Here is a 144,179-nt window from a genome sequence, read left to right as displayed (position 1 = left end):
ACAGTAGAAAGAAGTTTCTTCTTCTCCTTCTTCCTCCTCCCCTTCTCCTCCTCCTCCTCCTCCTCCTCCTCTTCTTCTTCCCCTTCTCCTTCTTCTCCTCCTCCTCCTCCTTCTTCTTCGTGTTTTGGTCCTACATGAGACATGAAGAAAAGCGTTTCCAAGTCCGCTAGAGTCACTGACTTTGCATTGCCAAGTCCTGGGCTGGAGGAGTTTAACACAGAGTTCCCTACAGGTGTCTGTGTTGGTGTTCAAGGTCACAGCTCCATTGGTACTGGTCTTCCCCATGCTACTTACCTTTTGTGTGAAGAAAATACGTGCAGATGATTCAAAGTGTGCGTTGTGTGTTCGTACCTATTTCCCAGGAAACTCTGTCCAGGTTAGAGGACTTGCGCTTCCTACAGCAGACGGGTCCAAGTCACAGAAGACTAGGTCTAGGGTGGGGTTTCCCAGTTTCCATGCAGTTGACTTTGGGCAAATAATTCTTTGTCAAGGGAGGCTGCCACGAGCACTGTGGGATGTTTAGCAATATACCTGGTCTCCGCCCACTGGATGCGAGTGGCACTGCCCCCAAACCCCAACAGTGATACCAGGGAGGTCTCCAGACATCGCCAACAGTCCCACAGGGGCTGAAATTGCCTCCGTCTCAGAACCACGGGTCTGGGGGTCTGGAGTCTACTCCAGATTCCACATGGGGTCTGTAGGCCAGCAGCAGCCTCACCTGGGACCTTGTTAAAAGTACAGAAGCTCAAGCTCCTCCCGAAAACTAGTGGATCTGAACCTGGAATTTACCGAGGTCCCCCGGCTGACTCACAAGCACGTTGGCCTTTGAGACGCACTGGTCCAGGCCTCTGGGGAGGCGGCACCCGCACCGCAGCTGCATTCGCCTCGCCGCCCTGGGAAAGAGCGGTCCTTGTCCTTCATCTGACCCAGCTTGCGTCAGCTTTTGGAGCCCATCGCTGACCCAGGGCAGTGCGGTGTCCTGGGAAGAGCCGGGCTTTGTCATCAGGCAGGCTTGGGTTCAAAAGCAGGGGCTTCCCCTGTGGTCTGGGGCCCCCATTTGAAGAATCGCCGGTTTGTGCTTCAGAACAGGAAGACCTTCTGAGCAGGTTGTTGTCGAAAGATCAGCACACCTTTAGTTTCAAGACTTTCCAATCATTTATTTTGTGTGGGTTTCAACACAGTGATAAAATCGCCAAGGCAGCACGCTTCCGTCTGATAGGACTATACCCGAATTGCTTCCTCTGTCCCGGAAACTCCCCCTGGTCCAAACCTGTCTCCGCTGACCTTGAGGGCAGACCTGCAAAGCACCACCAGGAGGCGCCAACACCGCTTCATTAGGTACAGATGGCCCAGCAGTTTGTTGCCCGTAAACATAAATACCCCAAATGTAAAGTTCCTAATGGGTGTATCGGAAACCTCTGAGAGGCTAGCTCTAGCTAAAAGGGTGAGCAAACATAGAGGCGCAAGGGGCCCAGGTGGATTCGGGGAAGCAGGGTTGGCGAGTGGGCACCCCAGACCACCCTATGGGAAAGGAAGTCGGGAAATGGATAAAAGTAGAATTTCTAATAACAAGTCCTGGATGTCAATGTTATTTTATCCTTAGATGATGTCTTTTAACAATCACTTTATTCAGAAAGCTTAGCCACCACTGTGCCTCTCACACACTGAGCTATGTATGGTATTAGAGTGGCTTTTCAGTTCCCGGAGTGGCATTGTCACGTGGGCATCGACAGCGTGGACTCGTGGATAAAGGGGCAATGGGAACCCGAATGAGGGTGGGGGCCAGTGGCCAAGACTCCCCAGAGAACTGACTCAGCTTCCAAACTAACGATATGAAAAACAGGGCGCCCTGCATGGGGGACAGAAGATTTTCAGCTGGCGAAAACCGCCAGTCCCGATGCTAAGCACAACACGGACGGTATCTTGTGAATCTAAGCAGCATGGTTTCCTCTAAAGGCCACATCTTTCCAGGGAGCAACCCCTTGTGCCGGCCTCCAAAGATGTTGCCTTGTCTCCTCATCCCATGTCTTTGTCACTTCCTGTCAAAAACTTCAAACAATTGCTCTATCTAGCAATTGGAATGGAAGGGCAGATAAAGTGCTTCTCAGATAAGGTCAAGTTAAAGTTTATCATCACCAAGCCCTTATTTTATGAAATGTTAAAGGGACTTCTCTAAGAAAAAGAAGATAAAAAATATGAACAGTAAAAAGACAGCAAACTCACAGTTATTAACAACTACACCTAAAACAAAAGCAAACTAAGCAAACAACTAGAACAGGAACAGAACCACAGAAATGGAGATCCCGTGGAGGGTTAGCAACAGGGGGGTGGGAGGAGGAGAGAGGGGGAAAAGGTACAGAGAATAAGTAGCATAGATGGTAGGTAGAAAATAGACAGGGGGAGGGCAAGAATAGTATGGGAAATGTAGAAGCTAAAGAACTTACGACACATGGACATGAACTAAAGGGGGAGAATGTGGGTGGGAGGGTGTGTGCAGGGTGGAGGGGAGTGAAGGGCGGATATGAGACATCTGTAATAGCATAATCAATAAAATATATTAAAAATAATAACTTCAAACACTGGCTCATTCTTTCCAGTTTGACTCTTTTTTTTTTTTAACCTTTCAGTGTCATTGCTCATGTTTTTTTCACTCCTGGAGTGTCCCTCCCTCTAGGAACCAACTCCTCATCCTTCAAGGTTCAAGGCGACCTCTTGACTTGGTTCTGGGCTCCTTCCATTTTAATCTGTTTCACTCATTTATTTGGGATTTACAGTGATTTTAGAACTTTTAGTCAGTATTCACTAAGATCGTGAAGGATTTCTTATTTTTTAAAATTGTTATTCCTACTTTAAGAATGAAGAAGGAAGAGAAAGGAAAATGAAATAACGTTCTTGGAGGCACCGAGCCCGTGGACCTGCACACCAGTCTCAGTTGGGATTATGCTGGGTCCCAGACGTTGCACGCAACATACTTAGAGTAAAAAAAAAAAAAAAGTCATCCATCTGAAATCTAATTTAACTCACGTCCTTTATTTTATCCCCCCCTTTTTTTTTCTTTTTATTTTCTAAATCTGGTAACCCCATGTGTGGCTCAGACATGGGCTGCAGATGCTAAGTCTTGCACAGTGTGTTTGAACAGATATCACTTCACCCAGCTTTTGGGTCCCAAGCTTTGCCAGCTTATCTTCAAAACCAAGGCCAGCTGGCTCCTACCACCCCGGGCATGGGTGGCTGTCCCCCCCTCACCCCGTTCTTCCTGCGTATACACTTGATTCGTACCTTTTTATTGCATACGCCACAGTGTCAATGATCGCAGTTAGTACCTTGCCTGGCAGAATGAGTTAACTCATCAATATGAGTTTAACTCATCAATATGAGTTAAAATTGCATGTGTGAATTAACAAACGAATGAATGAAGAAAGCATTAGGAAGACTGTTTAAATTAAACAAGGAGACCATTCACCTGAGGTGGCTCTAATATCCTAGAGACCCATGCAAACAATCCCAAAATCTAAGCCTGGAAATGTCTCAAGATTACAAAATCAAAATGCTAAGGCTTTAAACTATAGCCCATCAATAATTTTCTTACTTTGTTTCCTGCTTTTCTCTATAAAAGCATCTTCTTGAGCTCCTGTTGGCGGAACATTCCTAAGCATTTCCGTATACATTGATTTTTCCTCAAATAAACCCTTAAAATGTTTCACACGCCTTAGTTTATCTTTAACAAGACAGTGAACATCTTTTCTGAATCTACTTGTTCAAACAGATTCCTGTTGGCTTGGGGATGACAGGGAAGTTGCTGGAACAGGAGAGCAGAAGCGAAGACACTGGGAAACAAGGGGGGCGGCGTAATTAATGGGCCAGGACTTTGGTGTCCGAAACACCTTCACACAAATACTAACAAACCCTGGATGTTCATATCACGAGATCAGGTCAATAAAGGGGAAAAGGAATGAACAACTACAATATTTTTGGTGATTGTATAAGCTTAGATTTTCAGGCAGTTCCGAAGACTTGAGAAAAAGTGATTTTCAGATATCCCCCTGAAGGAATTACCAGATGAGGCGTGGAGGGCGGGGGTGGGGGTGGGTGGGACCAAAGGAGCAGAGTTGCCCCTCCCTTTATTCTTCAGGACGAACCACCTAAAAACTGGGTTTCTGAGTAGATCTGGGCACACCCAAGAGGAGACTCAGTGGTCGGCAGGTTCTGAGCCAAAGGCGACATTAGCCCTGGGCTCAGGGGAAGCAGCTTCTGCCCCTCCCTCAGGACCTATGGGAACCTGAGTTGGAGCCCATCCCACAGTAAGAGGCGATCAGAGATAACCTCTCTCGACCCACCCATAAGGCAGGGCAAGCTTCTATTTACTAAACATCCGGGCTTCTTATGGTCCTGCAATGACACTTAGAAGCCCCTGAGGTGCCTTGCCTCATCTTCAGCTGAGATTATTTTATAGACGAGTTCCCTTCCTGTCCTGAACCTCTCCTGCCTGTGGGCTCTCCAACGTTCTGAGTACTGGGGAGATCTCATGCATATATGTGTAACTGTGGTTATCTTCTCTTGTTAATCTGTCTCCTGGAGATTTAATTTCCAGGTCGGCTGGAAGAACTTGGAGGGTAGCGGGAGTTTCTTCCTCTCCCACAGGTTCTAACACTGAACGCTTCCTGACAGCAACGAGCTCAGCTCTTTCCATGAAAGGTTTTAGGTGAACCTCACAATAATCCTACGCGGTAGGCACAGTCATAATCCCTGTTTTAGAGATGAGACATTGAGAGGTGGTGATAGGGGGCTTAAGACTTGGAAAATTTTAGTTTAAGGTAAATAGCCATAAATCTAGCAAGTGATGTGTGTGTTAAGCTCTTTGTTTCAGGAACTACAGATAAGGCCCATCGGGCGCCTGAGAAAAAGCGGCTGACCTTCTGGGGTGCTGGCTGGAGATTACCACCTGGAGACATCCATACCAGGCAACTACCCCTCCCCCTTGGAATTTCAAGGCTTTTGCCAACCTGTTTGTCTTCCCCCAACCCCCTTATAAAAGACCTGGCCAGGAAAGAAAGGGGAAGGTGGTTTGTTAGGGTATGAACCCGCCATCTTCTCAGGATCGCAGGCCATCTGAATAAAGTGCCTATGAAAGATTCAGTCGCTGTCATTGCTTATTGGATTTAGTAGTGACAGGCAGCCCGAATGCTGGTGTCTTTACCGGTTACAGTGGGAGGTTAAGGAAGGTCACCAGGCCAGGAAGGAGAATGGCTGGAATTCTGCACTGCTCCGTCAGACTCCAGAACCCAGTCTTCTTCTCAGGCATCACCTGCGGGAGTCTTACGTTCACTCAGGATCCCGAACAGACACGACTGTCCTGCCCACTGGCCTTGGGACAGCTGACCTTTCTGTCTGAGCTGCCCTCGTCTGGGGGACGCTGTCCCCCCACTGCACCCCACCCCACCCCACCCCATGGTGGCCCAGACTCCCTGTAACCCAGGCTGGATCCACGTCTCTGGGAGGCTGGGGGTGGTTTACTTGGGGACTGCATGTCCAAAATTGAGGCATCTCGCTCTTGAATTTACTCACTTTAAAAATCTTAATATTAAATTTAAAATTGTAAAACACTTCGTTTACACAGGTGTGTCTCCCAGGAAACCACAGTTTGAGGATGGGCAAGAACTTTATTCTGTGTCCCTAGAGCGGCCCACAGCCTGCCACTGCAGAAATGCGCCCCCCTCAGGCTTGCAACACCCCACTGGCTCCTGGTTCTTAATGAAAAGTAAAATAAAATTTAAAAAATGATTTATTTCATTTTGAAAAAGAAAAGCACTGTGTCCTCTCATTCTCACAGCCCAGCCCGGCCACGATGCCCAGATGGACGCCGGATACACCCTCACTTCCCCGATGTGTCACCTTCAGCCCTCCGGGATCGAACTCCCCGCCTGGCCTCCTTTCTTGGGCAGCTATTCCTTAGACAGAAAGCTGCAGGCAGATATTTTATTTACGTTTCATGGAGTTTCCTCACCTGTGCCCGGAGCCCGGGGTAGACAGTGTGTTTCAGCCAATGGTGCTTCTCCTCCTGGCTTCCCCTTTGTTGTAAGCGGAGTAGAGGTGGGTCCCAGCTCCAGCCCGGCTTCGCATTACTCCGACCGCGTTTGTCACCTTCCGTGGAGGCTCCGAATCAGCCCGAGAAGAGCAGCCTCCCAGCCCCCTGCCTGCCCTGGAGAGACACAGGCCAGCACCAGCTGGGCGTGGCTGGCAACCATTTCCAGCGGGGAAGGCAGAAGTTCGGGAGCTGTGACAACCAGACTTATTTATTTGGATGTGGGACCGGATGGGCCTTGGGAACCTTTTTAAAAATCCCAGCGCCTTTTTTAGCATCGTTTAGAGACATAGCTAATGTAACTGCGTGGCACAGAAGTGGATTCCATGCATGATGTCTGGGGTGCCGCTTTCCCTGGGGGAAGGAGCCCGTGTCTGGGGAGCAGCTGGCAGCCGCCACACCCGGGCAGACATTGTGGGTTTCATCGCCCAGGGCGTGGGGTCAACAGGCTTTTTCTCCAAAGGGGGCTGATGGCAAATACTTTAGGTCCCACACTCTCTGACACGGCTCTGCCCTTCCAGCTCCAAGCAGCCAGCAGCAGCGAGTACATGAACAGGCATCGCTGCATTCCAGTAAAACCTCATTCATGGACACCAACGTTCGAGTTTAAAATAATGTTTCACATATCTTGGGATATCATGTTTATTTATAGGTTCCCCCCCAACCACTGGAAAATGTAAAAACCATTCTTAGCGTGTGAGCTGTATGCACCAAGCCAGGCGACAGGCTGGATTTTGCCCATGGGCCCACAGTTGGAGGAGGGACCCAACTGGCTTAGTGGCACTCCTTGGGCATTCCTTAACCTCCCTGGAAGGGTTTATTAAACAAGATTCCCAGGCCTCATCCTGAGAGTTTCTGATTCAGAAAACTCGGGGAGGGGCCTGACTAGTTCTAACAGGTTCCCAGGTGATCTGTTGCTCAGGTCAGGTGACCACACGCCCGGTCCCAGAAGCCTAGAATGGCCCCTGTCTTGCTTTCCCCAAGAGTGCTCCGGTTTCAGCCCTGCTGGCCGTCACTGGTGTGTGAGGGCTTACAGGTGTCACCTACATTCTGAGTTAGCTGTGACTGTGGCCCAGGAAGTCCCAGGGCAGGCCTCCATCGGAGGTGCCTCGGGCCAGAGGGCAGGAAGAATTCCCATCCAGCTGGGCAGCTGGTGGAGAGCAGGGTGCGATGCAGAATCTGGGAGAGCCTGAGGCCCCTAGGAGTGCCTGGGAAGGGACCACCTGAACCTGGTGTGGGGTTTGTGTCCTGGGCGCCCCAGCCCCAGCAGGTGGGAGGAGTGGGGAGCAGACTCCTCCCACACCCCCACCAAGGAGGCCACTCTGAGGTGTGTGTGTGGGGCCAATGACTGAACCCCACCTTGATTTCTGCAGGAACTTTCTTCCCAGTGACAAGAAAACCCAGGGCTGTGAAAACAGGATCCAAGGGGGAGGGGGCTGTTTTTAAATTGTGTTTGATGTATGTTTTCATTTGTGGTTGTTTTCTATCTATCACCAAAGCTCTTTCATGCTGGTTTGGCACCCGGGAACTGGGTGTCTGACTCCTGGAACAGCAGGTGGTCAGGTGAGCTGCGCAGTCCCTCTGTGATGTAGGCTCCCGTTACTACTGTAAGGAAGGAAAGCTTTTCCTCTGCTCTCTCAGGTCCAGGTCCTGGGAGCCTTTGAACTGAACTAACCAAAGACAAGCAGGCCCTGGTCAGGTAGCTCAACTGGTTAGAGTGTTGTCCTGATACACCAAGGTTGCGGGTTCAATCCCCAGTCAGGGTACATACAGGAATCAACCAGTGAATGCACAAGTAAGTGGAACAACAAATCAATGTCTCTCTCTCTCTGAAATCAATGAATAAAAAGTTTAAAAATAATAAAACCTTTAAAATATAATAAAATAAAGACAGATAAACGAGAGAAAGGCACATAGTTTTCATTCATATTGACACGCAGGGGGCAGCTCACAGAATAGTCGTGAAACTCAAAGACGTGGTCACACGTGGGGTCGTCACACAGGACAGGCGCTTGGGCTCCGGGGGACGACAACTCCTGAATGACTGGGAAATGCGGGGTGGGGCAGAAGCAGGTTTACAGCTGTGAGTACATGCAACAGAGTTTATTCTTGTGTTATTATTGATTCATTCCTGTAGTATTTTCCATACAAAGCACTGCACACCTGCTTTCGCCCCACCCTGCACCTGGGGAAACTCGTGAGAGCCAGGGTGATGTTCTTGAGGTCTCTTTGTGCAGACTCGTCTCTCCACCTCGGGCGATCAGAGTTGCTCTCCTCATGGGCGCCCAGGGCATCCCTTCCCAAAGGGACATTTTTTTCCCTGCTTTTAGGCAGGCAAAGAAGCACAGAGAGCTGTTTCTGTGTTTGTTGATTCTCAATTGCCTTCAGCTCAAAATAGCGCATATACCAATGCATACACTCCTGCTGTATTTTGGGGGCGGTGTGTCCTGCCTCCCTTCACGATTGTCATCACGGACTTGGGAGCCGCCCTGCTGGGAGGTGGATGATGATGTTTCCCCACCCACTGTGTGACTTGGTAAAGTTCCTGAAAAGTCTCTACGCCTCACAGCCCTCGTCTGTAAAAGTGGAGATAAAAATAGCACCTACTTCACAGACTTAATGGAAATTTAACAAGTCAGTGTGTGTAATGAGCTTCAATAATGCCTGATAAAGACAGATTAGGCAGTAAGCAAACATTACCTACTACTGTCAGGCAGCCGGCCTGCTGGGCTTCCCTGCACGGGACAGTCTCCAACGGAAGGCTCCTATATTTTCTGGGAGGATTTTGTTTAAAAAACAAATCTCCCTATGTATTTCCATCTTCTTTTTTTTTAAAGATTTTATTTATTTATTTTTTTAGAGACAGAAGGGAGGGAGAAAGAGAGAGAGAGAGAAACATCAATGTGCGGTTGCTGAGGGTCATGGCCTGCAACCCAGGCACGTGCCCTGACTGGGAATCGAACCTGCGACACTTTGGTTCGCAGCCCGAGCTCAATCCACTGAGCTATGCCAGCCAGGGCTTTGCATCTTCTTTAATTTCTCTCAGCAGTATTTTGAAATTTTTTAAAAAACTACCGCAAACATTTTATTTTTTATTTATAATTTAATATTTTACTTTCTTTTCTTATCTTTCAATTATAGTTGACATTCTGTGTTCCGGTACTTCTAAAAAAATTCCAGCTTTAGAGTCTGGCATTAAGACTCAGCGGACAAAAGACCTTGGGCTTTGGGAACAGCTGAGAGACCTTTAAAGGGTGCTGGTCCGTTCTGGTGACTCCTCTCGCTGGGCACATTCAGGTTCCCACTGCCCAATCCCTAACTTGGGCTGCAGGACCTCAGGTGGCCTGAGAAAGGCAGCAGAACGTGCCATTATACAGGACCCGCTGGAGCTGCTCAGTGGGTCCTGTTAGTAAGAGGCATTGGCTGGCCGCATTCCCTAACACTTGCTACCATTCACTGAGAGCCTACTATTCACTCAACAAGCACTGACTGAGCACCTACTGTGGGCAAAGCCCTGGACTTGGCACTGAGTCAGAGCAATGGACACAACAGCCAGAAAGCCCTGCTCTCATAAATCACCAGGGGCTCTGATTATTGTGTTGCAACTTTGTGTTTGGATAGAATTCAAATGTACAGACACGTTGCAAAAGTAGCCCACGAACTCCCCACGCCCTTTACCAAGATGGACCCATCAATGTCATTGCACCCGTTTTGAGAGAAAACTTTTCTTTAGTTGTTACATTCATTGAATAAAGTTAGAGAAATTTTGGTACAGGAGGATTTGGGGGTTCACACAAGTTTGCGATATTTAGTGCGACGTCCAGTTAGTTGCTGGGGAATGTTTTCTTCCTCTCGCTCCTACTCATGAGTCACCGAGCTGACCGCAGTGCCCATAAAGCAGGTGACTGCACCCTCAGTGTGGTGCTCAAGGAACAACAGAGAAGTGTGTTTTAATAACTGCTGGGGGAAGACATCATGCACAAGTAAAATCACGCTATTCCCCTTTCGCTCCTCTCACAGCGAACAGCTGTGACTGAACTTATTTTTGTTACCAGGATTAGCGAACATTTTCCCTCGCCCGGTTTCCATTTCCCTCCTGGCGAAGTCTTGCCCTCACCCCCCCACCCCAGCCCAGCTCCATAGGAACAGTGCCTGTTCGCATACTCAGCTGCCTTTACGATTGCATCATTTGTGAGCTCCGGTTGCCATGGCGGCAGGAGGGCTTTGAAGGGTGTGTTTCCCTTTGTGAAGATCGTTTTGCATTCCTCACCTCAGCCGCTAAGCGTTCTGGGCTGATTGACTATTCAGATGTCCTTCATTAACGTTCACATCAAGTAAAACTCTTTTATTGTTCCAAGCAACTTTTCACCCAACACTTTAATCCAGAGCTGCCACGCTGCACACTTCCAGGGGTTTCCATTCCCCGTGTGGTCAGTGGAAGTGGAGCCCCCTGGAGGTGTGCGGTCCAATCAAGCGCCACTCTCCCCTCCTACCGGCAGGAGCTTTCGGACGATGCTTACTTACTTGCTCAGGACTTTAAAACCCCTGAGGGCTTGTGATGTGTATTGGACAACTACTTCTTGGGCATTTCTGAACCCCGAGAATAGGTAAAAATGGTCTGAGTTCACAAGAGAGGAAATCTAAATGGGCTGTAAATGCCAAAGGTTTAATAATGGTTCTAGAAATTCCAGTAGAAACAACACTGAAGTTTTTTTCATGCAGTAGATTAGTGAACATTTTTAGAGCGCGAAGCTAGGAAGACAGGCTCACATAGAAGCCGTGCCCCCCTCCCCTTCTGGAGCATGCAGGAACCGGGGACCCTGTCTTCTTCGTGCTAGTGGCTCACTGCTCTCATCGGGAACTGCAGAGCCCGCTTCCCTTGGTCCCCAGACAGCGCGGATCAGGTGCAGGGGTGCGGCCTTGGGCCTGGAGGGGTGGCCAGCTGCAGGCTGACAGCGGGGCTCCGGGTGCAGCAGGAAGTCAACGTGTCCACACGGAATCACGAGAGGCTCTTTGTGGAGTGGGGCAGGGGCGGGGAGAGAAAGGGACGTGGTCCACAGGCTGTGACCCGCACGGAAGGTCTGCAACTTCAAGGCGCTCAAGAACTCTGAACTTGAACCAGGCCTTCTGGGTAAAGATGAAGGTACATTGGTCATGGTAGGTGGATAGGACATATTTTATTGAACAGTTTGCAGCTTGATTTATTTTAGGTAATTACACATACGGTACAAGGCCCCCACTTGGGCTGCTGGCTTCGGGTCTGTTCGGCTGGGTTTAGCTGCAATTGGTATAGGACAATGTATGGCAAACCTTTTTTAATAAAGATTTTATTTATTTATTTTTAGAGAGAGAAGGGGGGGGAGAGAGAGAGAGAAACATCAATGTGCGGTTGCTGGGGGTCATGGCCTGCAACCCATGCATGTACCCTGACTGGGAATCGAACCTACGACACTTTGGTTCGCAGGCCTCGCTCAATCCACTGAGCTACGCCAGCCAGGGCTTGCAAACTTTTTATAATTTAAAAAGTGGGGGGAGGGAGATGTAAGGGGACTAAGTGGTAATGGAAAAAAACACAATAAAGTTTAAATTAGAAAAAGTATTCCTAATCACTCACTCAGAAATTCCCTATGCAGAAATTTACGACATAAACACAGTCACATAAGTGATATAAGTACACACAGTTTTAAGGACAAGGATGGTTACAGTATCTTCATGCTTATGGTGACAGCAATGGCAGCAAACTGTGCCCAGTACTTCACCGAGCACTGAAATACTCTCACTGAATCCCCGCAACTAGGTGAGATTAGTGCTATTACCTCCATGTGACAGAAGAGGAAGCTAAAGAAAATACCTAGTTCCCATGAATCTGGCTTATGAGTGACAGCCGGAGAGCTGGGATTTTTTTTTTTCAACTTTCAGTTACATTTTTCAAATGTAAAGTCTGTACATATGCGTCTACTGTACTACTGCTTTTTTCACCTGCATGTGAAAACTAAAAAACAAAAACAAAAACAAAACAAAACCCGAGCTAAATGATACCGGGCACAGACCGATGGCTGCCAGAGGCCTTGGGGCTCGGGGGCGAGAGAAGTGGGAGAAGCTGGTTGAAGGTCACATTTCCAGCAATAAGATAAACTAAGTCCTGGGGGTGTAAGGCACAGCACGGCAACCCCAGTTAGCTCTGAAGTGTGTACTTGAAAGTTGCTAAGAGAGTATATCTTAAAGGTTGTCATCACGAGAAAGAAATTCAGTGAGATCATGGAGTTGTGTGGTATCTTGCTTATTGCAAGTTGCTGATCCAGGGCCAAACCTCACTGAAGATTAGCTTTCCCAGTGCCCCACCCAAGAGAGCAGAGACCTCTCCTCCTCACACTTACTCAAGAAAAAAATAACATTGTTCTTATAGGGTTTTCTGATAAAATGCTTTCCTTTGCATTATCTCATTTAGTTTTCAGGCACGTGAAATAAGCCAGGTTTCAAATAATTGGCCCTAGGGCCAAATGTGGCCCCAGAATGGTTTTTGACTCAAAATGTTTTAAAATAGTGTAAGTGGTTGCTGTGATTTAGAAACCAAGGAATTGCCTACAACACCCAGACCTACAGGTTCTCCTGAGAAGCCAGACGCAAGGAGCTGGGGTCCAGGCTGGAACTGGCTGCTGCTGCAAAGCCCTTGACCCCATTCGATGATAGTTCGTGTGTTTTACAGTCCGCCACATTTTTCGTGCACCCGATTTTTCTCCTTCTTGGCTCCAGGTAAAGACATTGAGAGTGCGGTTTTTCAGAGTTCGAGTGGACTAGCCCAGCAAGCCCTTCCAGCCATACCCTTGAACTTCACCTCCCTGCAGTCATGGCAGGAATTCAGGGTGTTGTTCTGAGAGCACAGGAGACGCACACACACCTGCCTTGACACGATTTGCATTTTAAAGTCCTCCTGCTAACTTTTTAAAAAATCTTTAGCTCTCCCTAGGGGCCCACCTCATGACCCTTCACAGAGCATGGGATTCATCTGTCAGCCCAACAGTCTCCTTTGGCCACCCCTCCCCACCCCCTCACCTCCCGGGCGCGTCTCAACATAATGGCACAGCCCAAGGGCACGCTTCTCACTTGACATCATTGAAGAATGTGTAGCGATTTATAGACTGACCGTTTCTCAGGGATGACGGGGGGAGGAGGGTTGGCACTGTACATCACAGCAAAAAGTTAAAAATCTCTCACAGATACAGAGAACAGACTGGCAGCTGTTAGAGAGCGGGGGTTGGGGAATGCTGGGTAAGAAAGGTGAAGGGACTACGCAGCAACAACAACAACAACAAAACCCCAACTGGCAGACAGGAGCATGGTGATTTCTGGAGGCCAAGAGGGGTGGGGGCAGTAGAATGGGACAAAAGGCAGATAAATGGGGTGAACAGACAGACACTTGGGCTGGCGAACACAATGCAACAGGCAGATTTGTGCGTGTGAAGTCTCTACCTTTATTAACAGATGCCACCCCAATGCATTCAATGAAAACACCTCTGAACAGCCCCCTCCCAAAGCTCCACCACAAGCACCAATGGCCCAAGTTCATTTTCTCATAAAAGCATCGAAGACCTCCACCTCTCTCTCTGCCACCCCTCCCTCTCACCTCCGCCTGCACCCCCTCACCCCATCACTTTGTGATTTAGTCCTTGCCGCCAGGTGAATTAGTCCAGGTGGGGAAGATGGTAGTGGCTTTGGTCTGCTTGGGGCAATCCTTTCCTTCCTCTTAGGTTCCCGTCTGTGTAGCCATTCATTATTCACAGGGATAGACCTGTTATATTCTTTGGTCTTACAACTGATCTAAGACTTTCACACATAAAATATTTGACGGCAAGACAAGAGCCCCCTCTCCCTCAGAGGAAACACACGCTATTTTTGACAATACCTTGAGGAGACCCAGTCGAGACCGCCCTTGAGATTTGTCAGCACGAGCTGGAGGGCCTTGCTCCACCGCTCCTCCGTGTTGGACTCGCTTCTGATGGAATAGCATTCCCCGCTGGCCCCGGGCTCCTCGATCAGGCCTTGCCTCGCGTGCACCCGGCAGGGCATGCAGACGCCGGGCTCCTCGCCTCGCTCGGCTTCCTTCTTGAACTGCTGCATGCAGTCCAGGAAAGCCAGCATGGCGCGGTCGAACTCGCGGCACGAGGGACCGCCCCGCCCCTGGTGGAAGAACAGGGGCAGCTCAATGGAGTCCTTGCTTAAATACTGCAGACGGGAACGGGTCCCGCAGGGGATGAGCCGGAACCTCCGGAACTGCAGACCGACCTTGCGAGACAGGGCCAGGAGCAGCAAGGCGGCCTGCCCCCAGGCCGCACTGATCTCTCCCCAGCCCACGGGGACAGCGGGCAGGCAGCCCAGTCTGAAGCTATTGATACTGGCCAAGGGGCCGTCATCTCGGATCTCAAACGTGGCCCTCCAGGCGTTGGTTTTCTCCAGCCAGGCTAGCTGGGCTTGGGCATACCGCAGCTGGTTCTCCACGCTTTGGAGCTCGTCAGACAGGTCCAGCTGTTGCCACAGCAGCTGACTGTAGTCCCGCCGGTACTGCCTTTCCTGCTGCTCTTGCAGCTGGGTCTCCGCCTTCGCGGCCTCCAGAGCCGCAGCTGCTCTCTCTCGGTTCTTCTCCGTCTCCTCCAGCTCCCGGACCAGGCGCGCTTCCTCCCGCTCCGCGTCCTTCAGCTCCTCCTGCAGCGCCTCCCTCCGGTCCTCGTCAACTCGCTCCAAACGGCGTTTGTAGGCCTGGACATCCGATTCGGAGGTCAGGAGCTGGCTGTCCAGGTGCTCCAGGAGATTGTCAGTACACTCCTGACACAGGGCCTGGTCCCCATCTCCTTCGCCAGAAAGGATGTCGAAGGTGCCCTGAACGGACAGCTGGATGCTGTGGAGAGTTCTCCCGGAGCTCAGCTTCCCAAGCAGGGTGAAGATGCCGGAACAGGGCCCGGACACCCTACTGTTGCCAGGGTGGGTCCTGCCAGAGGCACCGTTTTGTACATCTGTCTCCATGGTGGAGGTGGAGCCTTCCTCTGGAGCGTCTCTCGGCTCCCAGTGAGCTGAGGGCAGCTTCGAAGCTGCAGGTTCTTGGCTGGTGTCAGGGCCCAAGGCCTCGCCGGACTGAGTCCGCCTCAAGGGCTGGTAGCAGCGCTGGCAAAAGAAGCGCAGCAAGGACATGGGTGGCGGTCTTGAATCACAACTTCAACTCTTAGGTTTCCCCTGGCTCCCCAGTTACCCCTTCCTTTAGGCTTTTAAAGCTTCTTTAGAGGAGTGATGCTTTTAAGATGCAAGTCACCCGTCACCCTCCCCCTTCAGACCTTGCCACGGTACCCTCCTTACATACCTGCGGACCTCCTTTAGCCGTTTTGGATAGGTGGGTCTTCTCAGAGGCAAATCCAATCATCTCACTTGCCGTTAATGCCTTCCAGGCATATCCGAAGGGTAATCTTTCTCAAACTAAAACCCAATCATGGCACCTCCCTCCTTAATACATTGAATGCCCTTATCTAACCTTAAGATAAAGTCTGAGCATCTTAACCTGAGACCAAGGTCTCCGGCCGTGCTTCCAGCTTCTTCTGTCCCCACTTCCTGCCACTCTCAACCACAGGCTCCTCCGAGTTCCTGAAAACTAAGTGCCTTTCAATTCTTCCAACATATCCTGTCGTTCCCTCTGACTAGAGCACTCTTCCTCCCCTTCGTTGCCTGGATAGCTCCTACCCATGCTTCAGGCCTGGGTTAGATGTCATTTCCTCCAGGAAGCCTTCCCGGATCACCAAATACAGACTCCCTGCTCTGTCGCCATTCTTTACCACGTGGTCACGTAATGGGAATACATGGAAAAGGTTTTTGTTTAATGAACAAATCAAATCAAATGGGTAGTTTGGAGGTGTACATCATGCCATTAGGTCAGCCAGAAGCTCAGATAACAAGATTAATATACCAAGCATTTGCATAACAAAAACCAAACTAACCAAAGACTTTACCAAGACCTTGACCTCCAACCATCAACCTTGATCCAGTCCAGCTCACTAACAAACCAGAGATACTTGCGCTAAAGCAGAAGCCTATGAGCTTTTAACTTACTGACCTGGTGGAGCAGAGCATAAAAGAAACACAGAAAAAAACAAACAGACTCAGAAGGCCCCAATGCCTCGACCACCACAAGGGGTGGAAAGCCACACAGGGCCCATCTGTCCACGGGCCCAGCAGGAGGCAGCTTGCCAGCCACGCCCACCCTGGCGGTGGGGGCGGGTGGGTGCCGGAAGCCTTCCTGCAGGCTCCCTGGGATGCGGCAGGGGCTCCATGTTTAGGCAACTCCGTATCCCCCAGAATGTGCCTAGTGGGCCAAAGTCACCCCGCAATTGACTAGATGATGATGGATCAGCTGCTACACCGATAATCAGTGTTTGCTACGAATTTAGCAATAAGGTTCGCACAGTGCTGCAAAGGGGTGCAGGAGAGCTGTGAGATATGAGCTCTGGGGGGCGGGGCGGGGGGCAGCAGGGGTCTGCCATACCTCCTGCCTTTCCTCACCCAGACATTCCCCGGAGGACCTGGGGAGCAGGGGGAGCAGGTGCTGCCGGTGTTTCATCAGCTCTGAGGCTGACCCTCCCCACCCCCCCGCCCCCCATGGTGAGCAGATGCCAGATCCGCAAGGCAGCCAGTGGCGCTGAGGTGCAGCTGTTGCTCTGGGCTTTCGTGGCCAGAACTTGTACCTCATCTCTTTTCTTCTGCTGCCCGGCTTTATCTTATTACAGTCAAGGAGTCCCCAGGAGCGAGAACTCTGTGGCTTGGACGATGTTTCAGGCAGGAATTCTCATCTGCTGTGTTCGTCGTCCTTGGTGCGGAGCCCAGGACAGTGCCTGAGAGGTAACGGGGTGCCCAGTAGCAATGTGTTCAATGCACTGATGCAGAGATTCAAACTTGCCGGGGTGGAGAATGGGGAGTCCGTGAAGATCAGAGGGGCGCCTCTACGGAAAGAAGCGGGAAAGGCTGTCAAAAGTCACTTTTTGGTGAAGCCACCGAGGCCCCCAGTGCCCTGTTGCCTGAGAGGGTCTAAGCCAGCCTCGATCCCTTCAGTTCCCCCTGGATTCACCGAACCCGCAGCAGGCCGGAGGAGGCTGCCACCTGTTCTTGCAGAGCTCATGAAAAAATCATCGGAAGTGCTCTGAAGAAACTGCCTGCGTCAGCCAGAAGCCTGGAGAGGTTGTTTCCAGCACCAGGAGACGCACACACCGGCCCTGGTTCATGTGCCTCCCCCCACCCGCCATCAGCTGTTTTGGGTTTCATGTCATTTTGTATGGAGTCTAGCTGGCAGGTGACAACCTTCATCCTTCAAGCTTTGTTTTTCAAAGTCAGCGACATTTGCTTTGCTTTGCCTTTCTTTGCTCTGGGTGGGAGGCTCCTGGCAGTGGGGAAGGCCTGGTCCCTCTGCTCAGGGAGTCCAGCAGGTGGACGGAGTATTTCCCACCCGAGAAGGCCCTCCCAGCCACGCAGGGGAGGCTGCTCGGAGGCAGAATGCTGTCTTTGGCCTTTCCAAGCACCTGGAACCAGGGGGTGGCGGGGCTGTTGGCCTAGTTTCCAAAGTTTCTTTTGGAAAATTCATAGAGAAATCTGAAGCCAGAAATTAAAATACAACACCAGTAAGATGTTGAAATTAAAGAGAAAACAACTGTCTCATCAACATTGGGAGCTGGCAGTTTCTCCAGGTTTGCTAGCAAGGTGTTGCCACCTGTTAAACACTGGCAATTCGTGCTCCGGCCAGTGAGGCCCAGGTGGCTGGTTGTCATCCCACAGAGCGAGGCCTGGGTCGCTGGTTTGATTCGTGGTCCCGGCACATGCCTGGGTTGGGACTTCGGTCCCCGGTCCAGGCACATACGAGAGGCAACCAATGGATGCTTTTCTCTCACATCAATGTTTCTCTCCCTGTCTTCCTCCCTTCTCCTCTGTTTAAAAGTAAATAAATAAAATCTTTTTAAAAATCGGTTATTCATGATACCATCCTTTTTTAGAGCACAGTTGAAGGGACGAGATGAAGAAGCATAAATTCTTCTCTTATGCTGCTGGATCCCATGTTCCCTGAACCCCAGGTCCACATGGCACCCCACCCCTGCATTGCCTTGTCCCCTACCAGCTGATGCTGAGGAACGGGGCCACGGTCAGCTCCTGGGGGACCAGGAACTTGGGCTTGTCCAGCGGGGCAGGGGGTGCTCCACTGTCACCGGTCAAGAGGCGTAGCGTGGGTCTTTTCTAAGACAGGTGTCTGAAAAAGTACCTCAGTTCTCTGTGTCTTAGGAACTTGGAACGGAGAGAATGTGGTCATCGGTTGGTTTTTGTCATGTTTCAAAGAACGGGAAACCCAGGCCCCCCAAAGAAGCGGAGTGGAGTCTCCCCAGGACCAGGACCTCACCGGGGACTTCACCCGGACCCCAGCAGCCTCCTCGGCAGGGTCTGCTTCCGAAGTGGCTCAGTCACATGGCGGGGGAGTCAGTGCTGGCTGTTGGTGGGAGCCCCTCACCCCTTTTGTATGTCCTGTGGACTTCTTTGTCAGTGCTGTTTGAATGTCCTCACAACACGGCAGCTGGCTTCCCCGGGATGAGTTGATCTAGAAAGAGAAGAAGGTGGAAGCCACACCCTCTGCCCCCCACCCCAGCATTATTGATATAATTGACGTTGTGTAAGTGGAAGGCGGGCAATGTGATGCTCTGACATGCACATACATTGTAAAATGATCACCCCAATAATACGGCTAATTAACATCCGTCTCCATGCAGTTACCATTTTCTGGTGTGTGTGGTAAGGACTTTTAAGGTCCGTTCTACTGCCAACTTCCAAGTACACGATACAGTACATTAACTACAGTGTGTACCTTTAACCACCTGTTCCCACTTCCCCCACCTTGGTGGCCACCAGTCCACTCTCGGTTTCCGTGAGTTTGGTGACAGAAAGAGACTTGCCTTGGGGTGGCGAACCCACAACACGATGTACAGGTGATGTATTGTAGAACCGTACATGAACTGTAAACTTGAAACCTATGTAATTTTGTTAACTGATGTCACACCAATAGGTTCAATAAAAATGAAAAAGTATATCTGTACAAGAAACACCACCATGAACAGGAAAAGAGAGGGGGGTCCTGAAACTTCTCCTCAGACATTAGGTGCTGTGGGAGAGCTGCCCTCTTGTGGAGCCTTTGAAGTAGTCTTTCAGTGGTTACAAATCAAAGAGTCGGCTGTGTTTGGTTCATAGAGTTTGGAAGTTGCAATTTCTGAGGTTGCAGTTACAGGTCAAGCCCTCATGTCTGTCTTGTGAGAAAAAAAAAAAAAAAACACACAACAAAACTGCAGTGGTTGACCAAAGTCACTTAGAGTTTTAGGTAAGTCAGAACTACCATACAGGCCGATGCGTAACTGCAGTTGTTTCCATTATTTTCTGTCTCCCCTAAACGAGTGAACAAGGATCACACACAAAAACGTGTTTAGAAAGACTTCAGGTGCGCGTTATGAGGTCCGACAGCCTGGGAGCTGGAACCATCTAAGGCGAAGAGCGCGGAACGCTGAACGTGTCGCCAGCGTTGCCGGGAGTCAAGAAACAGGAAGAAAATGTTTTTATTGTGTTGTGGGTTGTAAAATTTAATACAATTGACGCATTTACTAATAGCATCGCCCTCAAGGCTGCTTCTGGCCATTAAGCACCAAACTGCAAGCAACAGCAGCCTACTACTGCTGGAGAGGGTCAAGGGCGCGGAGACCCTTTTGGAGCCACAGCTGCGTGAGGAAGACCGAAGACTGAGGATTAGAACAGGAACACTGAAGAAAACAACAGCCAAAAGAACCACCACTGTGACCAGGACACCACAGCCTGTGGCCAGCAGCAGGGTCACACGGGCGGAATCTGAGGTCAGAGGTGCAGGTGCGATGCCGCAGCAGCTGCAGCGAACCCTGCGCGGCTCAGCTGCGGACCAGCCTTTAACAGGTGCCCCCACCCCCTCTAACCACACGGTCTGGCGGAGGCACGCCTGCTCCAGGCAGAGGTATGACTTCCTCCGGTCACTACCGCTCTCCATCAGCGTGGGTAGCACCCTGTCAGAAAACGACACGATGCAAAAAAAAAAAACAAAAAAAACAAAAAAAAAAAAAACAAGGAAAAAGCAAAGTGTCACAGACACAAGATACAGGACCAAACTCAGAGGTGAACCAGATACTAGGAATATCAGAAGAGGAATTTAAAATAACAAGGGTGGATATGTCCTCGTGGAAAAGGGGGGATAATATTATGCACGAGCAGATGGGGGGATGTCAATAGAGGAATGGGAATGCAAAGATTAGAATAGAAATGCTTGAAATAAAAACAAAACCCAAAAACACGACAACAGAGACGGAGTTAATGAAGAAACCGGTAGACTTGAAAATGGGTCCATCGGCATGACCCGACCTGGCTGGTGCCCACTGGCCAGAGGCAACGTCCCGTCTCTGGGACACGGGGACACCGTATTCTGTGCACGAGGGACAGGTTTGCGGCGTCTAGTTGCTGCACCTCGTCTGTTCTAAGGTACACATCGTAACAGTTTTTAAAAAGCCTGTCTTGACGTTGATGGAGTGTCAATACCATGGATTGATCTAGACTTTTCTGTAGTTTCTTTGGAAATAAAATCAGTTTTCTTAAACTTTGAGAAGGAAGTATGGTTCATAGGAGTTTCTAGAACTTTTTCCCTTTTTCTTTTTAATACATTTTATTATGTTATTAAAGTTGTCCCATCCCCCCCACTTTATTCCCCTCCACCCCGTACCCCCCCCACCTTACCCACCCCCTTTTAGTCCATGTCTATGGGTTGTACAAATAACTTCTTTGGCTTCTCCATTTCCCATACTATTCTTACCCTCCTGCCTATTTTGTACGTACCATTTATGCTTCTTATTCCCTGTACCTTTTCCCCCATTCTCCCCTCTCGCCCTCCCTGCTGATAACCCTCCATGTGATCTTCATTTCTCTGGTTCTGCTCCTGTTCTAGTTGCTTGCTTAGTTTGTTTTTAATTTTTTAAGGTTCGGTTGTTGATAGTTGTGAGTTTGTTGTCATTTTACTGTTCATGTTTTTTATTTTCTTTTTCTTAGATAAGTCCCTCTAACATTGCATGTAATAAGGACGTGGTGATGATGAACTCATTTAACTTGACCTTATCTGGGAAGCACTTTATCTGCCCTTTCATTCTAAATGATAGCTTTGCTGGATACAGTGATCTTGGATGTAGGTTCTTGCCTTTCATGACTTGGAATACTTCTTTCCAGACCCTTCTTACCTGTAAGGTTTCTTTTGAGAAATCAGCTGATAGTCTTGTGGGAACTCCTTTGTAGGTAACTCTCGTTTTCTCTTGCTGCTTTTAAGATTCTCTCATCTTTAATCGTGGATAATGTAATTATGATGTGCCTTAGTGTGTGCTTCCTTGTGTCCAACTTCTTTGGGACTTTTTGAGCTTCCTGGACTTCCTGGAAGTCTATTTCCTTTGCCAGATTGGAGAAGTTCTCCTTCATTATTTGTTTAAATAAGCTTTCTTTCTTGCTCTTCCTGTTCTCCTTCTGGCACCCCTATGATTCAGGTGTTGGAATATTTAAAGTTGTCCTGGAGGTTCCTCAACCTCTCCTAATTTTTTTTGAATTCTTCATTTTGTTCCAGTTGAATGTTTATTTCTTGCTTCTGGTCCAAACCATTGATTTGAGTCCCAGTTCCCTTCCTGCCACTGTTGGTTCCCCGTACATTTTCCTTTATTTCACTTTGCATTACCTTCACTTTTCCCTGTATTTTGTGACCATACTCAACCATTTCTGTGAGCATCCTGATTATCAACCAGTGTTTTGAACTGTGCATCTGATAGACTGGCTATCTCGTCATGGCCTAGCTGTATTTTTTCTGGGGCTTTGATCTGTTTTTCCATTTGGGCCTTTTTTCTTTTTTCTCGGCGCACCTGTTACGTAGTAATGGGCGGAACCCTTAGGTATCGGCCTGGTGAGGCAACCCACGTGGCTTCGTTGGTTGCTGTCTGTGGGGGAGGGATCCCAGAGGGAACAGTGTTGCTTGCTCTGCTTCTCATCTGGCCCTCAGTCATTTCCCCTGCTACCCACAGGCAAATTGGACTCTTCTGGTGCTGATTCCCAGGTGGGTATTTCTGTGTACATTCTAGAACCCTGTGGGTCTCTCCAACGAACTCTCCTGTGAGGCTGGGAGTTTCTCTCGCTGCTGCACCCCCCACAGGTGTTTTCAGTCAGAGGCTTTGAGGTTTTAATTCCCCGCTCTGGAACCCTGGGTTGCATGGTCTATCTTGCTCCCCAGTTGTTCCTCCTGGTTTACCTGCGTGTGAATGTGGGACCGCCCGCTCTGCCAGTCGCCGCCTTGCCGCTAGCCCTCCCCACCCGGCTGCCAATCTCCGCCCCTCCTACTGATCTGGATGAATGTTTCTTCTTTAACTCCTTGGGTATCAGACTTCCATACAGTTCGGTTTCCTGGCAGTTTCCAGTTGTTTTTTGTTGTAAAATTTGTTGTCCTTCTTTTGGTTGTGTGAAGGAGGCACAGTGTATCTATCTATGCCTCCATCTTGGCCAGAAGTCCTTTATTTTTTTTTTTTAAGCGTTCAAAACAGTTGTTCTGCTGAGCTGTCCTGGTCAACTGCTCCTCCCACTCTCTGCTGCTCAGTATTGGTTTAACTTCAGTTTCTCTTCTGGGGGGACCCCGCCCTAGAAGGGACCTGGGGCAAACCAGCTGCAATAGCTCCTTCGGACTAGACTGCTTCTGTCCTTCAGACACCCCTGCAGCCTCCTTGCCTCTCACGCAGCCCAGACAGGGCAGAGCCTTTGTATGAAAGGCAGTTTCCAACTTGGCCTACTGTGCGTTTCAATGGCTCCCCAGCTCTCTTCTCAGGCCACTAGAGGTCGCTCTAGGACTCCTTTCCTCCACCCCTGAACACGCGCCAGTATCTTTACATGGTTTCCGTGGCTGTTGTATTTTGGGACATAGCGTAAATTTGTTGTAATGTTCGCAGGTTTTTATTTGCTACCTAGTTGTGGGGACCTGAGGACTGAGAAGCCATGGTGTTGCCATTGTCTCCCCTTCTCCAACAGTGATTTTAAATGCTTTCAGCCAGTCCCATCTTCAGCCCTACGTCGAGCGCACACTTCATAGGGACCTGCCTGACATCTCCGCTTACTGAACCATCTCAACCTCTCGTTGGCTCCTACCCCCGGAGAAATGATCTCATAAATCCCTTTTCACTCACGTTTCCTCGCCTGTCTCTTCTGCTATGAACCTTTGTGAGTCTGTAGTATGCTTTGCTCCTTTTCTGTCATTTACGTGGCATTTTAAATGGGTGAGAATATAAACATTAGTAGGCAATGTTTGATTCACATTCTCACTTTGTTCTACAGCAGGACATAGTGATGGAAAACTGAGACTTGCTTCTGGTTCTTTAGATTTCATTTCTTCCAGATTGGTTTTTATTTTATTATCATTTTTAAATTTTATGTTGTTTCTTACGTTATGTTTATTGTTCCATTCTGACCTCTTCAGCCTGTAGTCAGGCTCATTTGAAAACGGAAACACTCCGGGTCCCCATCCTTTACCTTCTGTACCTCGGACACCCCTGTGATAACCTCTTTGCTTTGTGTCAGACCTTCCCTTGTATTATAGCTGCTTCTCTTTCCAGGTTTCTGCCTATTTCTCTGTAGCGTGTACGTGTTATAGGCGTTGCAATTCTATTATCTTACATCACACCTAAGATGCCAGTTTTAAATATATGTTAAGGAATTTGTATCCTATACCTAAGACATTGAAAAAAATAGGCTATACTGAAGTTTGAGAATATTAATGATATAGGTAGTTCCTTTTACAAAATGCTAAAAGCAATTTTCACCCACAGTCACATCTGTAACCCAGCCAGAGTCCTCGGGGAGGATAAAGCACTGTCCCATCTGGGCTGTGGTCTCTCAGCCTTCCAGCGCCCCTCCCATCCCAGCACCTTTATTTTCAGTTCAGCCCTGAAAGACACACAGGTGAGGCAGGTGGACAAATTTAACGCCCGGAGAAGTACAGTGATTTCCTCTAGGAGAAAATAATTACAGACTGCGGTTGTCCATTCACCACCCTTATGTGTGACAATATAACAAAAATCAAGTAATATAAAAGAAAGAGAGTACACTTTTACAAATTCCAGTGGACTTGCCCATTTAATATTAAAACTTCCAAAAATTGCCAAAAATCTAATATTTTCTCATTAGCTTCTTATGAAAATATAAAAAGCTGAACAAAAGAAACATGTAGTTCATGTACAAAACGTATTCTATTGAAAAAACGGTGTGACTCTAGGAGCACATCTCTCAGACTGGCGGCTGCCTCACTTCCGAGCGGGGCTTCAAGTCGACAGACGGTCTCTCACAGGCGGCAGCTTCGCAGCTGCCCGTGTTCACTGGAATATTGCTCTCTGAACACGCGTGCCCTCTGGTTTGTTAAATATTTCTTCTTCTGTTTCCGGAGTTAGTTGGATATTATCCTTGACTGGAGACAGAGGATCTGGCTTCTTACATGAAGGAAGCTTTTCAGAATCTCTGCAAAACATAACAGAGTAAAATGGATTTGGTGCTGTTAGGCAGTGACTGCTAAGAGAATGACCCGCCTGGGCAGAACAGCGGCAGGTGAAGAGGACGAGACCCTCTGTTGTGTGATCTGCCTCAGCTCATCACACGCGCAGCCAGGTCCTGAGTCCGTCCAGTGAAGCCTGCCTCCCAGACAGTGCCCCTTCCTGCTTTCCAGCGACCTTTCATTCCAAGTAGGTGCTAGGTCCCTCATAGCTACAGACCAGCTAAGGCAGCATGATTCCCATGGAGAAACTGGCTTCTTTCTACTTAGCACTCTCCTCAGGTCTTGCTAAGAACCAGTGCAAATGAAGCACGCACGACCGTTTCAGCTGATCTTCTACTCCCCCCGGTTGTGTGTGTTTGCTGGAAGAGGGCATTTGCCGTCTCCACCTCCACGTACTTACGGTTAAAAAAAGCCAGTCTGACTTAAGAACATTCTTGACAAAGTAGTAAAAATCATTAAGTTCATTAAATCTCAACCCTCTCAACTTTTTACTGGCCTGTGACAGAAAGGGAAACACGGTTCATGCCCTTTGTTGGACACTGACTTCCGTGCTGGACACTGAAATATGGTCATCGCCTCACGTAAAAGCACCTGTAACACGACTGCTATTCGGGTGTAGGTACTTGGCAGAGGGCTGCTCTAAAATGAACAAAGGGAGCCTGTAAGTTATTTCAAAGAAAGCAACAGAAGTATTTGTTACCCATGCTAGCATTGAAGCTTTCAAGTGAAAATACGAATTCTGGAAAACTCGAATTTGCCACCTGACACCTTCCGAGTGCTCAAAGACTTTGATGATAAAATCGTGTGTGTGTGTTTCAATACTGGATATTAAAATGTGTCAATATTTGAAAAACAAGCACAACACTTTCCAAGTGGCCGATTCACAGCGCTGTGAAATCACACGCAGGTAACAGACGCACTCAGATGCGATGCAGACCCAGGGGCTGGGGCCGCCCACCAAGTCCAGTGTCGGGGTCTCATAGTCTGTGGCGCAACAACTTAAAAGCTACTGCCCATTGAACTCTGATGTAACATCAAAAAGAAAATTTACAGTTCAATAAAAAGGCCGTGGAAATATACATTCTCAAACTCCAAATATGTGCGGGGCCAGATTTTCTTCATACACTTTAACCAAAACAACATACTGTAACAGATCAAACGCAGCAGCAGATATAAGGGTCAAGCTTAGTTCTATTAAACCAGATAAGTGAAGATCTGCAGAAATGGAAAAACAATGTCACTCTTCTAATGTTTTGGTTTTGGAAAATAGCTGTATTTTTTTAGGAAAAAATATACCATTGATTTTAATATTTAATGAACTTACGGTTATTTAAATATAAATAAATATTTTTAAAGTGCCCATTTCAATTTCTTTTTTTTTAATTTCATTTATTGATTTTAGAGAGAGAGGAAGAAAGAGGGAGAAGGGGGGAGAGAGAGAGAGAGAGAGACACACACACACACATACATGGATTTGTTGTTCCACTTATTTACGCTGTCACTGGCTGTAGCTTCTATGTACCCTGAGTAGAGGGTGAACCCACAACCTGGGCATATCGGGACGATGCTGGATCCCACTGAGCCGATGGACCAGGGCCATTTTAACTTCTAAAATGGTTAAATGTTGACGGATAAAACACAGAGATCAACGTATTCTGGGACCCTCAGTGACCTTTAAGAGTATAAAGGGTTCCTGAAGGTGAAAAGTTTGAGAGCTGTGGCTGTATGGTTTAATCCTAGACTTTACACAATGTAAAATAAGAAAAAAAAGGAGTCCAGCATTAACTTATAGTGTTTCCGCTCACACCATTTCATCTGATTGTGACATTTCTATTAGCTAAGGTTTAATCCTACCACACCCATGTAATTTTTGTTTTTTACTTTTAATCTTAGCACATTTGCTTTATTAAGGGCAAGAAAATAAGTGAATTACAAATCAGTGTTACTCTGTCACTAATTTTGTATTCTAACAGAAGGAAGTATTGTGGTTCAAAAAATGTAGCTATGCACAGGGTCAAATCATTTCAGACGGTGCCTGCCACACACACCAGAAGTCTGGCCAATTCCTCACATAAACGCAATGACTCCCCCGTGTCAGAGGTGACGACCTAGGGAAACAAACTGCCCAGGAAGCACCATTAACTTCCTGGCCCCTGCGTCTTGAACAACTTGACCCTCATTACACTGCTGAGAGGTAAGAAGGAGAGAGCTGGGACACACAGGCCAGGAAAAGCAATTTGCTAAACAACAGAGACCCGCGGCGCCAGGCTGAGAACTGAGGCTTTTAGTCGGGCATCTATCTGTCCACTAAACAGAGGCACAGACACTGAAGTTAAATATACTTATAGAGAGACAGCTGAAGGGAATGAGGACACAGACTTCTCTTAGGTGAGAGGAAAAGAAATGGATTCATATTAAAATAGAGTTGGGAGAAGGACTGGAATGACAGAAAGGAGTGACGTATCCTGTTTTGAAGTAAGTAACAAGACAACTCACTTTTTAAATCCGAAGTTCTTCCAGAGCTCGTTGATTTTTATCTGTAATCCAGGCCTGTTCTCGGCATTGTGGTGCTTCCTCTTCTGGATGCCGGCTGGCTTCCTGCTCAGCCCACTGGCTCTGGCGGGTGCCAGGGGTTTGATCTTGGTTGTAGACAGACTGTCCAGAGAGCTGGATTTATACAGCCCGGAAACCTGGAGATTAAATGCTCATTGTAATACTGTTGTCTTAAAGCAGCTATCTTTAATACTTTTCAAACTATTCTTTATATTCTGCACAGAAAAATAACTTATAAGCAATGAGAAAAAAGTGGTTCCCGTTAGCATATTTGAATTGTAGTAGTAGCATCGCTACCCTTGCGCTTCGGGGCCATTGTTGAGGGTGACTTGGACACAGGCCCTGAGATAACGTGACAGTGGACCTGACCGCCGAGATGGCTACTAAGTGACAACTGCGTGGGCAGTGTATACTGTGTGAATACACTGAACACAGGGAGGATTCACGTCCCAGGCAGAATGGATGGGATATGAAATTTCATCACGCTACTCAGACCATGACATGCAATTAGAAACTTACAAACTATTTATTTCTGGAATTTTCCACTTAGGATTTTCAGACCACAGCTGACCATGGGTAGCTGAAACTGTGAGTAAGGGGAGCTGCTGTGTACACATACCCACAACAGCACAGTACACACTGTTGTGTGCTTTGTTGTTCTTACTTACTGTATCTTGATTCTACTTAATGATGTATCTTGGAGATTTTTCCATTTTACACAAAGAACTAAATTTTGTTTTGAATAGGTCACCTGTTTTCCCAGTGCATAAATATGCCACTTAGGTTATTTCTACCAAAGGGCTGATTCTTATTGGGTGAAATATGGGGTCATTAAAATGCTGGTGTTTTGGGGGATAGTAACAGTGAGGCATATAAAACAAGGTTTTAAAATGAATGAAGCTGGCGGACAGTGTATGAAGAATGAAAAGGATTAGGAAAAAAAAGGCTCATAGACAACAGTACAGCGGTTACCAGAGGGAAAGGGGGTGGGGAGGCAGAAGAGAGTGAAGGGGGTAAATGGGGACAGAAGGAGACTGGACTTGGGGTGGTGAACACACAATACAGTACAGAAATGGTGTGTTATAGAAATGAACCCTGAAATCTAACCAATGTTCCCCAATAAATTAAATGAAAAAAGATTCACACAAGAAAGGTAAAATCCTAGGTTAGGGTGTTGGTGACGGGAACAAGGGAGCGAGCCAGGAACAAGACAGACAAAGAGACACCAGAACCTGGACAGGTGGAGGTGTGCGGCTGCTTTTCTTTGCTTCTGCAGGAGGGGGACTGGGCCAGCAGTTAGTTCCAAAGAAAAAGGACAACCGTAGGATTTTGAAACTAAACGAGAGAAACAGCAATGTAATGTTGTATGAGGGATACAAATAAAAACACTCTGAGACGCAGAGGTCAGAGGTGGAGAGGGTGAGGGGTGCTGGGGGCGGAGGGGAAGGTGCATCATCGGGGTTTTCACTGGCACGGAAGTGCCCGTGAAGCCCCGACAGAGCAAAGCCCCGGCGGTGACAGTAACGAGGGCAAGATGACGGTTCAACCTCTGGACGTTGTAACTCCTTTCGGGAAGGTGCCTCCTCCATTTCTAGTCCTCTCTCTCACTGCAAACAGTTTTGGTATTTATTTCCAGACTTTTTACTATTGTTACACAAATACACACATATGCACAGGAACATTCTTAAGTATTACAGCAGACAAAAATGCCATGCTAATCACATTTTTCCTTTTTGTTCAAAAACAATATGGACATCTTTCCAACACAGGATATGTTTGGACAAGTCTTTCTCATTCAAATATGTTAAAAAGTCTTATATTTACTATTTTACATTAATATTTTTAATAGATTTGGGATTTACATTTACACAGTATGAGATGAGAATCTTCTTTTACATGGATATGCATACTATTTAAATTTTTTAAGTTTTTATGCTTTAAAAAAATATACATTCACCATAGAAAAACACAAGAAAATGAAGAACAACAACCATCAAGCACAAACACAGCCCTAGGTTTGAAAGTAGACATTTGTATGTAAATAAAATGTAGGGATTCTAATTTTTAATTGTGGATATATAATTTCTACAATTAAATAATCAGGCACCGCTTCTGAAATTTAAAAAAAATTAGATGTTTTTACCTTGTTCCTTAGAAGAGTGTCTTTTTTTGAAATGTGAGATAAATGTAGCTTGGATTTCTGATTACCTTGATTATTGAGTGACTTAAAATTGCAATCAGATTCCTAGAACCCCCAGATCAAAAAATAAAAAAAATTAGACTTTTACTTGGAATTTTTATGACACATAATCAAAACTCAACAAAGCACAAAACAAGTAAATGAGAAAAATCAGTATAAATAAAATGTAGTAACTCAGAGAAGAAAGAAAAAGAAGCTTGGGAGAGAACAAAAGAAAATGAACGTGGGCAGAATGAGGTTTGCTGGTGCTATTTCAACTCACATTAAAGAAGCCGGAAAGATGTTATGCTGGAGAATAAATTCTCCAGAAAAAAGCACACATTTGAAACTGAAGACTCTTCTGAGCTGTTTCAGCAGCAGCCAGCCAAAACGCCAAAGCTCAGGTGAGACAAGTCCCCTCCTGTGTGAGGCTGGTGGACTGCTTTCATAGACACTAACCACCGAATGCTGAACCAGCGTAGGTCCACAGCTCGCTCTCTCTCTCTTTTAATGATCTGAGAGAGGCAGACAGACAGACAGACAGACGGTGCTGTCCTCTGTGGGCCTCGATCAGAGCCGGGCCACACTCTCACCCACCAAACTACCCTGCTGGGGTTAGTTTGACACCTCTTCACCGTGTCACATGCCCGACAGGGGGGAGAAAAGAGACACCAAATGCACCATTACCCACAGGAAGGACTTGAAGACCCACCTCCCACACCCCAACCCCTTCACGATGGTTTGTCCACAGACAGGATAATCTGCAGGCCCACTAAGGTCAAATAAAAAGGACAGTGAATGGACATTTAGAAGACTTCACATTTCTGCATTTTTCATGAGGGGTTTCTTTTAATATTTATCTTGGGATTCCACACAGTATTATATATTGTACTTAAAAAACAAGCGAGAAACACTCCATTAACTTGGGTTGCAACTCATCGGAACTCTAATACTCCCCACTCACAGCCAACAGTAGTGGTGGCTCGGGACTAAACCATGTCTTCGAAGAAGAACTCGAGTGGGACCCTAAGACGACTCCCCGCAGATGGGGTCGCCGCACTAGCAGGGGTGCATTTCAGGGAGCCACCGGCGGAGTCTCCAAAGGAGGCACGTTCTCCGCGGAGCCACACAGCGAGCACCGATACTCAGGCCAAGCCCGGGTGGCTCGGGGCTTTCTGAAACACTAGCTGAATCAAAGACAGATTAGACAGTTTTTATCAGCAGTTCGTTTATCCTAGGAGGGATGCACTACGCCTGGAAGCAAAGATGACGACCTACAGCATACTTTCCAGTCTAGTGTCTTTCTGGCTCACATTTCTGTAACTAATCAGCACAACGAGCGGTGGGCCCGCAGCCTGCGAGCAGGTCAGGCACCCGGGTGACACGCGGCTAAGAGCTCACGGGGTGAGCGACACACAGGACACTCGCCGGAAGGGGGAAAATGATTGCCCCAAGGGCCTCCGCAGACTTAAAAGTGCCCTCCCAATACATGGGGATGTTTGCACCAAAGACAGTTGAGAGGTGGCCATGGGGGCAGTGCAGGGGGGGGGGGGGGGTGGAGACCACCCACGTGGTGCCAGGAGAGCCTGCCGGGCGGAGGGAAACGTGGAGAAGAGGCGTTCACGTGGAGGCGCACGTCAGACCGGTGGGGACGGGCCACAGGCCCAGCGACCGAGAGGGAAAGCAGCAAAGGGCCGCGAGGCAGCCCCGCACGTGCTTGGCTTCCTCTAAAAATCAGAAACACCACATGCAACAGATCTGGGGTCTGAATTTGTAAACTGAGTTGAGCTTTCTCCAAGTGAAAACAGTTCGTTTCCATGTTTTAACTTGGTTCGTTTATGCAGTTTGAGCCCGATACAAGTCAAGTTTCCTCCGGAACTTAAATATTCTCCTTTTGACAAATATAAGCTGCATGACTGGTTAGACGCTGTTCGTCACTCAGCACTACCAGACACCCAGTTCCACCGAGGCTGTGGCTGCTCTTACACCTTGGCAATTAGAGTCAGTAGATATACAATGAAGTGTGTTACAGGGACATACGTTATTTCAGATACTGCAAATTGTGGTAGTGGAGTCTGTTGAGGTAACTCAGATTTTAAAAAGCTATTATGTTATCATGTCACTCTAAAAATATGTCACTGGGGCTTCTGAACAGTACTGATTGAGGGTTTTGATTGTCAGTCAGATTAAAAGGTATTTTATAAATAAAAAATGGTAAGGATGCTTTTATGAATTTAAAGCAAAATAATATAAAGTCACTTGTTTTTGTTTTGTTATACAGGGGAAGTTGTAAGAGTAAATGAAAATAAATTTTGAAGTGCTAAAACTTAAGATGGACACCAGTGCATTAGTAGGGCCATCTCCTTACAAGGCTTTAAATGTTCTCTTGAATTCAAGAGCATATTAAGGAACAAATATTAAATTTATAACAACTTTTCATTTCATGGCTTAGCATTCTGCTTAGGTCCTCCCTGTTCCACGGCTTGAGACAGTGACTCAAACAGCACAGTTAGACTAAGTGAGCACGAATTTAAAATACGGAAGACACAGAGAAGCCCCTCAGACGAAAAAGGTGTGAATTTTCCACACAGTAATGTCTGGAATGAAAAATGAAGACAGCCAATTATTTCCACAATGTAGGCAAACTTTTCTCAATTCCGTGATACACACCCGACTTTGTTTTACAAATACTTTTAAAGACAGAGGTTTCATAACGTGACCTACCTCTGAGTCGAAGTCCTTACTCGAAGGCTGAGAAAGTTCCGATGCACTCAGGCTGAGCGGTGACAGCTCCACACTCTCCGGGGACTGTGACGGCCGCCCGACGTCACGCGAGGGATGCGCGTCATCCCCGGACTCGCCGCTCGTCACCTGAGACGATACATCGGGCGTCTTGGGCTCAGGCTGGGAGCCGGGGGAGCCAGCCTTTCTCTGGAACCGATGCGATGTGGTGCTTGGAGAGGGGCTCGGGGTTCTTGCAAAGTCTCGAAGACTTCCAGACCAACTAAAACAACTTCTTAGTGTCCCCAGGGTGGGTGGTGAAACAGTCCTTGTGAATTTGCTGGTCTTAAAGTACTGGGACTCTTCACCAGCAAGCACAGTTACATTACCTGGAGTCTGGTCACTTGAGTCATGTGCAACATTCCTATCACCCAGCTTCGTGCCCTCCAGACAATTGGATTCACTTAGATCTACCAGCTTCGTGCCCTCCAGACTATCCGATTCACTTAGATCACCCAGCTTCTTGCCCCCTAGACAATCCGATTCATTTAGATTGACCAGCTTCTTGTCCTCCAGACTATCTGATTCATTTAGATCACCCAGCTTTTCTCCCTCCAGACTATCCGATTCATTTAGATCACCCAGCTTTTCTCCCTCCAGACTATCCGATTCATTTAGATCACCCAGCTTTTCTCCCTCCAGACTATCTGATTCATTTAGATCAACCGGCTTCTTCTCCTCCAGACTATCTGATTCACTTAGATCACCCAGTTTCGTGCCCTCCAGACAATCCGATTCACTTAGACTGGTCTTTTTGTCTGCGACAGCAGTTTCACCTAGAGGCTGGCTGCTTGCTTTCTTTGACAGACAGTCCGTAGAATCCAGAGAATTACAAAAAAACCTAACAGAAAAAAAATAACAGAAAGATTGTGTAAGTATTTTAGTTTTCTCACAAGGTCATAAGATTCAGAGTATGGCCAAGGTCTTAAGAAACAGAGTTTGTTTTTAAAACAGTCTCATAAATACATAACTTCATTTAAAAAAAAAGGCAAAATAGAGCTCTTGATTATGCCAACAAGCACACATTTAGAAATTTCTACAATCAATTTTTAGGGTTTTCTAAAAGTAGTCAACTCTCTCTCTCTCTCTCTCTATATATATATACACACGTATTTGGAGCTCATGTATTTTATTATATTCCTCGTTAACTGAGGCAATACATGATAAAAACTGTGACTGTATTAAATCTGCTCCTGCACCCACCCCGCTGGACTCCACGTTTATTTACGGCAGTCACACCCGCACCCACAGAGTGTATGGTACAGCAGACAGCCCGCAGTCTGGAGATGCAGCCACACCTGCTCCTGGTCCCTGGAACCACGACTGCGCCGCTCTCCTCGTTTTTTCTCTGTAAAAACGCTGCGAACTTATTCCTGGCCGCGGGGGGCGCGCTTAAGCTCTTCTGAACAGCAGTGGCGTCCAGCAGGTCGGGCATGCGCACTCTGGACGAGCTCAGTGACTTACTACCATCGCAGCCGTTTCTCTTGGTCTTCTTCGGAAACGAAGGGGAATACTGACCCAGCAGCTCGTCCTCCGACAGCCCCTCTGAGGGAAAACAAAGCGACGACCTGTGTTCACGTGCAGTTAGAGATCTGGCTGTCACCTCGCAACCTCGCAGTCCGAGTTCTTTGTCCTACAAATGAAGTCTTTTCTTTTTTTTTTAAATATGCACCAGAAAAGGAAACCCAAGGATAACTAAAATAAATAAGTTCCTTAGCTGTGTTTTATGATTCACAAGTTTAATGTCATTTGTATAATTTTATGTGAAATTACCCAAACCAAAATTTCAGGAGGCAATCAATTCTGTAAGGTAATATACTCCATATACTAAGGGCCTAATTTTGAATGTAAAAATTTTTTTAACAGAATTTACAAGTAAACACATAATTAATGTTTGATTTAAAATGTGTTCCCGCCCCGGCCGCGGTGGCTCAGTGGATTGAGCGCCGGCCAGTAAACCAGGGGGCTGCCAGTCTGATTCCCCAGTCAGGGTACATGCTTGGGTTAGGGGCCAGGACCCCAATGGGGGACACACGAAAGGCAACCACACATTGATGTTTCTCTTTCTCTCTTTCTCCCTTTCCCTTCTCTAAAAATAAATAAATAAAATCTTAAAAAAAATGTCCCAGCCTGAGACAGGCAAGGACACACAGACAGCAGTAAGAAGTTCTAAGTCAGCCCAACCAGTCCCCGGTCGGAACAGCGTCCACCCACGCAGGAGTAAGTACTCGTCACTCCAAAATGCCTGTAAGACAGTTGAGGGCACCGACGCACTAGAGACAAGGAGACGTTACTCAAATTTTAAAATGCACAGATTTTTAAAAAGATCAGTAAATTTGATTTTAACTCCTGGCAAAAGCCCAAACCTGTTTACTATGAAGAGAATTATGAGCCCTTACAAAAGAGGAAAAACAAATACTGTAGGAGCCACAACAAGGCTTCCCAAGAAGTCACGCCGGACTAACCTCATTCCCTCCCGCGACAAGCCGTAGACTCGCCACCCAGGGGAAGGGCAGAGGTTTGAGACACTCAGTGTCTCTCTTCTCATCCAGGCGGACAAGACGGAGCAGAACCTGCTACACATCAGTTACTGGATTGGCAGCAGCCGCACGGCCCTGAAGGACCAGTGACGATCCTGAGTCTGAAAGCGGGTCCCACTCTACCTCATGCCTTAGATTTCCGTGCTCGCTCTGGTTCACTGAGACAGGACACGAGCAGCCACGTTTTAACCAGCACTTTAAGACGCAGGAAGCCACACCTCTCAAAGTCTTAGCTGATGCAGATAATGCCCATATATTATACAAAGATTCAAAAACAAAATATTAGTGGGAATATTCCTGGCAAGAAAGAGAAATAAAAGGCACCCAGACTGGAAAAGGAGAAGCAAGACTGTCTTTCCTTGACCACAGTACGACTGTTTATATGGAGAGCCCTAGAGTCTACGAAAGCGAATTCCGCGAGGTTGCAGAACACAAGACTGATATACAGAATCAGTGATCTTTCTCTATACTAGCAATGACCAACCAGAAATCGAAATTAAAGTATCACTCACAATAGCATGAGGAGTCTGAAATATAGGGATAAACTTGACAATGGATGTACACGTCCCGTGCAGTGTGAACGATAAAGCACTGCTAAAGACTTAAATTAGACGTACACAAATGAGTCAGGAAACTCAGTGTTGTTCAGATGTCAATTTTCCCCAAATTGATCTATACATTCAACTACATCCCAATCAAAATCACAGCAGGCTTTTTAAAATAAATAAATAAATAAACAAACTGACAGTTGATTTTAAGATTTAAATGAAAATGTGGAAAACACAGAGTTAACCAAAACAACTTTTCAAAAGAACTTAAGGAACTTAAACCACTGGACTTGGAAGCTGACTATAAGGCTACAGCGGGGACGACAGTGCGTCTGGCCTGGGGCAGGGAGAGAGAGAGACCAATGGTGCAGACAGAACCAGGGCTGGGAAACAGACCCCCCCCACACACACGGTCTACCGACCGCAGACAGACGTGCCACAACGGTCCAACAGGAGAAGGGTTACCTTCTTAGCAAGCGGTGCTGGGCAACTGACCTGCCCTATACACGAAAATGCAAACTTTGACCCTCGCCTCACACTGCATTTAAAAAATCCATTCAAAATTAATCATAGGCCTAAATATAAGGGTTAAAGCTATAAAACTTCCAAAAAAAACCAGGAGAAAAATCTTAGTGACTTTGGGTTTAGCAAAGATTTCCTCAGTGTGACTGATCCACACTAGTACTTCACAAAAACGAAGTACGTACCACTTCTTGGTCTCTTCAGAGAGGACGGCTTCCTGGGGAGATTTAAACCTTTGGTGCTGATCACCTGTTCGATGCCCACAGTGCTTGGGTTGCCCTTCGGTCTTGCAGCGGCTGGAACAACATCCGGCTCCAGTCGGGGGCAGTAATTCCTGTGCCAGATGCTTCCAGTGTTGGATGGCTTCTGACACGTTCTGTCGTCCCAGCTACGGCTTCTTGCTTGGGCAGGCTACAGCAGGAAAAGGAAAACGGCTACTTGAAGAAAAACAGTCAATTTATCCCCCTCTGCATCAACATAAATGATAAGCAAATAATTAAATTACCCTTAAGAAGAACAGCTTTTTGATGAAATATCTGTCCTGTAATAACATTTTCTGCTTTTTTGGTCCTACACTTCTCTAAATGTGTCTTGCATTCTTAGGTTTGTTTCTCTTCTAACGAGGGTCAAGTGACCTTGTTAGCTCATTTCTCAGAAATAAAAAATAAAACTTCCTAAGACGAATAGTACAAGATATGAGATTGCAATAGAAGAAGTGTAGACCAAAAAAAGTACTTTTAAAATTTGGGTATTATTTCAATACACAATAATTAGTTTAATAATCACCTGGCAATAAGCCTCTAAATAATCATTTATATGCCCTTCACAAAGCACCTGAAAGTTAAAACCATAAAATTACATATTTAAAGTAATCAACTATCCCCCCTCTAGAAACTGGTTGAGTCAAACCAAAACAACCTACTTTACACAATACTAGTTCCCATTGAGCCCACACTTGGACCCCCCTTCAGTGGACAGTGGGAAGAAAAATAGCTACATTGAGACTTACATGAAACTTTCCCTGTAAAAGGCCTTACTGCCCATTAGTATGGGTATTATCTACCTCCTTTACTTGTTGAATGAATGAATGTCAGCTACATGATCTCTTTCATCCTCTCAGTCCAAAAAACTTGGAAACAGGCTGGCCTGCTTTCATTGCTAAGTTCCTTTGCTTCTTTCAGTTGCCTTGCTGGCTGACAGTTTCTGCTTTCTCATAGTTTTCAGTCCAATCCAGGCGTTTTTTTACCCTTGCTCATTAATTCAGTTCTTTACTAAGCTTTTATTAAGCACACTAAACATAGTTAGGTTAGCTAATATTCTGGAGTACAAAGAAAATATAATCCTTGCTTGTAAGGACTTAGCAATGAAAGATCATAAAACCCCACGTTTACGGAGATTGCATTCTTTTGGGAAGAATCAGAAAACAAACCATAGACACACATAAATTATGTAGCAGAAAGTGCTAAAAAGGAAAGAAAAAGAGAAATGTAATTAGGGAAAGCCAATGTGGAATGTAGAGTTTGTTTTTTGACTGCAGATAGATTTAAGGTTACAGAAGTCATTTACATAGATTCAAGAGACATTTAGAATTATGGGCCTGGTAAACAGGCCAAAGACTGGGTTAGAACACATACGAATGAAAAGAAAAGTCTGAATGAAAATACAAACAGAAAGGAGGAAGGCGGGAGAGTGCAGTAAGGGGTATATACGACCAGGAACAAGTAGAAGAAAACAAGAAGGGGCTTAAAGAATACAGCAGGTGCCGACTAAATATATTTGCTAAACCGTGATGAGTGAAAACCAGCTCGGGGTCCCCAGAGCAGTGTGCTTCTGGGTTTCAGCCTTCCGCAGTACCAAACAACAAGGCTGGGCAGGATGAGGTGAGGGGCATGGAATCCTGGTATATTCGCGTGAAATGTTCAAGTCTAAAGGTTGGATACCACATAATGTGGTCACTGTTTAATTTAAGGTATTTAACCGATACACCTATGTTCTAAGAGATGCAATTTGTCTAGCATCAAGGTCTTTTCAACCTAGTCTCTGCAGTGTGCCCGGATATAAAAACGCTTAAAATATGTTTACCAAATGAAGATCTGCCTTTAGTCACAGTTCTGAGACATAACTGAAATATAAGTAAAATGTGCTTTTAGAAAGAAGCCACTAAAATGTTACCATAGCAGTGTCTGGATTGTAGTCATCAATCTGTTCAAAAGTATTTATATCTTTGTTTCCAAGTGCTATTTGAAGAGCTATAGAATCATCAATATACCTGGGTTGGTAGGATTAAGGAAAGATGCGTTCATTAGCAGGCAAACAAAAGCCACTGCAGTAAGATTAAAAAGCACATTCCGCCGTCACAGAAAATCTTCAGTTTTATAACTTCAGTGGGCCCTACTTCTACACTCAGCATTGCCAAAACTGCCAGCAGATTTTCTCATCTCTAGTCGTCGCTGCAGGAGGTGGCTGTTTTCTGAAGCAAAGCCCCCAGTCATCACTAACTCCCTTGCAAGAAACACCGAAAAGTCCTAGCCCCGATCTGAGTGGCTGGGGGCTCGCAAGGCCAGAGGGTGTGGCCAGTGGCTGTGGGAGGGGCATATCCTCGGGAGTCCCCGCCTGCTTCTCCTGATACCTAAAGCTGCCTGCCACCAGTGTTTCTCTTAAGAGCCACCGTTGAAATAGGCTCCTTAAGTGACCGACTCTGGACATGTTACTATCAAGGCAACCTAAGTCATTAGCAAGTTGTAATGAATGAGCCCCAGATTTATAAACAAGAAGTTGCTCTACATTTTCACTAGAATGGTAATGAAAATCAACAAAATACAGATTTCAGTATAAAAAAGAAAGCAAAAGACAATTTGTAAGCTTTTCACTGAATGTCTCACTAAAAATGTCACCAAAAGCACATGGAGGAACTGAAAAATTCTGCCACCCTGGCTCAGAAAGGATACCGCCCAGCATAGCTTAGGGTTCCAGGGTCAATGTCATCTCCATAGTCGTTCAGAGGGATGAGTTTCCTTCTGATGGGATCGAAAACTAGCTGATAGAGGAAGGTATTGTTGGCCCGAATAAATCCTTTGATGTAATCTTCTGGTACTGTTATATTCATCTTGAGATAATATCCGATTTTCTTGATAACCTAATAATGGATGCAAAAATATTTACGAGTTATCTGCAAACAAAGAATACAGAGTGTATTAGCCCCGAGACCAATCAGTTTACATGAAAGGAGGGTGAGGAGAAACAGAAAAACCAATTGCTTTCACCTCCAATAAAAACCTCTACCACCAAACACAAGTATGTAGTATCACAAAAATTTGAGTCTCTGTAGCAGTATTTTATTTGCCTTTTCTATTATTAATCCAAAAAGTGAAAAATTCAGTTACACATCAAGTTCATATCCCCAGTTATAAGTTTAAGATACTCTTCATTCACCCTCAAAGTCTCTTTCATTCACAAGGCAAAAACCAACATACAAAACTTGAGAATTGAAAAACCCCAAGTATTCCCAGATCGTATTTTCAAAGCGAAGCTGGCATTCTAGCTCCTACCAACAGAGTCATGGATGGTTAAAGCTGGAAGTGGTTTTAAACATTTTACATCGAACTCCTGGATGGAGTGGGGAAGACCCAAGAACCGGAGTGGTCCTGAGTCGCAGACCAGCGAGGACACACAGCTCTCTCCCCAGCTCCGCCACCGCCTCCCAGTCCAGAGGTCTCCCCCTCAAACTGCGTTGCCCTCAGCTCTGAGGACTCACTCTGTGTCCCCTGGGAAACAGAACACGGGAACCCTGCTCAGCACACTCTGAGGGATTTAGAGAACCACCCAATGGGGAGAAAACGCGCTCCTGTGAGAGAAATTATGGAGCAGTGACGTGCGGTAACTCAGAATTTCCCAGAGTTCCCGGCTCCACGACACAGGACACGGCATCAGGTTATGTGGGCAAGTGGATAGGAGAACCCCGCTGTCTCCTGTTGAGCCACATTAAAGAGATTCATATAACTGTGCAATTCTCACAGTTTTCACCGGTTTTAGGAGACATGGCTACTTTTCATATAAAGAATTTATTATCATTAATTTTAAGTGAATTAATAAACTTTTCAACTTTTGTTTTAATTTCTGATTTGGTAAATGTCAAGAGCTATAATCCATATAAACAAAAAGTACCTGCAAAAGGAGCTTTTAAGAGCATAAAGGGATCCTGAGACCAAAAGTTTGAGGACCACTACTGAGCAATAGGACAAATCAAAAGCAGTATGTGTTAACATTATTTCTACTAGAATATTTTAAACAGCCCTTGAGTCTCTTTATATTTCTCTCCATTTAAAAAGTCGCTACTGCTCTTTTGTCCGTTGCTGAAACCGTGGCTCGTCAGTTGCCAAAAAGCAAAGTTCTGGAGTGTCAGGTCATTTTCTTATTTCAGTGACACTCAGTTGGCTATTAACAGAGTATTTAAAATCCACATTATGTGTGTTCGTTCCATCTATTGTTTAAGAAATGCTTCGGACATCGAGCAAGCTGCTTGGTAAGCCCCCCTCACCTTCACAATGTCGGGGTTGTTGGCCAGGCGGAGCACTCGGCAGGCCTTGGCCAGCCCGATCCCACGCAGTGAAGAGAGGTAGTCGCAGCCCGACAGGATGCACATGTAGCGGAACTTCTCCTCTGTGAACACCCCACCCAGCTGTCTGCACATGCCCAGCCGGGCCTGGTCGATTTCCAGTCCGTTTCCCAACTGGTCCATCTTTAAAATCACCTTCGAAAGGAAGGGGAGTTGTTAATACCTATAAGGCCGCAACCCATCGCAATATTTCTGACATCTTTCTTGCTCTTCATCGTAACGACGGAAGAGAGTGAGATAGACAGGCCCATTAACTGCTGTCATATCTGCAAATAAATAAGCGGCTGTGACCATGACCCAAGGAATGCCCTTTCGGCACCTACTGGTGCCTACTTACGTTCCACGGTTGTCAGACGGCAATTCGTACAGAAAGCGCTTGCCTTCCACTGTTACTTTTTTAAGTAACCCTTTTTCTTCTCTTTAAAGGGAGGCATGCTCATTGCAGAAAATGTGGAAAACAGAGAATTCAGGAGGAACAATACAGAAGTTGCCCTAAACCTCCCATCTATCACTGTTACCCGGCACACTGACCTTCTGACATAGATCCTTCTGGTTGTCTATGAAACACAGATAATATACATAAGAGGGCACCAACAAAAATGAGGCCAGCTTACACTTTTGTATCTTAATTTCCCCCCTTAATATACCATAAAAATTTCCATTAAACAGTTTTATTCACAATACCATTAATGGATAAATTAGTTTTTAACTGAATCTAATTGAAAAATATAAAGCACCTAAATTATCATTACTAAAAGAAGACTAGTAAGTCTATATTCTACTAAAGAATTTGGACAAAACACAACATAACGCTCTAACCTTAGGGCTTATTCTGAAAAAGCACACAGATGATACAAATGTCAAACAGCAAAACACTTTTCATTTTACGTAATTGTTAACATCGTAAGTAGAAATTAATGTCAGGTATTAAATAAGATATTACCGGAGAGGGAATACTTCAGCTCCTTGATCCACACTCTCTACGTACCTTTTTGCAGCCGAACGCGAGCAGGTCCGAGTCCTCCGTAATTATGGCTTGGACAATGCCGGCTTTGTTGAGATAGGCCAGCTGCGCGTCCGCTTCATAGGGCGCCACGAGGCAGTCGACGCCCTGGGCCCGAGCAGCCTGTGACAGAGGACCCGTCAATGTGCAGGGCAGCGCCTGGACATAGCTACACAACTTCCTGCTCCAAGTCCACTCTATCGGCAGCCTCCACATGAAGAGTACTGCTTCAGAAATCATCTCCTTTGACGTACGCTTTGTCTACTTTTAGTCCTAGCATATGCATATTTAACCGCTCCTATTGCCACTAAGTCTGTTAAAAATCAATTTATACATTTGCAGAAAACACTGCCATACACTGAGGGAGTGAGGGGGGCAATAACCGATAAGCCGCAAAATTGGATTATTTCAAACTATAGAAAGCTCCCGTCTTCAGAATGGTTATGCTCCAGAAGTATACGAGGCGTCTTTAGACATCTGAATGTATGCTCAGATGGCGGGTTCTCTCGTCAGACGGCAAAAGTCTGACGACGATGAACTGCAGAATCTAGTCACTACATTTATTTTCCCGCTTGTTTATCAAGCAGTTTGAGCGCAGGCCTGCAAAGGGGAAGTGAGGGCTGTGATGGAGGGCACGTGGGCGCTAGTATTTGCAGTAACAAAAAGAGGCTTCTAAGCAGAGCGGGTTAGGCGTTAGGTGGCTTGGAAGCCCACAGAGTTCCCAAGTCAGCCAGGCTGGTCCGAGGCCTCTAACAGTCACCGGAGTGAGGGGTCAGTAAGTGGTGACGACTCCATGAGGGTGGGGGGTGAGGCTGCTCCTCCGGGAATGTACCCCTTCTGTCTCCGCAGGGCGTGCTGATGGAGTTAAAGTGACTGATCTGAAAAGGGAGGCTTTCTCCCTTGGAAACTGCTGGGTCCCCCTATCTAAACACACTGTTCCCTTCTTCCTCCAACATCAGCCCTCTCCAGATCAGGCCCACAATAACATCCTCACTTCCTGTCTGCTCTCCCACTAACACACAACTTGTGACCCGCTTCAGTGAACTCCACCCTTTGTTACTCCAGCATCACCTTGGCCTTGGCTTACTTTAATCACTTTGTGCGCCATCGCGTGTGTGATGTTGATGCAGCGGGTGAAACACTCTCTGGCCTCAGAGACCTTCCCCTCTCGGAGAAGCTGCTTTCCCTTGAGAAGGTTGGCTTGCCGTCTTCTGCAAGGGGAAAAAAGTTAAGAGGCCAAATCAAGAAACTATAATAAAACTCTAATTCAAGAAACGTCCCTAGAACAGAAAGAAGTTGGACTCATATGAAAGGGCACACTAGGTCCTTGAACCTGTGAACCCAGGTCCCTTGGGCTTCTGGGCAAAAGGAAGGAGTGATTTATAATGCACTGTCACACCGGCTCCCCAGGCCTGCCCACAGCAAGGCTTTACGTCAAAAGAAGATGCATTAACTAAGGCACTTAAGAAGCAACTGTGAGTCAACACTTTTACATCAAAACTAACCTCCAAGTATAAAGGACAGAATTTTATCAACATACAAGGAACTAGAGGAATACTTTCTGGGAGGCTTTAGAACAAGCCTCAGCAAATTAAAAACCACAGCATCAGACCTCAATGCAGGTAAGTCAGAGATTAAATAGAGACTCAACTTACTCTCTCCTGGACACCTCCACTTCTTTCTTAGAAGGTAAAGTGCACCCATCAAATACGAGAATGGGCTTGACCCCATGACACAGTAACATATTTACAAATTTCATACAAAATCCTACATACCTATGAAAATAAAGGAAATGCAGTTAAGTATTTTGCATCTTGTAAGGTAACAGCTTTGCTTTTTAAAACCAATGACATGAATTATGAAGAGGTTTTTATTTATTTATTTTTTAAAAATGTTTTCATAGGAAATGGAAACTAATTTAGACGTGGGTTCAAATCCTGCCCTGGATCCTGATAAGCTAAGTGTCAGTCAACGGTTACTTTACCCTCCAAGGCTTGCTTTCTTCACCTATAGATAAGGCTTTGGTATCCCTCCAATTCTAACAATGTGTGGTTCCACATCTTGCCTTTTCTCCCATTTTGATTTTTTTGGCTTGAAAAAATTTCACATCTATTGAAAAGTTGAAAGGATTGTCCAACTGTTCCCATTATCACACCCAAGAAATTTAATAGCAATAAAATATCATCTATTATATAGTCTACATTAAAATTTGTCCCACTGTCCCAATGATGTTTTTATAATCAGGGGTGTCCCGGTAAACGTTCAACCACCAGTTTGGGGTAAGGACCGCCTGACATGTGGCACGTCAGTTTCCCCAACGGGCACGTTCTGCAGCGAGGGGCAAACTGCCAGCGTGGGGTCCCCGAACTGGGAGACGGTGTACAGGAACCTCATGTGAACTCGCTCTACCACAACTCTGTTGGAGACTATACCCCCAGCCCGGGATGCAAACAAGGATCACGTACTGCGTTTAGGTTTTTATTCTGGCAAGGCAACTTACAGAAATAACTACGTCTACAACGCCCATTATTTCATTAAAAAAGGATACTGTAACTCAAAATAGAAATAGAAAGGCATAATCTTAAAAAGTAATCCTTTAAATCAAACACATTCATCTTAATGAAAGATTTACTATGTTGTCCTTGTTTTTTTCCTGTAAACTAGTGAAAACAGACCTGCACTGATTTACACAGCGATCGCTGTGATCTGATTACATGTCACACAAAAATAGGGGAAAGCCATATAAAATTGTAATTAATTAGAAAAATTTTAACCTGACAGAAAACGAACATCAGCTACCAGTGCCCTTATTTTATGCACTTCCAGGTCAGCACATACAGATCTATTTTATTCTTTATAAAGGTCATAAAAGTTTATCACAGACTCACTGACTTTTCTGCCCCCGTCTGGTTAATATTCCCGTCCAAGGGTGGACCAAAAAAGGATCATAAACTCTATGAGATGTGATTTATTAGCTGCTTTGGGAAAGAAAATTAAAACACACAATACTTTGTTGAAAGTCCTGACACTTTTCAGCTCAGTACACGTTTACTGGACCTTTCCCACAGGGCAGGTCCGCTGGGGCTCAGCTCCGACACCTCCTGTAAAGGTATTCATTCCCTGCGCTGTGGGCAGCTCTTCCAACTAGTCAACAACCTCAGAATCCTCGGGAATTACAAAAACTAGAAATGAAGTTCTCCCCCCATGAAGAAATAGTCAAACAGACAATGAAAAAAACAATAAAAAACTTGTAGTCTTCAAGTACAATTGCAACTGCTCAAATGTAATGGTGAAAAAGAAATTGGCTTGAAAGACTGATCCTAGTAGTCGGAGTGGCAGACGAGTGACAATCCTTGGACCCCACCCACTGTTATAGGCCACAGGCCCCAAACTCTCAAGTTCAATAACGACCTTCCCCCTTTCTTCTAAGGAACAAACAGGATTAATTAACCCATTTTCCCTACAGTCCACTGTGTGTAAGGAAGTCACATTAAGACCTGCGAGCCTTTCCTCTGGGAAACAAACGATATAATATATTGCAAAAAAGAAAACACATCATTAGTGCCCAAATCCCTGGGGAAAAATCTGTTCAGAAATTGTGCTTGTTTTTCTAACATTTCTATTTAAAAAAATAGAGAGGACACAGTCCTGCCTCAAACGGGGTCAAACGGATGTCTACATGGCCCACCACGTGCGGTCCCAATCGAAGCAACAGGGAGCCTGAACACCTCGCTCCTTTGAAGCAGATGCTTTGCTTTGGTAGCAGGGCTTAGCAGTGTTGTCTGGACCCAGGAAAGGAGGAGTCTGAAATCACAGCGGATTTTCAGAATATTGTTAATGCACTTGTCTTACACAAAGAATTAAGGAGATGCTCTCCACTCTTTGTCCATCAGTGCGCTGACAGTCTGGCTTATTCCAAATAAAAACCAGGCCTGTGTCACAGAAGGAAGTCATTCCCTGTTTGGCACAGTTCTAACACACACACACACACACACACACACACACTCTCTCTCACTTCTTGAGAAACCTGGCATTGAATGAAAATGATCCTTTTCTGGAAATCAGGCATTATAATCTCACTCTTACTTGGCAACGAATTAACACGAGGTCCAAACTTACTTATCGGTAGGTTCACCTTTGGCCAGCTTTTCGGCACAAGCAATGGCTCCTTTGTGAAGCCAACAGTACGTGTCCACAGCGACTGCCTGGCCTTTATACTTCCTCACGTGGATGGGTTCGGAAGCTTCTTTGATAAACTGCAATAACCCGTGTATTCCCATTGTGCCAAGTTAACTATACGATATGAAAGGAGAAAGGGAAAACGGCAATATTTAAAGCAAATACATATTTACCCAAAAGTTTTAGGGCAAAAAAAAAAAAAAAGATGCTGGCAGTGGATAAGCACCTGTTACTGTTCAGATATTTGAGAATCAATGTTCTCAACTAGTTTACCTGGGTGCCTCCCTGTCAAACAATTTCCATAGTCTAGAATTTTTACACTAAACCCTAATACCATCTCTAATGCCATTTGATAGTTCCTTAAAGTTTATTCTTTCCAAAGTGCTTTCCCACTTGGAATCATATGCACTCCAAGCCCTTACTTAACACAGCACTAGGCACACATGGAAGGACTAAGAAAGTACGAGGCTTTCTTCCCTCTAAAAAGGCTGCTAAAATCAGTAAAACTGTTCTTGCTACGGCATCAAAGTCCCTCTACACATGCATTATAAGAGCCAATATGCACATCAGCATAGGAGGGGAAAGTCAAAACAGTTCGTAGGAAGGTAAACATTTCAACTGAAAAATATAATAAGTGCTTCAGGACACAAGTGTTAACTTCCCACCCCTCCCATCCAGATTGTAACCCCCACGCCCTTTCTGTACCGAAATTGTGGGGCTGCCACATTCCTTCCCAAAGCAACTACTCCCCCCAAGTCCCCAGGATGAGAAGAGACAGCAATGAGCATGGAGTAGTTGCTTGGCATTTCATAACATAAATCTCTCCCGCCAAACATTAGGTTTGGGAGGAACGGAGGAGCGCGGGATCAGAAGTCAGCCTTACCCTGTTGATACTGTATTGAAGCTGATGCTCTAGTGCAACGGTTGTCAAATTTCAGTCAAATTTCAGCAGTTCGCAGGCTCTTAACTCCACTCCTGGTGGCTGCGATTCACTTAATTAGGGAGTGAGGTGGGGAGTTCTGAATTTTAATCTCAGCAGGTAACTTGGATGCAGGTGGTCCTCAAGCCACAGTTGGAGAATAACAATTTATCTCCTACCTCTCAGATAATGTCCCTGAAGCCTTTTTCTTGCACTCGGAGGAAAACTGACGCAGTCTACATTTCATGAAACATAGTTTCTTCTAAGCTAGGTGAATATCCTCGAATACGTAATTCCTCTTCAGCATAACGAGACTGACAGTGTGCCGCGAGACTCAGATCACTCAAGCAGACCACAAGAAGGAACAGGAACAGCAGCGACATCACCCTTTACTCCTGTGCCGCGCAGAGATGGACAGGAGTGGCTCGCCAGCCCATTCCAGAAGACACGTTTTCCGTGGCTTGCATTAAGGAAAAAAATCTACCCGTCAATATTTAAAAGTCCGGAGATCGCACATAAAAACGGAGCTGGTAGCTTCCTCAGAAAGTTTGAGTCCGACAACCGGTGCCGGGTTCTGCAGGCAAGGGTCCGCGGGGAGCACGGACGGCCCCTCGATTCGCAAGCTGCAGCGCTAGCCTGACCGAGCGCGTTCCCTCGGGATCAAACACCCTCCCGCACCACGAACTGCCCTCGGGCAGCGCCAGCCCGTGCTCTACGATCCGGAGGACCACGCAGGGCCGGAATCCCGAGACCGGAACGGGGGACGCGCAGACGGACCCCGCGGGGACCAGCAAGAACCCACCCGAAGCCTCCGCACAGCCTGCTCCGCTCTCTTCCCGGGAAGGGCTCTCCCCGTCCGCTCGAGGGCAGCTGGGTGGGTGCCCTGTAACCCGTCCGCCACGCCTCTGACTCACTGCGGCCACAGCACCGGAGGCAACCGCGCTGGAAGAGACAGCTCTTTCAATTTGCGCGGGAGAGCCAGAGGCCCGCCCAGCGGAAGTGACGTCAGCCAAGCGCTGCCACGCCGGCTCCTCCTCCCGGACCGGGGGCCGCCGCCCCGAGACTCCGGTAGCGCTGCCCGCCGGAAAGGCAGGCAGCGTTTTGAAGGGGCGGGAGGAGCTGAGCTGATGACCAATAGGGAACGGCGCCCGGGAAGTTGAACTTTTTTTCTGTCGCCAGGGCTGCTGGGAATTGTAGTTCCATTTCGACTGCAGCCTCAGTTGCGGGCTTCTAAGTTCAGGGCTGCGCCGCATGTCTACGTTGAGATTTTTAAGCCTAAGAAAGGGTTCCAGGGAAGCAGAAGATACATCTAGGGTTATAACAGTTTTTGGACCCTTCCTGTAGAATTTGGGAAGGGAGAGAGTTGGCGCTTGGTAAATAATTTCACTGAGAAGTGACAAAGATTCTCTCATCCAAATTATAGCCAGGCTCCTTTAAGCCCTCTTTCTCAACCAGGCCTCAATCTTGGACTAGAAAGACTTGAAAACACACTAACATAGTTTCTAACAGCTCAAGGCCACATCCCTGGGATGACTCTGGACCCCCCTTAAAGTGCCTCAAGCCTGCCAAAAGAATTCACTGCTTGTTCTAGCCAACACCCTAAGATAATAAGGGCCCCTGCCTCCCCTTAGGAGGGTAGGAGCCTAAGTCCCATTAAGGCTGCTTAGTAATACCGGCTGGGTGTCACTCTTCCCTCCCAAAGTGGGGAGCTTTTCGCTTTGGGGACCTACTGAGCCCCATTCCCTTATTCTCTCTTTAACATCCCGCCCCCCGCCACCCCCCCCCCCCCCCATCATCTCTTTACCAATGGAGTTGAGTTCCGTTGGCGTTGGACCCTTTTCCTGTTGCAACAGTATTATGATTAAAATCTGCTCTCTCCATGTAGTGTCCAGCTTTGTTCATCTTTGAGGTGTCTTTGAGATAAGTCAGGGAAACCTTACAACCAAACAATCGTGAACGTGGTTCTTACGGTGCACGGACTTTAAAGCCATTTTGGACTTTAAAGCCATTTTGGACTTTGGTGGCCACTTGGGACCAGGCTTCCAGTCCTCATAACGCTCTAGACCTCCATTCTTAGGGTGTTGGCATACAAGAAAAAAAACCAAAAACGGTAAGAACTTTAGTTAGGCCAGACTGCAAAATATGCCCTGCGTCCAGAGATGGGTAGGAATTTCCCTCCATGCTAGGGACGCATGAGACTGAGGATGAACTCAGGTGCTGGGTGGGTCAGCATCCTTTCGCAGGAGAGTTGTGAGACTGTGCTTTCATTTTGTTCGTCTGCTGCATTCACTGGGAATAATGTTAAAAATGAGGCGCTTCGAGGACAAAGGCGAAGGTGATGATGGAAAAGTGAGCGGTGTTGGTGAGAGACAGACATGGGACAGAACGCCCTTCCCCCCTGACTGGTCATGAACAGCTCTGGTTGTCTAACTGAGGAACTTGCTTTTAACTGTTAGGTTATGTAGCTCTATCAGACTGATTTTTATTGACATGGCATTGTTTTTTTGCATTTTTTAATTATTTTCCTTGAGTGACTTGTTTTCCTTGTATTTCTACAACTACTCGTATTATGGCAAGTGATACCTATAGTGTGACTATAGAGTTTGCTTTTAAATAAGTTAAAAATTATCCGATTTAAGAAAAACTATTCAGTAAATAATAGGACAGGTGTTTCTCTTTCACGGCAAATATGACTAAGTGGAGTTTCCAAAACAGTCATTTCTCTCATCTGCAAATAACCCTTTAAAAAAGAAAAAGAAAAAAAGAAACAAAAGGAAAAAATAAACAACTAGAAAAAAAGAAAATAACCCTTTGGCTATTACACTATTTCTCGGCTCCTCTTGTGGTAAAATTTCTTGAAAGAATTGTCTGTACTTGCTATCTCAAATTCTTCCATTCATTGTTGCGTATTTTTTATTTTAAAAATTGGTATATAACATGTGCAGAAAGGTGCACAAATGTGAAGTGAATGATCACAAAATGAAACAACACACAGCTCCTCTCAGCCCTCCCAGAAGACCCCTTGGGCCCTCCTTCCAGTAAGAAATACCTATTTCCTTGTCAAAGGTAACTAGAATCTGTCTTCTATTTGCATATGTTAGCTTCGCCTTGTCTGTAAGTTTATATAAATGGAATCATACAGGTTTTTTTGTTTTTTTTAAAGATTTTATTTATTTCTAGAGAGGGAAGGGAGGGAGAGAGAGAGAGAGAGAGAGAGAGAGAGAGAGAGAAACATCAATGTGCGGTTGCTGGGGGTTATGGCCTACAACCCAGGAATGTACCCTGGCTGGGAATCGAACCTGGGACACTTTGGTTCCCAGCCCGTGCTCAATCCACTGAGCTACGCCAGCCAGGTGGAATCATACAGTTTTAAAATTTTTATTATTATATTTTTTCTTTGCCAGAAGACACATTTTTTTTTCATCACTTTTAGAGAGAGAGGAAGGGAGAGTGAGAGGAAGGGAGAGTGAGAGGGAAACATCAATGTGAGAAACGTTGATTGGTTGCCCCCCCCCCCCCCGCCCCCGTATGTGCCCAGGACACACGCACCTAGGCTGGGGGTCGAACCTACAATCTAGGGATGTGCCCTGACTGGAAACTGAACCTGCAACTTTTTGGCTACGGAACTATGCTCCAACCCACTAAGCCACACTGGCCAGGGCTCGTGCAGTTTTTATTAGATAGCATTTGGCCTCTTTGCCTCACAGTGTGTTTGTAAGATTTACCCATGTTACTGAGAGAGCCTGTTGTCTTTCTTCCTTTTTGTGTCCATGTAAAATTATACTATCTAACAATATTATAACTTACCCATTCTGCTATTGATAGATACCTTGGTGTTTCCAGGTTTTGGCCATCGTTAATAAGATTTCATGAAGCTCTTATGAATTCCTGAGCCTGTTCAAACTCCTGCTGCTCTTGCTCTTGCTTCTTCCGCATTAGCCACACTGGCTTCCTTGCCATTCCTTGAACATTCTAAGTCTTTGCATGTGCTGTTCCTTCTTCCTAGAATGCTCTTCCACCAGATGTCCATGACTCACTCCTTACTGCTCTAGGCCTTTGCTGATGGTTTCTCTCTCAGCGAGATTTGAGTGATACAGGGTCCGGCACAAATAATGCCCCCTTTCTTATTACAAAATCACAAGCCTGTAATTCTGTCACATAACCATATCACACTCAAGCACACCATATGACAGTTTAGGTGAAATGTTCAAATTAAAACAATAAATTATTACAGCCATATTATTACCTATCAACCACACTCAAGAAAGCCTTCCTTCTGCTAGGCCCCATGTGGCTATTGCAAAGCTGTTTGACAGTCAAATTAAACAGTTATCAACATGAGTGTTATTTGAATAATACAGGACTTATGTTGCAGAAAGAATGAATGTTAGTTCTCATTCCCTACTATAGAAGAACTATTATTTTAAACAAGCCTCTTTTTTTTTCCTTTGGAATAATAAAGCTGGATATACATTTTTTAGAGAAATTGGCCTAGATGTTTGGCAAAGCCCTCTTTTAGGGGACTGATATATTAAGATAAGCATTCATCCTCTGTCTAAATAATAAGTTTCACTACGAGATTCCTGAATTATTATAACGCTTAGAAAGCACTTAGTTATGTTTCAAGTTTGTTGTATATTTTTACCTGCTTAACTAGTTAATACTCATAACGAGACTGTGAGGTTTGCGAATTCGTTATCCTCATTTGCAAATAAACAGGCACACTGCGAAGGGATCAGAACCCAAGGTAGTTTGGCTCCTGAGTCTGTGTTTCAATGGCCACTATATGGATTTATCTTTAGAGAGACATCATGTTAGCATTTCAAAGTTAGCATTTACTGATCCCCTCCAGAATTACTTGTTCCGTTTTGAGATAATTTTGGAAGAAAAAGGAAAAGGAACAACTTTTACTTAGAAACCAGTGTATTTCGTTTGCGTTCACATTTTTTTAAAAGATTGATTTATTTTTAGAGAGGAGAAGGAAGGGAGAAAGAGAAGGAGAGAAACACCAACGTGCGGGAGAAACATCAGTCAGTTGCCTCTCACACTCAACCCTGCTGGGGAAGGGGCCCACGACCCAGGCATGTGCCGTGACTGGGAATCGAACTGGTGACCTTTCCCTTTGTGGAGCAACACTCAACCAAGCGAGCCACGCTGGTGAGGGTGCACGTGTTCACATTCAGTGCTCAAAATACTCTGGAAGTAATGATTATCACCCCACTTGTAGTAGAGAAAACTGAAGCACAGAGAAGCAGATAAACTTATCACATCCTAAAGCTACTCTGCCTCACGCCAAAAGCCCCTGTTCTTCACGACAACACACGGGGGAACGGGTGTGACCCAGTGAACCGTGGAGACCCAGGAGCAGAGGAGGGCCCGCAGTGCCCGCTGGGAGCAGGCTGCGGCGGGGCTGTGGAATCGGGAAGATGGTAGACACAATTCCCAGGAGAACTTCTGGGTCCACAGACACCTTCTTCTAACCATGTCCTTCAAAGCTCCATTCTCAGGGCAGTGTCAGTGAGTGAGTGGGCAGGGCCTCTGTGATCACAACCAGGCTAACTCTTCATCCTTGTGTGAGATCATCAACAAACCACACAGCCCGGGCCCAGACGTTCAGGCTGAGGGAGCTTCTCCACCTGCTCTTGGAGCAGCAATAGCCTTGGCTACGATTCTCAGCATGACCACCATATTTTCACGGTCCAAGGTTATTGCCTCATCTCAGTGCTTCCACTCTTTAGTATGTCAGAAAAAATTAAAAATACAAAGAGTTCAGAGAATGCTATCCACTGTCCTGGTGGGCATGGGATCAGTCATACCAGAAGTGCAAAATGGATATGGCATTTTTTTAAAGATTTTATTTATTCTTAGAGAGGGAAGGGAGGGAGAAAGAGAGAGAGAGAGAAACATCAATGTGCGGTTGCTGGGGGTCGTGGCCTGCAACCCAGGCATGTACCCTGACTGGGAATCGAACCTGCGATGCTTTGGTTCGCAGCCTGAGCTCAATCCACTGAGCTATGCCAGCCAGGGCTTGGATATGGCGTGGCGTTTTTTACTTCAGGGGGAAGGTGTGACTTGCAGTTGGATAGCGCGATAACGGTACCAAGGTGGTCCTCTGATGGAGGACATTCCATTGACCAGATGACTCAAAGGGACACTTTTCTATGGAGACACTCAGTGAAATACAACCTGAAACAATGAAACAGACACCAGTACATCAACGGAGTGAGAGAAGCAACCAGGGACAGACTGCTTAGTGAGGAGAAATACAAGATGGAGAGGCTCAGCCTGAACAAAGGCATCACATTGATCGAAAGGCGGTCCTCGCGGGGCGACAGCCGGATTCTGCGGTTCTGCACGGAGCAGCTGCTCTCAGAACGAGACAGTAACGAAGTCTGGGCCTCTCATTGCTTGTTCTGCCTCCAGGGGCTGATCCAGCAGTTCTATTTCCAGAAGCCGAGCACAAACACCTGCTTTAATCTCACCATTTAAAATCGAGTAGACACTTTCATCAACTATCTGTGGCCGCACTTTCCCATGCAATTTTGCGTTTCTGTGCACACATCTGTGTCTCTGTAGGTGTCCCCCGTTCTCCCCTCCCTGCCGCCCCACTGGAGTAAGAGCTTCAGCTCCGCAGGTACCTTGCTTGGATTCACCCCTGGACTACACAACTTACTCGATGTTACTAGCTGACTTTGGAAACGTGTCTTGGTCTCTATTTTTAAATTTCTTTATCTGAAAGCTGGGGTGAATAATAAATCTACCCTCACTGCTTCCTGGGATTGTGGAGAGCGAATGAGACAAGGTGTGTAGAGTGTGTGCTGGGTCTCCGGGTCAGTTAAGTGGGAGGCAAGTCCGCAGCACTGAACTGTGTGTAGCGACCTGAGTTTGCGTGTAGTGACCAGGAGCTTTCCCGCACAGTTCTCATGGGGCCTTCACGTCACCTCAGGAGACAGGCTAGATTTGTGCTTTAATACTCCACACCATGCTAGGGGGCCTGTAGCTCTGTGTGGGAGCTCACCCACTATCACTGAGAAAATGCTGGAGTCAGAATATTTTCAATTTATTTTTAGAGAGGGAGGGAGGGAGAGAGGGAGAGAATTATCGATGTGCTAGAGAAACATCAATTGGCCCTTGTGAAACACAAGTTGCCTCTTGTGCCCTGATTGGGAATCGAACCAGCAACCTTTTGGTTCTCAAGCCAGCGCTCAATCCACTGAGCCACACCAGCCAGGGCAGAATATTTTATCCAAAAAAGTATTTTCATCCTAAGATTAATGTCCTTTTCCCAACTTTATGCTGCTTCCCTTTAAGACACAATTGCCATTCTTTTTGTAAAGTTGTCTCAGCCAACCTCACTCCCAGCAGGCACGGAGCCCTGTCTCCCGCCTGCCCCGTCCCGAGCTCTGGTTTCACTCTGGAGCTGCTCTGAAGATACAGATTTAGTCAAGTAAGAGCTGTGCCTGTGCACACTATCACCCCTTTCTGGAAACTCGCTGCACTTCAAAGAAAATGTAGTTACCCAAGGTGGGGAGACCAAAATTTACTGAGCAGAAGAAGTCGTTTGGTTGTAAATGACAGACACCCAACTCATACACCAGCTCCTGTAATGGTGGAATTGTGGCTCCTTTAAGAAACAGGTGTTGAAGGCTTAACCCCCAGAACCTCAGCACGTGACCTTATCGGGAGATAGGATTGTGACAGAGACAATTAAAGTAACAGGAGGTTAGGAGGGTGGGCCCTACTCCCAGGTGCCTGGCATCCTTATAAAAAGGGAATATTTGGAGACAGACATTCACATGGGGAGGGCGCCGTGTGAGGGTGAAGACAGCTGCCTGCAAGCCGAGGAGAGAGGGTTGGAACAGATCCCCCCTGAGAAGGAGCTGACTGTGCTGACATCTGAATTTTGGACTTCTCTCCTGCAGAGCTGAGACAATAAATTTCTATTGTTTCGGCCACTCAATTCATGGTACTTTGTTATAGCAACCCTAGCAAAGTAACACACCCTCGTGCACCTGAGAAGTTTGGGAGAAGTTTAGGGTTTAGGCACAGGCGAATCTAATGGGTCAAATGACATCATTAGGACTTGATGTATCTGTGCATCTCCTTTTCCTCTGTGCTGCTTTTACATATTTCATCCATTCTAAAGTGCATATTTTTCCTTGCATTTCCACATGACTGAAATCAATGAGCAACATACAACTTCTTCTTATATTTCTTCCTTCTTAGGGGTACATACAATAATGGCATGCTTTGCAATCAATGGCATTTTAGAACCCATTAGAAGTGGAGTGTTCGCAGTCAGGCTGTGCAAGGGGGCAATCTTGGCGGCTCAGAGCTTGCCATCTAAGTCACCTAGCAACCCCCATGGAACAAGGGCGCCTTTCCTAACTGTTGCAGCAAATGGCCTAGGCTCCCTGACCCATGTGGCTCTGGTTATACCCAAGCCAAGAAAGCAGGGCTGGCGGAAGGGGCTAGTAGATGCAGCACCCTTGAAATCACATGACCTGTGAGTAAGAAAGGGGTGGTTCCCCAAAGGGATTAGTTCAAAACCTTGGGAGTTCCCCGGGCACAACAGGAAACTGGCCCCATCCGTGGAGGGCAAGAAGAGACTGAAGAAAGAGGCAGAACATTTCAAATGGCTAGGAGGCAGTTTAATACACAAGGGCACTTGTATTTGTGGCTCGCCTTGGGGCTGAAGATGAGTAGGCCTCTGCACCTGCCCATCAGAATCTTAGACGTGTGTGCAGAGGCCTTAACCGGGTTCAGGCATGTATTCAATCTGGATGTCTCACCAACTCATCACTCTCCGCAGTCGGTGTCTTCAAACCAGCTGAGCCTTCCCTTGCCCTGGTCTAGCTTTTGGGGCAACAGGGAGTCACAGCCTCCCATCTCCTCCTCCAGTAAAAGGGACACGAAGTGCTGTTACCAGGAGAAAGGGGCTGAGTGCTCAGAAGGCTCGTGCCACCACAGATACCTGCCTGTGCCAGGCACTGTCATGTGACTCCTGCTTAATGGCCCTTTCTGTTTCCCTGGTCAGGAAACCGAGGCTCCGTGAGTCATAAGCCTGTTGACGGAGCTGAGCATTACCAAATAGTTACAGAGTGCGCACAGTGTGTTAGAAATTCTCTAACAGGCCTACAGATAGAAGAATGAAGGTTGTCCTTGCGCCCAGGGTCTCTGAAGGCCAGTGGGGAGGTGAGGCCCAAACAATAAGCAGCTTGCTATGAAATAAACAGGTCCCGAAATAGAAGCCTAGTGCTACAAACTGAAACTTGCACTGGCAGAAAGTAGGGGAAGCACCTAGTATGGATGGGGAGCTGAAACCATTCTTTTCCCACCCTGTAAAAACACCTTTCTTACACTTAGCAAATTACCACATCAGGGCGCTGGGAAGTGACGCTGGCAAATCTTACAGTGAACCTACTACATGGAAATTACTTGTTGAGTATTTGTGGGTGAGGGGTTGGAAGAGGCAAATGGAGGTCACAGGGGAAGACGCTGAGAGTCAGTAGGACCTGGTCTGGTTTTGCAGGTTCCCAGTGGCTCTGGTGCGTCGCCAGGTCCCCCATCCACACCAGGGTTGCCTCTTGCTCAGGTCTGTCTGATTTTAAATGGGGGACTCCTAGCTCTTATGTCACACCGTCTTTTGCTCTGAATTTTGAACAATTTTCTTCTGTTGTTCTTTTTAGCTATTTCACTATGAATCGTCTCTCCATATCAACATAACTTGTTTTCCAAACATTTGTTTTATTCAGCTTTCGAAAAAGCCTCACCAGGTCATACACAGCTCACACTAGGGCGGGGCTTGATTGGTTTTCAGAAATGACACCCGTGGTGATTTTATAACACACGCAGTCTTCTATAAACCTTTAGGTGTCAGTTCCTAAGAAGGTAACACACGGATTTCATTTGTGTTCTACTGGTTTTTCATGGTCCCATTTCACAGCAAAGTAGGTGACCTGTCCCCACACTGTCGCCTTCCAAGCTGCCTTGTTCTCCCACCCCTCCTGCCTGGGACAGTCTCTCCCTCCTGTGAAGTCCCACTGCTCAGGGGTACCCCCATGAAACCCAGCGTCCTTCTCGGAAGGGCCCTGGCCCTCCGCCACTGCCGACAGTCCCAGTTACCTTCCCAGAATTCAAGTTTGAGTTCATTGGCCCTCAAAGGTACTTAGGAGTTGGATTCCTTTTTTGTACACACCCCGCTAGGTGGTCTTCAGGCTGAGGTATTTCAGCATCAGCAGCTACTGAGGCTTGGCTCAGAAACGTCTCCGGTCCTGGCTGGCGTAGCTCAGTGGATTGAGCACGGGCTGCAAACCAAAGCATCGCCGGTTCGATTCCCAGCCAGGGTACATGCCTGGGTTGCAAGCCATGACCCCCAGCAGCCGCACATTGATGTTTCTCTCTCTCTTTCTCTCTATCTCCCTCCCTTCCCTCTCTAAGAATAAATTTAAAAAATCTTTTAAAAAAAACTGCCTGAAATTTAAAAAAAAAAAGAAAAGAAATGTCTCCGTCACGGTGAACCCGCCCCATTCTACCACGAGTCTGTCTCCCTTAGGCCTCGGCGGAGGTTTACTGCATCCAAGCTCCTGTAAGGCAGTGCGGAATCTGTACGTAGTTTTAAGGAAGCATTTCTGGGTTTGTGTAATCCAGATATAATTATCCTAATGTCCACGCCAATTTATCTTTACAAACCTGTCTTCAGTCGCTCTCCAAATGATAATTGCTTTTTCTGAAATTTTGGATTTCCAGGTTTCTCTCTAACTGATACCGGTGAGATGCCTCCATATTAGGTTCCTAGAAAATATCAAAATGACCTAGAAATGCCTTCTGGGTGGAAACTGCAGGGAGACGGGGCACCTTCGTGTCTGGTAAGGACGCTGTTCTGGACATCCAGGGTTCCCGGGTCGGGTGACCTTCTGCCGTTGAAAGTGCGCGGGATGCAGATCGTCTCGTGCGCCTATCGTATCCTGCACGTCCTCGCTCTCCGAGTGCTCGGTCCTCGGCCTCGGCTGTGCTGCTGGACCTCAAGCCCCGCCCACCGGCGTGTCCTCTGTGCGTTTTGTGAGGCTCCCGCCTCTGGAGAAGGGCAACTACAAAAAACGCTCCCGGAGATCCCTTTGTCATCCTCAGGTACTGTTTCTGCTTAGTCCGAGGTCACGCCCTTCCTTCTCAGATGACCTGTTCTTCGCAAGTCAAGGTGCCCCCGTGCCCCCTAAATCAATGCCTATTTTCCAACCACAGTGAAAATGCACATTTTTGTAGTGACCTTAGGGAAATATAGAAATACATGGAGAAGGGGTGGGGGGAACCCAGTAATACTGTAAAACTGCTATTCAGAGATAACTACTGCTCACAATTGATGCATTTTCTTGCATTATATAGATAATCCTGTATTTTTCTCAGATATCATTATTTATGAGCATTTTCCTGTGCAGTAAATATTCTCTGAACACAGCATACTATATATTCCTTTATTATGCATGTGTCATAATGATTTAACTCTTTATTGTTGGATGTTTAGTTTTTTGCCTTTTCTTGTAAATTTTGGCCATATTTATATCTTTATTTTCTTATCTAATGACCTACTTAGGATAAGTTCCTTGAAGGGGAATGGCAGAATTAAAGGGTTTGTTTATCTTTAAATGTTCTTCATATATATTGCTAGATTGCTCTTCAGCAAAGGATTAGCAATTTAAGCTACTAGCTCATCAGGACTGCCTCTTTAAATATTCCTTTGATAATATAGAGTGTTTTATTACTTTTTTTCACTGGAAGATAGATGAAGGATGTCACCACACTCTTAATTTTATTTCTTTGGATACTGAGAATTGAACATTGCTTCTCATGTGCTTTTTCCTTACCTGCATTTATTTTGCATGTTCACTCTTTGTGCCCCTGGCCCATTTTTTTCCTACTAGGTTGTTAAAGTTTCCCTTTATCTTTTCTGTTTTGATGTCATAGATAGTTGAGTTGATGATACACCTCTTCTCAAGGACAATATCAGCCTTACTCCTTGGTCTCCTGATTCATAACCCCCTCTACTGCCTCTCCTCCCCCCACACACAGTCGAGCGCCCTCGTGTGTTCAGTGAATGTTGTCCTTCATTTATGGGAGTGGTAAACTGTGTGTATGGTAAGCATGTGTTTTATATTTACATAAATCAAATGGTATTGCGTATTATATTTCATTCTTTTTTAAATGGGAACTTCAGTTTTTTTGTTGACACTATTACAGATGTCCCTCTTTGCCTCCCTCCACACTGCCCACCTCCTCCCCGCCCCGCCCCCCTTCCCTCTGGCCATCACCATACTGTTGTCTGTGTCTGTGGGTTATGCATATACGTTCTTTGGCTCTTTTCTCTTAAACAACATTTTTTATCCTTGCCTGAGGACATTTTTTTTTCATTGCTTTTAGAGAGAGGGAGGGAGAAAGAAAAACGTGATGCGAGAGAGCAGCATTCATTGGTTGACTCTGGTACCTCCCCAGACATTGGACTGCAACCTAGGTATGTGCCCCCACCGGAGCGGAACCCGAGGCCTCCCGGTTTCCCGCCCTCGCAGCACCGTAAACAATGCTGCAACAGGGGTCCACCTACATACCCCGTTCAAACTTGTGAGCAGCTTTGGGAACACACACGCGCACACACGAGTGGAATTGCCGGGTCATGCCTACTTTGGACTACCCTGCCAAGTGCCCTTCAGGTAGGTGTAGTGGTGTGAATTCCCACCAGCAGCGCGCGAGAGTTCCTGCAGTCCTGTGCTCTGTACTCCTGGGCCCTCTAACGCATAAGAGTGATATGTTATTACTGTTTTAGTTTGCCTTTCTCTGATTGATAATGACTTTGAGTGTTGCTTTTTAGGTTTTCTCTTGTGTATATCGCCTAATCATCACCTTTACCGATTTTTCTGTATTTTCCCTGTTTTTTCCCTATAGATTTCCAAATCTCTTGTACACTTTGCTCTGTTTTAATGCTGTTTGGTAGAAGCGTTTTCTCTAGTTTATTTACTTTTCATTTTGTTTATGATGTTTTATACATGTCTAAGTTTTAAATGTATTAAGTAGTCAATTATACTTATATTATTATTTGATTTAATCCAAATGCACTTAGGATATTTGGCAAAATTAATTATGTTTTCATTTGTTTTCTTCTGCGTTGGCAATCTCTCTGCTTTATTGCTTTCCCAAAATACATTCTTCACAGAATGTCAGCCGGTTGCCCAAAAGGTGTGTTGTCACTTTTGGTCCACTAGAGGGAAGCACTTACTTAGGAAAAAACTGAAGTTCTTTCTAAAACTGGTTTTCTTTTCTCTCTCCAGGCCTTACAGAAAGTAAGTAATTTCCATTTAAATTCCATGGCTGGAAATTACCTGTACAAACTGAAAAGGCTATTTTTAAAGATTTTATTTATTTAGTTCTAGAGAGATGGGAAGGGACAGAGAAAGAAAGGGTAAGGAATATTGATATGCAAGAGATAGATACATAGGCCCAACTAGGGACCTGGCCTGAAACCCAGGCATATGCCCTGGCTGGGAATCCAACCACCGACGTTTCGATTTGCAGGCCAGTGCTCAATACACTGAGCCACACCAGTCAGGGCTGAAAAGGGTATTTTTAAAGATAAGTTATATAATAAAGATTCAAAGTTGTGTTTTTAGTGAAAAAAATTAAAGAAAAAACACAAAGCAGTTAAAATTTTCTTGACTTAGGAGATAGTTTTAATTTTAAAATAAAAATAACAGTGGTCCAGCTTCTACTCCAAATCTACATCGAACATCAGTAAAAAAGAAGTGGGTAAAAAGAAATAGCAACAATGGGTTTGTCTCCTGTTCCCCTTTTTTGCTGTGAAAGGCCAGGAGGTGGGGCTCACCTGCCTCCCATTTTTCTCCAGGGCCCCTACACAGGTGACTACGTGGAAAACAGTTTCCAAACTAAAAACCAAACCAAACCAAACACCCCGTTGTTTTAATTCAGATGAGGTGATCAGTAAAAAAGGACCATGCTGGTCCAAACAAACACAGCCACAGAAATGTGCTTCCTCTTTGAGTGTCTTTAGTGTTCTTAGTAAAATCATGCTTAGCACAAAGAGGCAGACAAATCCACAAAGGGAAAGAAGGAGGAAGAGACGGGAGGGAGGGAGGGTCAACTAGCAAGACCAATTCTAGTCTATGAAAACACAAAAGGACAGCTAAAACAGTTCTTTACATATAACTGCTTATATTTAGACCTGGGAAAAACAGTCCAATCAAATGATCATCCATGCAAAGCGCTATGAAAATTAAGGCACAGTTATTATTACCAGGGTGCATCCACCATTGTGGGCGGGGCCTGTGTTTGCCACAATGTGGAAAAACTGGAACCCTTGTGCGCTGCTGGTGGGAAGGCGGAAGAGTGCGGCCACGAGGAAAAGCAGTGTGGGCCTTCCTCAGCCAATGAAAGGCAGGGCAACCATGTGACCCAGCAATTGCACTCCTGTGTGCATATCCAAAAACAATTTAAATCAGGGTCTCAAAGGGCGATCTGCCTCCCTGTGTCAGTTGCAGCAGCACTCACAACAGCCTCGACGATGGGGAGACCACCCAAAGGTGCATCAGCAGAGGAATGGGTAAAGCAAACGTGGTGTGGACTTACAACAGAACATTCGCCTTAGAAAAGAAGCAAGTCCTGTCATTTGCAACAATTTGGATAGACCTGGGGGCCATTATGCTAAGTGAAATCAGCCAGTCACAGAAGGACGAATACCATGTTTCCACTTATATATGAGGCTTCCAGAATCATCACATTCATAGAGACGGAAAGTGGAATTGTGGTTACAGGGAGCTGAGGGAGAGGAACATGGAAAATTACTTTTTAATGGGTATAGAATTTCTGTTGTACAGGATGAGTAAGTGCCAGCGACCTACTATACGATGTAATACCTATAGGTAACAAAACAATATTTTGTACTTCAAAATACGTTAAGAACATAGACCTTCATGTTCATATTTAAAAAATTCTCAAAAAGGCAGACACCCACAAAAGAGCACAAGGACACCTCGGAGGTGATGAATAGGGCCAGTGTCTTGGTGGTGATGATGGTGTCACAGGCGTGTCCGTGTGTCCACACTTATCTTGGTCTAAATAGTAAATGCGTGTAACACTTCCTATGTCAATTACACCTCCATAAAGCTAAAAAAATCTGGAAGGGCTAGTCTCTTCTTTTTAAATTTTTTCATGAAACATAAAGATCTTTAGGTTCTCTTATGAATATTCGAAGTTTGCTTTTAAAAAGTTTATTTTCAGTCAGTCATCACTTAGTTGGGCATGAGGGGGAGATTCATCATCGTTAATGCTTAGGCTTCTGAGCCACAACAAATATTATTCTATTTAAGTGTTTTATATTGTTCAGTTTAAATTAAAAATTATAACACAAGGATAAAACTGTTCAATGCAGATCTTACATGTTGGTTGTTAAATGTATTCCTAAGAAGGTAATGATTTAATTTTTGCTATATCTTTTTCCATGTCTATTATTTAATTGTTTTTATATTGGGAAGCTACCTAATTTTTTGCATTAATTTTGCATTTAGCTAACTTATTGAATTTTCTTGTTGTTTATAAAGGTTTTTGGGTTAATTTTCTTAAGGTTTCCAGGTGTACAGACATAAAACTTTTTCCATCTCCATTTTTAATGAGAAAAATAAGAATACACTAAAAAAATTAAAGTTGCATTGCTTATAATAAACATCTTGGATATAGAGTACGGGTCAGGTATATTTTACAATAATCAGAGAGAAGGAGAGAGAGGGAGAGAGGAGAAGGGAGGGGAAGGGAAGGGGGGGAGGGGAGGGGAGGGGAGGGGAGGGATATTCTACCAGAAAAAATAAGTGAGCTCTTGGACGTCATTAAGAAAGTTAGAAAATCTATAGTGCCAATTGGGGTGCTGAAAATATCGAGGGGAACACTACGTAAAGTACATGATTGTCTGACCACCAAGCTGCACACCCCAAACCAATACATAATGAATACATAGAAATAAACAAAAAAGAAAATTAGGAAACCTGGTTAACAACCATTATGTATCATGAACAGGGACACTATGGATACTAGGATTTGTTAAATCTCTTATTTTATGGCACCTACACTGAACTTTGGGCTACATTGTCCCTAAAATTGTGACTACACAGTCACTCGACATGTCCTTTTAGCCTGTTGTAGCCACAGCTAAGGAAAAGAGGGCCTCTGTCCCCTTTCCTGCCAGCAAAAGCCGCCCCTAAGGGCGGTGGTCACCCTCCCCTGCTTCTGACTTTCCTCAGCCAGAGATGAAAGCACTGTCCCTGACCCAGTAACGGGCAGAGAGAGAGACGAGGGACCTCAGAGCCCCTCTGGGTCCAATGGAGCACGGCTCAGGGACGGACGGACAGTTAGCACACGCGACAGCCCTTTGCTGGCGCCAGGATCGGGAGCTCTGAACGTCATCCCTCGTGAGAAGTCACCTCCTCTTCCCTCATTAGGTGCCCTTCCTCGCTGAGCTGGCTGACTTGCAGTCCGCGTTGCCCTGTGGCCAGGCAGCGCGCCTCCTCCCTGCCAGAAAATGATTTTGGATTCAATTTTCGTTGTGCATCCCGATTTACTCTTACACTTAAAAAAACTGGATACTCAGATGTTTTTCTTAGCTCTGTGCAGACTAAGGCTGAATCGGATATGGTGGAGCAGGTATTTCTGGCTGGAGCCAGTCGCTGAGCGCTGACGAAGCTCTTACAGTGAGCAAGGCATTGTATCACAGGGAGTGAGCAATGAAGAAAACAGTGACTTCTGCTGTTGCTTTTTAAAGATTTTATTTACCCTTTAGAGAAGGGAAGGGAGGGAGAAAGAGAGGGAGAGGAACATCAGTGTGTGATTGCCTCTTGTGCGCCCCCTGCTGGCCCATAACCCAGGCACGTGCCCTAGACTGGGAATCGAACCAACGACCCTTTGATTTGCAGGCTGGTGATCAACCACAGAGCCACACCAGCCAGGGCCAGTTTTACTTTTTAAAGTTGTCTGTATGCTGCCTCATTTAGAAATTGATCACAAGTATTATGTAACGACTAGAGTCAGTCTTAATGACCTAAAGCTGTCTGTACATCACAATCATTTCAGTATCTAAAATAATTGGGAGGCCTTGTCTCCATACCAGACCCAGCTGCTTTAGCGTTTTTAGAGGGTTGACCTGGGAATCTGCATTGTATTAAAAAAAAAACAACTACCTTTCAACCGATTGGGCTAGCCTTTGGAAATCACTAGTCTATATTTCACCCAAGGAAAAATCAATTGAAATGTCTAGACAGAGAAATAACGAAGAGTCATGTTAGTTTATCTTTCCATTGTTAGACAACTTTCAGAAATTCAGGAAAATTTCCAGTTTTATAATTTTGTCAAGTGAAAGCTCGGAGAAAAGAAAAATGTAAGTGCATATGTTTTCTCTGGGGGGGCAAGGACTGGGAGGAGGTGGGCAGAGGGGGAAATGGGGGCAGCTGTAATAGCGTAAACAATAAAAATAAGCTTAAAAAATGAAATGAAATGTCCGCCTTTTGTCGTATGTTGAGTGACGTAAAATTCACTTGTCACGCTGCCACAGTTCATGACTCAGCTTCGCTCCTGAGTGCTGATGGGAAGAGCATCTGGCATATTGGGATAACATTAGTCATGGCAATCACGAAACTCAACTCAAACGAGAAATAGTATCAAGCGCCTGCTCTGTACCAGGAGTAGTGTACGCATAACCAGAAAACAGTCTAAGAATCGAGAAAGTGAGCTACTACGTCGAGTCAGACTAAGGGAATAATAAGTAGCAGTGATTGATAAATAGAAACAATATCAAGGGGATTATCGTAATAATCCCTTTGAGCCAATCAAGGGCAAATGTAATTAAATTCTGTAGTGTTGGAGTTAATGCCGTTGATGCTGGTGTTATTCATTTTATATTTTAAATATTAATCAAAATGAACTTCTAGGACCTTCTCCTCATGTTGCATGCACTCAGCAGGTTACTCACTAGTTTCTAATGCTCAGGGAGGTCAGTTTACCAACTTTCAAGGCCCTTAGAAGAACATAGAGGGAGGGAGAGCAAAGGACTTGGAGGAGTATCACAGGTTCCTGACCCAGGACAACTGACCCAGAAGCAAAAAGTAAATGACTCCTTTGGCAGAGAATAAGGTGTGGGGGAGGGGAAGAGAAACAGGAGTTATAATTGAGGTTTTTGGTAGCAGTCAGCTGTGTGAGAAAATGGGGCAAGTCTTTAAGGAAGGTAGAGAAAAATAGTATTTGAAATCCACAGTGGCATGGTATACTGATGTTCTAAATTCTTGAAAGGGATGGTGTTCTTTAAAGTAGATGGATGGTGGGGGGGGGGGGGGGCGGGCACAGACAGGGAGGAGGAGTTGTTGGAAGGGGGTCAGATCAATACACGGTACTGTAAGTGTTTGAAGGCAGGTTTAGCTCCCTTCCTCTTCAGTACCAACCAAAAGATAGTTCTGAAATTTCAGTTGAGAACAATTTAAAAGTTAGACAACCTTTCCTATATTTCTACAGAGTAAATTACTGTATGGTTAGATTTTTCAATATAGCAGCCCAAATTCCTGAAAATTCCTATGTAATATAGTAACAAATAAATCTAAAGGAAACTTTTACCTTCGGACATATTAAAAATATTTTTTTCTAATGATTGTATATTTCTTGCAGGGCATCTAAATGCCTAGTGGTAACATAAAAAACTTAATGGTAACATAGTTTCCATGGTGATTACATATCTTGGATTTTGAATTCTTGACTCCTTTTCCTCTTTACCCTGGATGCCTCCTTCCATTGAAAGATTTAAGTTTATTCTCTATAATCCAGAGGTTTCCTGAGTCCCATGTGGGGAGGAGGAGCTTATTCATGAAACATTGGCTACTGAAATTTGGATTTACAAATAGACTGCTTGACTTTGGAGGTGCATCATGAAAAATGGGTCGGCTTTGAGAGAAGGAACTTACTACTCACGGGAGGAGCAGCATAGAAGCAGACAAGATCATTCTTCAAAGAGAACTGGGGACATAGAAGAGAATTGAAGACAAATTTTGGCTGCTTTTTTATTCTTTAAAGCCTGAACTATAAAAAATATGTGCCTGCATATGTATGTGATTGTCCATCCACATGAGATCTTCTACAAAAAGGCCAAATTAATGTACAGAAATACATACCATACAAACAGTTAAAATAAATTACTTGAGCAACCTGGGCCAGAGGACTCCTTGTACAAGAATATATGATGTAGTCACGCTCTGGAACAGTGGCTAAGAGGAGGATATAAATTTGGTTCTGAACTTCCTAAACTGTTGGAGAAAGAGAAATGACATCCACTTACCGGACTTATGGTGTCCACGAGATCCAGGCAAGTTCGTTTTCCAGACAAGGCTCAGCCCTTCCTGCCCTGAGCCCTGAGACTTCTCTCTCGACTCCTTGTGAGAGTGACCCTGTGTGATCTAGGAATGGTGCCATCACCTCTGGATCCCTGTCATAACCACTATGACAGCTTCTGCTTGGCTGTGCATCACAATGTTCCTCAGTTGAGGTCCAACAAAGCCAAAATACTGATACAACTCAGTGAGTCCCATTCACGGAAATTCAGTGAAAGCTATCAGTGACTTACCACAATAAGGTAGTCCACTTACGCAGCTTTGGAACAGAATAATATGATACAAGAGACAAACATGTATTTGCTTTTCACATATATTGAATAATTCCTTAAGGAATGAAATGAGAAGAATCATGTTACAACAGGAACTCTACAGAGGAGGAACTTAAGAAATGGGACGAATAACTTCTTTCATTCTGCACAAAACAATAGCTTTCTGTTAGTCCTCCTGGCACCGGGAAAGACGGCAAAGCTACTGAGAAGGTGGTTTGTGAGGCTGATCTCCGTAACAGAGAGCTACCCGTGGGCTCTGCACTCCAAGACCCAACATTTTCTGTTTTTTTTCTATGCGTTACTAATATTTGCTGATTGATTTGGCTGGTAATAACATGGATCTTTAAAGTGATGACTGGTAGGCAAATAGAGCTTTTGCTAATCTTTCAAGAGGCTCCGGAGAGGCGGGGGGTTCTGGAGGCCTTGGTTCTGGGGGTGGCTCTGCTGTCGAAGGAAACTTGTCCTTAGCAATCCACATGGTGTCTCGCTCCTTCAATTTCATGGCCCTCACTCACGGCCAGTGCAATGCACATAGGCCCATCCATGAAGGACAAATTATTTTTTCCCAATCAGAATGCAATGGCTATTGGACAAAAATATGAGACAGGTCAGATCTCACTGGGCAGCTATACCATGCTGTGTTCCCAAGAGGCAGGCCGCTGAACCTCCTCCTTGTATTAGCTCACTTGATCCCCCTACAACCATAAAAACCAGGCATAGCTCGAACCCCACAATGTGAGCCTCTGAAAGCCAGTCAGGTGGCTGGTAGGCATACGACCTAGGGGAGGAATTGCTGTCATGCAATATGCATTTGTGCTGTGTTCATGGGTAGATCAGATTGCTTTCCAAAGTGGTTGAACCAATCTCTACGTCTACCAGAAGCACATGGGTTCCTGCTGCACCACATCTTTGCCAGCACCTGGTATTGTTGGTCTATTGAATTCTAGCTATTGTGGGGTTTGTGTAAGGGTATCGCACGTGGTTTTGATGAGCGTTACGCTAATGACTCGGGAGACTGAGCACGTGTTCATGCAGGCGCTGGCTGTTCTGATGACCTCTTCTCTGCGGTGTCGCTTCCTGCCTCGTGTCTCTCTTACTCTACTGTAATTTTCTTACTGATTTGTTGGAGATCGTCATATATGCTGGATACAAACCCTTTTTTTTGGTTATATGTGGTACAAATCTCTGCCGTTCTGTGGCTCATTTTATCACCTTCTTAACAGTGTCTTTGGTGAACAAGCATTTTTAATTTGAATCCAGTTCAATTTGCCAGTGTTTCCCTTGGTGTCAGTGCTTTTTGTACACTATTGAAGAATTTTTCCTGTGTCTCGAGCTCATTAAGACATTCTTCTTTTATTCTAAAATTGCTTTATGTTTTCTCTTTCATTCTTAGAATTACAATCACATGCTATTAATTTCTATGCATAGTGTGAGGTGGAAGTCATTTTTATATCTATATTTTCAATATAGATATCGGATTCCCCCAGGATCACTTATTGAAAAGATAAGTCTGTGTATACTCTGTGAAGTGCTGCCAATGCCCAAATCAAACACCCAGATACGTGAGGATTGCTCTCTGTGCTCTTCATGCCATTGCCCTGGTCTGTGCGCCTATTCTTGGTCCCTTACTACTCAGGCTTAATTAACTGCTGTAGCTTTTTAATAGGTCTTGATACATAGTCAAGCAGTTCTCTGTTCTCTTGCCACTCTTCAAGAGGATTCTGGTTATTCTTGGCCTTTTTTATATTCTTAAAGTTTTGAATCCATTTGTCACTTAAATTGTTTTACATGTGGAGATTTTGATTGAAGGCATTTATTTAAAGGTCAATGTCTTCAATTTCGATATGCATAAAACATAAGATGGATCGATGGACTCATGGATGGATATGTGATGAAGCAAATCAAATAACATGTTGATTGTAGAATCTAGGTGGTAGGTATATAGGTCATCATTACAGAGTTCTTTCAAATTCTCTGAAGGTTACAATTTTTTCCAATAATAAAATGATGGAGGAAAAAGAAGTCTAATGAGGAAATCAGTAAAACATTTTAGAGAAAAGCAAAAGAATCTTTGTATAAAGGCAGAGGTGTATTTATATTCATGGTTTTGAAGACTTAACTTTATAAAGACGCAAATTCTCTTTAGGTTATTTAAAACAAACCACCAAAATATCGAGTGGCTTAAATCACCAATGACTTTATTTGCTCATGATTTTGCGGGTGGGTGGTTTGGGCTGGGCTCGGGTTGGCACTTCTGGCCCCACCTGTTGTCACCTCAGGGAGTGGCTGGATAGTCTAAGATGGCCCAGGTCACATGCCTCGTGTTTAAAGCCGCCCACTGCAGGACCTCTCTGTTTGTTCTCTTGTCCCCAAAGAAGCTCAGCGAGAATTCCTGATGGTCTCAAGATTTCAAGAGGATGAGGACATTGTGTTTTTTGATTCTAGAATTTCCACTTGGTTCTTATTCAATAATTCCTAGCTCTCTGCTGAAATTCTAAATGCTGTGTTTTATCTTCTCCAGTAGAGCAAGCACAGTTGTTTTAAAATTTATACTTGTTTGAAAGTCCTGTATCTGGAACCCCTGGGTATTTGTTTCTATTACCTCCTTTTTTGTGTCCATTCTTCTCTCCTTTCTCTTCATGTACCTGGTCATTTCTTATAGTGGGTCAGACATATATCTGGAACACTAAAGACATGTATAATTTAAGGCCTAAATGATGTCATCTTTCTCCACAGTATTTACCCTTGCTTCTGCAGGCTCCTGAGGCTCCAGCAGTTTCAGGGACTGAAAGAGGTGGGAGTGAACTACAGTCCGCAGTTGAGGATCTGTCTACTTCGGTGTCAGCCCTATTTCTAGGGTGCGGGTCTTTGGAGCCTGGACCGGAAGTGAGAGGAGCCTACCCCTTGATGACACCTGGATTCCATTCCCTGCCTCCTCCACCCTAATTACCACCTCAGCTTCTGAGCTTCTCCAGGACCTCTTCTGAAATCTGCCCCTTCTCTTGCAGGCAGAATTGGGCTTCAAAATTGGGCTCACCTACTTGAGCCTCATGCCTCCCCCAGAATGCGGCATGTCCTTGGTTCACCATCTTGTTTGTGTGCAGGTACCTTCATAGGGATGTTTTCTGTGTGTTGTCTGTCTGTGCAAGTTGTCCTCAGTGGGAGTGACTGGTCTGATTTACCTAGACTACTGTTACCTGAGACACAAGTCAGTGCTCTCTATTTTAGTAAACATTTTTATACCACACCAAATATGATGGAATAAAATATTCTTAATTTGTTTGTCAAGTCCAGCCTTTTTCTTAAATGGTTTCTTTCATCAGCCTGTCCATTGACAAATGACAGGAAAGACGAAATTTTCTACATATTATATGAATCCTAACAAATTATAATTATATAATTAGTTACACTGCCATTCTTACCAGTATACTGACTGATATAAAATCTCTTGTTACATAATGTACAAAAATACTGAAGAAAATTTTAAATTCTTACATATGAAGAAATTGCATATTTCTGTTAAAAGAAGTTTGAGAGAGTTGCTCAGTCAAAAAGGGGAGTGAGAGATAATTGAGAATCTCAGATGCCATGTTGCAGGGATTGCCTACACGGGAAGGTATTTAACACCATCTTATTTCAGGAAATCTATGCCTAGGGGTGAAATGACCTTTTGTTACAACTGAGATTAAAAGGGAGGAAAGAGAATCATTTTCATAAACTCCTTGGACATTTTGTTTTCACTTTTAGAATTTCTTTTTAAAAAGAATTTTCTGGGATGACATGGGTAAAGGAGGTCAAAAGGTACAAACTTCATTTAGAATATCAGTTAGTCATGGATATAACATACAGCAAGGTGACTGGAACTAATGATACCAGGTCGAGTATCTGAAAGTCGTTCAGCAAGTAGATCTTCAAAGTCTTCATTGCAAGAAAAAAATTTGTCATTATATGGTAATGGATGGTAACTAGACTTCCGGTGGTGATCATTTCTCAGTATATATTCATATCAAATCATTATGTTTTACACCTGAAAGTAACATAATTTTATACATCAATTTAAAAAAAATATGGCTTACTTAGGTATTGATAGTGCTAATTTTCCATGACTATGCTGTGTTTTTCTAAAGTCTCTTCTTTCACTTGAGTGAATTATACAAATTACTTTTAAAAAGTTTAAAAAGCCTTAATATTCCCTATTTTCTTTTGGGACTTTAGTTTCTTGTTTGGTTAAAATACTTGAAGAAAAAAATTAAAAGAAAATTAGTAGGGGAAATCACATGACATATTACTACCTGCCTAGAAATAAACAGAAGTGTGTGAATAAAGTCCCTATGAATTAAAATGTCTTTAGTTCTCTGAAGTTGTTGGGATTTTAAGGACTACAGAATCCTTCCCAGAACGGAAAGGCAGAATTAAATTCAGGGACCACAGTTTTTGTTTTTGTTTGTTTGTTTGTTTGTTTGTTTTAGCCAAGTGGCCTGGTGCTTTGGCGAAAGTAGACTTATTAATTGACATGGGAATGCTTTTATCACTCAGAGCTTGGAGTCATTTCCCAAAAAGGCCTAGGTCAGCCTGTCAGCAGGCTTTGGTTCTGGTATTTTCCTCATGCCTTTGACTTATTTAAAGTCTCATTTATTATTGATCAAACTTAGATGCTTTTATTTTTGTAGGAGTTCCCATTGGCAACATAAATTATTTGGCCAAAACAACAAAATCAATGAATAAAAGCATGAGTAAGCAATAGACCCTAGGAAGTTCAGATAATTATTCCAGTTCTATTTATGTGGAGCTACTTCTAGAATAAATGTAAATAACTTCTGACTTTATCTAAGAAACTCTGAACATTCCTTCCATATGCCACTTCTCTAAAGAAGATAAATAGCTAGAAGCTTGACTGGCACTTTTTCCTTTTTAATAATAATTCTTTTGTATACTACATAGCAGGACATACAAGTAATTTGCCTCTTAATGCTTACTTTTTGATAATTCTGGTTATGAATTAGGGTGAACAATGGGGAAGGGGGAAGCTAATTGTTGATGACCATATTGTTTAGATCCACTGATACTATTGATTTTCTTTGTTTCCTTTGTTATTTCGCTGACAGTCAACAAGAAGCATCGCCTATTCCTTAAGTAGATTTCAACGTATGGGACAAGTTGGCCACCTGGCTGCTGGCTGCTTGCTTGGTGTTCAGAGCTGAGACCTCAAACTCCCTGAGCAATCATTGAGTAGCTGGCCTGAGGTTACCGGGAGGGGGGCCAGTGTCTGGTGGACCCTCGCTTGCACCCTGAAATAAAGACCGGCGTATTACTGAGACCTTGCCGTTTCACATGCAGCTCAGGCCATGGCAGCTAGTTCTGATTTTTTCTCTTATTTGGAGATTCCTGGGAAGAAGGCGGGAGCCAGATTTATTTGCGGGACGAGATTTCTTTTCAGACTTTTCCTCCGTTGCATCTGTGAAATAAAGGACGTATCAGCAATTCGTGGGCCTTACAAGACAAACACCATTTTCTAGAGTCAAGTGACACTGCTAATTTTTACAAAAATTTAGTCCTCCTAGAAAGAAAGTAGGTTGACTTACTTAACTATCCTCTTAATAAATGAAAAAGAATAAGTCCAAGAGAACAGATGCCTGCTTTTGAACTCGGCTCAGAGAAGTTTCTCCCTGCAACCCTCCCGTGGGCGCTGGGTCTGTGGTCAGTTTCTTGGTGCCCCGCACAGTGCAGAGTGCACAGTGACATTTTCAGGGATTCCGTAAACGTTCGTTTCACAAAACTGAAATCTGAACACTCGACTTTCGGAGGCAATTTTGTGTCAGCCTTCCTGGAAGTGCTCTTTACAAAATTAGGCCTTTGATGTGTATTTATGGATTTGGCTTCATCCGCTATGTCCCAACTCACAGCTGTTTGGGTTTCTGCACACAGTCCGTGTACACAGGTAGTAATGTGTCAGTCTATGCCAGTCTCCAGACTTACTCTGCCATCTTGCTCTGAAAGGGACCTGATTTTATTTTGTAAACTCATTTTAGCCCTGTGGCTACCCTTAACTCTTTTCTTCATGAAACCAGGAATTTTTATTTTATTTTTTTTAGATTTATTTATTTATTTTTAGAGAGGGAAAAGAGGGAATGAGAGAGAGAGAGAGAGAGAGAGAGAGAGAGAGAGACATCAATGTGTGGTTGCTGGGGGTCATGGCCTGCAACCCCGGCATGTACCCTGGCTGGGAATCGAACCTGCCATGCTTTGGTTCACAGCCTGTGCTCAATCCACTGAGCTACACCAGCCAGGACTAGAAAAGGAATTTTTAATCATGATTTTTGTGGCTCCTTTTTTGTAAGTAAATGGAGACATTTCATCCCTTTGACTGTTTCTGTGTGGTTAGTGACCTATCAAAGCAATTAAGAGAAAACAAAGCACCTATTAAAATAACAGGCACGTTAAAAATTCCTTAATGTCTGGACAAATAATTTGTCAAATTTAATGATCTCTGATGAAATTCATCATCATAGAGTCAGTTTCTGGCTGAGTAACCATAATTCATTATGTAGATTAGCCATGAATAATTCTTAATTCTATTTTTGCTTTCCCACTGCTAATTAAGATATATTTGACCACTTTTTTCCCCTGTCCCTTAGTTTGTACTTTTAAATAAGAATATTCAACTGAGGAAATCAGAGGATGTAACTGACTGTACTAAATGATCCATGAATCAGGCTGCATCCCCTCTAGTAAACAGAAAGGTGCTCTGAGGAGCGATAGAAAAGGGAGGTTTTCATAGGCAGGAGGAGGGTGGGGCAAGGAGCTTAAAAAATAGAATTATTTCAGGGCAAGTCCTTCCCTTTAGGGGAAGGCAAGGAGTTTTATCACTAGTGTTGATCAGAAAATCCCAAACTGATCAGTTTAAAATTCCAGTCCTGGGAAAGGCGGAGACTGCAGTTAGCTTAGGTAGTGAGTCTCGGTGGAGCTTAGCCTAAGTGACTCCATTTTGGGTCTGTTGTTTCTTTTGCACAATAACAAATGATATACTTTACGTTTTCTAAGTAGAAAATTTAATACCAGATAAAGTAAGAAAACACAAATATGGGGCATAAAAATCTATGAATGATAAAACCCAAAACAAATACTCTTTTGCTTAACTGTTAGTTTTGGATAATTTACACCACTGTGTTTTATCGGTTACTTAACAAATTAAATGATAGTATGTTTATCAAAATACTCTTCTGTTGCCAAAAGTTCTTATTCAAATGATTGGTAGAATTAATAATGAACAGGATTCATTCATATTCTCATTAAGGGCTTAAAGGAACAAAATTATGGTCACGTTTTATATATATATATATATATATATATTAAATAAAGCAGCTTTTTGTTGTTCCCGTCGTTGCGTTTGTCATCTGTTACCCCTTTCAGTGCAGGCAATAACAACCCAAACGTAAGTGGGGTGTACGCTGGAATTCTAAATACCAACTCACTCTTTCATGTGGAACATGACCTCCCTTTTTCCTTCCTGGTAATCCATCCGGAGCCTCCTTTAGCGCCTCTGAACCAATGAGTGGAAGGAACCTTAGGCTAGTGGGGCTCTGCACCTGTTAGCGATAAACAAAAAGTAACACATACTGGAGTGACTGCTTCTGTAATGTGAATGCCGGGCCCGGGGCCGGGGATACGGAGTGAGCAACGTCAGCTGCTCTAAGACACACCCCCGCCCCCTTTCACAGTTGCCCACTATTAGTCACACAGTTCAGGCAGAGGCAAGGCCAGGAAAGGTTCGTAGGCCAGGTGAAAAGCATTCGGATTTTGTCCTGTAGGTAAGGGAGAGCCAGGGTGAAGTTCAAAACAGTTTCCCGCAGTGTTGTTCATGCAGAATGCCAAAGGCAAGTGATACAGGCGGACAGCACGTGGGACCGAAGGAAGACTTCTCGGGGCGGGTGGGGAGGGAGGTCCAGTCGCGCATGCGTGTTTATGGAAGCATCGGTGAGCTCGGTTCTGCAGCTTTCTCCCACCTGGCTCGTAGCCCCGGGGCTGGGAATGAGACTGAGGCATCAGGGTCCCTACTGCTCTGTAACCACACTAGTCCTGGAAATGGTCGACTCACCCTGTATATAGGCAGAGAACCAAAAACAATCCCGGCCTCTCTGTTTTCAGTCATGAAACCTTCCAAGTTATGTTTTCGATTCTGCAAAACAGGAGTGACTGTTTAGGGAAAGGGAACATTCATTCCGTCAGTGGCCAGTTCCCTGGGTTCAGATTCTGACTCTGCCACTTCCTAGTTGCATGACCTTAGGCAAGGTTTTGTCCTGTTCAGTATCTGTCAGGATCAAATAAGATAATGTGCATAGTAAGATAGCCTTCCGGAGTCCCCCGATTCAGGAAAGGTTCTCTGCTTTCATGGAATCCTGTGATGAGTCTTGGCTTCCCCCTGGAGAATCCATCTCGAAGTTCTTAACCTCAATCACCTCTGCAAAGTCCCTTTTGCCAGATGAAACAATATATTCCCTACTTAAGGCGCTACTTAAGTGTAAGATTTACTATCATTGCATTATTACCAGTAATATGTCAGTGATAAAGCAGGAAATTGAATCAAGAAATAATACATAACTGATCATGAAAAGGAATGGGCAAACAAGATTGCTGGTAAAAATCAGAGATTTCTAAGTGGAAGGTATTTTAACTCAACATTGGCGTTAAACCTTTGTTATTGTATCAGACAATTGAGAAAATGAAAGTGTGGTAAGAAGAGGATAAGTCTTGTGATCTTTAGGGGCATTTAATTGTTTTTTTTTTAAAGATTTTATTTATGAATTTTTAGAGAGGGGAGGGAGAGAGAGAGAAATATCAATGTGCGGTTGCTGGGGGCCGTGGCCTGCAACCCAGGCATGTGCCCTGACTGGGAATCGAACCTGCGATGCCTGGTCCGCAGCCTGTGCTCAATCCACTGAGCTACGCCAGCCAGGGCTAATTGTTTTAAGGGCTTTAAACCCTTTCTAGAGATTTCCCCAAATTTATTTGTTTCCGCTAAATGACTTTAAAAAATATTTCTTTTTACCTTCAGTGAGCAGAATAATGGCCACCAATGATGTCTGTGCCCTCTCCCCACCCCCACCCCAATTTGGGAATATATTGCTTCATCTGGCAAAAGGGATTTTGCAGACGTGATTAAAGTTAAGAACTTCGAGATGGATTCTCCAGGGGGGCCCAGTCTCATCACAGGATTCCATGAAAGCGGAGAACCTTTCCTGAGTCAGGGGACCCCAGAAGGCTGGTCAGAGAGATGCATCATTTCTGCCTTTGAAGATGAAGGAAGGGGGCCTCACACTAAGATATGTGATGGTCTGTCCTAGAGTCTCCAGAAATGGAGCCCAGCCCTGGCAATGTCTGAATTTTAGTCCAGGGGGACCCAGGTCAGACTTGTGACCCACAGAAGAGTGAAATCATTCACTTGTGCTGTTCAGACCACTTAGTGTGTGGGAATTTGCAACAGCACCCACAGAAAATGAATACACTGGACATATCTAAATTCAGGAAAATAAAAGTAAAGTGTTTTTTGTGTGTTGGTGCTTTGAAAAGTTACCTTGGAGGAAGAAAGAGACTTGAAAAACTTAAAATCACTCTCCACTTCAAAGGGCTTGGGAGGTGTCCGTTTGAAGAGCAAAGACATGGAGCTCATTTTCTGCCATCTGCATGTGAAGATGCAAGAAAAACAGTGAGGCACCTACCCATGCCTTGCATCCTCTGCCTACTAAACAAACACTCCTTCTATTCTTTTTTTCTCTGGGCCCCCAAATTCTTTGGCTCCCGTGGCCCTAATGATGCTACTACCTCTGCACTTAAGTCTTATTCCATTTGGTTTCCCAGGTTTCCCTCCTGGTAAATGAGAGATTTCTACTAGGCCTGAATTTTTCATGTAGCAAAATTCATGAATAGCCATTCAAAAAAAATACCATATGGTAAGGTGAGGGTACAAACCAATGCCTGCTATTTCTGTGACTGGGGGAAGCTCCTTTCTGATGTTAAAACTTACTTATGCATATTTAAAAGCCATAACCAGGCATTAAAAACAAAACGATAAATATCCCCATGAGCATCTCATACTTGAACCTGCCCCAAACTCCCCATCTTTTTCTTTTGCCTTTCAATTTTCTTCTGTATGTGGTTGCAGGTATACAGCTGAGTGGTTGGACAATCATTTACACTATTATTGTTTTCAGACCTGCTTTTCCTCGTGTGCATTCTGTCACACTGATGTCAGTAATGTTTACTTATTTATTTTTAATTTAATTAATTTATTTTTAGAGAGAGGGGACGGGTGGGAGAAGGAGAGGGAGAGAAACATTGATGTATGAGAGATACACTGATCAGTTGCCTCTAATGAATGTGCCCCCTACTGGGGACCTGGCATGCAACTCAGGCATGTGCCCTGACTGGGAATCAAACCTGTGACCTTTTGGTTTGCAGGTCAGCGTTCAGTCCACTGAGCCACACCAGTCAGGGCTGATTTCGGTAATGCTTAAGATCTTTATGCTGGCCCATAAAAAAAGCTCAGTTTGCTTTTGTCTCTATAGACTTTCCTTGCTTTATCTTCTACCATGTCCTCCCAGCTTACTCACTGTTTCATGAGTGACCCTTTGCTTAGGCCATTGCCTCTTTGGTCTTCTTTGTTTGGGTAAGTCTTGTTACCTCTGCGATTCTCTTAAGAATTAATGTTCTTAGAGGAGAGGGGAGGGAATTTCAGGGGAAAAGGGGAGGGGTTTGTAGGAATAAGTATAAAGGACACATGGACAAAAACTAGTTGGGGGTGGAAATGGGAGGGAGAGGGAGGGCTGGGTTGGGAGTAAAAGACAGAAAACTGTACTTGAAAAACAATTAAAATAAAATAAAAATAAGTAAAAATAAAAGAATGTTCTTGGCTGTACTATTTTTCTGGATTACGGATTTTTGTGCATCCTTCCACTGGACTGCAAAATTATTGAAAAGTTTTGAGTTTTTCACCTTCGAATTCTCCATGTCCAGCACAGTGTTACAATATCGTATTAGTTTAATTCTTGTCTGCTCTGTAAAGGAAACCCAGTGGCCTTACCTTTGCTGGTCAAATACCAGAGGGTATATATATTTTTGTTTATTGTCTGTTAACTTGCTTTCTTCTTTTATTTCTATGGGGTACTCGTTAACATCACAGGGCAAAATGAAATCGCTTGTCTGTGACAGGTCAAAGGGCCTTCGTTGTCCAAAATACCCACAGTAATGACCACTGAGGGCATGCCAGAGCCTGGGGAAAGGCAAAGGCAGGAGAAATGCAGTCATTGGAATTCTGTTAATAATCAGATTTTTATTAGTCTATCAGGGATTTTAAACTTGAGTCTAGGACTCTCCCTACTAACTATAGCGAGCTAATCATAACACATGCATTTTTCTCAGAATTCTAATCTACAACAATTTAGGGGAAATGTCCATTTGAACCTGTACTGATATCCATTCATTAAAGCCAGAAAATAAGGACCAGGTGTTCCCCCAAATAAGACTCTTCATTTAAGCTAATCAGAACTCACAATGAGTGGCAGTGTTTTTGTTAAATTAGGTCTTAGGCTGGTCTATATCTCAGCTCTTGTCTGCTTTCTGTATCAGCAACAACAGAACATATGCCCACTGATGCTTTTACTATTACCAAAATCCTCTCAGGCTCCACCCACAATTCCCGCCATTGTGGAAACACCACGCTAATTTTTACAAATGAGCTATGAAATAGGATGGTAAAAGAACAGGTTGTTCATTCATTCATACACACTATTTCACCACCAGTTCACTCCATAAGGTTCCTCTCAACAGTCCACATGGTTTAAAGCAGTGATTTTCAATCGCTGTGCTGCAAGAATTTTTAAAACATGCACTATCTGATTATTTAGTCAGGGGCACTGATCTCTTTTCCCTTGGATTGTCAAAAAAATAATAAAACAGCTAATGCAACAATAGCCACCTGGTGTAAATAAATCAAAATTGTACCTACGTTTTGTCAGGTTGGCAAACATATGTTTTTTTGGTGTGCGGCAGAATGTAGGAATTAGTTTATGTGTGCCATGAGATGAAAAAGGTTGAAAACCGCTGGCTTAAAGTATACAGGATGTCATTAGCAGGACCAGGTGCCCTCTGTCTAATGGAAAGGTCAAATAGCATTTGGGAGATCGTCCTTTTATGTAGACTTCAAGCTCAGAGCAGCAGATGATAGGAACAATCCCCATCCGCGCTCGGCAACGACCCAAGAAAAGGACAAGCTGCACGGACCAGCAGGAGATCCCGCCGAGGCCAAGCGGCAGCCCAGCTTCCGGCAGAAGGCACAGCGGAGGAGGTGGGGGAGAGGTGCCCAGTCGGGACTCCTCACACCTGACAGCGTTCTGAGAAGGGGACAGGACTGCCGTGCACCCCTTAAACATCTGCCTGCCCCAACACCGCGTAAACGTCAAGACCCTGCCAGAGCCGTTACTGGGGTGACATGCACCAGCCCTTCCAACACAGGATTTACAGGGATGAGGGACTGACTTAGGACGACTCTAAATTTTTGCCTTCTAGGCAAGGATGGGAGTAACTTTTGGTCTCCCGTTTGGTGGCATTTGCTGTTCCATGTAGGACTCTCCCAGGGGGTGGATCCTACCACTCAGCCTGGCGTCCTGGGCCTCGGCTATGGGTCCTCAGTCCCCTTTCCCCTGTGTCCCAGAGCTAGGCCTTATCATGCCTTTTCCTGTTATAAAATTATAATCTTTCTGACAAACAAATTCGGAGTGTTAGAACAGCTTACTCCTTTAGAAAGTGGCAGCTCGTGTTAGCAAAAAGGCGTGGCTTGGTTCTGAAGGGCAGTGGATTCTGAGGTAGCTGCTAATAGAGCTCGGTTTTATCTTGGAAGATCTTCACTTGCAGGAATCCTAAAAGTAGTCCCTCCATGTAAAGGATAACTGGTTAGAGCAGGGGCTCTGCATGTGTGTGTATTACAATCCCCAATTAACACTTCTTTTTAAAAAAGATTTTATTTATTTACTTATAGACAGAAGGGAAGAGTGGGAGAAAGAGAGGGACAGAAACATCAATGTGTGGTTGCCTCTCATGCGCCCCCTACTGGGCACCTGGCCCACAGCCTAGGCATGTGCCCTGACTGGGAACTGAACTGGTGACCCTTTGGTTCTCAGGCCAGCACTCAGTCTACTAGGCCACACCAGCCAGGGTCCAATGAATACTTCTGATCCCAGGCAGCTGAAAACAAGCTGGAGCAGGCACCCAAGGGAGAGAGTTGTAAAAAGCATCTCTAATGATGTAATGTCATGTTCTGAATTTTCCTTCATTCTTACAGAGGAAGAAGCTCTGTTTGCTCCCAAATAGGACCTTGCTCCACAGATTGACCGTGACCTCAACATTTCTAAAAGCTCTTCTTCAGCCTTTCACATTATAAACACTTTCCTCTTTTCGTGACTCCTCTCTCAGAGAATGGCTGGATGTATATGCCCAGGATCATTCTTGACATCCATCGCTTACCTTCTCTTTCAGTTCAAGTTCACATCAGGATTTTGCATTTCAGATAGTTCTCCAATCCAAAATATTCATCTCTGGTGCTGCTACCTCTCCCCTAGCCCAAGCCAAGCTCCTCGCCACAGACATCTCACTGGCCTCTGCACGCCCACCTTCGCTGGGCTGCAATCCATTTTCCCGCACATTTTTGGTTAAATTCTTTATTTTTAACAACATTATATAAAATTCAGGTGTACAACATTATAGTTCAATATCTGACCCATTCAGTTAGCTACCTTTTTGTTTTGTTGATAGTTTTCTTTGTTGTGTAGAAGCTTTTTATTTTTAATTTAATTTAATTTAATTGAGTTTTATTTTATTTTTTTAAGACTTTATTTATTTATTTTTAGAGAGGGAAGGGAGGGAGAGAGAAAGAGCGAGAGAGAGAGAGAGAGAGAGAGAGATCAATGTGTGGTTGCTGGGGGTCATGACCTGAAACCCAGGCATGTACCCTGACTGGGAATTGAACCTGTGATACTTTGGTTCACAGCCCGTGCTCAATCCACTGAGCTACGCCAGCCAGGGCTATTTTTAATTTAATTTTTTATTGAATAAATCGAGGTGACATTGGTTAACAAAATTATATAGGTTTTAGGCATACAATTCTATAATACATCATCTGTATATTGTATTGTGTAGATTGGTGTAGTCCTGTTTGTTTATTTTCCCTTGACTTCAAGTCAAGGGAAATAGTGGTAATAGCTGTAAATTCTTTAATTTATTTTAAACTCTCTAGTGTACTTTGAAGCCCCTCTACCTCTTTTGATATTACCTAATTATATTCCCATAAGAGGATAATTCATTACCATAATTTTAAGACATTTTAATATATACCAATTTGTCTCAATAAATGTCATGACATTTGTTTTCTTTTCATATTTCTACATTTGTATTTTTAGCATTTTATGTACATATATTTAGAATTATCTAGGCAATTAAGAACAAGTAGGCTTTGTGCATCATGGTGACTATAGTTAATAATATTATATTGCATATTTATTTTTTTAACTTTTCATTTTTTAATTTTTAAATATATTTTATTGATTATGCTATTATAGTTGTCCCATTTCCTCCACTGCACCCTGCACACACCCTCCCATCCACATGCCCCCCCACCCCCACTCATTAGTTCATGTTCATGGGTTGTACATATAAGCTCTTTGGCTTCTACATTTCCTATACTATTCTTAACCTCCCCTGTACCTTTTCTCCTATTCTGCCCCCCTCTCCCTCCCCTCTGATAACCTCCATGTGATCTCCACTTCTGTGATTCTGTTCCTGTTCTAGTTGTTTGCTTAGTTTGTTTTTGATTTTTTAGGTTCGGTTGTTGATAGTTGAGAGTTTGTTGTCATTTTGCTATTCATATTTTTAATCTTCTTCCTTTCCTTAGATAAGTCCCTCTAACATTTCATATAATAAGGGCTTGGTGGTGATGAACTCATTTAATTTGACTTTATTTGGGAAGCACTTTATCTGCCCTCCCAGTTTAAATGATAGCTTTGCTAGATAAAGTCATCTTGGATGTAGGTCCTTGCCTTTCATGACCTTGAATACTTCTCTCCAGCTCCTTCTTGCCTACAAGGTTTCTTTTGAGAAGTCAGCTGATATTCTTATTAGAACTCCTTTATAGGTAACTGTCACCTTTTCTCTTTCAGCTTTTAAGATTCTCTCCTTATCTTTAATCTTGGCTAATGTAGTTATGATGTGCTTTGGTGTGTACTTCCTTGGGTCCAACTTCTTTGGGACTTTCTGAGCTTTCTGAACTTCCTGGAAGTCTATTTCCTTTGCCAGATTGGGGAAGATCTCCTTCATTAACTTTTCAAATAAGTTTTCAATTTCTTGCTGTTCTCCTTCTGGCACCCCTATGATTCAGATGTTGGAATGTTTAAAGTTATCTGGGAGCTTCCTAAGCCTCTCCTCATTTTTTTGAATTCTTGTTTCTTCATTCTGTTCTGGTTGAATGTTTATTTCTTCCTTCTTCTTCAGATTGTTGATTTGAGTCCTGGTTTCCTTCCCTTCATTCTTAATTCCTTGTACATTTTCCTTTATTTCAGTTTTCATAGCCTTCACTTTTTCCTCTATTTTGTGACCATACTCAACCATTTTTTTGAACATCCTGATTACCAGTGTTTTGAACTATTCATCTGCTAGGTTGGTTATCTCTTTGTTGTTTATTTGTATTTTTTCTGGAGCTTTGATCTGATCTTTGTTTTGGGCCTTTTTTGTAGTTCTGGGTTTTTTTTGTTTTTAAATTTGTTGTTTTCTTTCTTTTGGTTGTGGAAGGAGGCACAGTGTGTCTACCTACATCTCCATCTTGGCTGGAAGTCCTATATTGCATATTTGAAAGTTGCTAAGAGACTAGGTCTTCAAAGTCTTCATCACAAGAAATAGCTGTATGGTGATAGATGTCTTCTAGACCTGATATTAACTACCATTTTACAGCATAGACAAATATCAAATTATTATATGTACTCCTACAATTAATGTTTTTTGTAAATTGTACCTCAATGAAAAGAGAAAGCTAACCCTGAAGGGATGCTCTCCAGAGAACATAACTGACCACAGTCCTAGTGTAAGTCACCCCCATTTGCTCCATTTGCAGCCCTGTGCTAACCCTTCTGAATCAGGTGCGGCAGCCATGAAGGAAAAAAAAAGAGTAGGCTTTGCAAAATCCATCACATCATCACCAAAACATTAGCTCACTTCCACTTTTCTCAATATTAGTTTTCCTTTCCTACAACTTCTTAATGATGGCGGATACTTTTAGCTTCCCTGGGCTTGGGCTTATCTCTCTGAGCTATCCACCATGCTGAATCCTCTGAAGCAAGTCTGCAAAAACACTTGCTGAAGGCATTTAGTCTACTTGCTAACATGGATGAGTGCAGCATCTCACTTCCTTGGACACGGAAAAGAACTCCAGGTCAACGGCCATCCTCTCAAAGCTGTTTTGTGCTCCCTTTATTTCTTTATCTATGTCAGTCAGTTCGTCAAGATTGCATTTAGGGTAAGTACTTAAACTGTAGCTCAATAGCGTTTCCTCTCAGACTCAAAACCCTGGACGCCCAGTGTGGAAGGTCCTACCTTATGGAGCCGTCGGTGGAGGCAGTAAGCACCACTTGTCTGTCTTCCACATAGATTACCTGAACAATTTCTAAAGAATGGGCACGCCAGGCAAGCAGCTGCTTGAATTTCTAGATGGCAAAAATAAGGCATATATCGTGGAATAAGTATACACTGATCAAAATCCAATCTTAATCAAAACTATCAATCATTAAAGAGCCCACCTTATGAGTGAATGGCGTGGGGATATGTGGAAGGTGATGATGCTCCCACATGAAATAGCTCTCTCTTGCTTTTAAGGCACCCAACACTCTTCTTTTATTTATTATTATTATTATTATTATTATTTTATCCTCTCCTGAGGACAATGTTTTCATTGTTTTTAGAGAGAGAGGAAGGGACACAGAGAGAAACATTGATTGGTTGTCTTTCATACATTCCCAGACCAGGGATTGTATGTGCTAAGACCAGGGATCAAACCTGCAACCTAGTGATGTGCCCTAGTTGGAATTGAACCCACAACCTATTGGTTATGAGATGATGCACCAACCAACTGAGCCACACAAGTCAGGGCCTCAAAATTCCATTTTTAGTTATTTGTTAATCTACACAGTTCCCTGGAAGAAAAAGTACCTTATGCCTTTAGCAGTTTATTTAGCTGAAGATTAGCAATTCATTGAGTTGAAAATTACTGGGTGACCAGATGAAAGAATAGAATAGCTTTAGGATAAAGGTTGTGGGGGAACCCAGAGTGGGTATAATCAGGAGGTGGAGCAAGCGAAGGTGAAAGGTGGAGACTAAAGAAGAGATTGGCAAAAAAAGACTTTTACTATTTTCAAATTTTATCCAGATATAGCCCTGCCTATTTTGTTCTTTTTTTTCTTTTCTTAGGGGGGTGTTGGGGGTTGGGTTATATATAATAGCTACATACCTCAAGGAATGAACAAAAGCAACGGGCCCAGCACATTCTCTTTCAAAGACATCCTGATGCTTGATTGGTACATTCCTTCAGGATGCAGCTCAAGTTAAGCGCTCCCAAAGGGGCCACCAAAGATATTTCTAAAGCGTGTGAACCAGAGTGTCAACCGAGGTGCTTGCTCTGCCGTCACATTTTCGGAGAGTATGTTCCTTCTGTCATTGATGGACACAGACTAAGGCCTGACTTCTTCCTGGGCCCTCTACTTAGGAGTATTTGTGTAGAACTCTGGCACTGTAGAGGTCTCCTATGAGGCTCCTATTCGTTTAAATGTTAAGAAAGATTGGGCACACTTCCTCTGGAATTACTTGGCCTTTTGACTTAATTCCCCGTGGTTCTCCTTAGAGATCCAGGGTGACATCTGTGTTTTCCCCCTTCTTATTGTCTGCAAGCTGTTTAAGAACATCTGGTCATCCAAGGACCCCTTTCCTGCCTTGATGGGGACTTTTTAAGGCCAGCGTTTCCCTAATATGAGCTGCATCTATAGCAAGAAATACATTTTACTTCAAGGCACAGGAGACACATACCTATATATGCATCTGAAATGAGTTTCAGTATCTTTCACAAAAGATACTGAAGATATACTTATTGTGTATAATTCACATGACGCCGTCTATCCTATTCTATTGCATTTAATTCCACTGTATTCTTTTCTGTTTTTATGAAGCTACTACTGCTTGCCACTCATTAAATTGATTGTATAATCCCCCGGTGCACTATAACTCGTAATTGGAAAGACACTGCTCTGAGACTTATTTGTATGCTTGTTTAGACAGCACATGTGTGGCTTTCTCTCTGTGGACAGGCCCTGACCCTTCTCTCTCTTAGACTGTCGGTGCCCCATGGAGGATCTCTGTAACAGTGCTGGTTCGGGAGAGCCAGACTACCCTCTGATTTGCAGACCTACGTACTAAGTTTCCATTAGAGTTCTAATTTAGAACTGAGTGTGGTTTTTTGTCTGGCATGGATTAGTCTTTGTAACAATGCAGCATCTTATAACCAGATTCTGTTGTATATTCATAAACAGGCAGCCACGTAAAAATTGGACAATCACATTGTTCACATACAGAGAAGGTTGAAATGAGGTTGAATGGGGGAAAAAGAATAAGTTATTAAAATAGATTCTCTCCTTTTAAGTTGGTGGAAATGCTTTAAAATCAACTGCACTATCCTTCTAATTCAATAGTAGCATATAACTTTGTTTTAAATATTTTGTCTGAATTTTTGAAGAGTCGTGGTCAGTTGGTAGAAAATCCTTTAGCCAAAATCATATTTTCCTGTTAACATTAGTAACAGAATGTTGATCATCATCACAAGCAGGAGAAAACAATGACATAATCTTCCGCCTGTGCATGGGTCAGGACTATGATTGTTTTGTCCAGCTCATAGCATGCCTTGATTGTAGGACACCTGTCGTTGTTGATGAATGAAACGTCATTGCTTCATAAGTTGAAGCTTATTCTTCTCCATTCAATCCCAGTATGAGCTACGAGCATACGTGGAAAGAGCATTGAATTAGAGCACAAGGGCCCTGGCTCTGACCCTGGTTCATCGTTAGCTGCCCACGCCATCCTAGGAAAGCCACTCTCTGACTTCTCCGCTGCAAAGGAAAGATAATCCCCAGAAAGCTAAACACCCGAACTTCATAAAGACTATCATGGATTCTTGGAAGCAACAACAAAGCTCTCCACAGATAAAATGAAATAATATTTGAAACAATAACCATTCTAAAAGGCTCTGCAAGGAATCCAGTCCTACTCTATGTTGGCATATGTTTATATTATAATTCAAAAATAAAACATTATTTAAGCTAATGTTTAGCTTTTGGATTTGAAATGTTCGCTTAAAGGAAAATAAAGCTATGCAAAAACAGTACTTCCTTGCTGTACTCTTTAATTAGAATCGAGTGAGTCTTAAAATATATGTATATATATTTGTATATCCACATACACACAAGAAGTGCATATTTTTATGGTTATAAAATAAGGAGGTGTTGACATTTACATCATATTAACACTAAAAATAGAATACATATGTTTAAATTATAAGAAGGATTGAGACTAGATGTGAGAAGGAGTTTCTTGAGAATAGTAATAGTTGAACACGAGGTTCGGCTTGCAAGAAAAGGTTATCCAGTTTTCTTCCGTGAAGATACAGAGCATGTAACATCCGACTGTGGAGGACTAGACAATGTATGCATTCTTTGAAGCTCTGGTTTCCACGTAGAGTCTCACAGATATGTCAAAACGTGAAGTAGATGTGGTGACCAGTGGCTGGCTCTCTCACTCTCTCATCCCTCTTCTCACCAGGAGACCTCTGTTGCCTGTCACACAGCTTTAGCGATGGTGTGTATGACTGCAGTAACAGCACATGTGACTAGAGACAGGAGGTCTTGTCCTGTATTTCTGTCTTTTGTTGTGACGTCTAGCACAGAACAATGCTCAGGAAACACGTGCAGATTCACTAATTAAACTACAATGAAAGTTCTTACCTTTTCATCATGAGGTGGATCCAGGAAGGAACCAATACTGCAAAGGATAACGTGTCCTTCTGTATAAAATGTAAACATTGGAACATTTAGTTGGGGATTCTGTTGTCTAAGTGAATACTACCCAGACTGCCAAGATATTGTGATTCAGGCATTTGTAAGGGTAAACAACATAGGCTACGAGAAACCAGAAATGAAAGAAGAAATTTCCTGTCAACTTTTTATATGTAGTGATGCTTTTCTGTCTCTGGCTAAATAAGTCATGATGAGGTTGCCTTATACACTTAAAGTCAAAGTTCTTCAAGACATCAGAGTAGATGAAATGGAAATGAGTACATCATGACCAAATGGAGCCTGGACCGTTATAGAGATAATCATCCTACAAATCAAGTGGTAGTTATGACAGCTAGATTTTAAAAAAGCAACAATGACTACACCTAGGCCTGTCATATCCAAACTGCAAAGTCAAACATAAAGTCTTGAAAGAAGCTGGTGCAGCGGGGAACGTTATTTAAATAGAAGCAAAGACAAGAATTATGTCTGACGTATTCTAAGAAACTGTGCATGCAAGAAGAGAATGGCGTGAAATATTTAAGTGTTGAGCAAAAAATACCCCCACCAACCTAGAATTCTGTATCTTTAGAAATGATCCTTCAAAAGTGAAGGAGAAATAAAGACTTTATTAAATAATAATCAAGATAATTAGTTGCAAGTACACCCACCTTGCAAGTAATATTTTTAAAAGTTCTTGAGAAAGAAGGAAAATGACAGATGAGAAACCCAGATTTACATAAAGGAAGAATATAAGAGAAGAAATGAGTAAAGACAACATAAAAATAAACAGATAATAGTTTATTTAACATAATAGCAGCTACAAGGTTTTTGATTATTATGATTTATGATATGAATCACAGTAGTGACATAAGGGAGGGGAGGGGGAAATTAGGAATACTTTGTTATTCTGAGGTATTTAACTACCTGTGAAGTGGTATAGTGTTATTTGAAAGTAGACATGAATCTGATGTACGTGTACATAGCAAACTCTGGGGAAGCCACTAATTTTCTTTTTTAAAAAATGTGTAATTAATATGCTAAGAATAGGTAGAAAATAGAATCATATCAAATGCTCACTCAAAACCACAAAAGACAGAAAATGGGTGAAAGACAAAAATAGAAATGAAAAAACCCCCCAGGTCAACAAATAGAAAATAGTAAGAAATATGGTAGATATTGATTCAACTATGTCAATAATCTCTTCAGAGTATAGATAAACCAATTAAAAGACAGAGACTGTTAGAAAAAAATTAGAAAACGATACTTAACTATATGTTGTCTGTAAGAAATCCATTTTAAATATAAAGAAATAGATGGACTAAAAGTAAAGTGGTAAAGATTTACACGCTAACAGTAATCAAAAGGAGGCAGGAGTAGGCATATCAATTTCAGGCAGAGAAGACTGCAGAGCAAGGAAAATGATCAGGGATAAGCTAGGGCATTACTGATGTCACAGAGGTCAGTTCTCCAAGAAGACATAACACTCCTCAATACACATGTGCCTAAAATCAGGCCATCAGAATGCCTGATGTAAAAACTGAATGACTGTTAGTAGAAATAGATGAATCTACTCTTGTAGTTGGAGACTTCAATCCGCTCCATCAGAAATGGGCAGATTGGCAGGAAGAAAATCAGCAAGGACAAAGTTGAATTCAACAGCTCTGTCAATTACCTGGATATAATGGACATCTATAGACTACTTCATCCAACGAGAAGAGAAAACACACCTTTTCAAGCTTTCCTGGAACATTCACCAAGACAGGCCACACTCTGAGCCATAAGTCAAACAGTAACAAATTTAAAAGAATAGACATCAAAATGTATGCCCTCAATGTATAAAATTATACAATGGAATTCAATTAGAAATCAGTAACACAAACTTAGCTTGAAAATTCCCCAATACTTAGAGATTAAACCACATACTTCTAAATAATAGGTTGAAGGAGAAATCTCAATAGAAGTTTTACATATTTTGAACTAAATGAAAATGAAAATACAATTTTTGTGGGAAGCAGTGAAGGCAGTGCTTACAGAAACATTTATAGCATTGGATGTATATTAAAGAAGAAAGATCTGAAACTAATCATCTAAGCTGTACCTTGGAAAACTAGAAAAGGAAGAGCAAGTTAAATTTAAAGTAAGCAAAAGAAGAAATAAAAATCAGAATAGATATCAATGAACCAAAAGCTGGTTCTTTGAAAAGATCCATCTTGTATTTTTTAAATAGACTTATGACATAGCAGGTAAAGTTGGTATAAAAATGTGGAAGCTGTTTTAACAAAGGAACAACATTTTCCTGATTTCAGATTTCTCTACTATTCTGCTACAACCAGAGATGGTGTTATATAAACTATGGAGGCTGGCAGATAAATAAATGTATGATGTCAAGAGTAAGAACATCAGAGTAGAAAAGGATTGGCGGTGGGCAATAAAACCAGATAAAATAAGGGCAAACTTAAATAAATGGTGTAAATCTACAGATATTATTGAATGCAAATACAAATAATTATTTTCTGTAATTTCCAGAAGACTTAAATAATTATTGGCACAAAATGGTTTGTTGTGACTTTCATAAAAAACTTTCGAAATAAAAAATTCCTAAAAGAGAAGATGTAAAATTTAAATATTAATGTAATAGCCCCATCTGAATGCAAATCTCCAGATTACATTAGCAAGTAAGTGGGGAGCGTGCAGAAAAAAAGACAAAGGCAAAGTGGACTAAGCTTTCTGTTTAACTGCACAGATGCTATTTCAGTCTAAATTCCAAAAAATCTGTTAATTTTTTTAGGAAAAATTTAAAGGTAAGCACTAGTAAAATTTAAAACTGTATTTATGGATTCATGTACATTCACTGACACATAATCTGTAAACGCATGGGAGAGAATGAGAGAAATTCACAATTAATTCAAATGACAGAAGAAAGGAAACAGAGAGGAAGCATAAAAAGGAATAATATACATGAAAGAATTAAGGCCAGCTATATTAGTTATAACAATAAAGTCCTCCTTTGAAAACAGTGATTCCTTTCCTTTCTGGTCATGCCACTGCTCCCTTTAACAATCAAGATTAACACAACACAATCCTTTCAAGGTTAAAAATGAAAACTTTACATTCCTCTCAAAATGTAAGGTAAGGGTCGTCCTATACGCAACTTAGAGATGGAAGAAAGAGAATGTCTCACTGCAAGGAAAGAGCTAGGAAGAAAATAAGTTATTTTCGTGGGAGCAGAGGGTGGGCTAGGAAAAAAAAGCAAGGAATAGTAACTAAGATTTTGGGAATAAAAATGTAAGCAGGTGAAAAGATATGCCTCAGCATTAAAACAAAACCAATGTACAGAGTTAAATATTAGTAACTGTAATAAATATTACCAAGTTGAATCTAGAAAGTAGAAAATAAAACAAGGAAAATAGGCTTACTTTTCACATCATTCCTTGTTCTATTTATTCAGCAAGCCATCCACCACCCTCTCAGCACTCTCTCACATTCGAACAACCCTCTTATTCTTTTGTATCAACATGTGTCTCCCATTTTCCTATGCCCCTTGTTATATCTTGTAGGCTAGGAGCCCCTCGGCTGACCACGTGAGGGCAGCGACTTACCGACGTTGCTAGTGAGTAGAACCCTGGTGCAGGAATCAGTGCACAGTGACGTCAGAGAAACGGCGGAGTGTCTGGTCAAGGGCAGCACGTCCTTCAGCAGTCTTCCCTGCATGAGGCAGAGTAATAAATTCTATAAACTATTCACACCAGCTACTGCAGGTGAGCTCCTCTAACAAATTATCTCGACTACTGAAACATGGTTCTAGTTGTGATGAAGTAATCTGAAACTATTCATAGGAACTTACTTTTTTTTTTAAAGATTTTATTTATTTATTTTCAGAGAGGAAAGGGAGGGAGAAAGAGAGAGAGAGAGAAACATCAATGTGCGGTTGCTGGGGGTCATGGCCTGCAACCCAGGCATGTACCCTGACTGGGAATCGAACCTGCGACACTTTGGTTCGCAGCCCGCGCTCAATCCACTAAGCTACACCAGCCAGGGCGGAACTTACTTTTTTGAAATTAGATATTCACAAAGGTGTAGACACCTATGAATGATAAGCATCTACACTCTCTTATAGGTCATTTCTACACTTGGGGGTTGTTTGTACTTCTCACGACTCTTTCATGCAATTCCTCTGACCAACTATATATTCTCTTAAACATTCTTTTCAGGTTTGAGTGTATCTCACTTGTGTTAAACAGGGATATTGTATTTGCTTTTTTAGAAATACCTATTTTTGAATGTTGGCGCAAGATTACAGACTGTAAGAGATTCAAATTCAGAAGATCAGTTTTCAGCGCTTAGCGTGTCAACATCGGGGAGAACTCCCACACTCATTGCCTCGCTTAGGGAATAAACGTCCAAACCCAAGAAGACAGAATTTGAATCTGCCACTGGTTTCCTGAGATTTGCTTGGATATAATCATTTTTCCTCCTAATTCTCTCACTCACTTATTTCTCTATCAGGAAAAAAAGGCATCGCTCCAATACTAAGATGTTCTTGGGCAAAGTTATCGGTACGCTAGTTTGTGTTTTCACACCAAGAGTTCCCCCTAACAAGCTGGGATCCGTGGCCTTGGAGGTTTTATCCAGCAGGGCGAGACTGCCCTTTGTGTTTGGATTCTGCTATATGCTACACAGAACAGTAGCTGTTTCGGGGGGCTTCTTTCTCGAGAGGAGCCTTACCAGTGGTACCCTCTTTCTTGCCTCTTTGTCTTCCCTGTGATCATGACCCACCTGCTCAGCATCCTCCCTCCCATCAGCTCCTGTGGCCGGCTCAAACTCCACCTGCCTTCCACCCCCGGCCACTTGTAACAAAAGCTTCTAGTACAATGGAAGTTATGTTTTCCACTGTAAAATGTCTAAGGACACCAACTAAAATGTAATAACTGCTAATAGTTTGTAAACTACTGGATAACTAATAGTTTGTAAATTTATGGATACTCAACATTTCAGTATTCTTCTTTTACAACAATCGAAACTTTACAGCATTGAAATTAATACACAATAAAATATTTAGCAGCATGTACTCCTAGTTCAATCTAAAGAAAAGAAAGATGTGAAATAGTTAACTTTGCAGTGTTGACAATTTGATCTCTTGAGTTACAAAACTGGCCTATTTTAAAGTTTGAGTGGCATTTTCAGGGAGCCATCTGCAGAACCAGCAGTTTGGCTAGAAGGTTAAAAAACCCTAAAATTGGATGCTCTGTGGAACCCTAGAAGGCTAAGGTTCACTTAACGATCCTCCTCATCTCCCCCACCCTCTGCTATCCCAGGTACATGATGGGCCTCCTCACCTCCATCGTCCACAAGCGCAGGTGCCCATCCTGGTGAGCGGTGACCAGGAGTGGTGGCTTAGACTCTGGGACACAGGTGCCTCCAGGATGTCTTTTGTCCGCTGACTTTTGCTCTCCCACTGTGACATCTGTTTGCTCACCTGTTGGGAAATGACTGAGCTACCCTGGTGTGCCGTACTCGGAATTTCAAATTCTATAGACTGCGAAAGAGGAGGCAGGCAGGAACTACCCAAAAAGACACATTCTTTCCCTAGAATTTTTTCTTTTTTCACCCTGGAGAATTTCAGTCAGGGCAGAGAACAGCACAAGCATTAACAAGTGGAATCCTATCCCACCAGAAAAACCTAAAGAACTAATTTTTGGTCTTATTGAAAGCCTCTGTATCGTACATAACAGCTTAAACTACGTAAACAACCAGTTTAAGTCTTAGTATCTAGTATAAGATTTAGGAAAGTGGCGGGAGATTAAGAGGCTCAGTAATATTTTGGATTTCTAAAATCTAGAATTAGTATTTAAAAAGGTACCATCATAATGAAAATGCTACCTCTTAGGAGCTGAATCCTAAATCTCCTCAACATTTAGTCACAGGAAAAATAAATATTCATTAAGTTTATTCTATCACCTAAACTCCCTATTGCCAAGGAATCGTTTTGTCATAAGAAAGACAGGAGATTTTATACTGACCTTTAGACTCACTGTCATGTATGCTCTGCTTGCTTCCCTGAATTGCGGGAGAGAAAGGAGATATTTCTATAACATTGTACGCAAATGAAATACTGGATCAGCAGATTCTTCAGGTATTTCACACATCTCTAAGCACGAAAGTTAGTTTTGGAGTCATTCTTTGAAAACTGTATTGCAGAGTTTTCCATGTGCATAAATTGGGCATCTGTAAGACATTTTCCTAGTGGCTTAGATATAGCGTTGTAGGAGTGATTAAAAGCCTGATGCCTGCCACATTCTTGGGGCATATTAGTTCAAATTCTATTAACAGTCATGCAAGTTAGGCTTATTATATGTACTTCTTACTGATGAAGAAATGGAAACTCGGAGAGGAAGTACTTTCTGTAAAGCTAATCAGATAAATGAAACATTTGGATTCAAGTTCAAGCCCGACTCTTACATCCTTACAAGTTTATTCTTCCCACCATGCTAGTGGTTTTAAAACCATGCTCGCCGTGAAAACGTCCCTTCAAACAAAATCCTAATTCGAAGCATAATGTGTAAAAATATGTAAAGATGGAACTGAACACCCAATTTGAAAACCCCACATTACATTGTGTAGTCTCTTCCCTGATGTAGAAAGTGTGTCATACTTTTGAGCAAAAGGGTTGGTGTAAAGTTACTGCACAAACATAAAAGTAGAATATGTAATTTATTTTATTCATGATTAGGTATTGATTCTTTGCAGATACGAAAGCCTTCACAAGCAGAAAAAAAAAGGCGAAAACAGTTTAGGCATTTCTTCCTAAGGAAATGGAAACTGAAGTTTTTACACAAACACTTACACACAGAGGATTATTCTTCACCTTTACCTTCCCTCCAAGGAAGGGCTCAAATGCAACACATTGCTGTTTGGGACCAATGACATGGGGTGCAACACGAAGACGTACTCTCCCTGTCCCTTGCTTACCTTGCTGCTCTGGGGCCCCTTACTGGATCCGCGCTGGGACGAGGAGCACAGGGAATCCTGACTCAGTCGCCTACACGAAGAGGGAGGAAGCCCAGTGAGGAGAGGCCGAGGCAGTCTGTCATACTCAAAGCGTGCTCTGCTCCGCATTCCTTTCAATGGATTCTTTCTTTCATCCTCTGCAGGCGCTGAACCACTCACTCACTCACTCACTCACAAACAAAGCACGCCCTGTATGCCCTGTATCTTGCATAACGAGTGCTCATCTGTCTGGTGTTAGTGGAGACGGTTGGGGAACCTCAGGAGCTAAGGTTGGCTGCTGCCTGGTCTGGGAACTGAAAGTTGGTCCTGTCTCGCGGCTGAGGCTGGATGTGGTGCCGGAGGCTCTGACACCTATGTGGTGGGAGTGTGCTGGTGATGTTGGTGGGGGTCCGAGTACCCCGGCGACTTCTGCCCTGCAGCGTCCAGTTCTGGCCTCGCCCTGACGGTGCCGAGCTCTGCTCGGATGGGCGGAGATGTGCACTGGGGTTCTGGTGCAAGCAGATCCAGAACGAGTCCTCAAAATATTCTCAGAATAAGGACATGTTCAGCCAAGGAGTAGAGAAGGTACTATATCCTGGTTCACGACTGGGTGACCCCAAACTAGCACAGAGGTGTGTTTATCACGGCCTCTTGGCAGGAAATCAGAGCTCTCATGCAAATATGAAGAGAAAAAATGCTTTTTCTTAGATGTATAAATAATGGCCTGCTCTCTCAGACATGGGTGATGGTTGCTCAGTTTCAGGGGACATCCAACGAAACCTGCTGCCATATGATTTGTCCTGTCGGCTTTGCATCTGCTTCACACCTGTGCTCACAGAGTTTGATGTTCGCTGCAAGTATGGCCAAGGGAGTGTTGCCCTCTTTGCTACTGCTGGGACAGGGGCTGTGGGATGGACAGAGTGCAGGAAATGGCATCTCCACACAACAAGCTAGACCCTTGGGGACCACCCACTCCAAGAGGCAGTGCCAGCGAAGAAGGCTAAAACGAAATAGTCTACTCAATTTGTCTCTCCTTAATTGTATCTCTTGATTGGTAAGCACAAAGTTACCTCGCACATTCAGGGGTCCGGAAGAGGAACAGTATGTCATTAATTCGAAGGCGTTTGGGGTCCAAGTCAGGATCTACTGTGAGGCAATCTTCAGGTCTGTATCTGCAAAAAGCATACATGTACGTGATAGATACTTACAAATCAGGTCATGTACATTACTGACATTGCATATCCCAGGCAGAGCTAACGAACTCCTAAAATGCCGATGGCATTGAACATGCAGGGAAACCCTAGAGGTGCAGAGTGTGAACATATCTTTCTTAAGGCTGTATATAACAACGTGATCATTTAGTATTCAAATGTCTTTTAACTCAACTAGTCTAGTCTTCCTAGTTATGTAGGTAAGAGAGAGGACTTATATAAACTCCCAGAAGTTTCATACAGTTTAAAGAATAGAATTGTACCCTTGGAATAGGTCGAGTGACAAATTTGGATCAAGTATGGTTACTGCCATCAGGAATCTTAGAATTGAGGGGAGAAGACAATCAGGTGATTCGGGGATTGTGCTATCCTTGTTACGTGAGCCTCCCGCTGACCCAGATTCCAAAGCACCGAACACCTTCCTAGGCAGTTTCCTGGGAGGAGAGTGGTAATCCCTAATCACCTGCACTGGTGCTTCAGGCTGAGCTCTTAAAGCCACACTTAGTATTCCTCACAGCAAACAGAACTCATAGCAAAGTGTTCCTTTGCCTTTAGTGGAAGTTGCCTCTGCTGATTAGACTTGATGAATGATGAAGGAGTCTCTTGGGGGAGAACCAAAGAGGAACTTGTGGGCCCTGGCCAATGTGGCTCAGTGGACTGAGTACTGGCCTGTGAACCAAAGAGTCACCAGTTCGATTCCAAGGCAGAGCACATGCATGGATTAGAGACCAGGTCCCCAGTAGGGGGTGTGTGAGAGGCAACCACACATTGATGTTTTTCTTCTTTTCTTTCTCCCTCCCTTCTGAGGAGCTTGTGAGCTTGATGACTTGCTGAGCTCAAAGTTTGTACATTTTTCGACTCTGCAGATTAGCTGAATGATGAAATGGACTATTAATTAGCAAGAACAATTTCTAGTTTTGTCCCCAAAGAGTTTTGACCAGGAAGAGCTATTTCTCCTGACTGATGAAGGATCTTAGGCAAAGTTTGAGGTAGATCATCTCCACCATGAATACTGATGCCCTCTTTAATGTTTGAGCCGTTTAAGCTGGGTCTAAATGACATTAGTCATTTCTGTGCTAAGTTACGTGTTTTTTGCAAAATACTCCAAGGATTCTATATCAATTGGTTTTACACAATCATCTTTTTCTCAGAAGGGGACACTCTGTGTGACCCTCTAAGGCCAGTTATCTTCTCTGACTAGGTGTTGTCTTTGCACGCATCCCTGGGCAAAATGCCCAGCGCTCCATCGAGGGGGATCTCGGCCTTTAAATTGGACACACCCTCAGGGCAGCTCCCCCTCTTTAGGCTGTGGCATCAGGACCCCAGTCTCTGCCTCATCGGTCCATCTGGTCTCCCTTGGTGGTGAGTCATACACAGTCGACACTTACAGTGTAAGAGTGGCATTAATAAAAGGGTGACACACTGTGCAGCACATATTCAAGTGACAAGCACAGAGTCTGTGAGAAAACCCCAAGTGTGAGGGCAGAAGGGCAGGAACAGGAGGATGGCCGGAATCCCAGGGGCAGGGGCCAAGAGAACATGGGCTGTGGTCCAGACAAAGGGTCTGCAGAAACAACTACTTCAACTAAAAGGTTCCACGGAGAATAAATCCAGGGTCTAAACAAGGAAGATGCATGTCCTGTCAAAAGTTGGTGGAAAGTATAGACTCAGACTTAGATTGGAAGGGGCACGGAGACCAGGTAGACCAGTAGTATGTAACACACTATAAACAGAGAGCAGAGATTTCCTTTGTATGTTCTTCTTTTCCCTTGTCCTCTCCCACTCTTTCCCCCTCCTTTATACCTGTTCCCTTCCTCCAATTGCTTAGATATACTTGGTTTTATTACTATTCATTACTATTCATATACTTGGTTTCGTTACTCCTCAAGGTTCTTTCTTGCCCACCTTGTACCTCAGAGTACAATATTACAAACTCCTTTGTCATAGGGTGTTCACATGTGGCCCCTGCTTTCTAGCCCAACTGCACAACAGTGGATTGCTCATTATTTGCAATCCATTCACAGCAAATAATACAATGTGATATTATGTCCTTTACAACCAATGGCAGAACATTTAGAAATGGATGGCAGGGAGAGGATGATAAAGTTTCTGGCCATAGTACAGAGAAAATCTGATTGGTTGGGATTTAGAATCGCGTAAGCCACACCCTTGTTAGCACAGATCTGTAATGAATTAGCTGTGTTGGGGTGATGAACGAGAAGGAAAATCCATCTAGAATGCCTCTCGTCATCTGACTATGGTGACTTGGTAGACGGTGGTGTCACTGGGAATATATAGGAAGGGGAGTTTTGGGGGGAAGGAGTAGACAGGGGCAATGTTTGGGGCATGCCAGGCTTTAAGGGTCCTGGTAGTTGCCAGATGTGTATGTGTGAATCTCTGGGGAGATTCACGTTTACAATGAGTATGCATTTTAAGTGTTTGTTGAGGTTACAAATTTGGACAAGATCACATGTGAAAGCAGACACTAAAGTGAGAGGGGTGAAAGTTTGACAGCTTAAGAAGGCAAATCCCAAAGGCTCACCTTATTTATATGATTCTGGGATTTAGACACTTAGAACATACTCTCCTCATGCTCATAACTCCAGGGAACCTACCTTGAGACTCTTGACCATTTTCACTTATTGCTTTTGCTTGTTTGTCTGTTTTAGCATTGCATGTTACTTGGGCTCTTCTGCAGTTCAACTTACATTATTTCAGGAAAGATGCAACTTACAGTTCTTTGACAGTGGATGTCACAAAGTTCCATAAGATGATCACACCATTTAAGGTTCCAGCAGCTATCAAATTATATCCTTCTATTTGCAGTAAGTCAATACAGTTCACTTGGGTACAAGCCACAGGGCTCTGAAGAAGGAAGGAAGGTGACTCACACACCGTTCTGGACACACAGTCACATAGATGCTATGTGTGCACTTGGTTACTCAAGAATTAACCTAAAGGGTCTTACTATGACTTTTCAAAAAATGTATTGAAGTGTAGTTGGCATACAGTAGTATATTTATTTCAGTAGTATAACACAGCAATTCGAAATGTATATGCTTACCACGTGATCCCTGCAAGTCTGAAAACCATCTGCTGTGCAAAGTTATTATGGGGTTATTGATGACATTCCCTGTGCTGTGTGTGACATCCCCACGGCTTGCTTGTCTTGTAGTTGAAGCTAAGTAATGTAGTCCAGCGAAGTTCATCATGATATTTTCTGTATTTTTGTGTTTATCTATAGTATTCCACACTAGAAAGGAAGCAAATCCAGAAACAGAACTTACATTAGCACGTGGAGAAGAGGTTTCCGTGGCTGCCAATGTCACATCCGGGAAAGGAATGGCCACATTCCTCTCTTTCCCAGATGACTTCAGATGCACAACGTGATTAACCCCTTGTAGGACAGGTGTGACGTCGGGCAGCTCCCACACCACCATGAGACAGATATCACCGTCTTTGCCCTGTAACAGAAGTCCAGTGAGTACCTGACACACTCAACTATTTGCTTTTGAGCTGTTGTAAGGATATAGAGAAAAATAGAGCATATCACGATGTACCTACCACCTGTTTTTATCCAGTAGTAAGCTCTATCCATCCTGCCCTAACATAATTCCTCTTTCTTCTTCCCTCTCCAGAGGGAACTAGTAATCTAAATATGGTGTTAGTTATGAAAGTTTTAATATTTTTATATAAACAAATACATATATTCTACATAAACATGTCTGGTACACATGCATACTGCTTCCAAGCTTTTAACTTTTTTATAAATGCTATCGAATTGTACAGATTCTTCTTCAACTTCCTTGCTTCTTAAACTTATATTTTTGAGATTTATACAAGTTATTACATGGAGCTCTAGTTCATTTAAACTGCTTTGTAGTATTGCATAAATATACTACAATTTATTTTTTCTCTTAGTGATGGATGTTCAGGTTGTTTTCAATTTTTTGCTGCTTTAAAAATTTTTTAAAATTGTTTTTATTGTCACCCCAGGACATGCTCATTGATCTTGGAGAGAGGAGGGAGGGAGGGAGAGAGGGAGAGAAACATCAATATGAAAGAGAAACACTGATCAGTTGCCTCTCATATGTGCCCCGACTAGGGACCGAACCTGCAACCTGGGTATGAGCCCTGACCAGGAATCAAACCTGAAGTCTTTTGGTTAAGGGGATGATGCTCCAACCAGCTGAGTTACACCATCCAGGGCTTTTGCTGTTGCTTTTATGGACAATTGCTATAGTTTCTTTTAGAACAATGCCTTGGGGAGAATTATGAAGTTGTAAGGTGTGCGCATCATCAACTTTACTAGACATTACCAAGTGACTCTTCCAGGGAGTGTTACCCACTTCCTCTCCCACCAGGACTAGAGAACAGTTCTTTCTTCACATTCTTGCCAACGCTTGGTTTTACTTAATGTAATTTTTCAGCCTATCTGATGGGTTTGAAGTGGGACATTTCAAAATTGCTTTTAAAGTTAATTATATTCATCACATTTTCTGAATTAGGGAGCTGAACTTTTGCATGTGTGTGTTTGTGAGACATTTGGGTTTTCTGACCTGTCCCTTGTCCATTTTAACCTGGGGTTACTGGTTTTTATTTTGGATTTGTGGGATTTCTTAAGCTACTCTTGTTCCTAATCTTTTTTTATTACCTGGGGGTACAGTGAGTAGTCTTTCCATACCATGTGACTTGTTTTTCACTTTTTAAAAAAGAAAAGTGATTATTTTTAATGTGAACATAGCAAAGCTATTTTGTGGTATCCCGTGCATGAAAATGTCATAGCTCTCCATATTTTCATCTTGTTGTTTTTTTTAATGTCCTTTACTTTATTCCCCCACAAAACTCTTGCATATTTTTATTGAATTCATCTTAGATGCCTCATATTTTTCTCTGCTATTATAATATAATCATTTATTCTACCTTCTAGTTGGTTATTATCGATGCCATGCTATTGATTTTTGAATTGTGAGTTTTTAGATGGGGATAAAGCCACATTTTTTTTTAATGAAAGGTGTTCAACTTCTTTTTTTTAAAATATTTTATTTATTTATTTTTAGAGAGGGAAGGGAGGGAGAAAGAGAGAGAGAGAAACATCAATGTGCGGTTGCTGGGGGCCATGGCCTGCAACCCAGGCATGTGCCCTGACTGGGAATGGAACCTGCAACATTTTGGTTCGCAGCCTGCACTCAATCCACTGAGCTACGCCAGCCAGGGCTAAAGCCACATTTTTAAGGCTGAATGTAGCCATGGTCAAGTGGAGAGGATATCAGGCTGAGTGTGAAGACAACACATTTCTAGCCTCGGATCTAGTGAGAGACTGAGGAAAGCTTACATTTTGGGGGCCTTATTTTCCTTGTTTGTAAAATGAGGACTTCAGCTGCTTGTGAAAAGACCAGGCAGTTGCACAAGCTCGTTTCTGAGACTTGAGAAAATAAAGTCAAGAATGTTAAGTGCAGAGGAGACATTACCTTTCCAGCCATTACGGACTGGTGTGTAGTCACTAAAAAGAAGTACAAAACACGCATGGGCATGCGGCCTCAGGGCACGATGCACACTAGCCATCGTCCCGGGCGACTGACTGTGGCGACAGAGGCCATGTTTGCCTGTTTGTCGGTTTGCTTAGTGAGGCTGAGGGTCTGGAAAGAGAGAGGTCTGGTGCTTCTTCCCTTGGCTCCACTCCCAGCTCCGACTCTGGGAATGAACTACATTCCTGCCACATACTTGACTGTTGTGTACCCTACAAGAGATTTCTTGTGTTTCTTTAGGGGAAGAGTGTGCTCCATTAAGGAAGTTTTTCACTTCTTTCTTCCAGCAGGAAGGCCATCAATAATCATTTTCATCTATCCCAGATTTTTTTCCCTCTGATCTTAGCTTTCAGAAGGGGAATGATGATGATGATGATGATGATGATAAGTAGTAATAATGAGTCCTTGAGTTCTAGGCTAGGACAGATTCACTCAGTAATCAGAATAGCTGATCTAGCCTTCATTTGAAACATGAAGAAGGCATTCTTAGGTTGCAACGGACTCACAGGAAAAATAAATTAGCCTACCTCAAACATCCCAGCACAGCCCCAAGCAGACTGAATCACCAACCTTAACGTAAACAAAGCAATTTTGGTAACAATCTAAAAAAGTGGCTTGAGCATCCCTGAATGCAACAGGGACTCTAAGGCACAGAGAGGAACGGCCACTCTCTCTTCTTTCGTGCTCTGTGCTTGGACCTGGGCAAGGTTACTTAGCAGCATCCTAGGAAGGTAGTGGGGAAATGCCATCCTTAGCTGGCTGGCAAGAGAGGAGTTCCGTGAGGGAATTATCCACTGACTGAGCTGATTTTCCCCAGAAGGGCAGGGAGAGTACCAAGGGCAATGTGGCATTGCAAACCTGGATCATTTTGATCTTCCCACTGCGCTCCAAGGCGAGGAGGAAGGACTGTTGTTTTTCCGGTGTTTTCAGAAAAATCAGGCGTTTCACGTAGTGCTCCTCCTCCACCCAGTCCTTCCCTTTGGGCAGCGCTTTCATCTCCTGCCCGCTGTCGAAGTCCCAGACTTTAACCGTTCCTGCGCACACACGGGAAAGACTTGGTGGTTCAAACGGATTTATAGAAAGCTTGGCTTTCATCTCAGTGAAAATGGATCTAGTTGAACGCTTTCTGCCAACAATTTATCCCCTATTTATTTCCTGCCGACATGTGAATATCCCTGACCTTGCTGTACACAAAATATTATTTCTGTATGCCTCGATTTGTCGCAGGATGATACAAACTAAACAGGACTGAGCCATACCTTGAAACTGGGACAGTTGTTCAGGCTCGCTTGTCTGAGCTTTCTGTCTTAAATGGATCTTTTCTGCTTTTATTCTCCCAGTGCTTTCCAGTTTGCCAAACAACCCCCAGTATCTCCCAGTTATTATTAATAGTAAATATCATCACTGCAATAAGGTCATGATTTGGAAGGTGCCGACATGTCTTAGGACTTTAGTTCTCATTGGGTAACAAAAGGCTTAAGAGAATCCTAGCAGATAAGAAACTGTCAAGCTTTGAATTGTTTTGTTGGCTACTTGGGGGAAAATACAAAAGGAGTGTTCAATTTCTTCTTACATTTGAAATTACAATTTCTTTTGAGTTAACGTCACTCATTTAACTAAGTAATCTTGATAAAGGGGCCAGGAATGCTGGCGATAAGCAGTGTAGTTGTTGGATGCCTAGGTCAAGGTCACTGCTCAGTGTCAAGAATCAGGCTCTGACACAGGACTTTACAGCGGCTACCTCAAGGTTAGACCCAGCAGGATGCCCCTCACAGCACTTTGCCTCCAATCCCTTAACTGTCAGTATTTAAAAGGACTCTCGACTCCAGCACTAACAAGATAAAAATTCTGTGCTTGCATGAAAATAGTACCATCTTAGTCCCGTTGAGTTGCTTAATGCTTATGTCTGACAACAGTCGTGTACATTGCTCAGGGTGTCTGTTGTGACTAGTTTCCACACTGTGCGGGGTGTGCTGGTAAGAGCAGCGGACCGCTTTCTCAGGAAGAGTCCCACGTGGAGGGCAGCTGCGCACACTCACACGCCGTCAACTCAGCGGTCCCGATTTCACTTCATGGGCAGTGTTTGTTATTTGCTCACACTTTGCAAACTCAGACTTTACCTTAGGGTGTTCTCTCAAGGCATGGACTGCCCCACCAGCCAGCATTTAGTTAGTAAATATCTCTCTTTAGTAAGTAAGTAAGTGTATTCTGCGTAGTGCCTGCATAAAGCAGTTCTACGGTCGAGATAAAGCAGGGGTTTCCCAAAGTTAAGGACGCGAGGAGGTGAGGAGGGAAGCAGGCTGTAGGTCCCTAGTTCCTGGAAGTCCCATGGGATGCTCCCCAGCACGAGGCACAGCAAAGACCACAGCGCATCCTGAGCCAGACGCCCTCCTACGTGTGAGTGGCACATGCCCCCGAGGTGCCCACACATGTGAGCAAGTCCAAAAAGGAGAATTCTGGGAGTTATGTGCCAAAGCTGGCTGGGTATTTTGTCTGGTCCCCAAATCGACTGTCAATAAAAATATTATCAGCAAGTATTGAATCTACTGTCTATCTCTTAGCTGATGGTACCCAAAAGCAGACAGAATGAGTCAGTGCAACACAGATGAAGTCAGACCAAAGATGGAGTGAGATTGTAGGTATGAAAGACTTTTGCAAACTGGAAAGCAATGAGATAAGTGTTATGTAAGGTATTGATTATTTTTTAAAAGATTTTATTTATTTATTTTTAGAGAGGGAAGGGAGGGAGATAGAGAGAGACAGAAATATCAATGTGCGGTTGCTGGGGCTTATGGCCTGCAACCCAGGCATGTACCCTGACTGGGAATCGAACCTGCGACACCTTGATTCGCAGCCCGTGCTCAATCCACTGAGCTACGCCAGCCAGGGCTGGTACTGATTATTTTGAGCATCAGTATCTGGACGTGAAGGCCCATTCAAGAAAAGCCCATCACTCCTCAGTCGGGCGCTGCGACCTCACCTGTGTGGTTACACACGTCAGCCTGGTTCCTGCTCTCCCCATAACCCAAACAGCTGGTGAGTTCCTAGGACTAATAATTCTCAGAGCACTAATGCAGGGAGGCCGTAAATGAATACTAGTCTGACCGTTATACGCTCCTGTGGCAAAAAGGAATCCACTTTCATTGATAGATGCAGAAGTCAGTTCAACATTGAAGCCGTGAGGGTCTAAAATCTGGTAGATTTGGAGGCCAGTCTCAAGTTCCCATACCTATAGGTAAGAACAACAAAATAAAAAAATTAAATAATTCACATGCCCTTCAGTGCTTATTAAAATTTTACAATATTCAAAACCACCTCAAGAGGGGTGTGGTACCCATCTAACAACTTTTGCAGCATTCTGCCACGAACGCTGGTTTGATCAGAGGAAGGGCTGAAACATGCCATGCTACCCAGCAGTGTCTGAGCTGTCCTGGAGGGTGTCTGCTGCACACGCGTGTGGCCGAGACAGGCAGTGACTCTAGTCCAGGGAGCCCCCTGGCTGGGAGGAGGCACTCAATCGCTATTGTAAGTATAAAGCAAGATAGAAATGTAACAGTTATGAGTCCAGGAGACAAAATACCAAACTGGGTTTTTTGTTTTCTCTGTTGACACTTACCCAAATTAGCTCGGGGTCACTGGACAGAATCTGTGGTTATCAGCATGGAATCTATGAGCACCCTGAGGAAGGAGCTCACTGACCTTTCCAAGGAGTGTTGGGATTAGGGAGATGGCTTTGGAGAGAGAGAGAGAAAGAGAAAGAGAGAGAGAGAGGAAGGGAGGGAGGGAGAGAGAAGTAGGGGAAGGCTGAGACTTCAGAGAAGGCTGTCCTTGGAACTAGGCTGGGTGTAACCAGAAAGCACAGAAACATGTCAGGACTCGTTGGAAACGCGTAGAGGCTTTCTATTCCCTTCGGTGGGAATTTCCCCTCCTCCTGGATGGGCTGGGTTCACATGTAACAAAACTGAAGGGGCAGCACAGGATGAATTTGTTAGCATCCAAGCTGTTTGGGGGCAGGGGCAGCATAAGCAAAGGGCGGGGTGGAAAGCAGCATTGGTGCCCCGCCCCCCACCCCAGGGAGGGCTGCTGCCGCTGGGGCGGGACAGGGAAGGGGGAGGAGCCGAGGAAACCGCCTGGGAGGTGGAAAACAAACAGCGCCACCTGGGAAGTGGTGGAGCCAAGATCTGAACGGAGCCAGTCTGGCCCCGGAGGCCGTGCTCTCCATCTCCGTGTGCCCCTGGGTACAGAGGGGTCCTTCAGGGAGAAAGAGGAACATGTGTCACTGCATGAATGGGTTTCAGAGGTGACCGATCTCCTGGCCCGAAGCACATCTGTCTCTAACCGGTCAGATACGGAAACTCACCTACAGGTCTTCCTCCTTCTGGGGAGACCCCCCCCGCCCCCCCCACTGAGAGTGGTATTTTCTGAAAGCGGGGTAGGTTTTCCTTTTAATTTCCCTCTGCCTACTCTCTAGGCGTCACCAGAATTGAGGGATAGTCATGAGATTTGGACCTGAGAAACTCCCCAGCAGGTGTGCAGAGGTCAGAGACCGCGAGGGGGCCCGAAGGGACTTCGAAGGGAGGCTCTCTAGTGGTACCGTCTCCTCTTGGAGGGCACGCACGGATGAAAGGATGAACACCCAAAGCAAACACGCCCAGCCGCCACGGCTAGGGGCCTGCCGTGGACGTGATCACACGGCCACGTACCCTGGCCTCTAGGGAGCACGGGAATGGCAGGGCCAGAGGATCACAGAGGAAAGGGCGTGGGCATTCACATCGGGTGAACCCGGGTTCGTATCCCAGGTCTGGGGCCTGACCTCGCTGAGCTCCGGCTTGCTCCCTTCCAAATGGAATTTCTGTCTGTCCGCAGAGAATGACTGAGGATTCACCAAGGTCATGGATTTAAGGTGCTTGGCACGTAGCCAGCACCTATAGGGATTCTAGGAAACAACCTACCAGTTTCTTTCCCTTTCCTCTTAATATACTATCTTCCCCTAGCTCACTTTTTTGAAAAAATTGCATATATATATATATATAGTATGTCTATCGTATTTTGCCATGTATAATGTGTACCCACGTTTTTGGCCCAAACTTTCAGGAAAAAAATCTTTTGTTTAAATTTTTAAATTCAATTATTTATTTATTTATTTATTTATGTTTTGATATTTGTTTTGTATTATTGAACTTTGCATACAGATATCATTTTTGCATTCTAAAGCTATATTTTTAATGCACAAGCATATATACAAGAATTAAAAATATTTATATAAATTCAGAATTTGTACTACCCATATATAATGTGCATCTTTATTTTTCCCTCAAAACTGTGGACAAAAAAGTGTGCATTACATGTGGCAAAATGTAGTATATACTATTTGGATAGTGACAACTAGCTTTATTTATTTAATTGAGCATGTGACAGTACCATGAAGCCTAAGCTGGCTTAAAATAGTTGTTTTTTTATGGGTTTGTGAAAGCTTAAAAATAGATCGAATGTAGGGTCTTATCATATGCCACTACATTTACTTAATGATTCAAAGACTTACCAGTAAGAAGAGAAAATTCTATGTGTTTTGCCTCTTTTTTTTTTTTTTCTGAAGAGTCACTGTCTACTTACCTTAATTATGGATTCGGAGCAGATAGTAAGTACTTGGTGAAAATATTTGTTGTAAAGCATGACATTGATTTCCCGTTCGTGAGTGTGGGGGACCTGTTTTGTATCTTGAATCATCCTAGTCAAAGGGTACATGTCAATAACACTAGATCCTGAAACAGAAAGAAGAATCTCATAAACACTCACCAGGAAAAGTTCTGCCTCACAAAGGATTTTATCCAACCTGTTGTGTTTGTAAAGAGCCAATCAGTGAGATTAGCAGTGTGATTGCTTAGGAACTCTAATGGGGTACAAAGACGTTCGTTTACAATTTTGATAATAAAACGAATATGATTTAGCCAGAGAAAAGCATTCGTTTTCGGCTTCATTATTTTCAAGTGCAGGCTGTTTGGACTTCGCTAGTATCCTCTTTCCAGTGGCCTCTATCTTCCTATTTTTATAGTCTCATTTTTTCCCTCTTTAGAGTGGCTGCAGCGCATCCCTCCATCTGGTGGAGAGTAATAAGGGAGATGGAACTGGCAGGTAAGCGGCCATTTAGTGATTGGAACTTTTTGTTAGAGAGCCCTTTTCAACCAACGAATGTTCAAAACAAAACACTGTGAACATCGCCTTGTTCAATGTAACCAATGAGAATGATTGCAAGCCAGTGCTTGTAACACTAATATTAAATAAGGTTATTGTCCACATCACCATGGTGAGGTAGATGGAGAGCAGGTATCCCTTACTTGAATTCTTCTAAGGGTATTTCCTTTGGCTTTACCATCATGTGGTAATCTGCAAGTATGATTTAGCTCAAAATCGACAAACTGTGTGTCCTGGTGGAGTGTAATGTCTGGAAATATAAGTAACAACTGCAAAGCATCCCACAACTCCAACGAAGACAAAGTCTTTTTCCTAGGTCGATGTGGATTTTTTTCTTTGCACGGACTTTCTCAAGTCTCTCCAAGGATATCTCAACTCTAGGAAGGGTTTCCGCGGGAGTTACACACTACTAAACACTTTCCTTGGGTGTTTAAATTTTAAGGTAAAAATGTATTCATGTGTGAAAGACTTCAACGGCTCCCCTGGGAATGTTTTTCATTCATTTTCCTCAATATGGAAATAGGAGGAATGGGGTGACCAGCTAGGCAAACAGCACTTGAAGCTTCTTGGCAGATCCTTGAACATTATATTGACAGTGGCCAGTGACATGGGCAAAGCTAGATAAGCAGGACCAGTGCAATCCCTTCCCTTTCTGGTTCATTATACTGTTGCTAGGGAAACAGTGTTTTACTGAGAAGTTATGTGGATTCAGGGTCCGAGGCTTTGGAATCCAATCCCAGCTCTACGTTTCCTCCTCGTATCTTTCTACTAGTCAGTTTAACACTGGGATATTCACTTTTGTCATTTATAAAACAGGATAAATAATAATTCCAGCTTCATGTGGTGATCATGCAGACCACAGGAAATGAAGTACATGAGAGTGCCTTGTGAGAGAACTATACAGATGGTTGTGCTTTAAGAGTGGTGACAATGACAGTGATAGGGCCACAGCACATTCTACATAGCAGTTCCAGGACGTGGCTGCTGTCACTGGGGTTTAGAAGATTCTATTGGCTGCTTCGCTTGAATCAAAGCATGAATGAACACCTACGTAATAGACTTCCTGTCGTTCTTGTGTCAACTGACGGTTGCAGCCAATGTATGCAGTGCTGGTGATTAAGCAATATTCAGAGGTCTGTATGTTTTTAGTTTTTATTTATTGATTTGAGAGAGAGGGGAGGAAGGGGGAAAGAGAGAGACAGAGAGAGAGAGACGGAGAGAGAGAGAGAGATCAGTTTGTTGTTCCACTTATTTATGCTTCCATTGGTTGATTCTTTCACGTGCCCTGGCTGGGAATCGAACCCACAAATTTGTCATACCCGGACGACGCTCTAACCAACTGACCTACCTGGCCAGGGCCAGAGCTCTACATTTTTATAGGCAAAATACTATTGTGATGACATAAAATGAGGAAGAAAATTTGATTTTCTATCCCTTTTTTGGTCTCAATCCTTGAGTCCTGAGTTATTCTGATGATAAGTGGGATGGAAATGAGGAGCCCAGTAATCAAACATGCAGGTTGGCACACTAAGGGAGAAAATTTGCTTGCAACTTTTAGGATGTTGTTTTTAGAAGAGGGATGCTTACAACCAGAATTAAGTTCTACTTGCCAAGGTGGAAAATGATCTAGTAAGCGTGAAGTGCTAATTCACTCATAATCCAGAAAAAAACTCAGAATTTAAAATAATGATGTTCTCCACCAGCAAAAGCACCAACCACCTCCCTACCCTCATTAATCCCATGGAAGGTCAGAGCAGGTGGTCACTGGGAAAATGCTTAGGAAATGCATTCTGGGTTGGTGTGGCAGGAGGAAAATGAATTATTCATGTGGGTCATTTTTCTCCTAAAGCCCAAGGGTAAGCAAATGCTTAGCATTTGTGTCTTTAGTAAGCATGTGTTTCTAAGAGGCAACGAGAAAAGGAGGAAACAAATCTGTTGGTATCAGCTCTCGGCACCCAGAATTCGGGCCTCTGTTCTCTCTCTCCGCTGTTCTTGGTCTAGAAGCCAAGGCAGGTAGGAGGCTCAGCACCCTTCCTGCCTAGTAACTGGAGTCCCAGGGTCAGTGCCTGCAGCCAAACTGCCTCACTGAAAAAAGTGGTGCGTCCGTTCTAAGATGGACCATATTCCTGCTCTCAAGAGTGAAAACACAGCTGAATTTACCTTGCCTCAGCAGCACGGTACACCCCGTGTTTCTGCCAAACCCATGCCACATCTCTGTAGGTTCAGGACCTTGGAGCCCTGGCGTGGTATTTTCTTTCTTTTCTTTTTTTTTTTAAGATTTTATTTATTTATTTTTAGAGAGGGACGGGAGGGAGATAAAGAGAGAGTGAGAGAGAGAGAAACATCAATGTGTGGTTGCCGGGGGTCATGGCCTGCAACCCAGGCATGTACCCTGACTGGGAATCGAACCTGTGACACTTCGGTTCGCAGCCCGCACTCAATCCACTGAGCTACACCAGCCAGGGTGCGTGCTATTTTCAGAGAACACCAGCCACACCTTGTATCCACCCAGCCATGGAAATATAGAAGGGAGTGGAATCAGATGAAATGTCTGCTGTGATGTATCAAGGTTTACACATTTCCCTTCTAGTTTTGTTTTTCTTCTAGTTTGTGCTCAGGTGCTAGTTAAAATTAAACAGTTAAAAGTCAAGGTATGAGGGTTTTTTTTTTTTTTGCCATTAATTGGGGGAGCTTACCTGCAATAAGCATGCCGTGATTGGTGTCGTAGATCATGGAATAAATCTGCATGTCTCCGGGTCCTCCCTGGGTGTCGTGGAAGACTTGCAGGAGTGACAGAGTCTGGATGTCCCACACCCTGAAAACCTGGCAGAGCAGGGAGCACAGTTCACCACTTTGACACGCCCCCCTTCCCACTCAAAGCTGTTTATGGGAAGCATTTTCAGAGCCCATAATATGCTCCTAAGAACTTGCAGGAGTGTGTGACTTTTATGATGAGCACATATTTGCTAAACTCTGATTGGGCTCTTGGTTCAGTTATCAGTCATTCATATCAGAGGGAAACAGCAGTGATTACATGTTTGCTTAAAGGAGCTAGATTTTTGTGTCATTACAGAAGGGAGGGGGAAAACAGAGTATTTATTATTCTTTAAGAATTTGGAGCCCTGGCCAGGTAGCTCAGTTGGTTACAGCATCATCCTGATATTCCAAGGTTTCAGGTTCGATCCCCGCTCAGGACACATACAAGAAGCAACCAATGAATGCATTAATAAGTGGAACAACAAATTGATGTTTCTCTCCCTCTCCCTTTTGCTCTCTCTCTAAAATCAATAGATAAAAATTTTTAAAAGGAATTTGGAGAAATAATAAAAGACTGTTATAACTTAACAGTGCAATGGAAGTCATGTTTCTCTTTGTACCATAGATTAGAGAACAGAGGGAAGACAAATTTTAGGTGGAATGTTTCAAGTTGCTCTTTCACGACTTAAGACCATGGGAACATCTTACTAAATGAGGGTTTCAAGAACCTCCCCTTCCTGCTGCCCAGGCATACAAGAATTAGAGAAAGCAGTTTTTGGGGGTGGTATCAATATAGTAAGAGTATGAGGAAATAGGTTATCAGAACCCTCCTTTGAGGAAGGAAAGAGAACTATGTAATACTCAACTATGGCTTGGGTTGATAAAAGCGAATAGAACGAATTAATTCAGTAAGCTAGATCAAGTTTACCCTTCGTCACTTGAGATAACTGGTCTTTATTTTCCTTATTTTCTGTTTGTTTTTTTTAAGCAAGTTACAGTGTGATTGAATTTCAGAAATAAGTGTGATTTCATCAAGGATTAAGGTATCATCAGCCTTAATATTTTTGTATTATAATCATTATTATTAAACTATTAAATTAGAATCTTTGTTGAGTATATAAGTGATCTTTTTATTTTTAAATTTTTTCCATTACCATCATTGCCATTTAGTCCCGTTATACCCCTCTGCCCACCTTCCCCACAATCACCATGCTGTTTTGTCCATGCCCATGAGTCCTTTCTCCTTTTTGCTCAGTCCCCCAACCTGCTCCCACCCAGGGCTGCCAGCCTGCTCTCCATCTATGAGTCAGTCTCTATTTTGCTTGTTAGTTCAGTTTGCTATTAGATTTCCTTATGCGTGAATCATATGGTACTTGTCTTTCTCTGACTGGCTTATTTCATTTAGCATAATTGTTCTCCAGGTCTACTCCCCACAGGCCAGGGTTACTCAGAACTTGTACTTCCTTTGTGCTGCCAAACATGCAGATTTGGAGAGAGTAGCTAGAACACCGAACCTTTTCAGTCTTTTGTATCGTAGAGTAAACAAGTATGATGGACTATTTATGAATGTTGGTGCAGAGCCCAGAGTGAGAGGCAAGCAGAAGAAGAACGGACAGTGGCATTGAGGAGTGCCAAAGAAATTGCTCTGTTCAAATTGTTTCTAACTTTATTGCTCTGGCTGGGATCCGTCCATGGTTGGTGGTCTTCCTAACTCCTGTGTGTACACGCTGAGCTATGGCTGGTGGAGAGAACAAAGGATGAGGCAAAAGATTAGGGTTCCAGTTCTAACCTACCTTTGAAATTCCCTGAACCTGTTTTCTTTTGTCTAAAATGGACTCAGTAGCACCAACATGCTCTCCTTATTGAATTGATGTGAATATGTTCTGAAATCTGTGATTTTCTCCCCATAGAGTAATTCTAATTTTTCATATCTCTCTCTTCTTCAGTGTTCCGTCCTGTTGGTCTTCCACATGACTTCAGGGTGGTGGGACTGCTGAGTGGGCAGAGGCACAGAGGTCTTGGTCCTTGGGCTGCATCTGTGCTCTAGATTTTTCTGCCGCCCTCTCCCTCATGCCCTCTTGGTTACTGTCGTATCAAACTGATCCCAGGTTTGCAAACTCTCTCTTTCTGGTCTCTGTGCATCCATACACATTCCTCGTATTATCTCCACTTTCCTCCCAACACCCTGCTCCAAACCTAGCAAACTTGAAACTTGGAAAACTGGTATTCAAATAATCCTGAATAGCTTTAATGCATCAGAGACCAGTTTTGTGGAAGACAATTTTTCCACAGAGTGGGAGTGGGGGAGGTTGGCTTCAGAGTGACCCAAGAGCATTACTTCTGCTGTGCAGCCTGATTCTTAATAGGCCACAAGCCAGTACAGGGCTGTGGCCTGGGAGTTGGGGACCCTTGTCTTACAGTACAATGTTCCCATGCAGAAATGTAGACTGTCCCTCTGCTCATGTTCTTAAATACAAGTGCCTCAGAGAAAACTTCAGAATTATCTTACATTTCTGGTGAATATTGCTTGTTAAGGAAGTCCTTCATAACTTTTTGCCCTTGTAAATACTATCCATTTGATCATTTTTTTCCCCAGCTGGTTACTGCTCTTATATAGAAATGTTTTTATAAATTGTCATTATAACCAACTGCCTTATTAAACTTGTCCTAACATTTTGAGCTGATTGTATTAAAATTTTCAAGCAATCCCATCATTTGAAAATATAACAATTTAGTCTCACTGATAATATATTTATAACTTACTTTTTTCTTGTGTTATCACATTGGTTAGAAGATTTAAAACACTGTTTGATGACAGCAGCAATGACAGAAACCCTTGTTTTTCCTGCATTTAATGATGCTGCTCTTGTCTGTTATGGGAAGGCCTTTTGTGTGACTGAGGATATTGTGGGCTCTCTTCCCAGAGTCGTATTCTTTCGACTCCTCAAACACGACCTTCCTTGTGCCGCATTCAGCAGAAACAACAGTGGCTCGCCATTCCCCTCTCCACACCGATATTTTTCTCAGTGACTGTTGCCATTTCAGTCAAAAATTGTCTGTACTCTAGATCGTCCAATAGTTGGTCTCAGGGGAAACAAATCGTTTTTTTTTTCTGTGTGTGTGTGTGTGTGTGTGTGTGTGTGTGGTCGTTTTTTCTTTTCCTTACCTTGGCAGAGGAAAGGCTGATGACCAGTTGATCTTTCTCGTTGGTAACGATCTCAGTGATGCTGAACATGTGCCCCACGAGCTTTCCCACGGGCTTGGTGCTGATGTTGGGGTGCCACAACCGGAGCACTTTATCGTCTCCTAAAAAGGACACGAGTGGTTACTTATTTTCTCAGGGATACAGGCGGTGACAGTGTAAAGAGTCTGTGCCTCCCCATGTCCCCCGCCCCCAGCCCCTGATTCTATAGGTTCAGTTTATATGTATAAGCATACAGTGTTAGTCCTTCCCTGTATGACTTATGGCACTCAGCACAATGCCCTCGAAGTCCACCCAGGTTGTCACAGAGGGCAAGATTTCCTTCTTTCTCGTGGCTGGTAACTGTCCATTGTATATCATATACGACCACACCTTCTCTATTCATCTATAGGCAGACACGTAGGTTGTTTGCATGCTGTGGTGGTTGTGGATAATGCTGCACTGAACATGGGGTGCAGGTGTCTCCCGGAGATGTTGGTCAGAGGGTACAAACTTGCAGTTATAAGGTAAATACATTCTGGGCATCTAATGTATGGGATGGTGATTATAGTTAATCATACTGTATTATGTACTTCAAAGTGGCTGAGAGAGTTGATCTTAAATATTTTCACCAGAAAGAGAATGGTAATCATGTGACGTGATGGAGGTGTTAGCTAACCCTTGGTGGTAATCATTGTGCAATATAAAAGTGTAGCAAATTGTCCTGGCTGGCGTAGCTCAGAGGATTGAGCACAGGCTGCGAACCAAAGCATCGCAGGTTCGATCCCCAGTCAGGGTACATGCCTGGGTTGCAGGCCACGGCCCCCAGCAACCGCACATTGATGTTTCTCTCTCTCTCTCTCTTTCTCCCTCCCTTCCCTCTCTAAAAATAAATAAATAAAATCTTTAAAAAGAAAAGGAAGCAGAACAAATATTTTTTTAAAAAGTGTAGCAAATCAATAAGCTGTACAACTTAAACTTATATGTTATATGCCAATCATGTGTCAGTAAAGGTGGAAAACAAAGTGTCTCTCACTCAGTCACATCCTTATCGCCTTTCTCACAGCAAATCACAGTCTGTTTCTTCCAGGACGCAGCCCAGGACTTGCTAAGAGGATGTTAGCCTTGTTTGGATCTGCTTCCTTGCATCAGAATTGTTTTGTAATAATTGTATTTACACATACAAATGTGAATTCCCATAAATATTTGATGAGGCCTTTTCTTGATTCAGTACTTTCCTGCCCTATTCATGCATTAATGTATTATTTTCTATAATTACTTCCCCAAAGCATTTAAGGCAGCTGTTCTTTTGTTTTTACATTCTTACATTATGCAAACATCATAATAAGAGAGGAAATCAAAGGGAGAGGGAAATTGCACATAATTTATAGCATTATATCAAGTCAACTGTTTTCATATTTCCATCTTCCTCCCTAACATATATATCCATAAGAAAATATAATTTGCATGTAGGTACTATCATAGGGTAGATACTGTTTCCTAGTTGTTAAAACCATGCAGGTACATAGTAAAAGATTTATACAGTATGCAAGAGCATAATTTTTTACTAAAAAAAAACTTCCTTTCTTCCCATAATTTCTAGTTTTACTCCCAATAGAAACCCAGTGTTATTTTTTTCTCTCTTACAAATAGACTGTTTTTAGAGTTAAGAATAACACTTTTCCATTCATATTTAAATGCTTTAAATTAGGAAGGTTATCATTTCTCAACAACAACAACAACAACAAATCACTGTCACCAATTTTTATCTTTGATGCACATCTAAAAATGTGTTATAGATGTTGATGAAATGCAAAATCACTGTTTTAATATGAATTTTTACCAAGAAATTACAGCAAGTGGTATTGAATGCACCGAGACACAGACCAAATTAAAGTTTTGTAGAGTAGATTTGTCATTTTGTTATTTTGTATAGATGGAAGGGAAGATTGCTTTCTTTTTCTTTCCAGCTTTATGGAGATATAATTGGCATATAACATAGCATAAGTGCAAGAAAATAAAATTCTGACATTTGAGCCACTCATTCCGGTCCGTGATGTTTTGTTACGGCAGCCAGGGCTGACAAAGGCAGCAGCCAGGATATTTTAAGGGCTACTGTCCAGTGTAAGTGGGATATTTTATTAAATTGAAAACTTCCACAGCAACCTTATCAACAGCAAGAAGGAAAAATGTCTTGAGAAATTACTGTGTATGTTTGACACTTTGCTAATTGTAGAGCATACCATGAAATTCTGTATATTGACTCTATCAAAAGTCTACTTTTTCAGAAACCTCCCTGAAAGCCTCTTCTGATTACTTTCCCCACGCTCAGATTGAGGTAAGATTTCTTCCGTGTTGTTAGGGTGTTTTCTTGAGATTTTTTTTAAAGCACAAATTCTATTCAATTTTAGTTGTTTGCTTCCATATATTTTGCCCATTATCTGGTATTTCTCATGTATAGCAGTGTTTGACAAATAGTGAGTGTTTGATATATGATTGTTTAATAAATTAGTTGGCTAGTAGAGTCACTTACGAAGTGGTTAAGAATATATATTTTAAGTAAGTCTGCCTCAATTTCAAACCCGGCTTTCTCATTTCCTGGCTTTATAGCTTAGAGTAAGTGGCTTCACTATCCTGTGTCTAAGTTTCCTTATCGGTGTAAAGCGGATAAATAGAACTATGCGTCATAGCTGTATTGTGAAGATTAAGTGGATTGTACATGTGTAACTTTTTTAATTTTTAAAGTTGACTTCAGAAAAAGAAGAGGAAAGAGAGAAAAACAACGATTTGTTGTTCCACTTATTGATGCATTCATTGGTTGATTCTTGTATGTGCCCTGACTAGGAATTGAACCTGCAATCTTTGCTACTGGGATAACATGCTAACCAACTGAGCAACCCGGCCAGGGCCATACTTGTGTAACTCTGAACAGTTTCTGGGCTGTGAACTATTACTACTATTAGTACTACTACTACTATTGTTCTAAGTCCATGCCATGTACAATTCATTTAAAAATGTTTGGGGTGGGGGACAGAAGGGGAATTGAGATACAGGTAAATGACACATGGACCCTGCTCTTGAGAATTTGTAATCTGGTAGTAGTACAGCAAGGATGAAAGACATACAGGTAAAGTAAAAATTCATAGAAAAGATATCAAATCTGAACATAGGGCATTAGACTATGAATATTATATTATGGTTCATGAGGGGTTGATTTCTTGTATCTTTGTTATTTTCCATTCACTTTCTTTTATTTTGTTGTTAAACCAGGATTTTAATAAGGCCACATATACAAGATAGGATTTCTTTCCTTTAGTGAGCTCTTATGTCTGTTAGCGAGTCACTTGGCCAAAACGCATCACTCTTGGTGAGATGAGTGGCCTCTGTTGAGAGAGAAAAGCGAAGGAGGGAGAGCGTGGGGCGAGCTAGACTACTGTCTCCAGGAAGGACGGGGGCTGGAGCAAAGAGAACTGAGTCAAGCTCAATGCCCCCAGCTAACCAGCTGTGCAAATCACTTTCCTTATCGGGACCTCATTTCCTTCTCTGTAAAGTTTTGATCCCTGAGGTTCCTTCTAGCCCTAAAGTTTTATGATTGTGAGAGTAGACAGCAATCGGAAATTTGTTGAGGTCATGAGAAACACTCCAGATTGGCAGTTACACGATTCAAACGGAATAATTCCCATGATGCAATATCTCGTCTGCCTTTGCTTTTCACTGGCAGCAGCCAAGAAGTGTCACAAGACAGTAAGTACTCAGGTATGTTCAGAGCCCCAATGCTCAGGCCCACAAATAGTTCTAGATAATGTTGGCCGGAGCAGCTCTGCCATGGGCAAGATCCCTCCTGGAGCACGAGCCCAGGCTATCCCCAGGAGAGAACCTGACTTACGTGCCCATCTCATGAAGAAGGAATCAGTTGAGGATTGCCACCTCAAAAATGCCCAGGACTCTTAACCTGCGAACTATCTATGTCCAGCATGCATTGCAAAGGAAACCCAATCTTCCAGAGGTTTCCTGCTGCCTACTGCCAGTGGTCCTCCAGCTCTGCTTGCTTTCTGTCGATAGTAAGAGAATGCATGCACAGTCTGGGTGGTGGCTTTCCGCAGCCAGAATAAGCAGAAAGGAACATGATACTAAGCTCTAAATGCCTACAGTATTCCGTCTGTGATTATGACGGTGATGATGATGATGATGTGTTGACTCACGCTCCACTTTGTGTGAGCCATTTAGAAACATGTCTTATTTGTACTATTAGATTTTGAATTCTTAAAGTTAGAAATACAACTTGATCTTTATGAGCTTTGTAAATAATGCTTAGTCCCTGCCAGCTGTGCAATCAATATGTCTTGAGGGAAACAATCACAAATGTAAGCAGAGACCCCAAAGAATCTTGCATAGGCAGAGAATTGTTTTTATACACTTGACCTTCCAAACTAGGAGTTCAAGTCCTAAAATGGCCAATACGTACAACTGTTGAATAAAGAATTCTTAGCCCTGGCTTTGTAGCTCAGTGGGTTGAGCGCGGGCCTACGAACAAAAGGATCGAGGTTCGATTCCTAGTCAGGGCACATGCCTGGGTTGCAGGCCAGTTCCCAGCAGGGGATACACAAGAGGCAACCATACATTGATACTTCTCTCCCTCTCTCCTTCCCTTCTCCTCTAAAGATAAATAAATAAAATCTTTAAAAAAAGTAAAAAAAATAAGAATTCTTGGTGGTCACCAAAATAATATTCAGGAAATTGGCTTTTTTTTTTTTTTAAATCCCTTCCTCCAGTTTGGCTTCTTGCTCTTTTCTTTTTTTTCCAGCAAATGCTTCTGTTGTTCTTTCAAGCTCATCACATGCCCATAACTGCATGGGAACTCTAGAACTATGTTACTTAAGCAGACAATCTCCACAACGTGAACTAATCTCTTACCTCCAGTGACAATGACATTCGCTTTTACACAGTAACAAAAGCTGTTCGCTCCTCTTGGCATGGAGAACTCTCTGACAGGCCTGGGACACACAAATCCGAGGTAAAACATACTGCTTTCCTGTATGGAGCTAATTCCAGTTTATAAACAGATTATGCTCAATAGGTTCCTGCCTCTGTTGGTTATAAATCCATTTACCCACAGAAAATGTTGTAAGTAATTATTAAGTCCTTACGGACTCACAGAGTTTCCTTACTCCATAATGTGGTGATACTAGCACAACATTTTGTATTGTTTCTACTTAATAAAAGATAACCAGAGGGCAGGGGGTTTAGGGAACTGAATGAAAAAGGTGAGGGGGTGATAGAATAAACAATTAAGAAGTTTTTTTAAAAAAGAAAAAGAAGCTCTGGCTGGCGTAGCTCAGTGGATTGAGCGTGGGCTGGGAACCAAAGTGTCCCAGGTTCAATTCCCAGCCAGGGTACATTCCTGGGTTGCAGGCCATGACCCCCAGCAACCGCACATTGATGTTTCTCTCTATTTCTCTCTCTGTCTCTATCTCTATCTCCCTCCCTTCCCTCCCTAAAAAATAAATAAATAAAATATTAAAACAAATAAAAAAAGAAAAAAGAAAAAGACAAGGGGATCAAGGAGTACAAATTGGTAGTTACAAAATAGTCTCGGAGACGTAAAGAACAGCATAGGAAATACAGTCAGTGATACTGTGATGACTGTATAAGGTGCCAGGTGGCGACTGGAAATATCAGGAGGATCACTTTGCAAAGTATGTGATTGTCTAACCACTATGCTGTACACTTGAAACTAAAACACAATGATATTGACTATAAACCGTAATTAAAAAATAAAATGTAAAGGAGAAGCCATCTAAAAAGGAACCCAGCCCCCCTCCTTGGAGAGGTGGTTGTCCTGGTGGTGAGGCCGGGCAGAGACACAGCATGCCTTAATCCGCACAGGACACGGGGCGGCTGAGTGTGTGTGTCGGTAGCGCGTATGGCAGGAACGCATTTGGACACTCTCTCCCCACTCGCTACCCACTCCAGCCTGCTATCAAGTCCTGTTGACTTTGCCTCTAAAATATACCTGAACTCTCACCATTTCCTCCCATTCCCACCGCAATATCTTGGTTCAGTCCCCTGTTACCAGATCTACTGCTAGGCAGTGCTAATTTCTCAGCTCCCACAATGGCCTGTCCTTCTTTCCCCACCCTCACTCCATCCCCAGCCTTGTCATGCTGCAGCCAGAGTGCTGAGCGAAACATGAATTCGACTTCACCCCTTCTCCCCAGTGGCTTCCCGGAGCTCTAAGGAGAGCCTTCTGTTCCTTCAGCTGGCTCACCCACCCCAGGCGGTCCCTGTCACCTTTCTGGGCTCACCCCATGCCCTCCTCTTCCCTGAACTTTATGATCCAGCCACACTGCTCTCACCCGCCTCCTTTCTGCCTGCACTGAGCTTTTCCCTCCTCAAGAGCTTCTGCGCAGGCCAAAGACGTTCTTCCTCCCGGATCCGAGCCATGTTAAAGCCTCCCTCCTGCAGGTGTTATTTTCTCATAAAGGCCATCCTGAACTCCCCGCTCCCGCCCCTATTGCCTAAATAATGTGTGTTGTGTTATTGTCTCTCTTAGTACCGTGTTCTTTCCCCTTAAGGCATATGGCATCTTTCACACAACCTTAGTGTAGATGTGGGCCCGTGTTGCCCATCCTGTAACAAAACGGGTTGTAGTGACCATGGGCCTTGAACATGAAAAGCTCCCAATAAATATGTATTTGAATACCTGTAAGGGACAAACACCTAGTTAACGATACCCCTTTCCCTTCAAATTTAAAAAAAAATTGGAAACTTCCCTTTGAATTTTTCCTTGGGAAAATTTGATATAATAGCACTTTTGAAAAAGAAACATTTTGCAACAATTTTTTTCAAAATGCGGGGAAAAACCCCAGAGCACATGGCTCTCAGAAGACCCTGCCTGGATGACAGCATGCTTCATCTCAGTTCTCCCTGCTGCTGTGAGTGTGGGTGAGCTCCGACCTGGAGAGGGGAGCGGGTCAGCCGCTGAAAGGTCAAGACGTGACTCCCTAAGGGCACGTGGTACGTGATGGGTTGTTTAGTGCATGCGCGATGACGCCAGGCAGGAAGGTGGTCCAGGCGGATCCTGCACTCACTAAGAACCAGGCCACTGAGCAATCAGTGTGTACTCTGATCTTTTCTCGCTTTGGTCATGGGGGGTGGTTGGCGGGAGTGAGGGCAGAGGACAAGGAGGAAGGCATTGCTATTGTCTCCTTGGTATTGTAAAGAAGAAATTTAAGGGTGCCTCAGGTAGAGCTATTTTCTTGAGTGGTCCTTAATCCGGATTATCAGCTGTCGTTGAGCTCTATTGGTCCATTCCCAAGGGAGGGGAGTCATAGAAAGCTGTAGATCGGGAGTTGGCAAACTTTTTCTTTAAGGAACCAGACAGTAAATACGTCAGACTTAGCCATACAGTTTTCATAACTACCCAACTCTGCCGTTGTAGCAGAAAAACAGCCACAAATAATACATACATGAGAAAGCATGGCTGTGGCCCCATACACCTTTGTGAGTGATAACATTCGAATTTCATGTAATTTTCATCGATCATGGTATTTTTCTTTACTTTTCGCAACCATTTAAAACTATAAAAACTACTCTTTGTTAGCAGGTGTTACAAAAACACACGGCCCCCTGGACTTGCCCCCCGCCCCCCGCCCCAGCTTTCCTAACTGCTATTCTAGAAGCAGGAACACAAGACTCAAAACAGCACAGGCCTATGGCAGCTCCACCTGCTCGCCTCAGGATTCACCTTCTTTCTTTAGATGCTTTTCGGTGTTTCATTCAGGAAGCAGAAAGAGGAGCTTACACTTGCAGAGCACCATGTGCCAGACGTGAAGTCAGACGCTTCCTGTGAGTTAACTTAGGCGCCTTTTATGAGATTAGAGTGAGGCATGTTTGTTCCCACTTGGAGATGGAAACATTGAGACTAAGAAGAAGAGCTCACTGTCAAGGTCACAGAGCTAGCGAGGGCGAGGACAGAAACCGGCTGGCTTCTGGCTTCGCAGGAAGCCTGCCGATGGCTGCTGTACAACATTGTGAGCATACGATTCAATTATTTTTAGTAAACTTCCAGAGTTGTAGAACAGCCACCTCAATAAGTTTCAGAACATTGCCATCACCCCAGAAAGTTTGCTTTGCCCTCGTGAGCCTCCTGCCCCCACCCTCACCACCCCTAGTGGCGTCTCTTCCTGATTTACTTCCTGTCTCTGTGCATTTGCCTTTTCTGGACAGTTTATGTCAATGAAATCATGAACATAAGGTTTTTGAGGTTTATCCACATTGTAGCATATATCTCAATGCATTTTTAAAACAGAATTAGCCCTGGCTGGCATAGCTCAGTGGATAGAGTGCAGGCTGCAAACCAAAGTATCGCAGGTTCGATTCCCAGCCAGGGCACAAGCCTGGGTTGCAGGCCACGGCCCCCAGCAATGGCACATTGATGTTTCTCTCTCTCTCTTTCTCCCTCCCTTCCCTCTCTAAAAATAAATAAATAAATCTTTAAAAAACACCCCTGAGAATTAATGTACAACAACTCATAGTTACTATATATGACAATATACTATTATCACATATTAATATAGCTATTAATATATAGTTGCTGCATATTAATAAGTGTTAATAGATATTTAACCATGCTACTCAAATTCTCCCGCGTGTACGAAAGCCCCTTGTGCATGGAGTGCACATGGAACGTGACGATTGTGCTGCACACCCTCACAGGCCTATTGACTTGCGAGAAGGATATTAAAAGTGCACAGATTTGAAAACTACTCAGCTCCACCAATAATAGAACTGTATTTGGGCAACGGCGTCATGCATGCACATGTGTTTATGTATTCCGACAGATTATAGCAGCAAACAACAGGTTGTCGCCAGGAGGACCCATCACGTCAAGATTTGCACGAATAACTTCAATTTTTTCCCTGAAACTCGAATCTTGTCAAGCGGATGGAATACTGAACATGTCATTTTTCTAAAACCCAGGTTGAAAACTCCGAGGCAGTCACAGGTTTGTGAGTTGTGAAAAGCAGGGGGCGCACTTCTTCTCGGGAGTGTGCCAGTCTTTCCCTTCCCCTCCCCCTGCCCCTGGCCTGTGACCACCGCCCTTCTCTCTCCCAGCCCCCCGGGGCCCTTCTGCCGCTTCTGGGACTTGTTTTCTGAGCTTGCGCAGCCCAGCTGGCTCACTTCTGCTGTGTCTGTAACTTTCTAAATCAACTTCATCTTACAGTTTGAAAAAAATAGCCCGAAAGTCACAGAATATTCATGTATATAAACTATTGTACTTACGAATTATCCTCAAGTTTCTTCAAGGATTCCAAGACGAGCGAGTGAACGCTATCTAAGGAGCAGGATCCGAAGCAGTTTAGGGTTGGAATGTATCTAATTTTCATAACCCAGTCGTTATGCAGCTTCCTTTTAACACTGGGAATGGGAATTAAGAGGAAAGAAAGGGGCGGGCGGGGGGGGGCGGTTATGTTAGAATGCCAGACACAAACACATAATGTTGAGTGCCTGTGTGGCATTCCAACTTGACTTGAACCAAACCGCAACTCTGAACTGAGATACATAGTACCATCCTGTGCATTATACCACTTTCAAGTGTGTTAACCAAATTTTCATAACTTGTTTATTTAAAATGGAAAAATAAAAGGTTATCAGCAAATTCTGAGACTCAGAATTAAAAATTATATAAGAGAATCTCAGCCCAATATTGGTACTGTCTCCTTTCCTGAAAAAATTCTGGCCATCCAAATGAAGAACTTTGTTTTGTATTGTTTTTCTCTTATGTGAGTCAATTCATTTTTATATTTTCCAGTGAATACTGATCATTTAAATCAGTCATTCCCCTATTGTCGGACACTAGATATTTTACTATTAGAAATAACACTGTGATAGCTATACTAATATTTTTCAACACATGGGGATCTCGGGTCCCAGTGCATATTTTAATCTTTTCCAATTTTTTAAGTGAGAAATTATGTCTGATTTTATTTCTTTGATTACTAGAGAAGACACAGTTAATGCAAAATTTGTTTTTCTGCTAATAAAAGAAATATATGTCTTACTCTAAAATCTTCAGAGACACTACAAATATAAAGAAGACAATGAGTCCCAGCTGGTGTAGCTCAGTGGATTGAGTGTGGGCCTGAGAACCAAAGACTTGCCGGTTCGATTCCCAGTTGGGGCACATGCCTGTGTTACAGGCCAGGTCCCTGGTAGGGGTCTCATGAGAGGCAACCACACACTGATGTTTCTCTCCCTGTCTTTCTCCCTCCCTTCCCCCTCTCTAAAAATAAATAAAATATTTTTTTAAAAAAAGAAGACAATGAAAATACTCATAACCTTATCAGTTGGAGATAACTGTTGTTAGCATTTCTGCCCGATGAGCATTTGAAAATATTCATTGACAATTTGTACTGTGTGTGCAGGTGTGTGAATGATCTGTTCATGACCTTTCCCCGTTTTCCTTGGGGGGGGGGAACTATTGTTTCTTTAAGTGCATTCTAACACCTATTAAATAGACAATTAGTCCATTGTCTGCCATATCTGTTATAAATATTTATTCCAGTTTATTTACTTTAAAAATGTTATCTTTTGATGCCCAGAGGTTTGAAATAGTGTAGAGTTGAATCTATCAAAATTTTTCTTTGAATTTCATATCTATTGCTTTTGGTCAGGCTCTTCTTTCATATCCAAGTGCTAGTAAATAGACACACACATCTTGTACAGTTGTTCATAATTTCATTTTTTATTTTGCCCCTTAATCTATTCAAGTGCCTATACATTTTAATTGTCAATAGCACTTAGAATAGGAATTTTAGTTACTAATTTTCCTGGGTGTTTTCCCCTTCTATTGGAAGTTCTTTAAGGTGAGAGACCTTTCTTGTTCAGTTTTATGCTTCCAACCTTCCCCATGGGGCCCCCCTCATTGCTTCTACTCTGTAATTACTCGAGCGATGTCCGTGTTAAGACAATTGGACTCCCCAGGTACCCACTTACCTTTTAAAGTTCTTTGAGTCTATGACCTGACTCTGTAATTTCTTTTTGGATTTTGCCTGCTTCAATCCAAAGTCATCGCTTTGGACCGTGTATTTGTTCACAAAGCCGCCGTCGTCCCCCAGGAGGATGTCGTCTCGGCAGAGCTGGTCGGGCAGCGACACGACGCACACGCAGAGGAGGCAGTGGTCCATGGGCTTTATGACGAAGTAGTTCTCCTAGAAACCGAGGGGCACATTTAATAAGTTACTACATTGCTCCAAAGACCTCAATATTGAATTTCAGTATTGTCCCTATTAATTTTGTAAAGCTTTTATTTAGTTGTTTTTAGAGGTGGGGAGAGGGAGGGAGGGAGGTAGGGAGGGAAACGTCAATGTGTGGTTGCCTCTTGCAGGTGCCCTGACTGGGGACCTGGTCTATCACCCAGGCACATGTCCTGGCTGGGAATTGAACCGGTGACTTTTTGGTTTGCGGGACAACACTCAACCCACTAAGCCACACCAGCTGGGGCTGTCCCTATTATTTGATACATGTTTTACTTTTGATATTTCATATTTTAGGTCTTCCCACAGTGTTAAAAAGGCTTGAGGGAAGAAAAAAACAAAGTTAACCAAGTAGAAGTTAATGAACACTCACAGTGAGCTCTACATTGTGTTTTGGCCTGTTTTGTGGGGGAAAGGGTGAGGTACCAACCTTTGGCTCAGTAGTGATGAGATTTCCTGGTGGAATATTATGAATGCCCCTTTCTTGGATTTATAAGACCATACTAACAGGAAGTATCAAAAGGTGCAGGTGTTCAAATGGTACTGACATAAAATTGGATGGTAAACAGGAAACTCAAGTATTCAAGTCCCCAATATTTCACAAGGAGCTAGCAGGAGAAAACCATCTTCACACTTAAGTTTATTCAGAAATACTCAGCAAGTGCTTGCCCAGTTGACAGTACTGCTGAACTGGGCTCCCTGAACCGTACAGCTATCATCACTGTCTTGGAACTCAGTCCCTACCTGGGATAGGAAAAATAAATATTAAAAAATTTGAATTTGTTTTGTTCCCATTAGAATGAGTGAGACTCGAGCATATTGAGAGGTTCTTTCAGTCACTCAACAAACATTTATGGAGCATCGATGGCATGCCGAGAACTACTGTAGGCACTTGGCTGGACAGGGCTGAGCAAGGCAGGTTTCTGACTCCGTGGAGCTACCATTCCAGTGGGGGAAGACAGAAGAATAAAACAGATCATCACACATAACGGAAGTCAGTTAAGGAAATACACTACAGTGCCGATCTGAAGAGTGACCAAAGAGGCCACGCTGGGTCCCATGGGCGGGGAAGGTGACCTTTGATCTGGGACCTGAATGGGTCGAGAGAAAGATTCAGGGGAGGTTAAGAGGAAGGAGATTAGAAGGAGTGATGAATGAGTATACTTCTGCTGCAGCAGATTTTTTTTTTGCCAGAATGAAGCATTTGATTTGAATAATTTTCTTGCCACACAAAGCTGACCTGGAAAGAAAATCTTTGAACTTGATAACATGAGCATAGGCAAAAAGCTAATATTTGCATTTCGAGAAGGGTATGAAAGGAAGGATTTAGCCTCTACTAAAAAGAAGCAAACAAATATCCCCCAATGAAATACACACTCCGTGGAAAATATTATTAGTAATATTAATGCTGGGCTTGATTATCTACTTAAATCTCTCCTTTTACAGATGGGGAAACTGTGTTAAGTAGACAAAGGGTGGTGCTCATATCATACTGGCATGGAAAAGACGATCTCCCTTCTTGGAGTATTTCTCCTGATACGGTACCTGGCTGGACCCTTGAGATTTATAATCCCAGACAATAATGGTTCTTTCCGTAGTGGCAACGATTCGTTTCAGCTGGGGCAGGTAATCACATCCTGTAATCCAGGAGGTATCCTGATAGAAAAGCACAGACTTGGAGGGGGGATGTAGATTGTGTTTTGTCCTATGATATAGTGATGGTGAGTAAAAAATAGGTTAGTTACGTGAAAGGCCCCATTTTGCCCCCTTACTTGAAGAGGAGGCTCCCGATATCTCTTCTCTGAGGCTCTGTAGGGGGCTGTAACCTCTCTCCCTAACCCTGAGTTTCTCACACCACCAGCTGGAGACCAGTGGAGCTGGAGCCTGGGGCAGCTCTGGGCACACACAGCAGCCAGAGGGGTGGCCATCTTTGTGCCCTGTTCACTTAGGTGAGGTCGGTTCTTCATAGGGACACAGGGAGACCGGATGAATCATGATCTTTGGCCCTGTAGCCACGCTTAGCATTTTTTAGCTAGAAATGACCTCGTGATCACCTGTCAGTGATCAAGTCAAGTGACCAATGAGTTTGAGTCTTGCCTAAAGTCTCCAAGGTGGCACGGGTAGGACCCGAAATACCCAGAACACCCCACCACTGATCAAGGAGAAGAGCTCCCCTTCGTGAGTGCCAGAAACTGCTATGTGAGTTTCAGGCTTGCTTCTGAACCTTCTGGAAAACACATTGGGAAGCAACAGTTTTTTCCAGCCCTAAGAAATGAAGACTCAGAGGCTTAGAGAGAACCCAGACCCCTCCTCTGCAGGTCAGGGGACCGGATGTCCGCAAGCAGGGTTTTGGAAAAGTCGAACACTTCCCCACGTCGTAGCAAGCCCCTGTCACTGGGCATCTGCCACTGGGTTACTTTTCCAATGAACAATGTATATTAGATAAATCCCAACATTGCACTCCAATTGCAATGCTCTTTTCAAGCTTTAAATAAAATGTTTAAACATTATTTCTATTGGCTGTTTCCTCACTGTTCTCACACTTGGACTGCGTATATTTTTTACATTCCTGAGTAGCGGGTGCTCGGAAGAACCTAGGTTAAGCATTTCAATGGAAGCTTCCCAAAGTAATCATCTTCCAAGCGGTTCCCTGCAATGCATCTAACTCCACAAAGCAAGACCTGGGCCCCCTTTGCTGTTGCCCAAGGTTTAGTTCTAGTCAATAAACCTAAATCTACCACCTAGGAAAACATCTGATTCTCGGAGCACTTTGCTGAGAGAGGGATTCGTTATGGGGGAACAGCCCCGTGGTCCTACTTTTGGCTTAAGTAGGGATTCGTCCTTACCGTGACGTTGGTGCTGGTCTGCACTCTCATCTGTAAACAAAGGAAGGGAACAATGAACCCAGTTGGCTCTACACTAAAGGTGCGCATGCTGGCTCTTAGATGACGCAGCGTCTCCTCGGTGTAACCCCACCTGTCATTTCCACTCCCACTGCGCTCCCCCCGGTTCCCTGTGAAGTTCCCAGCTCTGTGGGGAATGCCCTGCTTGCTGTGGCTGAGGCCTGTGCTTCGGTGGCTCATCTTTTTTTTTTTTTTAAGATTTTATTTAATTATTTTTAGAGAGGGAAGGGAGAGAGATAGAGAGAGAGACAGAGAAACATCAATGTGCGGTTGCGGGGGGTTATGGCCTGCAACCCAGGCATGTACCCTGGCTGGGAATCAAACCTGGGACACTTTGGTTCCCAGCCCACGCTCCATCCACTGAGCTATGCCAGCCAGGGCTTCGGTGGCTCATCTTGAAGCCAGGTGACACCACTTTCGGTCTTACGCTTACTAGTTATTTCTTCCGTTCCATTTGCCAACTGCATCACATTCGTCAGTGATTCAGAGCAAAGCAGAAAATGGGAATGCAAGGTAATCCTAGCAGCAGTGGCAAGAGTCGTTAAAAGAATACTGAAGAGGTTGCTATAAGTATAGACTGATGTAGAAAAAACATGGCTTTATTTGAGATTTAGCTCTCAAGTCACGGAGACACTTAAGAGCATTCTGTCCAGTGGGCCTCCTGTTGTATTCAGGAAGTATTGAATATCACGCCCTGGTGCTTGAGGATCATGGATTGGTTCCCTACAGACTTAGGATATACACAAGCAGCCTCTTATGCCCTTAAGGCATGTTAGTTAATTGTCTGGTTGAAGTATATTCATGACCTGGTTTCTTTTGGACGCTCAGGTATGTAGGAAATGGCTGCCCAGGAGGAATGGGTTGTGTGAGAAGGAGAAAAATTAAATCAGGGCAGTGACTACAATGGCTAGTCCCGGTCATCACAATGTGTCTTTCATCGGAAGAGTTCACGAAAGCTTTTTTTCTTTTTTTTTTAATCAACCAGGGACCTATTTATAGGTGGACAAATTTCTAAGGAAATTGGTGAGCAGAAAAAAAAGAATACTTGTGGTTTTCTCCTCTTCAATTTCTTGAACTTCATCTTCAGCAGAAGTCACGAAAGTTCTCTTAAAAGTTGATCTTCTGAAGTTTTAAAATCTAGCCTTTTTGGCAGGAATTTTCATTAATGACATTTAAACTCGAGATTATGAAGGCCCCTAGAGAGCACCAGGAAAATTCTTAAAAGTATTTATTCAGCTTCAGATAGAGCCTAAATTGTGGAATAAGCTGTTAAAAGACAGTCAGCATTCTTGACTACCTCTTAATACATTTTTCCTGTGACCTATCCTACCAAATGTGTATTCTCATAGAATGTGTCATCCTATTCATGAGGCATGCAACAGTCAAAATGCCGTTTATCCCTGGTGTATTAAGTCTTAAAATAAGTGTTTAAGCCGTCTTTTCTCCCCTGTTACAGTATCTTATAAGAGAGAAACGTGTCTGTGTGCTCATGAGTACACGTGTTCACCTGTAAGCGTGTGTGTGTGTGTGTGTGTGTGTGTGTGAAAGAGATGTATTTCTGCAAATATGATAATGCCATCTCACTTACTTCACATAGTCCCGAACGACTTCCTTATGAAGTTCATTATTTTCCTTCTCACATTTTTATGTAGATACCATCCCAGTTCTATTTTTTTAGGACATAAAGGTAAAAATGAGAAGAAAAATGATGCACTGAAGAAAGACATCAGGAAAAACATTCTCATTTTGCTTCCACATCATTTGTTCATAACGCTAATTGCCCCCATGCTCTGAGTACTTACAATGATGCTGAGCACTTTATGTGTCTTAACTTACTGGATCAACAGAGCTACCCAGGAAGGAAGGTTGTCTGGTTCTGAATGAGGAGGAACCAGGGCTTGGGCAGAAATCAGTAACAGGCACAGCTGGGTGGGTCCCAGGCCCCGCACCCACATTCCGTCTCCCACTGCACGGCCTCTGGGTGCCCCGGCCCCCTCCTTACCGAATCTGGCTGCTGTACTGGAGATCACTGAGGAGCTGAAAATTATTGTTGGCATTTTAATCATCTGATGATTATTTTAATACACGGCATCCAGCAGAAGTGAGGCCTGCTCCCATGTGCTTGGTAGGGTAGTTATAGGGGTGTAATAATTTATAGTTTTAACTTGAACATTTCACCCACAATGTCCTATGGTGTGCTCGAGTGTGATATTGTTCTGTTGCAGAATTCCGTGTTTATGATTTTGTGATAAAAGACTTTGTAATAAAAAGGGGGGCGTTACTTATTCCAGACCCCATTCTAAAGCTCACCGTTCATTGGAAATAAACTAGTAACTAGGATAATGCTTTGCTATATGTAACACCAGACGTGCACCTTGGATATTCATAGTGCAGTGTGATGTAGACTATATCTCCATTAAAATCTCTCCTATTTTAAAAATAGACGTCCGAGGGTATAAATTTAGAATGGCGTTAATGAGAGCAAGCGGGACGTTTGCATGGGAATTTGTCGTTCGTAAACTGCTTCCACATTCATCTCGTCTGCCCTTTGCCGCAGCCCTCTGAGGGACCGAGGACCGCCCCCATCGTCCTCATTTTACAGAAGCAAAAAAAAAAAAAAAGAGAGAGATGTGAAAAGGTATGTCGTCTCCATAAGTTCCCTACTTAACCGTCGTAGCTGGTAAAATAAAAGGACTGGAATTCGAGCCTTTTTTTTTCTCTTTACTCTAGGGTTCTTGTTCAGAACCCTTGCATTCTTGGGTTGGGGTATGACAAAATCACGTGGCTGTGCACTTTTCTGATTGCATCTGAGAAGTTATCAGGGTCATCCTTTAACTTTGCGGATGCCCCGTGGGTCCTACGCTACACGAATGGCAATGCTAAACGCAGTCACTACATTTCCACAGTCGCTCCGGGGTTCTGCAATCCCTTTATTCCGGTCAGTTTTTAGTTTGATGTTTTGGAGTAACTCTGAAATGGGGTTCGTGGTTCCTGCTGTATCCGATACATATGTAGAATGTGTAGGTAAAACGAGAGAGGTAGGGAGGGAGGAAAGAAGGAAGGGGGGAAGGGAGAGGGCAGGAGGAGTCCCAGATTTGGAATTACCTGGTTGTTGAAGACGGTTATTAATCCTCTCTGAGAAGCTGCTATCAGTAAGTCCAGCTGTGGGATCTTGACAATGCACTTAATCACATCCCGTCTCCTACTACCTGGTAAGGGCATAACATTCAGTCCGGCTCTCAGCGGGAAAGATCCGAAAAGTCATTTGTTAGGTTTGTGTAGAAAGAGCAACCGCCTCTTTTTCAACAGAGAAAATACTGTCCCCAAGAAGGTGCGGGTTGGTGCTGCGGTGTGTGTGAATGAATCTCAGTCTTTTTGTATGTAACACACCGATATCCATGCAGCGCTAAAACAGGCAGGCAGTATGTCTGAGGTCTTAAAATGCCGTGGGGTGGGGGGAGGGGCTGGAGGGGCTTGGGGTGAGAAGGGCCCACAATGAGCAAAAGGTCTACAAGGCTCCTTAGGGGATCAAGAATGGAAAAAAGACTGAGGACATATTCTCAGGCCAACCCACCTCCAGCCTCTCTGGGTCTGGCCTTTCTGCACTATAGGCTATTTTTGAAACACAGAAGCCAGAATGAACATTTGAAATAGAACTCAGATCCTGCCTCCTTCTATCTGCAGCCTTCCTGTAGCTCCTTGGAAGTCTTCAGCGTGGCTGCAAGGCCCCAGATGTGTGTGCTTACAGTCCCTGGCATCTCCCCCTCCTCCACTCCTACCTGAAGTGTGTGGTTTGCTCTCTCATTCACCTTCCCAGCGTGGTTTTCCCTGACCACCTTACTTAAACCCCACACCATGTTCCCGTCTCCAAGCCAACTTCTTTTTCCACAACTTGCCTACTTAATTTTTTTTCTGTACCACTTAATACCATCTGACCTATTATATATATTACTTAGTTGCTATTTTTAAATTATCTGTATGTTTTCATTAGAAGTAAATTTCATGAGGCTGGATTTATGATTGTTTTTTCCCTGCCTTGTCCCCAGCACTTAGAAAGCTACCTGGCTCCCGTGGTAGACCTTAACACATGTTTGTTGAGTGAATAAGTGAACTACAGAACTTAATTGCCATGTAGAAAGATGTTTTCAAGGTTCTAAGTTAGGATGCCAGCAGCATGTGCCCCTGCTCAGGAGCCCTTCCTTGGCACGGGGGCGGGGGCAGCAGGAACAGCCCCCTTGCTTCTGTTCTGTGATGAGAGCTCCGCGGCCAGAGCGTGGGCTCTGGTCAGGCCCTTGGCTGGGCTAAGGAAGGGTCCAAGGGACGGGTGGGCTGGGGTCACGAAGGGCTGAAATAAGTTCAGGTGCCTTTTAAAGGAAGAGCAGACTGAAACAAAGAGCAGTGGCGCTTTGTTTCAGAATGTGGAATGAGGTGCTGGAGAACAAGGGCAGATTCCATGGCTCGCCTTTGCTCTTCCTGGACCTCCCTCTTGCTGGAGGGGGAAAGGGAAGAAAACCCGCAGTGCCAGCAATGCGGACGGACGGGGCTTGCTGTCCCAGGCTCGGATTTTAAAATAACTGGCATGCCAACTGGAGACTTCGTAACATGAGACACCACCCCTCTGTGACTGGCCCACATGCCTAGTGTCACATCTAGGGTCAAACCTCCGAGAGATCATCGAGGATGAGATTTTGAAAATGAGTTCTAATTAGTGAAAACTCGAACATTCGATTTTAAGAATATAGTAAAAGAGATGTGGTTCCATTCGGTACCGGAACATGCATTATTGAGGTGCCGTGGTGGAAAATTTTAACTTGAGATGGGTGACTACTCAGTAAAGTGCGATCCCCCACTCCCAAACCCTCTATATAGTGTCCTTTAGAGCAATGACAGTATATCAAACTCATCTGCAGGCACTGTTTCTTCTGAGAGTACATATAAAACTGTCACTGATAAAATAAACAAAATGAAAAGTGATTGATTCTATGGAAATGTTATATTCCCAATATTGATTTTTGAGAAAATACTAAAATCTCTGTTAGTTTGGAAGGGAAATGAACAACATCACCTGAAATGACAACTCGCTGTTTTCGAGAAACAAGGAAAACCAGATTTTCTTCATTCATCTGGGAAGCGAGAGAATCTTCAGAGGAGAAATATCCGAAGATCTAAAATCCCAAACAGCACATAGAAACCTGAGCGATATTTCAGAATTGTCTGGGGAGGGACAGATTGGATGTTGTTTGGATTTAAAGTCTTGAATGAACAGTCAAAATTTACTGTATAAGTGTCAGGGGGTCCCCTTACGAGGAGAAGGACTTGTGATGTATTTAACACACTGGGTGTTGATGACGCGTGATTTTTTAAAAGATTTTATTTATTTATTTTTAGAGAAGGAAGGGAGGGAGGAAGAGAGAGAGAGAGAGAGAGAAACATCAATGTGTGGTTGCTGGGGGCCATGTCCTGCAACCCACGCATGTGCCCTGGCTGGGAATCGAACCTGCGATACTTTGGTTCGCAGCCTGCGCTCAATCCACTGAGCTACGCCAGCCAGGGCTGATGCGTGATTTTTAAGCGGACTGTGATTTTGCTTTCCGGTGGCTGGGCTGGGCTGGTGTCCTCGCTCAGACTGAGAGTGCTATTGGGAGCAGGCACTTGGTTGGAAATCAGATCAGCCTTCATCAGACAGGGTCCCTGCTGAGACTCTTGACCTTGAATTTGGTCCCTCTCAAATGACTTTTCCTACCCATTTTCCATAAATCTTCCTGGGCAAGATTTTTTATCCATCTTAGGATGAGTTTTGGAATTCAAGAGGCTGTACAGCTTAAGACAGATGTTCAATTGTCTTATGAATAAGCCGAAATAAAATTCTTATAAATTAATGACAGTATTTCTCATAAACTTGAGACTGGTTGGTGCTTGTTAATGAATAGACAGAATGAACTGTAGAGTTTTTCTGAAACAGTATATGAACACGAATCAGTGGGAAGCCTGTGAAAATGCAGGTTCTGATTTGGAACATCTGGCGCAAGGCCTGGGAGTCTGCATTTCTAACAAGCTCCCAGGACAGACCACACTGAGGGGGGGAGGCGTAGAAAGGATCTACTCACAAAATGACTCAACTGAACATAAATCAAAATGAGCTATATGTCAGTTTGTTTTAATAATGTTTACTTTGATGCTTGATGACTTCCTACTATGTTTATATGTGTCCTCAGTCGCTTCACACAAGTTACTACCTCCTCCTATACACCCCCGGGCTTCCAGGCCTCACCACACACCACGACTGCCCTAGGCATTTCCCACACTTAGATTCTATTTGCTGGGAAGGCCAGGATCATTCGGCGAAAACAGCACTCAATAAAACCTTACCATTACCATCTTTTTGGTAATCACTGCTCACTTTCTATGGGTACCAAACTTCTGGATTTAGCATCTAATTCCTTTGACAGACTGAGAAAAAAGAGAAAAAGGGTGCTTCCAATAAATCTGTGTTGGAGTGGACAGGAAGCTTTGGTCACTGCTGAGTCCATCCTCATCATCAATCACTGATGCATTATCAAGTATTGATCGGCACCTTAGCGCTGTGTACAGGATAGCCTCATGGCCAAGCACATGCACTGTGGAATCAGACTGCCCGATGTCTGAGTTCAGGCTGTGTAACTAGTCGGTACTCAGAACTTGGACAAATTCCTTCACCTCTGTAAGTCTCAATATCTTTATTGGAAGAATAAGAGGACAAAGCCCTGAATTTTACAAATGATTTTTTCAATGAGATAACGCATGTAAAATCAGGCAGGCACTGTGATAGGCCGATGGATGGTGTGTGGACCCTCCCTGGGAAAGATCTGTATGACTTCCCAGCCAATCAGAACCAAGAGGGAAACCAGCCCCTGCTCCTTCCAACCTATCAGGTCCCTGTGGCTTTTGCTTCCTTTCTTACCCTGGTTAGAAAGGTGATCAGCCACCTCGATCACTGATTTCCGCAACCTCCATCCCTTTACACCACTGCATTGGCCTGGAAAGACGCCCCACTGCTGGGGAAATACAACTGCCTGTGTGCCTCGACCCACGCTACCGTGACTGCCACCCGGCCATCATCCCTGGCTTCCCTAGGTGACTGCATCCATTGCCCACAGAAGCAAGGTCAACCCCCTCCTCTCATGGAATACAGGATTCTATCTTTCCTTCTGTCTCTCCCTTCTACTGACATTTCCCTTCAGCCTATTGAAATCTCTCCTGTCTCAAAGACAACAATACAGCAAACCTTCCAGCAGCAACCACAGATAATCCTTGCTCTTTCTCCTGCTTTTCTCCCACCTCTTTCTGCACGTGTTGTTCCTCCTTCCATTGCTATGGAATTTGGACTCCTGTCTTAGCTACATTTTGGTTTCCGCTGGTTGTTACAGCAGACAGTCTTGATGAACTTTGACACTTTCCCCTGTATTAGTTTTCTATTGCTACTAAAACAAATGATCACACAGTGGCTTAAAACAATACCCATTTACTACAATAGCTCAGCAGTTCCGCAGGTTACAAGTCCAAAATGGGTCTCCTTGGGCCAAAATCAAGCTGTTGGTAGAGATGTGTTTTTTTACCAAAACTTGGGGAAAATCTGCTTCGAATGTCATTCCGGTCGTTGGCCTGAGCTCTCTGCTTCCTGGCTGGCTGTCGGCTCTAACACACGGGCCCTCCATCTGGGTACCAGCCAATGGTGCTGCAAACCCTCATCCTACTTGGAGCCTCACTTCCGCCTTCCTCTTGTGATGTTGAGGACTCACGTGGCCACACTGGGTCCACCCAGATAACCCAGGATGATCTCTCTACTTTAATGTCAGCTGATTAGGCCTTAATGACATCTACACAAGTCCCTTCTCAGCAGTACCTCAATTGGTACTTGGAAGGGTGCATCTTTAAAATTCTGCCTATCACGTCTTCATTTTATAAATGCAATTCAGTACAATTTAAATCACTTGAGCAAAATACAGCCAAACATAGACCAATGTGAGCAACCAATTTATCCACAGATAATAAGTTTTAAAAAGATTGGGAAATGATGACGAGAATGATGATTATTTTTGCGCTACTGAATACGCATGTTTCTCAAGGATGGGAGAACTCCGGACCACACAAGTTGTCCCTAGTAGGAAATACTGCTCTCTATGTGTCTACAGTACCTATATTGTAAAAAAGCATGTTACTGACTGTCATTCTATTTGATTTGTACTTTGGTATAATTTTTATGGAGATGGTGACGTAGTATCTGTTAAGTGTTCAGAACAGATGTGGGAAGAAATCTAGGAACACTGTCTTGTTCGAGGCAACGTTGGGAGCTCTTAACTTGGGCCTGGGTCTGACACTGGTCCTACTGCCTGCAAGTCACCTGACCTCAGGCACGGTCCTTCCTTTCTCTGTGCCTGAGTTCTCCCCATCTGTAAAGTAAGGGTATTCAATAATAACCAGAACTATATGCCTTGGTGTAAGCATTGAATGAGGAAGTGCACCATTAGATTATTTAGTAATTAGAAAGATTAGGAAGTACTTAGGTTGTACCACGTGCCAGTTGGAGCTCAATCAGTGTCAGCATTTGAGTGAATGTAATTCCCAGTGTCGTAGGGATGATACAGGAAATGGAGCTCAGGTGTCAGCTGCCCACTGGACCCCTCTGCTGCCTGTCCAGGTGGCCCATCAGCCATGCAGTCTGTCACATGTGCATTTTATAGTCACGTCTACGTGTAAGTGGGTGCCATCCTGTGGGGCATCTGCTCTGATGAAAATAACAGATTTTGCTAGTTCTACTTGCACTAACACAAAGTTACAATGCTTACCAGAAATAATTTCCAAAGGACACTAGAAAACATCAAATTGCTCACATGTCTTGAGGAAAAATTTAAGGGATATTATGCCAGATATACTCCTTCCTAAGAGACAACTAAAGTTTTACCCTGAAAGAAAATGTTTCAGACAATGTTTTTAAACATTTCCTGTGGTGGTCTATAGCCTCAAGGATCTCAAATTTCTCTTTCAACAGTTAAAATTCCAGTCTAGTAAATTCACTTGTGACATGCTTGGAGCATTTTATGACTATTCATGATTTAACTATTAATAGTCAAATTTTATGACTATTACGTGGTTCATTTTTTTTAGTATACTTTTTGGGGGGGTTATATAAGCAACACATGTTCAATGTAGAACACTATGAGAAAATGAAAAGCAGGTAGAAGGGAACCTAAACCTTATGCATCTTGTTTTTAACCCTGGAGTAAATATAGTTCTGGAGTTATGCTAATTCACTTGAAATTCACTTCTGGGGCACACAGGTATAGGCATCCCACACGGTGCTGTATGCCAGAGAGGCCTTCTTTGAATGAATATGAATGTTTTCATGAGTTTCCCACTGAAACGAGACTAGCATGGATTTGTAGCAATAGTATATGGTATCTGTACCAGAACTGTCCACTAACTAGCTTCATAAATTTGAGACAGTCACATGTCTTTGGATCTCTTTCCATCTGGGTTTCCTCATTATAAAGGAAAGGGGCAGGTCTAGGGGATGTTGTAGTTGGGTTCTCAGGTTGCCTTATTCTATAAATATCAATTTTCCCAAGTGCCTTTGTACCTAAAATCTAGAAAAAGAAAGTGCACCTTTTTGTGGCATTGCTACAACAAAGAGATTTATACTCGGAATCAGGTTTGTACCTGTGTGCCTGATTTTAAAAGTCAACCTAGTTCTCATTACATGATAAGATTACTGTTGGCTGATAAAAAGCAGCAGTGAATTTGAACTAAAATGAACTTAGTCTTCCAGTGATGCATTTCCGTTTTACGGACGACGGGTCTGAAGCCCAGAAAGGTTAGGCCACACAGCTGGAAATAGACATGCCCCTTAGGAGCCTCGGCACAGATAGTTTGTGAGGAAAGTGATAGAAAAGTAAAAAAGAGACCTTTCTGCACTATTTTTTCAAGCCTCAAGTTATACTTCAAATACATACATTGTGTCAGATGATCAGCCCAAGGTTTTCTATTAAACTTGAATTTGATTTGTGGGGACCCATGAAATCTAACAGGATCATGTCATGAAAGGAAGGAGGAAAGAAAAGAGCAAAAAAAAATTAGTCAGCTTGGCAATCAGACTTTTGGTGCATGAACCTGGTAGTCCAGGGAAGACTTTGTAATTGCACTGCTGGGTTCAACTTGTTAAATTTTTATTTAAAACTTAAGCATTTATATTCATAAGTAATAGTGGCCTATAATTCCTTCACGTTTTATCTTCATTCAACTCCGTGTTATTTAGCCTTTTTAAATGAATTGGATATCTTTTCAACTTTCCTAAGGTGTCAGAACAATTTAAAGGCTTCATAGAAGCTCTTTTTGTTTGCAATTGTTTTATAAAAGTAATCATTTTTATTTGGTTGGTTTGGGGGGTTTGGACTATCTTCTATTATTGGTTTCTACTTTTATTATATTGGAATTTATTGAAATGTTCTTTTTAGCCTTATATATGGCCAATTTTATGATGGTCTTTATGTAGCTGAGATGGATTTGTTCTATATCTTGGGTTCAAAGTTCTATTTATGCATATCTACCAACTTATTAAATGTTAGAGTCAAATCTTTTAAATCCTTGCTTTTTTGCCTACTATGCTACTAATTTTTGAGAGTTAGATAATTTAAAAATCATTTTAACTACTGTGTATGCATGTGTGCAATTGTTTACATTATAAACTACTGTGAATCCTTTTAGAATATGAACCTGGTTTATAACTAAATCTATAGAATGTCTCTTCTGTGAGTTTGAACAAGGAGGCACTTCGTCCTCACTTCCATCGTCCACTTAACAACCAAACATGCTTCTCCTGCATGTTCTTCCAAGAACACCAGAATCATATCAATACTGTGCCCATGAGAATATTACTCAGAAAATGGAAGAGGTGATCAATCATCACCCTGTTGTTCTCTTATACTGAGAATTTGGATACGCTGGAATTTGTATACATTGGTATTATTGAAAAGGAATATTTCCTTTACAATGTCAAGAAGACCATTAAGATCTTGCTTGTGGTTAATAGCCTGTATAGTTCTTTCAACTGGCAACTTGGTCTAGATGTCTGAGGAGTTACTCATTAATAATACAGTTAAACGTCCATCCGCTTTACCCACTTTCAATGATGGGCAGTGGACACCTCTGGATGGTGTGGGCATTTAAACACACCACCACATTGTGCATGCCCGCCTGTAGGAGTAACACTTTGTTTTAATTGTTTATTCTAAACAAAGAAAACCAATGCATGCATTTCCTATAAACATAAAAAGGGACTACCTCACACCAGTCAGTAGGTGCATCAGGGTTGTGGCAGAGTTTCCGGTAAAAGTATTTCACATCTTGATTCTTCACTTCGGAACCAAAGAGCTCTTGCACTGCTCCATAGAACTTCTCATAATCGATCATATCTGCGTTGTAACAAAGTGCAAAAACATTGTCATAAAATCCCAAGAACTATATTGCATTTGACAGCTGTCTTTTCATTCTTTTTTCATGAAAAGAATTTTGAAAATATGTTTATTGATTTTAGAGAGAGAGAGAGAGAGGGAGAGGAAGGGAGAGAGAAACGTCAATGTGAGAGAGAAACATGGATTGGTTGCTGCCTGTGTATACATCAACTGGGGTCAAATCCAAAACATTTTGGTCCACAGGATGATGCTCCAACCAACTGAGCCACACTGGCCAGAGCCAGCTGTCTTTTCTATTTGCTATCTTATGTCATTTTAACTTACAAAAACCAGACCCTTCTGCACTTTAGAGATTTTTTTTCCCATTGGAGATATAACTAAAGACTTGGCTAAAGTCAGAAGAAAATAGTTTACGTTGGTATTTAGTACCTCCTCTGTAGTTTTTATTGCAGCTATTTTAGGAGTTTTGTTCAGGAATACAAGGATAAAAAAGTGAGTTACTTCTTTCTTGTCGTTAAAAGTTCTACCCATCAGGAGTCTCTGCTAGAGTTCATCTTGAGTGAGCAAAGGGTGATTCTTGATTGGTTCTTCAACATTATAAAAATACACAAAACCCACAAACACACTACTTTTGGAATATAGATTTTGCCTAACTTGATGACTCACTGAGGTATGGCTAGTGAGTCAAGGACAAGAACACGTTAGACACAAAAATGTGTTAAGCACTTGTAATGTGTCAGAACGGAGCTAGATGCTGGACTGGGAAAGGAGAACCAGATAGATCCCATTTTCAGGAAATTCACATTCTAGTGGGGGAAACACAGTGAATGGGAACAACCAAATAAATAATTGCAGATTGTGACAGGAAGACTACTAGTAATAGATATTAGACTAGCGGCTCTCTGTGTTAAGTTGAAAAGCACATGAGGAAGCTTTCTGGGATGGCAGAGATGTTCTCTGTCTCAATCTGGTGGGTAGCTACAGGTTTGTTTACCAACCAAGGTCCAAATTTATTGAGCTATATACTCCCGATGAGTGCATGTCATGGGCTTCACTGTACGTACGTCATACCCAGCAACGAAGTAAAAGTCATTACGTGTAGTGTGATAAGTGGCAGGAAGGAAACCAGGAGGGATCTGTGAAATGGAGCAGTGAGTGCATTAGATAGTGTTGGTGGGTGGGCTGGGCCTCAGGGAAGCTCTCCCTAAAAGCATGGGGAAAAGATTAAACTGAGACCTGAGAAGCAGAAACCAATCACCATGTGTAATGTGAGACAAGAGCAGAGGCCGATGAACAAACACAAGGATGCTGGCTGGGAAGAGCCAGGCGTGTACTGGGAGGTCAGAGAGCGTGGGGTAAAGGCGAGGATTGAGGAGAACACAGCGAGGTAAGATCAGCAGAGGGCAGAGCTGGAGTCAGAAGTTTGCACTTTATTCTGAGCATAATGGTAAGCTACCTCTGGAGTGTTTCATGCAGGGGAATGACATGAGTGGACTTCACGTGTTTTGAAAGCACAGTGGTTGCTATGAGGGGATGAGAGTGAAAGCTCTCAAAGCATCCCGGGGCTGATGCATTCCCTGGGGCCCCGGATGATGGAGGCTAGGGCCAGGGCAATCCAGGGGGTGGTCATACTTCCTGGGTTGCCACGGACAGTCTCCCTGATGCCTATTTTCTCAATTATTAATAACACCCCCTTTCGCTCTTGAAAGTGCCCTCGACTGGATGATAAGTGATAGAGGCAGAAAAGAGAGAGCACGGTGGTGGGATGTGGTGGGACGTGGAACCTCAAAGACTTCCTAGTCGGGAAGGGGTGGCTGAGGCAGGAGGTGGTGCATGCAGGAAAGGCAGGAATCTAGAGCAGCGGTCCATATGGGGGGAGATCGTGCCCTCCCTCTCCCACAGGGACATCAGCGACATCTGCGACATTTTTATTGTTACAACTAGGGCTGGGGGTGCTACTGGCATCTAGGGGCATAGGGCAGAGATGCTGCTAAACATCCTGCAGTGACAGGACCTTCCCCACCCCCACATACACACACACACATGTACACAGACATATACACATACACACAGACCAAAGACTTGACCGGCCCAAATGTGAGCCGTGCCAAGGTTGAGAAACCCCGTTCTAGAATGACACTCAGGTGTCTGGTTTTAAAACCCAGCAGATGTTGGCACTACTCACCAACACAGAGGAAGGGTCATGGTTCTTAGAGCAAATAGAATTTCCATCTTGGTCATATTAAGTTTGAAATTCCTATGAGATATTCAAATAGCTTAAGTATTTTATTTTATTTTTTTAAGATTTTATTTATTTTTAGGGAGGGAAGGCAGGGGGAGAGAGAGAAAGAGAGAGAGAGAGAGAGAGAGAGGGAGGGAGAAACATCAATGTGCGGTTGCTGGGGGTTATGGCCTGCAACCCAGGCATGTACCCTGGCTGGGAATCGAACCTGAGACACTTTGCTTCCCAGCCCGTGCTCAATCCACTGAGCTACACCAGCCAGGGCTCAAATAGCTTAGGTATTTTAAACACATACCAACTAGGATAAGATTCGAGGTACGTGTCTATTTGTAAATGTCACTGGATGATTTTTTTTTTCCTGGGATGTTTTAATTCTAAGAGGGTAAGAGGATTTAATTCTATCAGGACAAGCAAGTTTAAGAGCTGCGGTGCGTGGAGGCATTCCTGCAGTGGACTTTGTACCATCTTTGAGGTGGGCACTGTTTCATTAAAAGCATTCTCTGTAGGTCTCAGCTTCTTGCCCATAGTGAGAGCTAGAGCCTGTATCCCAGCATTCACAGTGAATGGGAATGTGTGCCAGTATTAGTTAGCAGTCTGATGAACGCGGAGACTGCGCTTCTCCCTTCTCAGTCCTTCAGGTCATAGAAGGTAATTGATCCAGTAATACTTAGTCCTTACCAAATCTATACTCTCTACAAAATATATACTATACACTAGTAAATTTTGTATAAAATATATACTATATATTCTGTCTCTATATATGTATATATGCATATACTATACACACACATACTATAAAGGAATGTGTGTGTGTGTACATATATACACACACATACATACACTATAAAGGAAGGAAATGTTTTGATACGATTTTGTCACTGTAGCCTCTTAAATGAAAGCAGGGGTAGCTTGTTCGTTTAGCTCACATTTTAGAAGTACAGTACCCCCTGGACACCAGACTCTGGGCTCGCCCTGGGTGGCAGAGCCTTCGGTGCACGCACGGCTCAGTGATGGGAGGAGGGGTGGGACACACGCGTAGGTAGAAATCTCAGCAGGTTAAGTGCAGCAGGTTTTCTCGAGATGACATATGGTGCCTTGAGTGCCAAAGATGGCTTTGCTTGGGGAAAGTTTGAAAGTTTTAAAAAGGGAGAACATTTGACCTAAGTCTTGAAAGAGGAGCGAGAGGTGACGGATACAAACGGGGGAGGACAGACACCCCACACGGTGGCAATGACCTTCGCAAAATCAGAGTCATTAAGAATAGGACATGTAGCCTTGGCTGGCATAGCTCAGTGGACTGAGCGCAGGCTGTGAACCAAAGTGTTGCAGGTTCGATTCCCAGTCAGGGTACATGCCTGGGTTGCAGGCCATGACGCCCAGCAACTGCACATTGATGTTTCTCTCTCTCTCTCTCTTTCTCCCTCCATTCCCTCTCTAAAAATGAATAAATAAAATCTTAAAAATTAAAAGAAAAGAATAGGACATGCTTGGAGATGCTGAACAGTTCACGGGAGGGCAGAAGATGCATGAAAGGAAGTTCCAGGAACTGAGGCTGGAAAGGTAGGTTGAGGCACAACTAAAGAGCCCTGGATGCTAAGTTAATGTATATGGATTTTTAGAAGGGAGCTTAGAGGCCAGCAATGTGGCCATTTATAATTTTTTTAAAAAGAGAAAACTCTCAGCCAAAATGTAGAGGATGAAAATAACTCTTGGCAAGGGGACTGTTACATTAAGAGGCAGTTGTAATATCCTGAGATACAATGGAAGAGTCAAAGGTTTTCCCAAGATACCTGGCTTAGGAGACCAGGTAGATGGTGCCTATGCGATAAGACTGAGAGAAACACAGGCAAAGCTCAAGAAAAGAGAGGAAAAGACAGGATGAGAAAGGGGGAAAAAGAAGAGAGTGGTATGACGAAGAGACACAGGAGACAGTTTCTGGAAGCAGGGGCAGCTGGCTGTTAATGTGGCAACACGGCCAGGAAGCTGGACAAGGAAAACCATTTATTGAATTTGGCAGCCAGATTAGCTTATCAAACACCCTGGTAAGAGCGGTTTCAGCAAACTCATGAGGAAAGCCAGGCATGAGCAGAGGTGATATTGTGGAGAAATTTGGTGGAAAAGCAAAGGAAACTACCATACTACCATAGAGTGGTGGTAGTTTAAAGAGAAGAGAAAGTCAAGGTTGGGGGTTGGGTATGTTTTTAGTTGGAGAGGACAGAGCCAGTGAAATAGATGTTGACATTGTTTCAGCGAGTGATAGCCAGGAAGGAGAAGAGGAATGGAAGAAAGAGCCGGGTGTGCCTTGGGGAGTCTGGGGGGAACGAGAGTGGGGGAGAATTCTTGTCTTTGGGTCTTGTTTTCCAGTCTGATGTTGGAAGCTTGGTGGAGAGGGGCTGAAATCCCAGCAGGGGTGTCCGACCTTTTGGTGTCTCTGGGCCACACTCGGAGAAGAAGAGTTGTCTTGGGTCACACCTTAAATACACAAACACTAACAAAAACTGGTGAGGAAAAAAAAGGTTTTAAAGAAATTTATGATTTTGTGTTGGGCCGCATTCCTAGCCAGCCTGGGATGCATGTGGTCCATGGGCTGTAGGTTGGACACCCCTGCCAGGATTCAGAAAAAATGGTCAGGGTTTGAAAAATCAGGTGCAGAGAGAGGTAAAAGAAACTGACTAAGAAAATGAAAGTTTTGTTGAGTAGGTAGAAAGCCCAGCCAAGTTCACGATCATCTAAATCTGAGTCAGCTCGAACACTTAGCAGTTGAGGGACTTGGGCAGATGATTTATCTGTGCTTCTCATTTTTTAACAAGTAAAATTGGGATGCTATCTGCAATAGTAATATTTGTCCATTAGAATCTTCAGGAGAATCAATTAAATTATATTTATCAAAGTGAGATATCAATTTTTAAATACTATTCAAACAATATTAGATTGGGCTCGAACACCTAAAGTCAACATTTTCACTCGCTTACGGCTGCACAGCCTGGCTCAGTAAGAGACTGGGCATGCTGACCCCTTACCAGTCATGTGAACCCTTCTTCTTTCCTTGCAACAGAAGGGTTTCTTCTGCCGGCCCAGCACTCTGCTGACTAAGCCTTCCCCTCCTCTGCTTCCCCAGGGCCCTGAGCCTGCATACCACGCCACTCCCCTGTAGCCCTGACTGGGTGGCGTACTTTCAGTTCTGTGTTGGGATCTCTGCTGCCAGATTGTCCCAGCAGACCACTGCCCTCCCTGTTCCCCTCACTCGGCATGTTCAAAATCATTCCAGCCTAGAGACACAGGGAGAGGCCCAGGCAGGAAGTCACCATGGTCTCACAACACCATAAAGTAAGAGATGGCAGGGTGGCCCTCATGGACCACCGAGTCCCAGATCAGCCAGTGAGCATGAAAGGATAGGCCCTGCAGAAGAACCCTTAGATGTCATTTAATCCAACCCCCTGATATTACCCTTGAGACCGTTAACGTTCAGACAAGTGGAGGGGGGACCAACTTCCCCAAGACCACTTAGCTGTTTTGAGTTAGAATGAGGACTCGGGCCCCCTGTTAAGTGTCTTTGCTTTTAAGCTGCGTCACTTCTCTTTCATGGCTTCAAACATCTCCCCATTCTAATCAGCAGACCCAACTGGACTGCCCTTCACCGCTGCTCTTACCTTCTTTGGGGACAAACAAGCCTGCTCTTTCATCTCTCTTCTGGGCTGCTACACGTTCGACCAGTTCTTCAAACCCATATAGGGCTATCTTGAAACTTTTCATCTGAACTGCAAAATCGAGACCCTTTTCCTCCCCGATATCCATTGGGATGCCGGGAATTTTTGTTTCCGCACAGGGCAAAAGAATGCAAATCTGTCAACTTGGAAACCCTCCAGGTTGTCACACTGCCTTCCTGCTGTCTCAGTTGTCACCCTAGGTCTCATTCCTTTGATCTTCAAAACCCATCCTGCGGGGAGGGGTATGAGGTGCAGCTAGGTTGCTGGGCAGGGAGGAACCTGACTGAGGTTTAGTGCATGTAACGTGGGTGAGTATTTCAGTGCAATTCTGACCTCATAATGATACCAGTGCCCTTTATATGGCGCCCATTGCATCATAATGCCTCCGCAACAGCCCTCTCCCT

At 43.8% G+C, this 144,179-nt stretch overlaps 3 protein-coding genes across 3 annotated transcripts; all 3 read right to left on the bottom strand.

Annotated features, from left to right (window-relative positions):
- Window positions 1–13,969: 13,969 nt before the first annotated feature.
- BECN2 (beclin 2) lies at window positions 13,970–15,265 on the bottom strand. Its single transcript, XM_028531142.1, has one exon. The coding sequence runs from the start codon at window positions 15,263–15,265 to the stop codon at window positions 13,970–13,972; it is 1,296 nt and encodes a 431-aa protein (XP_028386943.1).
- A 9,204-nt stretch (window positions 15,266–24,469) lies between these two features.
- EXO1 (exonuclease 1) lies at window positions 24,470–47,512 on the bottom strand. The gene is made up of 14 exons (XM_036016069.1): window positions 46,514–47,512; window positions 45,571–45,744; window positions 43,107–43,226; window positions 42,539–42,662; window positions 41,437–41,574; window positions 40,371–40,583; window positions 38,782–38,969; window positions 38,006–38,102; window positions 36,019–36,244; window positions 33,522–33,768; window positions 32,167–33,064; window positions 29,407–29,508; window positions 27,207–27,400; window positions 24,470–24,676 (listed from the first exon to the last, which is right to left on the bottom strand). Exons 2-14 carry the CDS (start codon window positions 45,729–45,731, stop codon window positions 24,535–24,537), a joined length of 2,850 nt encoding a protein of 949 aa, XP_035871962.1. The 5' UTR covers window positions 45,732–45,744; window positions 46,514–47,512; the 3' UTR covers window positions 24,470–24,534.
- A 23,397-nt stretch (window positions 47,513–70,909) lies between these two features.
- Window positions 70,910–143,863, bottom strand: WDR64 (WD repeat domain 64). Its single transcript, XM_028531381.2, has 28 exons — window positions 143,719–143,863; window positions 137,696–137,826; window positions 131,445–131,544; window positions 129,485–129,588; window positions 126,323–126,352; window positions 125,022–125,132; window positions 123,217–123,431; window positions 121,504–121,638; window positions 117,133–117,212; window positions 112,204–112,343; window positions 108,977–109,103; window positions 105,702–105,850; window positions 103,194–103,317; window positions 100,947–101,122; window positions 97,848–98,024; window positions 97,295–97,425; window positions 94,420–94,521; window positions 93,332–93,401; window positions 92,383–92,419; window positions 91,699–91,838; window positions 89,962–90,067; window positions 86,312–86,370; window positions 82,866–82,975; window positions 77,314–77,502; window positions 75,808–75,913; window positions 74,332–74,412; window positions 73,709–73,822; window positions 70,910–71,691 (listed from the first exon to the last, which is right to left on the bottom strand). Exons 1-28 carry the CDS (start codon window positions 143,861–143,863, stop codon window positions 71,608–71,610), a joined length of 3,273 nt encoding a protein of 1,090 aa, XP_028387182.1. The 3' UTR covers window positions 70,910–71,607.
- Between the last annotated feature and the right edge of the window lie 316 nt (window positions 143,864–144,179).

This window comes from Phyllostomus discolor, chromosome 15 (genome assembly GCF_004126475.2).
Source record: "Phyllostomus discolor isolate MPI-MPIP mPhyDis1 chromosome 15, mPhyDis1.pri.v3, whole genome shotgun sequence".
Lineage (NCBI taxonomy): Eukaryota > Metazoa > Chordata > Mammalia > Chiroptera > Phyllostomidae > Phyllostomus > Phyllostomus discolor.
Note: the sequence above shows the minus strand (reverse complement) of the source record. Positions and strands in the feature narration are given on the sequence as shown.

Coding starts and splice junctions, on each gene's coding strand:
- BECN2 (XM_028531142.1), bottom strand. CDS start 15,265: ATGTCCTTGCTGCGCTTCTTTTGCCAGCGCTGCTACCAGCCCTTGAGG.
- EXO1 (XM_036016069.1), bottom strand. CDS start 45,731: ATGGGAATACACGGGTTATTGCAGTTTATCAAAGAAGCTTCCGAACCC. Junction 41,575..42,538: donor TGGCGCACAAAGTGATTAAA/GTAAGCCAAGGC, acceptor CCTCTGTCACAG/GCTGCTCGGGCCCAGGGCGT. Junction 24,677..27,206: donor AAGAACTTCGGATTTAAAAA/GTGAGTTGTCTT, acceptor TATGTTTTGCAG/AGATTCTGAAAAGCTTCCTT.
- WDR64 (XM_028531381.2), bottom strand. CDS start 143,863: ATGGATATCGGGGAGGAAAAGGGTCTCGATTTTGCAGTTCAGATGAAA. Junction 97,426..97,847: donor CCTCTTCTCCACGTGCTAAT/GTAAGTTCTGTT, acceptor TTCCTTCTTCAG/AGCCCTGTGGCTTGTACCCA. Junction 86,371..89,961: donor TCTACTCACTAGCAACGTCG/GTAAGTCGCTGC, acceptor CATTTTATACAG/AAGGACACGTTATCCTTTGC.